Here is a 144,179-nt window from a genome sequence, read left to right as displayed (position 1 = left end):
AGTCCTGCCCCTTCTAAAGAAGGAAAAATTAATTGGTTTTCAGTCAGATATTGTCACGTCTGTGGCACACCTAAATCATCAAGCGTAAACTCTCATTCCTCTCATTCAATGCAGGAAGTGTCCCAGATTCTGTTCTGGGCAGGAAAAAACCAAATGCTCCCTCTCAGCGATCCTCTTCCCTGAGTGAAAAACTGGGTAGCAGATTTTTCAGCCGCCAGTCTGTTCTCCCAGGAGAGTGGTCTCTCCATCAGAGGATCTTCGATCATATAGTTGCCAAGTGGATTCTGTGAGATGTAGTTTTGATAGCTCCAAACTTGAATTGCAATCTGCCAGTGGTACTGTGCCAGATCCAGGCTTCCAAAGGCACAAAAGATAGACTCATTAGTGTGTCCATTGAACTTTGTATAGTCTTTTTATTCCACGAATCAAACAGGAGTCTGCATCAGTGATCCTGATAGCTCCAGCTTGGCCCTGCATCACATGGTATGCTGAACTGGTTCAGATGTCCTCTTCTCTTCTGCCTAATTCTAAAAACAGAAGGGTTCTGTCAGACTGTTAATGTCACTCTGTTCAGGCAGGAATCCTGTGACCCAGATGATTTATACCAAGATTTGAAAGGTATTCTTCGAATGATGTCTTTTCTGGGTTTTCATAAAGAAAGGGCAGTCCTTTGTACTAGTACAATTTTTTTTTGCCTAGGTTGTCTTTTCAGAATATATCAACCAGGAGATTGTTGTTCCTTCGTTATGTCCGGATCCTTCTAACTCTAATAAACAACTTCTTCATCATCTTGATGTTGGCACATTAAAAACCATTTTTCTCCAAGCTACTCAAGATTTCAAACCAATTTCTAGTTTATTTTTCACTGTTCTGGTTCTTGACTCAATCTGGTAATTCACTAAGTATTCTTAATGGCAGGAAATCTTCCCCTAAGCGTATCACAATTCATATCACATCTAATTCTACGAGATCAGTTGCTACTTTCTTTCTAATAATGCATCCATGGAGCAGGTTTGCAAAGCTGCAACATGGTAATCTCTGCATACATTCTCCAAATTCTACCGTTCTGATGTTTTTCCTTCTTCAGAAGCAGCTTTTGGCAGGAAAGTCCTACAGCCCGCAGTGTCTGGCAAATAGGAACTGTCTTATTTTCTATCTCCCTTTCCCTAACATGGGCTCTCTGCTTGGGTATTGAATCCCACATGTTATGGATTTGCTATGGACTCTTATCATACGAAAGAAAACAAAATTTATGCTTACCTGATAAATTATTTTGATTTGATGAGTCCATAGGCCCCATCCTCTTAGGTTTTGGGGCGACAGTTCTCTCTTGCATGTCTGTAGATCCTGCTTTTTTTTCTCTTTCCTATGTTTCTTTTTCTCTGCTTGGCTGTATGTTAAACTGAGGGGAGGTGGGAGGGATTAAAGCTCTTGTGTGGGTTCTTAGCCTCCTCCTAGTGGCGTGAATTATATCCCACATGTTATGGATTTTATCAGGTAAGCATACATTTTTTTTTATTTTTTTTTTACAGGGCTGCTTTTTATTCCTAATCCAGCCCTGCATGTGCTTGTTTTAAATCCTTTGCCTCATTTCAGTATGAGGTGAGAAGTTGCTTAAATGTAGCAAGCACTACTTAAACAACACATAAAAGACACTGGGTAAATAAAATATTAAAATGATGCTTATCCGTTTAATCTGAAACATTTCTGCACAATTGTCTACATATATATTTAATGTGTTTTTTTATCATACAAAAATGTTTCATTTTAAATGTATTACGAAAATAGTTGTAAAAGAAAATCTTAAAGGAAAAGTTTTGTATCTCTACTAATACTTTGCCAACTGCTTCCTTTTTTCCCATGTCACTCATAAGCAAGGAGATCCTGAGAGATGTCTCATTCACAGTGATGCCAGGACAGACTGTTGCACTGGTAAGCCCGTTTTAAACAATGATTTTTGTCTTGATACAAATGCTGTTCATTATATCTAAAATATTCCTCTCATCTCTAAAACCTTTTGCTAATTGTTTAAACATTTCTTATGCCATTTAAAATAAACTTGAAATATTTGAGACTGACTATTTTCAGTGTTATATAAAAAAAATCAAGAGTTGTGTACTTTATCTGATAAAAAATATACATCTGGAGGAACATTTAATAGGAAATACCTAAAACCTTTAGTTTATTATTAATTATTAAAATTGATTATTAAAATTATGATAAATTGGTCCTTTTGGTTTAAGTTTGTATTTAAAATAGCTGGTTTTGTTCTTTGAAACCACCACTCATCAAAATGGATTGAGCTTGCAGGGAAATCAGATTTTCTTATTTTATCATTTCTGTATACACACACATACACACACACACACACACACACACACACACACACACACACACACACGCACGTGCTTCTTTGTATCATATTTGCTTATCTCTTCTACCTCCTACTGGGAAGGTAATTTCGTCTGCTGGTTACATTTACAAAGCTTTTCTTTAGCCTATATTTAAGAATAGAAACTTTCTGCATAGGTAGGGATACCACAGGCAAAATCCACCATTTCAAATGCTGAAATAAAGTAAAGAGAGCTAATTGTAGCCAATTTAATACACTCCAACAGGTAAAATGGATCATTAGAAACCAATTAAATGTGAGAAACATTTAGGGTATACTGTCCCTTTAATCTTTGTTTGTTTGTTTTTGTCCTCTTATTTCTGTATTGCATGAGTGCATATAAAGATAATCTACAATTGTGCTCCCTTTATCATATGAAGCCAGATTGCCAATACAGACAGTAACAAAGGCAGCGTCACTGTCTTTATCTGCTGTGGTGGTGTAGGAGGGAGGGAGAAAGGGGAGGGTTCCATACGCTATAGAAAAGAAGAGAGAGGGAGGGATGCCGCAAAGGGGCTTTTAAGAGGGGGAGGTGGGGAGTTTGAGGGGGATCTCTGCACTACAGAAAAAGGATTTTATTCATAAATTAATAAAATGTATAAATAAATACATGTAAACTGGGTACTGGCAGACAACTGCCACCTAGGCCTAAATCATTATATATTTCCATTTTGTATTGTTTCGTCGTACCTGAGTACTAGTAATGAAAGTTGTCCCTTAAACACTTCAGTGCAAAAAGGCGACTTGGATGAATCTGCCACCAGTAGTGGAGAATGTGGCTGAGCCATAATTTTGTCCCATCCTCGATCATTTATTTAAATGTGTGTCCAGCCATTCAAATAAATGTTTTTATGTTTAGTGTAAAATGTTTGATTTAAATAGGAAATCATTTTGGATTGGGTGCATATTGTATGTCCTGGGCATATTGTATGTCCTGGGCATCATGTTTAGAATAAACTGAGTGCATTTCCTATAACCACAGAAAATCCCCTAACACGATTATCTTGCCCCAGAGATTGCATTGTCTGGAAAGCACTGGGCAGTCTAGCAGTTAAATAACTACTGCATAGCACATTCTCAGTTGTGATTGAACACCTTTGTTACATGGAGCAAACTGTTGCTCAGGAGTTGAATTGATGAGGAACATAGCACTGTGCCTGGGTGCTGTGTGAAAATGAAGCTCATGGCAATGCCAGTGTATGTCACAAACAAAGCAACTGCCACACCCCACAGGGTCCTTTTTACATGTTTTTTTAGTGACCTGGAAGTCATATTGCCATGCAGTTGTCAAGCCTTGCACTAAATAATATATGTTTATTTAGGTTTAGAGCTGTAATGCTTTGTAAACTTCAAGTATCAGCTTAATGGGACATATAGCAAAAAAAAATTGTAGCATGCATCTGAAAAAGCAGCTGTTAAAATATTTTTTGTATGTAAAAAGTTTAAAGGGACAGTCTAGTCAAAATTAAACGTTCATGATTTAGATAGGGCATATAATTTTAAACAACTTTCCAATTCACTGTTATCATCTAATTTGCTTTGTTATCTTGGTATGCTTTGTTGAAAGCTAAACCTAGGTAGGCTCATATGCTAATTTCTAAGCCCTTGAAGGCCGCCTCTTATCTCAGTGCATTTTACAGGTTTTGACAGCTAGAGGACATTAGTTCATGTGTGCCATATAGATACCATTGTGCTCACACCTGTGGAGTTACTTATGAGAGGTCACTGATTGGCTAAAATGCAAGTCTATCAAAAGAACTGAAATAAGGGGGCAGTCTGCAGAGGCTTAGATACAAGGTAATCACAGAGGTAAAAAGTGTATTAATATAACCGTGTTGGTTATGCAAAACTGGGGTAATAAAGGGATTATCTTTCTTTTTAAACAATAACCATTCTGAAGTAGACTGTCCCTTTTAAGTATAAACTGAAATTCATTCTGGAGTAGATTGTCCCTTTTAAATAAAAGCTGAATTTCATGTGAAACGAACACATGAGTGTGTATAATTGGGTTTTATTGGCTGATAGCGACGGCTCTTACATAACAAATTGGTTTATTGAGAGCAGGAACAACTTCTTTCTTTTTTTTATAAAAAGAAAAGCACTGTAATATATTTCTTTCATGTAATTAGCAAGAGTCCATGAGCTAGTGACGTATGGGATATACATTCCTACCAGGAGGGGCAAAGTTTCCCAAACCTCAAAATGCCTATAAATACACCCCTCACCACACCCACAAATCAGTTTTACAAACTTTGCCTCCTATGGAGGTGGTGAAGTAAGTTTGTGCTAGATTCTACGTTGATATGCGCTCCGCAGCAGGTTGGAGCCCGGTTTTCCTCTCAGCGTGCAGTGAATGTCAGAGGGATGTGAGGAGAGTATTGCCTGTTTGAATTCAATGATCTCCTTCTACGGGGTCTATTTCATGGGTTCTCTGTTATCGGTCGTAGAGATTCATCTCTTACCTCCCTTTTCAGATCGACGATATACTCTTATATTTATACCATTACCTCTGCTGATTTTCGTTTCAGTACTGGTTTTGGCTTTCTACAACATGTAAATGAGTGTCCTGGGGTAAGTAAGTCTTATTTTCTGTGACACTCTAAAGCTATGGTTGGGCACTTTTTTATAAAGTTCTAAATATATGTATTCAAACATTTATTTGCCTTGACTCAGGATGTTCAACATTTCCTTATTTCAGACAGTCAGTTTCATATTTGGGATAATGCATTTGAATATATCATTTTTATCTTACCTTAAAATTTGACTTTTTCCCTGTGGGCTGTTAGGCTCGCGGGGGCTGAAAATGCTTCATTTTATTGCGTCATTCTTGGCGCGGACTTTCTTGGCGCGAAAATTTTTTTCTATTTCCGGCGTCATACGTGTCGCCGGAAGTTGCGTCATTTTTGACGTTTTTTCGCGCCAAAAATGTCGGCGTTCCGGATGTGGCGTCATTTTTGGCGCTAATAGCATTTAGGCGCCAAATAATGTGGGCGTCAATTTTGTCTCCACTTTATTTAAGTCTCATCATTTGTTGCTTCTGGTTGCTAGAAGCTTGTTCACTGGCATTTTTCCCATTCCTGAAACTGTCATTTAAGGAATTTGATCAATTTTGCTTTATATGTTGTTTTTTCTATTACATATTGCAAGATGTCCCACGTTGCAACTGAGTCAGAAGATACTACTGGAAAATCGCTGCCTGGTGCTGGAACTACCAAAGCTAAGTGTATCTGCTGTAAACTTTTGGTAGTTGTTCCTCCAGCTGTTGTTTGTATTAAATGTCATGACAAACTTGTTAATGCAGAAAATATTTCCTTTAGTAAAGTACCATTACCTGTTGCAGTTCCATCAACATCTAATGTTCAGAGTGTTCCTGATAACATAAGAGATTTTGTTTCTGAATCCATTAAGAAGGCTATGTCTGTTATTCCTCCTTCTGGTAAACATAAAAAGTCTTTTAAAACTTCTCTTTATACAGATGAATTTTTAAATGAACATCATCATTCTGATTCTAATGATTCTTCTGATACAGAGGATTCTGTCTCAGAGGTTGATGCTGAGAAATCGTCATATTTATTTAAAATGGAATTTATCCGTTCTTTACTTAAAGAAGTCCTAATTGCATTAGAAATTGAGGATTCTGGTCCTCTTGATACTAAATCTAAACGTTTAGACAAGGTCTTTAGATCTCCTGTGGTTATTCCAGAAGTTTTTCCTGTTCCTGGTGCTATTTCTGAAGTAATTTCCAGAGAAGGGAATAATTTGGGTAATTCATTTACTCCTTCTAAACGTTTTAAGCAATTATATCCTGTACCGTCCGACAGATTAGAGTTTTGGGACAAAATCCCTAAAGTTGATGGGGCTATTTCTACCCTTGTTAAACGTACTACTATTCCTACGGCAGATGGTACTTCCTTTAAGGATCCTTTAGATAGGAAAATTGAATCCTTTCTAAGAAAAGCTTATCTGTGTTCAGGTAATCTTCTTAGACCTGCTATATCATTGGCTGATGTTGCTGCAGCTTCAACTTTTTGGTTGGAAACTTTAGCGCAACAAGTAACAGATCATGATTCGCATAATATTATTATTCTTCTTCAACATGCTAATAATTTTATCTGTGATGCCATTTTTGATATTATCAGAGTTGATGTCAGGTTTATGTCTCTAGCTATTTTAGCTAGAAGAGCTTTATGGCTTAAAACTTGGAATGCTGATATGTCTTCTAAATCGACTCTACTTTCCCTTTCTTTCCAGGGTAATAAATTATTTGGTTTTCAGTTGGATTCTTATTATCTCAACTGTTACTGGTGGGAAAGGAACTTTTTTACCACAGGCTAAAAAATCTAAAGGTAAAAACAGGGCTAATAATCGTTTTCGTTCCTTTCGTTTCAACAAAGAACAAAAGCCTGATCCTTCATCCTCAGGAGCAGTTTCAGTTTGGAAACCATCTCCAGTCTGGAATAAATCCAAGCCTTCTAGAAAAGCAAAGCCAGCTTCTAAGTCCACATGAAGGTGCGGCCCTCGTTCCAGCTCAGCTGGTAGGGGGCAGATTACGTTTTTTCAAAGAAATTTGGATCAATTCTGTTCACAATCTTTGGATTCAGAACATTGTTTCAGAAGGGTACAGAATTGGTTTCAAGATAAGACCTCCTGCAAAGAGATTTTTTTCTTTCCCGTGTCCCAGTAAACCCAGTGAAAGCTCAAGCATTTCTGAAATGTGTTTCAGATCTAGAGTTGGCTGGAGTAATTATGCCAGTTCCAGTTTTGGAACAGGTGCTGGGGTTTTATTCGAATCTCTTCATTGTACCCAAGAAGGAGAATTCCTTCAGACCAGTTCTGGATCTAAAAATATTGAATCGTTATGTAAGGATACCAACATTCAAAATGGTAACTGTAAGGACTATCTTGCCTTTTGTTCAGCAAGGGCATTATATGTCTACAATAGATTTACAGGATGCATATCTGCATATTCCGATTCATCCAGCTCACTATCAGTTCCTGAGATTCTCTTTCCTGGACAAGCATTACCAGTTTGTGGCTCTGCCGTTTGGCCTAGCTACAGCTCCAAGAATTTTTACAAAGGTTCTCGGTGCCCTTCTGTCTGTAATCAGAGAACAGGGTATTGTGGTATTTCCTTATTTGGACGATATCTTGGTACTTGCTCAGTCTTCACATTTAGCAGAATCTCATACGAATCGACTTGTGTTGTTTCTTCAAGATCATGGTTGGAGGATCAATTCACTAAAAAGTTCATTGATTCCTCAGACAAGGGTAACCTTTTTAGGTTTCCAGATAGATTCAGTGTCCATGACTCTATCTTTGACAGACAAGAGACGTCTAAAATTGATTTCAGCTTGTCAAAACCTTCAGTCACAATCATTCCCTTCGGTAGCCTTATGCATGGAAATTCTAGGTCTTATGACTGCTGCATCGGACGCGATCCCCTTTGCTCGTTTTCACATGCGACCTCTTCAGCTCTGTATGCTGAACCAGTGGTGCAGGGATTACACAAAGATATCTCAATTAATATCTTTAAAACCGATTGTCCGACATTCTCTGATGTGGTGGACAGATCACCATCGTTTAATTCAGGGGGCTTCTTTTGTTCTTCCGACCTGGACTATAATCTCAACAGATGCAAGTCTTACAGGTTGGGGAGCTGTGTGGGGGTCTCTGACGGCACAAGGGGTTTGGGAATCTCAGGAGGTGAGATTACCGATCAATATTTTGGAACTCCGTGCAATTTTCAGAGCTCTTCAGTCTTGGCCTCTTCTGAAGAGAGAGTCGTTCATTTGTTTTCAGACAGACAATGTCACAACTGTGGCATACATCAATCATCAAGGAGGGACTCACAGTCCTCTGGCTATGAAAGAAGTATCTCAAATTCTGGTTTGGGCGGAATCCAGCTCCTGTCTAATCTCTGCGGTTCATATCCCAGGTATAGACAATTGGGAAGCGGATTATCTCAGTCACCAAACGTTGCATCCGGGCGAATGGTCTCTTCACCCAGAGGTATTTCTTCAGATTGTTCAAATGTAGGAACTCCCAGAAATAGATCTGATGGCTTCTCATCTAAACAAGAAACTTCCCAGGTATCTGTCCAGATCCCGGGATCCTCAGGCGGAGGCAGTGGATGCATTATCACTTCCTTGGAAGTATCATCCTGCCTATATCTTTCCGCCTCTAGTTCTTCTTCCAAGAGTAATCTCCAAGATTCTGAAGGAATGCTCGTTTGTTCTGCTGGTAGCTCCAGCATGGCCTCACAGGTTTTTGTATGCGGATCTTGTCCGGATGGCCTCTTGCCAGCCGTGGACTCTTCCGTTAAGACCAGACCTTCTGTCGCAAGGTCCTTTCTTCCATCAGGATCTCAAATCCTTAAATTTAAAGGTATGGAGATTGAACGCTTGATTCTTGGTCAAAGAGGTTTCTCTGACTCTGTGATCAATACTATGTTACAGGCTCATAAATCGTATCTGGAGAGATATATTATAGAGTCTGGAAGACTTATATTTCTTGGTGTCTTTCTCATCATTTTTCCTGGCATTCTTTTAGAATTCCGAGAATTTTACAGTTTCTTCAGGATGGTTTAGATAAAGGTTTGTCCGCAAGTTCCTTGAAAGGACAAATCTCTGCTCTTTCTGTTCTTTTTCACAGAAAGATTGCTAATCTTCCTGATATTCATTGTTTTGTACAAGCTTTGGTTCGTATAAAACCTGTCATTAAGTCTATTTCTCCTCCTTGGAGTTTGAATTTGGTTCTGAGGGCTCTTCAAGCTCCTCCTTTTGAATCCATGCATTCATTGGACATTAAATTACTTTCTTGGAAAGTTTTGTTCCTTTTGGCCATCTCTTCTGCCAGAAGAGTCTCTAAATTATCTGCTCTTTCTTGTGAGTCTCCTTTCTTCTGTTATGTGTGATCAGTCCACGGGTCATCATTACTTCTGGGATATAACTCCTCCCCAACAGGAAATGCAAGAGGATTCACCCAGCAGAGCTGCATATAGCTCCTCCCCTCTACGTCACTCCCAGTCATTCTCTTGCACCCAACGACTAGATAGGATGTGTGAGAGGACTATGGTGATTATACTTAGTTTTTATAACTTCAATCAAAAGTTTGTTATTTTACAATAGCACCGGAGCGTGTTATTGCCTCTCTGGCAGAGTTTGAAGAAGAATCTACCAGAGTTTTTACTATGATTTTAACCGGAGTAGTTAAGATCATATTGCTGTTTCTCGGCCATCTGAGGGAGGTAAAAGCTTCAGATCAGGGGACAGCGGGCAGATGAATCTGCATTGAGGTATGTAGCAGTTTTTATTTTCTGAATGGAATTGATGAGAAAATCCTGCCATACCGTTATAATGACATGTATGTATACTCTACACTTCAGTATTCTGGGGATGGTACTTCACTGGAATTACTCTGTAAAAAGTACATTAAACCTTTTAATAGGTATTTATTATGTTAAACGTTTTTGCTGGAATGTAGAATCGTTTGCATTTTCTGAGGTACTGAGTGAATAAATGTTTGGGCATTATTTTTTCCACTTGGCAGTTGCTTGCTTTAATTGTGACAGTTTCGTTTCTCTCTCACTGCTGTGTGTGAGGGGGAGGGGCCGTTTTTGGCGCTCTTTGCTACGCATCAAAAATTTCCAGTCAGTTACTCTTGTATTTCCTGCATGATCCGGTTCATCTCTAACAGAACTCAGGGGTCTTCAAACTTCTTTGGAGGGAGGTAGATTCTCTCAGCAGAGCTGTGAGACTTATATATTGACTGTGATTAAAAACGTTGCTCTGTAATTTTTATGTTTCAAATTTAATTATTGTTACTTTACTAATGGGAACAAACCTTTGCTAAAAGTTGTGTTGTTTTCAAGGATTGATGCTATAACTGTTTTTCAGTTCATTATTTCAACTGTCACTTAATCGGTTAGTGCTTCTTTGAGGCACAGTACGTTTTTGTTAAATAAGATTGTAACCAAGTTGCAAGTTTATTTGCTAGTGTGTTAAACATGTCTGATTCAGAGGAAGATACCTGTGTCATTTGTTCCAATGCCAAGGTGGAGCCCAATAGAAATTTATGTACTAACTGTATTGATGCTACTTTAAATAAAAGCCAATCTGTACAAATTGAACAAATTTCACCAAACAGCGAGGGGAGAGTTATGCCGACTAACTCACCTCACGTGTCAGTACCTGCATCTCCCGCCCGGGAGGTGCGTGATATTGTGGCGCCTAGTACATCTGGGCGGCCATTACAGATAACATTACAAGATATGGCTACTGTTATGACTGAAGTTTTGGCTAAATTACCAGAACTAAGAGGCAAGCGTGATCACTCTGGGGTGAGAACAGAGTGCGCTGATAATACTAGAGCCATGTCTGATACTGCGTCACAGCTTGCAGAGCATGAGGACGGAGAGCTTCATTCTGTGGGTGACGGTTCTGATCCAAACAGATTGGATTCAGATATTTCAAATTTTAAATTTAAATTGGAGAACCTCCGTGTATTACTAGGGGAGGTTTTAGCGGCTCTTAATGATTGTAACACTGTTGCAATACCAGAGAAATTGTGTAGGTTGGATAAATACTTTGCGGTACCGGCGAGTACTGACGTTTTTCCTATACCTAAGAGACTAACTGAAATTGTTACTAAGGAGTGGGATAGACCCGGTGTGCCGTTCTCACCCCCTCCAATATTTAGAAAGATGTTTCCAATAGACGCCACCACACGGGACTTATGGCAAACGGTCCCTAAGGTGGAGGGAGCAGTTTCTACTTTAGCTAAGCGTACCACTATCCCGGTGGAGGATAGCTGTGCTTTTTCAGATCCAATGGATAAAAAATTAGAGGGTTACCTTAAGAAAATGTTTGTTCAACAAGGTTTTATATTGCAACCCCTTGCATGCATCGCGCCGATTACGGCTGCGGCAGCATTTTGGATTGAGTCTCTGGAAGAGAACCTTAGTTCAGCTACGCTGGACGACATTACGGACAGGCTTAGAGTCCTTAAACTAGCTAATTCATTCATTTCGGAGGCCGTAGTACATTTAACCAAACTTACGGCTAAGAACTCAGGATTCGCCATTCAGGCACGTAGGGCGCTGTGGCTAAAATCCTGGTCAGCTGATGTAACTTCTAAGTCCAAATTACTTAATATACCTTTCAAGGGGCAAACTTTATTTGGGCCCGGTTTGAAAGAAATTATCGCTGACATTACAGGAGGTAAGGGCCACGCCCTGCCTCAAGACAAAGCCAAAGCTAAGGCTAGACAGTCTAATTTTCGTCCCTTTCGGAATTTCAAAGCAGGAGCAGCACCAACTTCCACTGCACCAAAACAGGAAGGAGCTGTTGCTCGTTACAGACAAGGCTGGAAACCTAACCAGTCCTGGAACAAGGGCAAGCAGGCCAGGAAACCTGCTGCTGCCCCTAAGACAGCATGAATCGAGGGCCCCCGATCCGGGACCGGATCTAGTGGGGGGCAGACTCTCTCTCTTCGCCCAGGCTTGGGCAAGAGATGTTCAGGATCCCTGGGCGCTAGAGATCATATCTCAGGGATACCTTCTAGACTTCAAATTCTCTCCCCCAAGAGGGAGATTTCATCTGTCAAGGTTGTCAACAAACCAGATAAAGAAAGAAGCGTTTCTACGCTGTGTACAAGATCTGTTATTAATGGGAGTGATCCATCCGGTTCCGCGGTCGGAACAAGGACAAGGGTTTTACTCAAACCTGTTTGTGGTTCCCAAAAAAGAGGGAACTTTCAGGCCAATCTTGGATTTAAAGATCCTAAACAAATTCCTAAGAGTTCCATCGTTCAAAATGGAAACTATTCGGACAATCTTACCCATGATCCAAAAGGGTCAGTACATGACCACAGTGGATTTAAAGGATGCTTACCTTCACATACCGATTCACAAAGATCATTACCGGTATCTAAGGTTTGCCTTCTTAGACAGGCATTACCAGTTTGTAGCTCTTCCATTCGGATTGGCTACGGCTCCAAGAATCTTCACAAAGGTTCTGGGTGCCCTTCTGGCGGTACTAAGACCGCGAGGAATTTCGGTAGCTCCGTACCTAGACGACATTCTGATACAAGCTTCAAGCTTTCAAACTGCCAAGTCTCATACAGAGTTAGTTCTGGCATTTCTAAGGTCGCATGGATGGAAAGTGAACGAAAAGAAGAGTTCTCTCTTTCCTCTCACAAGAGTTCCATTCTTGGGGACTCTTATAGATTCTGTAGAAATGAAGATTTATCTGACAGAAGACAGATTAACAAAGCTTCTAAATGCATGCCGTGTCCTTCATTCCATTCAACTCCCGTCAGTAGCTCAATGCATGGAGGTGATCGGCTTAATGGTAGCAGCAATGGACATAGTACCCTTTGCACGTCTACATCTCAGACCGCTGCAATTGTGCATGCTGAGTCAGTGGAATGGGGATTACTCAGACTTGTCCCCTACTCTGAATCTGGATCAAGAGACCAGAAACTCTCTTCTATGGTGGCTTTCTCGGCCACATCTGTCCAGGGGGATGCCATTCAGCAGGCCGGACTGGACAATTGTAACAACAGACGCCAGCCTACTAGGTTGGGGCGCTGTCTGGAATTCTCTGAAGGCTCAGGGACAATGGAATCAGGAGGAAAGTCTCCTGCCAATAAACATTCTGGAATTGAGAGCAGTTCTCAATGCCCTTCTGGCTTGGCCCCAGTTAAAAACTCGGGGGTTCATCAGGTTTCAGTCGGACAACATCACGACTGTAGCTTACATCAACCATCAAGGAGGGACAAGAAGCTCCCTAGCAATGATGGAAGTATCAAAGATAATTCGCTGGGCAGAGTCTCACTCTTGCCACCTGTCAGCAATCCACATCCCGGGAGTGGAGAACTGGGAGGCGGATTTCTTGAGTCGCCAGACTTTTCATCCGGGGGAGTGGGAACTTCATCCGGAGGTCTTTGCCCAAATACTTCGACGTTGGGGCAAACCAGAGAGAGATCTCATGGCGTCTCGCCAGAACGCCAAACTTCCTCGCTACGGGTCCAGATCCAGGGATCCGGGAGCGGTTCTGATAGATGCTTTGACAGCACCTTGGAACTTCGGGATGGCTTATGTGTTTCCACCCTTCCCGCTGCTTCCTCGATTGATTGCCAAAATCAAACAGGAGAGAGCATCAGTGATTCTAATAGCGCCTGCATGGCCACGCAGGACTTGGTATGCAGATCTAGTGGACATGTCATCCTGTCCGCCTTGGTCTCTACCTCTAAGACAGGACCTTCTGATACAGGGTCCATTCAAACATCAAAATCTAACTTCTCTGAAGCTGACTGCTTGGAAATTGAACGCTTGATTTTATCAAAACGTGGTTTTTCTGAGTCGGTTATTGATACCCTGATACAGGCTAGGAAGCCTGTTACCAGAAGGATTTACCATAAGATATGGCGTAAATACCTATACTGGTGCGAATCCAAAGGTTACTCCTGGAGTAAGGTTAGGATTCCTAGGATATTGTCCTTTCTACAAGAAGGTTTAGAAAAGGGTTTATCGGCTAGTTCATTAAAGGGACAGATCTCAGCTCTGTCCATCTTGTTGCACAGGCGTCTGTCAGAAAATCCAGACGTCCAGGCCTTTTGTCAGGCTTTAGCTAGAATCAAGCCTGTGTTTAAAACTGTTGCTCCGCCATGGAGTTTAAACCTTGTTCTTAACGTTCTACAAGGAGTTCCGTTTGAACCCCTTCATTCCATTGATATAAAGTTGTTATCTTGGAAAGTGTTATTTTTAATGGCTATTTCTTCGGCTCGGAGAGTCTCTGAGTTATCAGCTTTACATTGTGATTCTCCTTATTTGATTTTTCATTCAGATAAGGTAGTTCTGCGTACTAAACCTGGGTTCTTACCTAAGGTAGTCACTAACAGGAACATCAATCAAGAGATCGTGGTTCCTTCCCTGTGCCCGAATCCTTCTTCAAAGAAGGAACGTCTTCTACACAATCTGGATGTAGTTCGTGCCCTCAAGTTCTACTTGCAGGCAACTAAGGATTTTCGACAAACGTCTTCCCTGTTTGTCGTGTACTCTGGTCAGAGGAGAGGTCATAAGGCTTCGGCTACCTCTCTCTCTTTCTGGCTTCGTAGCATAATTCGTTTAGCCTATGAGACTGCTGGACAGCAGCCTCCTGAAAGAATTACAGCTCATTCTACTAGAGCTGTGGCTTCCACTTGGGCCTTTAAGAATGAGGCCTCTGTTGAACAGATTTGCAAGGCTGCAACTTGGTCTTCGCTTCATACTTTTTCCAAATTTTACAAATTTGACACTTTTGCTTCTTCGGAGGCTATTTTTGGGAGAAAGGTTCTTCAGGCAGTGGTTCCTTCTGTATAATGAGCCTGCCTATCCCTCCCGTCATCCGTGTACTTTTGCTTTGGTATTGGTATCCCAGAAGTAATGATGACCCGTGGACTGATCACACATAACAGAAGAAAACATAATTTATGCTTACCTGATAAATTCCTTTCTTCTGTTGTGTGATCAGTCCACGGCCCGCCCTGTTTTTTAAGGCAGGTAAATATCTTTTAAATTATACTCCAGTCACCACTTCACCCTTGGTTTCTCCTTTCTTGTTGATTCTTGGTCGAATGACTGGGAGTGACGTAGAGGGGAGGAGCTATATGCAGCTCTGCTGGGTGAATCCTCTTGCATTTCCTGTTGGGGAGGAGTTATATCCCAGAAGTAATGATGACCCGTGGACTGATCACACAACAGAAGAAAGGAATTTATCAGGTAAGCATAAATTATGTTTTTTTGATTTTTCATCAGGATAAGGCAGTGTTGCGAACTTCTTTTGAATTTTTACCTAAGGTTGTGAATTCCAACAACATTAGTAGAGAAATTGTGGTTCCTTCATTATGTCCTAATCCTAAGAATTCTAAGGAGAAATCGTTGCATTCTTTGGATGTTGTTAGAGCTTTGAAATATTATGTTGAGGCTACTAAGTCTTTCCGAAAGACTTCTAGTCTATTTGTCATCTTTTCCGGTTCTAGAAAAGGTCAGAAAGCTTCTGCCATTTCTTTGGCATCTTAGTTGAAATCCTTAATTCACCATGCTTATGTCGAGTCGGGTAAAACTCCGTCTCAAAGGATTACAGCTCATTCTACTAGGTCAGTTTCTACTTCCTGGGCGTTTAGGAATGAGGCTTCGGTTGATCAGATTTGCAAAGCAGCAACTTGGTCCTCTTTGCATACTTTTACTAAATTCTACCATTTTGATGTGTTTTCTTCTTCTGAAGCAGTTTTTGTTAGAAAAGTACTTCAGGCAGCGGTTTCAGTTTGAATCTTCTGCTTATGTTTTCATTAAACTTTATTTTGGGTGTGGATTATTTTCAGCAGGAATTGGCTGTCTTTATTTTATCCCTCCCTCTCTAGTGACTCTTGCGTGGAAAGATCCACATCTTGGGTAGTCATTATCCCATACGTCACTAGCTCATGGACTCTTGCTAATTACATGAAAGAAAACATAATTTATGTAAGAACTTACCTGATAAATTCATTTCTTTCATATTAGCAAGAGTCCATGAGGCCCACCCTTTTTGGTGGTTATGATTTTTTGTATAAAGCACAACTATTCCAATTCCTTATTTTATATGCTTTCGCACTTTTTTCTTATCACCCCACTTCTTGGCTATTCGTTAAACTGATTTGTGGGTGTGGTGAGGGGTGTATTTATAGGCATTTTGAGGTTTGGGAAACTTTGCCCCTCCTGGTAGGAATGTATATCCCATACGTCACTAGCTCATGGACTCTTGCTAATATGAAAGAAATGAATTTATCAGGTAAGTTCTTACATAAATTATGTTTTTGAAACATTCTATTTTAGATGGAACAGAAACATATTGTTTGAATCATACCCTTTTAAGATTCAAACTTAAGGGATGAGCTACTAGTTTTTTATGTGCTTCAATCTTTTTTTGATTCTATACCAGAGGTGGATTACTGACAACATATTTTGCAGAAGTCCTCTGACTAGCAACAAACAGTATCCGCTGAAAAGTTATCTTCCACCATCTAATAACCTCAGCTGAAGAGTTGCCGAGTTGCAGGCTCTCTGGAGAACCATAAAGATTAAAGCTGTTCTTAGATGAGTTTGAGAGTTTCTACCCAAAGTAGGTGGACAATTAAGATTTTTACTACCTACCTACCTGTAATAAATTCATTTTGACTTTGTATAATATTTCCAACATTTGTATACTTTTTTTTTTTTTCTTTTTTTTTAGTGGCTTTTTTGTTACATTAGAATTATCTTGAGTACAACAAACTGTTTAGGAGAGCAAGTTGGGTGCTTTAACCTGTATATTGACTAGTTAAAGGATTCTGTTCCTCATTCCCTCAGGAATTAAAGGGACATAATACTCATATGCTAAATCACTTGAAACTGATGCAGTATAACTGTAAAAAGCTGACAGGAAAATATCACCTGAGCATCTCTGTGTAAAAAAGGAAGATATTTTACCTCACAATTTCCTCAGCTCAGCAGAGTAAGTTCTGTGTAAAAAGTTATACTCTGCTGCAGCCCAGCTGCAGGTAAAAAAAAATGAAGAAATGAACAGCAGCCAATCAGCAGTGCTGAGGTCATGAACTCTTTTACTGTGATATCATGAGATTTCACTTAACTCTCATGAGATTTCATAGTAAACTTCCTTACACTGAATATGGAAATAAGATGAGAGTGCACGAGGCTCATCCCTTCGGCTGTCCCGGGACAGACATACTGATATGCTGTTTAAAAAATCCTTTACAATGGGATGTGGCTACTGAGGAACTTTTGAGGTAAAATATCTTTCTTTTTTACATAGAGATGTTCAGGTGACATTTTCTAGTCAGCTTTTTACAGCTATACTGCATCACTTTCAAGTGTTTAAACATTTGGGTATTATGGCCCTTTAAGTAATTTGGTGATTTGTGTTGTGCAAAATTCATTTACCACAAATAGGAAACAAATGTATTCTGTTTTTTATATACATCAATGTAGGAAGACCTATGTACGTTATCTTGTTTATCTTCCGTAATTTCTAAACATTTATCTGATTATATGAATATACTTTATAACATATATACAACACCTTATAGAAAGGTTAATTATACTGTTTGTTTTTGATAATTATTATACTGATAATCCGTTCTTGTAGATTGTCAGTATCACACTTGCATGCTGTCACCACACCACATGGGGCCTTTAGGTTGTGTCACTGGATTTGGAGCAGCTCCTCTAACTTTCACTTGCCCAAGGCAGCACACCTGCAAATCTTGTGATGCTATAATGTAACCTCTTCAAAGTGTTATATTACAATTGTGTTGTTGTGTATCAGCTGTAGAACATGCTAATGGTTCCTGTTTTTGTAAACGTTGGAGGCCAAGTTGAAAGTGGTACTTTTTATCTAGTGGGAATGCTTTTAAACGTGTTCTGCCTTTCTTGAAGGTGGGTCCATCTGGCTCAGGAAAAAGCACCATTATACGCCTTCTCTTTCGATTTTATGATGTCAAAGGAGGAAGCATTAAGATTGATGGGCAAGACATCTCCAGGGTGAGTTACATATTGTAAGAGTTCTGCTTTTAGTCTAGGTCCCAATCTCCTTCAGCCTATTGTACCTGTTCATTTTGCTTTTCATCCAAACAGAAGAACATAGTAGGATAGGCAATGTTGTGAATGTTGGTCTTTTATACCTCAATACAGGTTTGGTGGCTTGGAACACCATAGTCTCCTTCCTAATTTTCTTGGAAATAGGTATTCTAAATTATAAGCATCGTTTGTAATTTTATAAAGGTGTTTTTTTTGTTTGTTTCTTTTAAATCACTTACCTCTTTCATTTGTATTTAGGCTTCTAAATAAATGTCCCATATACTTACAGGTCAAGCAGGCTTCCCTTCGTTCTCATATTGGTGTTGTACCGCAGGATACTGTTCTTTTTAATGACACAATCCGGAACAACATACGTTATGGACGTGTCAGTGCTTCAGATCAGGAGGTGGAGCAGGCTGCAAGTGCAGCCGATATACATGAACGCATTCTGTCCTTCCGTGATGGTGAGTTATCAGTCTGATCACCTGCACATTTAGAGGGAAGTACTAAATTATGTGTATCTGTTTAAGAAATTGTATTCAAGGTAGGTTTGATATCTTTCCAGCATATGAAACCCAGGTTGGGGAACGAGGGTTGAAATTGAGTGGAGGAGAAAAGCAGAGAGTTGCTATTGCTCGAACCATTCTGAAATCTCCACAGATTGTCCTGCTGGATGAGGTAATATGCAGATTTAGTTTTTACAATTTAGGAGGCACAGACTGCCAAATGATCTACTGTACAATTTAAATGGCATGTTTAAACCATTACTAAAGTGTAACATGGAATGTAATTTCTGTAAAAAAAAAAAAATATATATATATATATATATATATAAAAGAGATTTTGTTTTATTTTTCAACTTCTGATCAAATGGACTACAATTAACATGTCCTAAATCGAGGAAAGTTTCTCATTACATATTAAAGCCAGAAGATTACATTGTGTATTTCCTATTTTCCATGTTCTTTATTACAATCTGAATGTGTTTAAGGGGGTTTGAGAAGATGTTTTTTCAATGTATTTGAATTTTATTGTATGTCTTACATGAGAACATCTATGCACTTGCAGTAAATTATGACTGCATATCTGTGCTTAGTGGCATATTCATATAGGCCTTGGATAAACTCCTATTTCTCTGTCATCATAGACTTGTATCATACATTTCTAAACTTACTGTAAGTTTGTAAAGACAAGTGGACTTAAAAAAAAATCCTCAAGACAGTTTTTTTCTTTATCATTCAGAAGGTGAAAGAAGTGCCAAATCACTTATTATTATTATTATTATTATTATTAGATTGTTATGGTTATACAGTGTATCCACTGATTGTTTTTCTATTTTTCTGTCCCGTTTAAATTGATGCAATGACATACAGGCCACCTCAGCACTGGACACTGAGACAGAACGCAACATCCAAACTTCTCTGGCTAAAGTCTGTGCCAATCGCACCACTGTTGTTGTTGCACATAGGTAAACAATCCTGCACTTGTGTAATCTGATATTTTGCCAAAGTTTCCTGTGAATTCAGAGCCACTGATAAGATAAAGGGACAGTAAAGTTAAAATTAAACATTTATTATTCAGCTAGAACGTGAAATTTTAAACAATTTACTACTTTCATTATCAAAATATCTTTGTTCTCTTGGCATCCTTTGTTAGAGTCGATGTTCCAGGAGGAGTGGATCAAATAAGCAGTTATATTAAAAAACTGGTGGACTGGGCAAACAAATGGGATCTAAATTTAATATTACCAAGAGTAAAAGGATGCATATTGGATCTAAAAACCCAAAGGGCAATTATAGTCTGAATGGTACATTACTTACTGTAACTAAAAATGAACGGGATTTAGGAATTATTATTTCAGATTATTTAAAATTTTTAGACAATGCAGCTCAGCCAGTAAGGCTAGTAGAGTACTTGGTTACATTAGGAGAGGTAGCAGAAATAGGCACTTTACAGATCGCTAGTTACGCCTCATCTGGAATACTGTGTACAGTTCTGAAGACTACATCTCCTGAAGGATATACATAAACTAGAAACCGTCCAAAGAAGGGCTACTAAAATGGTACATGGACTAAAATATAAAACATACAAAGAAAGACTCCATGTTCTAAATATGTAAAGTTTAGAGGAGAGAAGGGAAAGAGGTGACATGATCGAAACCTTCAAATATATGAAGGGACTTAATAAAGTGGAAGCTGAAAGCATTTTCCGCAAAAAAAGAAATATCGAAGCAAGGGGTCACAATCTTAGGTTAGAGGGTAGCAGATTCAGGAAAAATGCGAGGAAGCATTTTTTTACAGAAAGGCTGGTGGATTCATGGAATAAACTTCCAATTGGTGTGGTAAACACAGGGACTGTAAAAGAATTTAAAAAAAAATGCCTGGGACATAAGGCTATCCTAAGAAAACAGTAACACGTTATATGGGTAGACTCGATGGGCCTTTTGGTTCTTATCTACTGTCAAGTTCTATGTTTCTATGTAAACCTAATTAGGCTGGTAGGAGCTTAGGAGAGTGCACATGTCTCTAGCAGTCTATGGCAGCAGTATTTGCAGCATTGTATAAAACTGACATAAACAATGTTGCAGACACTGCTGCCAAAGATACATGCACCCTCCTGAGCTCACCTAGGATTACTTTAACAAAGGATACCAAGAGAACTAAGCTAAATTGAAAATAAAAGTAAATTGGAAAATTGTTTAAAATGTCACACACTATCCAGTCAACTTAACTTAAATTTTGACTTTACTTTCCCATTACTATTTTTCTGCCGCATACGCACACATCCTGTGTGGGCCCGTGCACCAGCATTTAAACACCACACCTACTCAGAGGATCAGCAGTAACTTATATGACGCAAATTACGTATTCAGAAGCAATACAAACCACTGCCATCTCTTTAAGAATGCATAGTGCTTGAATACAGGATATGTGCATATGCCGCTGAAAAATAGTAATAACTTTTACTAGAAGCATTTTTGCTAATGAACGTATATTGCAAAAATGCTTATTTCAAATTGAAATGCACCTTTAATATAGTGTTTTAAATGGTTTCCCTTGCATCATTTTACTATATGAGTCCATTCCATTCCTACACTGGCCTTCTTAAAATGGCATAATTGTGTAAAAAATAAAATGCTCTGCTGAATGCATGTAACTATATGTTTAATTATGAGTTTATCCCCTCCATAGCAACAATTCACTAGTAAGCCAAGGGCAAGAAGCATTTGTGTGTGTGTAGCCACCAATCAGCAGCTTACTCCCAGGAGTGCATTGCTGCTTTAAATGGACATTAAACCCAATTTGTTTCTTTCATGATTGAGAAAGAGCATGCGGTTTTAAACAGCTTTCTAACTTTTATTATCAAATTTGCTTCATTCTCTTGATATCCTTTGCTGAAAAGCATATCTAGATAGGCTCAGTAGCTGTTTGGTGACTGCACTTAGATGCCTCGTGTGATTGGCTCACCCATGTGCATTGCTATTTATTGAACAAAGGATATCTAAAGAATGAAGCAAATTAGATAATAGAAGTAAATTGGAATGTTGTTTAAAATTGTATTCTGTACCTGAATCATGAAAGAAAAAAATGTGGGTTTAGTGTCCCTTTAAATCCTTCCTAGGTATGATTTTCAACAAAGAATACCAGTATAAGAGAATACATTTGATAATGGAAGTAAACTGAACGTTTTTCTTAAAATGTCATGCTCATCTGAACTCATCTGAAAATATATTTTTGACTTTCATATCCTTTTATTACTTGGTATATTAATCTATTAGGTATCACTTGTGCCACCACTGAGAACTGTGATATATTTTGCCAATAGCTTTGTCCAAGGATTTGTCAAACCTTTGCTTCCAGTTAGCAGTTCGGAATAATTTTCATCTTTCCCTTCTTTTTTTTTCCCTCTAGGCTTTCTACTGTGATAAATGCTGATCAGATCCTGGTTCTTAAAGATGGTCAGATTATAGAGCGAGGAAGGTAAAGGGTTGATTCTGTGGTTTATAGGGTTGTTGGTAGACATGGAAAAATGTGTTATACATTTCACAAACTATTAATGAAGTTTAAATATTTTCACCAACATGTGGTCATTGCTGGACCAAAACCAATGAACAAATAAAACAATTAATTTGTTCTATTAATAGTTCTAATAGATAGACAAACATATTAACATCTAAATGATTTAAGCCTCATTATTTGTTTGTTAAATGAATAATGAATGTTTGCTCATGTCTCATTTTTGGGTATTTATTATACTGCCTCTATGCAAGCAGATGTTATGGACATTCACTTAGATCTGCTGTCCTTTCAGACATGATGAGCTTTTGGATAAAGGAGGTGCCTATGCTGGAATGTGGCAGAAGCAGCAAAGTGGCAATGATTCTGACTCAGATTCTGAGAGGAAAGACCGAAGCTCAGAGAAATTACAACCACCTAAACCATCTCTCCGAAAAGGACACTAACAAATGATGAACAAGAAGCATGATACAAAGGTCTCTGCTCCAAAAACTGCTTTCATTAGGAATATGCAACCAGCCTGGATTAGGTCACCAATCTGCTCCACAGAGGACAAATACCAATTGAAAGGGTTAAATATATATAAAAACAGATGGTGCGCTAAAACAGCTAGGTATTAGGATATTAAAGCCCAGTAGATAATTAGGGATTAAAAAATATATCTATATTAATAAATACATACAAATAAATCTCATATGGCATAATAAATCACAAAATTTAATAAACAAATAAATCAATACAATAAAATTGATTAAGAACCACCGGTGATATATTTAAATGGTAAAAAGTTATATATGAAGAGACTGATTCCAGAAGGTTATAAGGAATACTGGTTATTGTCCTAAATCAATATATCAAAGTTAAAAAATTCCTGATAATGGGATATTGTGTCTATAGGACTATAGGCAGTTAAGAGCAGGAAAGTATAGTCAGTATTTTGTTGAAAACAGCAAGCCGAATGTTTCCAAACAAACACACTGATTTACGTTACCCAGGTTGGATCCGGAGTGCTGCCTTTTTTATTATAGGCTACGACCCACCTCCGTGCATAAAGTTTCTTTAACTGCCCGTGGACAGACTTCTATGCCGGGTGTATGAACTACCTTTTTACGGCGTCCTGGTCGTCCTAAACAGGGGCTTCCTCTCTCTCTCCGATAGTCTCCTCTGGCGTGTGACTGTGTTTGTTTCGTCAGTGTGAAAAGATCATGTGGTACGTACCGGCCAATACGCTTGCAGTTCTCACGCTGTCAACTCCAGGGTGGTAGATTCAAAAAAGGAACACAGAGCGCTCTGGTTTTTCTTTCAAAATCGTCTTCACTGGAATAAGTTCTGCTAGTTCATATACTCATCTATGCGTTTCAGCCATGTGATGGCCTTTATCAAGATAGTTTGTCCAGTTCCTGTTCTGCCTTTTTATAGCCCTTTTTAATTTCCTGTTTGCCATTTTGGATATTTTGTATAAAAAATATATAGATATATATTTTTAACATGTTGTACAAGTCTTTTCTTAAAAAATATTAAAGTAAAAGTATTATTATGCATATATTAATAAATACCAAACCTTTGCAATTTGAATTGATATTTTGTTATAAGCATCATAAAACAATTCTTAATATCCTTTCCTTAAATTGACTCAATAAAAGATATTTAATCAGCAGAAAAAAACTTTTCATATAGTGCAATGATTAAATGATTCATATGTATACTAAAATAAATATAAATATATTCTCTAAAACATTTGTCCTATAGACACAATATCCCATTATCAGGAATTTTTGAACTTTGATATATTGATTTAGGACAATAACCAGTATTCCTTATAACCTTCTGGAATCAGTCTCTTCATATATAACTTTTACCATTTAAATATATCACCGGTGGTTCTTAATCAATTTTATTGTATTGATTTATTTGTTTATTAAATTTTGTGATTTATTATGCCATATGAGATTTATTTGTATGTATTTATTTATTAATATAGATATATTTTTGAATCCCTAATTATCTACTGGGCTTTAATATCCTAATACCTAGCTGTTTTAGCGCACCATCTGTTTTTATATATATTTAACCCTTTTGGAATTGTTTTCAGAGTGCATTTCTATACTTTGATGCGTGCTGGTATTCATTAAGTGCATAGGAGTTTATTATTTGTTGTATATTCTGACCAATTGAAAGGATAGTCTCATCCAGTTCCTAGGTGTCCTTACAGGTGAAGGTTACATTTCATACATGAGTGGTGACCCCTTCAGTTTGTAATTGTATAGATCGCTAACATTTTCATATAAATAAAAGGACATTAAACCCCAAAATTTTCTTTCATGATTCAGATAGATATCCTTTGTTGAAGAAATAACAATGCACATGGGTGAGCCAATCACAGGAGGAATCTCTGTGCAGCCACCAATCAGCAGCTACTGAGCCTATCTATATATGTTTTTCAGCAAAGGATATCAAGAAAATAAAGAAAAATAGATTATAGAAGTAAATTAGAAAGTTGTTTAAAATCACATGCTCTTTCTGAATCATGAAAGAAAAACAAAAATTGGGTTTCATGTCCATTTAAGTTAAATTAACTGTGCTAAAAAAACTGGTGAATGCATTGAACTAAGGCATCCAAAGACTTTTTTTTTTTTTTTTTTTACAAGGCAAGAAATCTAAACCTTAAACTGCAGTGTTGTTCACAGGCCTCCCCTTATATTGAATGAGTTTACACAATACATGTGTGTGACATTAAACTGTAGGGACTCAGGGTTAATTGTGTGCGTTGTTGAGTACTTACATTCTTTTGTATTTGGGATTCAAAGTGTTTCAGTTTTTGGGAAGCATTTATGTTGTTCTTCCAGATTTAAGTCTGGAAATAATTTTAGGATGAAATATATTACAGTCCCCCATCAAAAATCTCTTATTACATGAGAAACGTGGCATATAATAACGCACACTATAATATGGTGCCATATTAGAAGGTTGAACAATACTCATTTTATGAGTAAATGTGTAAACTGAGGCTGTGAGCAGGTAGACAGTGAAAGCTAAATATCTTAAGATATTACAGTTAAATAATTACATTTCCCAGCATAATCATAACCATCAATAGAATGGGTTATTCAGTTTTGACAGACTGACAATAAATCATTACCTCAAATGAACATTGTATACTTTTCTAAATCAAAATATAATATTTATTTCAGTGGCTTTTTCTTGTATATAATTATTCTGTAATATGTAGTAAAGTGTTTTAAGAGATAATGGTGCATTTTCAGCTTTTGAAAGTATTTATATCATTTTTTTTTAAAGTACAATGTTTTCATTAAGATTTATAATATTTACCCACCTCCTGATTAAATAATCTTGTGCTGTTTAAGGATGAGATGTGTTTAGTTGCATAAAAGCAATGTATACACTCTGTCATACAGACCACACTTTTGATTTATAAATTGATACTTAAAGATGTTACAGGATATTTTCTTTCTAATGACACAGTGAGTCCACGGAATCATCAATTACTGTTGGGAATATCACTCCTGGCCAGCAGGAGGAGGCAAAGAGCACCACAGCAAAGCTGTTAAGTATCACTTCCCTTCCCACAAACCACAGTCATTGTCTTTGCATCTAGTGCAAGGAGGAGGTGAAGTAATTAGGTGTCTGATAAAGATTCTTCTATCAAGATTTTTTTATTTTCAAGTCAGAGCAGGCTTGCTCTGATCTTCCATCACAGTCTGGGTTTAACTGTGCTCCACATGAGTCTCTTCAGTAGGGCAGTGGTGGCTTTAAAGCAGTTAGGAACTTGTGAGGTGGGCCTGGCTGAGTTTTCCTAACATGTTGCTGCCCTGGTATAGAAAGCCTGAGTAAGTTTAGTCTAGTCTTTCTTTGTTTCACAGGTCTGTGAGGAGTGGCATCCTCTCAAGCCGGGTGAGCTGTCCTCCTGCCGGACGGCTAGATACAGGTAAGTGCTTGGTCTTCTATGCTCTGGGGACATGCACTTCTGAAAGGTTTTATACTGCATTATTATGGGACATGTATATCCTGAGGCAGGACATCTTAGGGAGGACACAGGCACTTATTGTGACTTTTTGGAGACTAGGGGTTAATACCGTTTTAAATATCCCTTACTGGTTATTGTTCTTTAGCTCAACATTTATTTAGTAATGTACAGGTTGAATTTTCATGGCTATGCTTAGATAGAGGTACATAATGTTCCTCTGATAATTCCATTAGCATATATACTGTAGTACAAGCACTCCTAGCATAGACATCAGAGTCCTAGAGGTTCTGAAAAGAACGGCACATCTGTTTTTGTTATCCTAAAGGTACTGATCTAATGTTAGTGGTAATACAAGACATTCAAGTTAAGGAAGAATCGCTTAGGCTTTTTCTTTTTTAGCAAGGGTTTCTGAATTTTTGGGCAGTGTGAGACACGCAGTTAACTTTAGTTGTGCACTCTTTCTATGGGCTGTTTGCTCCCGCTCACTTCTTCCCTCAGTATTGCGGATAAGCGCCATTTGCTTCCGTATGTGGAGATGTTCTGAGCAGGGCATGTGACACGACCCGCCCTCTTCTTCCCTCAGTATGGCGGATAAGCGGCATTTGCTTCCGTACGGGGCGATATTCTGAGCAGGGCATGTGACACGCCCTCCTTTTGTTTCTCCGTTGCAACGGAGTTGTGTCCGGCTACGGAGCTGTGTGTTTTAATTATTTAGCTACTGTGTGCTGAGTGACACGGTCCTTTAATAATTGGTGACATTCAGAAGGCGTTACAGATTTCAACTGTCGTCCAATCTCTAATATTTTTAGTTGTTACCAAGCCTTGTATAGTGCTCATTCTTGAGGTTTTGTCCACTAAGGTTAGTGGTAATATTCTTTTAATTTTGGGTTTGTTTTCTTTAAAACCTATGTTTGGGCGCTCTTTTTCCATACATCAATACATGTTTCTCCTGATGTGTTTCATACCCTCCCCTCTGTTATATAAATATTAAATACCAGGATGTGGGTGCCTCAGGTTTTGTTTTAGACTGTTATGCCCTGTAGCATTTTTTTGGCTTGTGCTCTGAATTAGTATAACGGTTAGAGCAACAGCTTAAGACTTTGACAACTCAGGTTTGATTCCCATTACAGGGAAATACATTTTAAAGCTACATAACTATTAGGTGAGCTAATTTCTCTTAGGATGATACTGTTTTTGACTATGCAACAGTTTTTCTCCTTTTATGTCCCAAGCCTTAATGGCGTCACATGAGGTGCCCTGCGGTTCCTCTCAATCTCCAGGAGGAGTGTTTTGCATACAGAATTTGAGCCCAGGTATCCTCTTCAGTATCTGGGGCCTGGTCTGTTTTTTCCTTTTTCTCAGGGAAAGTGCAAGAGGACATTTATAATTTCAGAATTTGAGGGTTTCTGTTCCACGTTTGGCTACACAGTGGTCCCTCCCCTAGGCTGGCGAGAAAGATTCAGTAGTTTCTGAGGGTGAAATCTCAGACCTGGACAGTATAATTCCTTCATCTGAGGTTGAAGTTGTACACTTGTAAGCTTGAACACCTTTGTGATGTTAAAGGAGGTTTTAGCTACCTTGATGCGACTTCAACACGTTTTGTCTTTGTTAATCTTAAAGAATCTATTACTTTTTATAATTCTGGGATTCATCTGTGGAATGTTTTCCTGTTCCAGACCGTGCTAGGAAGAATAGGAGCAGTCAAGGTTTCCTTGTCCTACATCTCCTGTCTTGAAAAGATGTCTCCATTAAATATCAGGGCGCACAGTGCCTTAAGTAGTAGGGCATTTCTACTCTGGCTTAGAGAAGTTTGAATCCTAGCTGTTCTTTTCAGGATCTATGGAGGGCTTAGTAGTTAGCACTCCTAGCTGGGAAACTAAAGATTTACATTGAACTTGGCTTTGCCATTGCTTCAAGTGCAACTTTTTGGTGCAATGCCTTGTCTGATCCATTTTGAGAAGATTCTGTATTAAGGCTCTCAAGCTAAGGGAGCCATGATATCTAGCTTCTCTGTGTCCGCTGGGAGTGGATAACAGGCTGGGAACCAGGAGTCCCAGGTTCAAATACAGGCACGGCTGTGTCAGCAATGCCCTACAAATGACCCTTGGACAGTGGATTTTTCCTCTGTTTCCAAGTTCAGGTGCCTATTTACAAAGGTAAAGCCTGGTTTGGTCCAGGTTTGCCAGGGCACATTCTGGTATTTCTAGTATTTTTTACTTCGGTCCAAGTGGGAGGTTGAATCTCTCTATTGGTCTTCAAACATGGGTCGAGAGGTCCTATATAGGCCGAGGACATAGTTCTTCAGTGTTACTACTTTTTAGTCATATTTTTCCATCCTGAAGCAGTTCCTCCTTTCAATTTTACCTGAAGGCCAGATAATTGAGACATTTTGTAGGCATTTGGGTCTCCTCTTTCCCATGAATAGTTTAGTCCCTGTAAGGGAGATGGGTCTGAATTGTATTCATTCCTGATTTAGATTCTGATAAGGAAGGAATTCGCTATTGTATTTCTTCCAGTTGGCTTCGCCACAGGTCCCAGAATTCTCTAAGGACCTGGGAGCTCTATTGGCGGTTTTCGGTACTGGGGTATTGCAGTGGCACCCTATCTGGACGTCCTTAGGTTCCAGGCATTATCTTTGAAACTAGCACAATGTTTTTCAAGGATCTTGGTGTCTTTTCTTCGTTCCCACAGTGGGAAGGTCAATTCGAGGAAGAGTTGTCTGGTTACGTCTACTTAGGACTTCCTATCAATGAGATCTTTCTGACGGAGGTCAGAAGAGCCAAGGTTCTTGCCTGTCTTTACAGTCTGCTGTGCAATCATCAGTGTCCCAATATATGGAATTGGTTGATGAGGGTTCCATGGACATAGTTTCCTTTGCTCAGTCGCATTGAAGGCCTCTGCAGCTATGCTGGCTCGCTCAATGGAATAGGGGTTACACTAACCTATCGCAGAGGATAGTTTTGGAAAGTCTACTCTCCCCATAAACTTTTTGGAGTTGAGAGCGACCTTCAATGCCTTGGGGTTTGGGTCTCAACTACCTCTAGCCTGGTTTATCAGCTACCAGTTACGGACAATGTAACTTCAGTGATTTACATCGACCTCCAGGGAGGAACTCGGAGTTCCTTGACCATGTAGGAGGTGACGAGTATCTTCAGTGGGCGGAGATCCACAATTTCTGTCTATCTGTCTTCCTCCTTTCAGGAGTGGACTATTGGGTATTGGTTGTCTGAACAGTCAGACTTTCCATTCTGGAAAGTAGGTTCTCCATCCAGGTGTGTTCTCTAGGTATCAATCAAGTGGGACATTGGATCTGATGGCGTCTCATTAGGTCTCCAGGCTCCTCAGTGTGGTCGGAGGTTGAGAGATCATCATGTTTTCTGTTAGATGCTCTGGCAGTTTTTTGGTACTTAGGGAGGTATATCTCTTTATCCGTTTGCTCTTCTTTCTGAGAGTCTTCTATCGGAAAAGGATATGTAGTGTGGTGTTTAGAGGGTTGTGGGTCGATCCCAGACTAAACTAAATTTTTCTGATATGATGTGTGCCTCCGGTGTCAGCTAGTTCCCAAGTGGGAATTTTAGTTTTTTTTAAAAAAAAATCTTAACTCCTACGTGACTTCATAGGATCTGGTATGCGGATCTAGTTGGAATGTCGTCTCTACCCCTGGGGAGACTTTCTCAGAGGAAGATTATTGCTTGGAGATGGAATGCTTGTTTTTCCTAAGCGTGGTGTGTATAAATCGATCATTGAGCCATGATTCAGGCTCGTAAGCCTGTCTCCGAAGGGATTTAGTTTCAGGGATTTTTGGAGTAGAGCAGGTTCTTAAGAATATTATCTTTTCTTCAGGATGGCCTGGAGAAGGGATTTTACATCAGTACCCTCAGGGTCATTTTTTTGCTCTATTTTTTTTTGTTGTATTCCGCCTGGCGACTTTTAATCACTTTTTAAGGCTCTGGCTAGGATCAGGCCTGTGTTTAAATCTGTTGTTCCACTTTGGAGTTAAAACTTTGTTTTTAAAAGTTTTGCACAGGCTCTGTTTGAACTTATGAATTCCATAGATATTGAGTTATTATCTTGGAAGGTTTCATTTTGTCTGCTAGGAGAGTTGTGTTCTCTCAGCGTTGCAGTGTGACTCTCCTTTTCTCATGTTTCAGGTAGATAAGGTCTATCTCCGTACATGATTTGGCTTCTTTCTAAGGTTGTTCGGACAGAGATTCTAATCAGGAATTGTTGGCCCTTCCCTCTGTCCTAATCTTTCTTCTCTTAAAGAGTTTGTTACACATGTTAGGGTTGTGTGGGCCCTTTAATTCTATCTGCAGTTTCCGATGGACTTTCGACAGTCTTCTGCATTAATTATTATTCTGGTAGGCGTAAGGCCAGACAGCTTCTGCCACTCCTATTTCTCTCCAGTGGGGAAATGTATCATTTGGCTTATGACACGGCTGGACAGCAGCCTCCTGAGGGATTGCAGCTCACTCCACTAGAGTGGTGTTTTCTCTTGGGCCTTCAAGGTTGAGAGCTCTGTAGAACAGTTTATAAGGCTGCTTCTTGGTCTGCTTTGCACACTTTTTTTTTTTTTTTTTTTTGTCTTTTGCCTCGAATGGTAGAAAGGTTCTTCAAGCAGTGGTGCCTTCTCTTTAGGTTGCCTGTCTTGCCCTCCCTAATCATCGGTGTCCTCTAGCTTGTGTATTGGTTCCCAACAGTAATTGAAGATTCCATGGACTTACTGTGTAATTAGAAAGAAAAGAAAATGTATGCTTACCTGATGATAAATTTCTTTCTTTCTTGACACGGTGAGTCCACGGCCCACCCTGTTTCTTTCAGTCAGTCTTTGTGTTATATAAACCTTAGGCACCTCTGCACCTTGTGTTATTTCCTTTCGCTACTTTCCTTTGGTCGAATGACTGGGGTTTTTTGGAAGGGAAGTGATACTTAACAGCTTTGTTGTGGTGCTCTTTGCCTCCTCCTGCTGGCCAGGAGTGATATTCCCAACAGTAATTGATGATTCCGTGGACTCACCGTGTCAAGAAAGAAATAAAGAAAATTATCAGGTAATCATACATTTTGGGTTTTTTTTAAATTATTTTTAATTTGGAAATGTTTGCAATGATATTGTATCATTAAATTTTGTATCCCTAACAAACTAGATGGCAATAACGTTTTCCTTATCTGTTTTTTTTTTTTTTAGCAATTGACTAAATGTAATATGTGCGGTTTAATGAAAGATTAAACTCAACTGTAAATTGCTCTAAAATTTTTCATTAAGAAAAATAAAAAACATTGTAACATACATTATTTATTTTGCCTACTGAAATCTGAAAATGGTGCTTGTTTCACTCCCTCCAGAGAGAGGCTGGTGTGCCTCCTGAAAGTTACAATTATACTCCTCCAAAAAAACACGTTATTTACTTTTCTTTCCTAAAATATGGAGTCACAACGTCATTCCAATTACTAGTGGGAATATCACTCCTGGCCAGCAGGAGGAGGCAAAGAGCACCACAGCAAAGCTGTTAAGTGTCACTCCCCTACTTATAATCCCCAGTCATTCTCTTTGCCTCTGTCAATGGAGGAGGTGATGTTTGGTGTCTGAAGAAATTAATTCCTTTTTTGGGTACTTTTCTCTGCAAGCAAGGATTTGGGTTTAGCTGAGTCAGCGTCAATCTCTTCAGTAGAGTAGTGGTGGCTTTTAAGCAATTAGGAAGTTGTGAGGTGGTCCTTACTTTGTTTCCTAACATATTGCTGCCCTAGTCATAGAAAGCCAGAGTTGGTTACTCTGTTCTTTCTTTTTCCACAGATCTCTGTAAGGAGTATGTGTCCTTTCACACCTTGTGAGCTGTCTTCCTGTCGGACAGCTAGACTGCAGGTAAGTGCTTTTTGTCCTCTAGGTACTGAAGACTTGCACTTCAGAAGATTATTGCAGCAGCAGCAGTATTATTGGGACATTTTAAAGATAATCCATTATACTGGATTTAATTGAGCAGGGTGCTGGCACTGATGTTGAGAGACTAGGGGTTAGTTTTTGATTTAAGTATGGGATATTTCTCCTCTGTGGCTTATGTTTAATGTGTTCAAAACGCCATAAAACTTTTATTGGGGCTTAGTTATGTGTGAAGGTCAGTCCATGAACTTGTCAGTTAGCCAGTTTGTAATAGACTCTGGTCTTCTGATAGAGTTAGGAAACACAAGCTTTTAGTATTGCGCAGTTTCCCTTCTCTGATGGTCATGTGACTTCCTGCTCTCTGTGAAAATATCGGAGCGAAGCAGCTTCACTTCTCAGATTCTCCGGTGTTGGATAGATCGATGGAGGAGGTTTTTTGGCTAGCTATTGTTAGTTTATTTGCTAGTTACGGTAGGAGCCTTATTTTTAACAGCCTTATTTAGCGTGTTTAATGCTCTGTGGGATAAAAAGTGACAGAAGTCATTTCCTTCCTAAGATAGGGAGAGTCCACAGCTTCATCCCTTACTGTTAGGAAATAAAACACCAGGAGGAGGCAAAGACACCCCAGCCAAAGGCTTAATTATCCCTCCCACTTCCTCATTACCCCAGTCATTCTTTGCCTTTCGTCACGTTAGGAGGTGGCAGAAAAGTGTCAGAAGATTCGGAGAGTCTTGTAAAAGGGTATCTGCCTTTCGAGATAGGACTGGAGTTTTAAGTAGTCATGTCAACCTCTCAGTGAGAGTATTGATGAAAGTTAGAGACTGGAGATGCAGGGAAAGTTTTTTCTGTGAAACCATCCAGACTACTGCTAACAGCTCCTAAACAATCAGTGTTGACGAGTTTTACTGCCTGCTTTCTTTCACTAAAGTTCATGTCAGGAGCGCTGCTATAAGACTGTCACACTTGAGAGGCTGTGTTCTGTTTCACATCATGGATCCTGGAGGTAAGATCGTTTCAGTTTTTACACATAAAATGCTATAACAGGGTCACAGTGCGGCTCCTTTATACCTTAATAGGATCCAGGGTGAGTATCCTCTGAAGGGAGTTTATTGAACAGTTGGGGTTAATTAATCAGTGTATTAATTATTTACATGCTGCTTTGTGTGATTTTTTTCCTGGGCTGATAGACTGTTTTTGGCTGGAACAAACAGGTTTCACTTTTAAGTTTCACTTTCGTTTTTGAAAGCGGTGCACAGCTGCTATTACTTGCTTTACTAGTAATAACAAGGGAAGTACTGTCTTGCACTCCATGTGACCGGGTGTGTTATATGTTCATTTCCTCCATTCTGGTTGAGACTTGAACCTGAGGAGAGTGTTTCTGTTTGGGTCTAGGAGGTGGTAAGTGCCCCAGCCATTGGGAGTGCCGTTTTCTATAAATTATGGAGGACTCTGACATGTTAGAAGGTACTCCTTCTTTACTAACCAGTTTATATTGTGAGGAGGCCGCGGTTTTCTGCCCACTCAATTATGTTCCATATGCCTTAACACAGTTATAAAGTCTAAGAAGAGAGACAAGCCTGCTAAGGCTCTTAGTCCCTCTGAGCTGTCTACCTCTCAGGACTCGGCGTCCTCTGAGATTACTACCCTAGCTACATTATCCACTCCACATGCAGTTCCCCGTAGCATATCTAATCCTCCATCCGTAGGGGGCCTTCTTACTGCGGACTTTGCCGCACAGTTACAAATGGAGATGTCTGCGGCCCTCAGTGCATTACCTCGCTCTAACAAACGCAAGAGAAAGGTTAAACATAGCTCTCCTGACCCGGAGTCATCTAAATATTTATAAGATTGAGCTATTATGTCCCAGTTATTCGATGATGAGTTAACCTCTGTAGCTTCAGAGGGTGAACTTTCTGGGTCGGAGTCCTTAGCGTCTAAGCCTCCTGCTGTGGAGGAACTGTCCTTTTAGATTTAAAATTGAGCACTTATGTTTTTTTTATTAAAGGAGGTTCTGTCTATGTTAGAGGTTCCAGAGGCCGCGCTGCCTGAAGAACCTATGATACCTAAATTAGACAAAGTTTACGATGACATTATTTCTACAGTTACCGGAGGCAAGGGTGCCTTCCTACCGCAAGATAAGAAGAACAAGTCTAAGGGACGACAATCTTCTAATTTTCGTTCTGACAAATCCCAACGACAACAATCCTCCTCCAAGCCCGAGCAACCCAAGAGTACTTGGAAGCAGACTCAGTCCTGGAATAAATCCAAGCAGAATAAGAAGCCTGCCGAAAACAAATAGGCATGAAGGGGCGGCCCCTGATCCGGAATCAGATTGTGTAGGGGGCAGACTGTCTCTTTTTTCAGACGCCTGGTTCAAGGACGTACAGGATCCGTGGGTCCTGGAGATGGTATCTCAGGGATACAAGGGGCTTCAAATCTCATCTGCCAAGGGGCAAATTCCTTCTCTCGAATCTGTCTACCAAACCAGAAAAGAGGGATGCCTTGCTAGGGTGCGTTCGGGATCTATCCTCCTTAAGAGTTGTTGTCCCGGTGCCTATTGAAGAAAGAGGTTTGGGGTTTTTGTCAAACCTTTTCATGGTCCCAAAGAAGGAGGGAACTTTCTGCCCAATTCTGGACCTAAAGTGCTTAAACAAATTTCTCATTGTCCCTTCCTTCAAGTTGTAGACGATAACGTCTATCCTTCCTTTAATTCAAGAAGGCCAGTTTATGACCACTATAGATCTGAAGGACGCTTACCTTCATGTTCCAATCCACAGGGAACACTTTCAGTTCCTGAGGTTTGCATTCCTGGACCAGCACTTCCAGTTCATTGCCCTTCCATTTGGCCTAGCTATTACTCCAAGAATCTTTACAAAGGTTCTGGGGGCTCTTCTAGCCGTTGCCATAACTCAGGGTATTGCAGTAGACCCATACTTGGACGATATTCTGGTGAAAGCACCATCCTTTCATCTTGCGGAAGAATTCTCTGAATCCCTTCACAGTCTTCTTCGATCACATGGATGGAAGATAAACTTAGAAAAGAGTTCTCTTATCCCAAGTACCTGGGTGGAATTCCTGGGTACTATAATAGACTCCATATCCATGAGGATATTTCTAGACCATAGACGTTGTAAGCTAACTTAGGCATGTCTTGCCCTCCGGACCTCCTTGAGTCCCTCTGTGGATCAGTGTATGGAGGTGATTGGTCTCATGGTGACCTGCATGGACATCATTCCTTTTGCCAGGTTCAGTCTCAGACCTTTACAACTGTGCAAGCTGAGGCAGTGGAACGGCGATCATTCAGATCTGTCTCAACAGTATGTATTAGACAGCTGGTCGAGAGAATCACTCTCTTGGTGGCTCTGTCGGACAGAGTCTGTCCAGATCATCTGTCTCGAGGGACTATGACTAAGCCTATCCAGATGGGGAGCTGTTTGGGGTGCCAGGAAGACACAGGGGTTGTGGACACAGGAGGAGTCCTCCCTCCCGATCAATATTTTGGAAATACGGGAAAGCTTTAAGGCCTTGAAGGCTTGGCCACTTCTGGGTTCGTCCCAGTTCATCAGATTCCAATCGGACAATATAACCTCGGTGGCTTACATCAACCATCAGGGGTAACGAGAAGTTCCTTGGCGATGAAGGAAGCATCTCAGATTCTGGAGTGGGTGGAGGCCCACAACTGTTCGCTGTTAGCGATCCACATTCCGGGTGTGGACAACTGGGAGGCGGATTTTCTCAGCAGGCAATCCTTCCATCCAGGGGAATGGCCTCTCCATCCCAAGGTGTTTGCAGAGATATGCAGCAAGTGGGGGACCCTGGAGATATATCTCATGACGTCCCGTCTCAATACCAAGTTACCCAGGTAAGGTTCGAGGAATCCCCAAGCGAAACTAATAGATGCACTAGCAGTTCCCTGGAGGTTCAAACTCATATATCTTTTTCCTCCATTACCGCGTCTTCCTCGAGTGGTGGCCTGCATCAAACAGGAGTGGGTATCAGTAATCCTGATTGCTTCTCTGAGGTTGACTGCGTGGAGATTGAACGCTTAGTCTTAGCCAAGAGAGGTTTCCCTGAGAGTGTCATTGATGCTCTTATTCAAGCTCGTAAACCAGTTACTCAGCGTACCTACCACATGGTGTGGAAGACCTACTTTATTCTGGTGTGAAGAGTGTGGTTTTTCCTGGCACAGAGTTAATGTTGCCAGGATCTTATCTTTTCTCCAGGATAGGTTGGAGAAGGGTCTTTCTGCTAGTTCCCTGAGGGGACAGATTTGGGCCCTGTCGGTTTTATTGCACAAGAGACTGGCTGAGCTTCCAGATGTGTAGTCCTTTGTTAAGGCTCTGATTAGGATCAGACCTGTGTTTAGATCTGGGGCTCCTCCTTGGAGCCTAAATCTTGTTCTTCGGGTTATGCCACGTGTTCCGTTTGAGCCTCTGCATTCCGTTGACATTAATTTTGTTATCTTGGAAGGTTCTCTTTCTTTCATGTAATTAGCAAGAGTCCATGAGCTAGTGACGTATGGGATATACATTCCTACCAGGAGGGGCAAAGTTTCCCAAACCTCAAAATGCCTATAAATACACCCCTCACCACACCCACAAATCAGTTTTACAAACTTTGCCTCCTATGGAGGTGGTGAAGTAAGTTTGTGCTAGATTCTACGTTGATATGCGCTCCGCAGCAGGTTGGAGCCCGGTTTTCCTCTATTTCATAGGTTCTCTGTTATCGGTCGTAGAGATTCATCTCTTACCTCCCTTTTCAGATCGACGATATACTCTTATATATACCATTACCTCTACTGATTCTCGTTTCAGTACTGGTTTGGCTTTCTACTACATGTAGATGAGTGTCCTGGGGTAAGTAAGTCTTATTTTCTGTGACACTCTAAGCTATGGTTGGGCACTTTTATGTAAAGTTCTAAATATATGTATTCAAACATTTATTTGCCTTGACTCAGGATGTTCAACGTTCCTTATTTCAGACAGTCAGTTTCATATTTGGGATAATGCATATGAATAAATCAATTTTTTTCTTACCTTAAAATTTGACTTTTTTTCCTGTGGGCTGTTAGGCTCGCGGGGGCTGAAAATGCTTCATTTTATTGCGTCATTCTTGGCGCTGACTTTTTTGGCGCAAAAATCTTTTTCTGTTTCCGGCGTCATACGTGTCGCCGGAAGTTGCTTCATTTTTTGACGTTTTTTTGCGCCAAAAGTGTCGGCGTTCCAGATGTGGCGTAATTTTTGGCGCCAAAAGCATTTAGGCGCCAAATAATGTGGGCGTCTTTTTTGGCGCTAAAAAATATGGGCGTCACTATTGTCTCCACATTATTTAAGTCTCATTATTTATTGCTTCTGGTTGCTAGAAGCTTGTTCACTGGCATTTTTTCCCATTCCTGAAACTGTCATTTAAGGAATTTGATCAATTTTGCTTTATATGTTGTTTTTTCTATTACATATTGCAAGATGTCCCAGATTGACACTGAGTCAGAAGATACTTCTGGAAAAACGCTGCCTGGTGCTGGATCTACCAAAGTTAAGTGTATCTGTTGTAAACTTGTGGTATCTGTTCCTCCAGCTGTTGTTTGTAATGTCATGACAAACTTGTTAATGCAGATAATATTTCCTTTAGTAATGTTACATTACCTGTTGTGGTTTCGTCAACATCTAATACTCAGAGTGTTCCTGTTAACATAAGAGATTTTGTTTCTAAATCTATTAAGAATGCTATGTCTGTTATTCCCCCTTCTAGTAAACGTAAAAGGTCTTTTAAAACTTCTCATTTTTCAGATGAATTTTTAAATGAACATCATCATTCTGATTCTGATAGTGGTTCCTCTGGTTCAGAGGATTCTGTCTCAGAGGTTGATGCTGATAAATCTTCATATTTATTCAAAATGGAATTTATTCGTTCTTTACTTAAAGAGGTCTTAATTGCATTAGAAATAGAGGATTCTGGTCCTCTTGATACTAAATCTAAACGTTTAAATAAGGTTTTTAAATCTCCTGTAGTTATTCCAGAAGTTTTTCCTGTCCCTGATGCTATTTCTGAAGTAATCTCCAGGGAATGGAATAATTTGGGTAATTCATTTACTCCTTCTAAACGTTTTAAGCAATTATATCCTGTGCCTTCTGACAGATTAGAGTTTTGGGACAAAATCCCTAAGGTTGATGGGGCTGTCTCTACTCTTGCTAAACGTACTACTATTCCTACGGCAGATAGTACTTCCTTTAAGGATCCTTTAGATAGGAAGATTGAATCCTTTTTAAGAAAAGCTTACTTATGTTCAGGTAATCTTCTTAGACCTGTTATATCTTTAGCGGATGTTGCTGCAGCTTCAACTTTTTGGTTAGAAGCTTTAGCGCAACAAGTAACAGATCATAACTCTCATAGCATTGTTAATCTTCTTCAACATGCTAATAACTTTATTTGTGACGCCATCTTTGATATCATTAGAGTTGATGTCAGGTATATGTCTCTAGCTATTTTAGCTAGAAGAGCTTTATGGCTTAAAATTTGGAATGCTGATATGGATTCTATTATCTCAACTGTTACTGGAGGGAAAGGAACTTTTTTACCACAGGATAAAAAATCTAAAGGTAAATTTAGGTCTAATAATCGTTTTCGTTCCTTTCGTCACAATAAGGAACAAAAGCCTGATCCTTCACCCTCAGGAGCGGTATCAGTTTGGAAACCATCTCCAGTCTGGAATAAATCCAAGCCTTTTAGAAAACCTAAGCCAGCTCCCAAGTCCACATGAAGGTGCGGCCCTCATTCCAGCCCAGCTGGTAGGGGGCAGATTACGATTTTTCAAACAAATTTGGATCAATTCAATTCACAATCTTTGGATTCAAAACATTGTTTCAGAAGGGTACAGAATTGGCTTCAAGATAAGGCCTCCTGCAAAGAGATTTTTTCTTTCCCGTGTCCCAGTAAATCCAGCGAAGGCTCAAGCATTTCTGAAATGTGTTTCAGATCTAGAGTTGGCTGGAGTAATTATGCCAGTTCCAGTTCTGGAACAGGGGCTGGGGTTTTATTCAAATCTCTTCATTGTACCAAAGAAGGAGAATCCTTCAGACCAGTTCTGGATCTAAAAATATTGAATTGTTATGTAAGGATACCAACATTCAAAATGGTAACTATAAGGACTATTCTGCCTTTTGTTCAGCAAGGGCATTATATGTCCACAATAGATTTACAGGATGCATATCTGCATATTCAGATTCATCCAGATCACTATCAGTTTCTGAGATTCTCTTTCCTGGACAAGCATTACCAGTCTGTGGCTCCAAGGATTTTTACAAAGGTTCTCGGTGCCCTTCTGTCTGTAATCAGAGAACAGGGTATTGTGGTATTTCCTTATTTGGATGATATCTTGGTACTTGCTCAGTCTTCACATTTAGCAGAATCTCATACGAATCGACTTGTGTTGTTTCTTCAAGATCATGGTTGGAGGATCAATTTACCGAAAAGTTCATTGATTCCTCAAACAAGGGTTACCTTTTTAGGTTTCCAGATAGATTCAGTGTCCATGACTCTGTCTCTGACAGACAAGAGACGTCTAAAATTGATCTCAGCTTGTCGAAACCTTCAATCACAATCATTCCCTTCGGTAGCCTTATGCATGGAAATTCTAGGTCTTATGACTGCTGCATTGGACGCGATCCCCTTTGCTCATTTTCACATGCGACCTCTTCAGCTCTGTATGCTGAACCAGTGGTGCAGGGATTACACAAAGATATCTCAATTAATATCTTTAAAACCGATTGTACGACACTCTCTGACGTGGTGGACAGATCACCATCGTTTAGTTCAGGGGGCGTCTTTTGTTCTTCCGACCTGGACTGTAATTTCAACAGATGCAAGTCTGACAGGTTGGGGAGCTGTTTGGGGGTCTCTGACAGCACAAGGGGTTTGGGAATCTCAGGAGGTGATATTACCAATCAATATTTTGGAACTCCGTGCAATTTTCAGAGCTCTTCAGTCATGGCCTCTTCTAAAGAGAGAATCGTTCATTTGTTTTCAGACAGACAATGTCACAACTGTGGCATACATCAATCATCAAGGAGGGACTCACAGTCCTCTGGCTATGAAAGAAGTATCTCGAATACTGGTATGGGCGGAATCCAGCTCCTGTCTAGTTTCTGCGGTTCATATCCCAGGTATAGACAATTGGGAAGCGGATTATCTCAGTCGCCAAACGTTACATCCGGGCGAATGGTCTCTTCACCCAGAGGTATTTCTTCAGATTGTTCAAATGTGGGGACTTCCAGAAATAGATCTGATGGCTTCTCATCTGAACAAGAAACTTCCCAGGTATCCCTCCAGATCCAGGGATCCTCAAGCGGAAGCAGTGGATGCATTGTCACTTCCTTGGAAGTATCATCCTGCCTATATCTTTCCGCCTCTAGTTCTTCTTCCAAGAGTAATCTCCAAGATTCTGAAGGAATGCTCGTTTGTTCTGCTGGTGGCTCCAGCATGGCCTCACAGGTTTTGGTATGCGGATCTTGTCCGGATGGCCTCTTGCCAACCGTGGACTCTTCCGTTAAGACCAGACCTTCTGTCGCAAGGTCCTTTTTTCCATCAGGATCTCAAATCCTTAAATTTAAAGGTATGGAGATTGAACGCTTGATTCTTAGTCAAAGAGGTTTCTCTGACTCTGTGATTAACACTATGTTACAGGCTCGTAAATCTGTATCTAGGAAGATATATTATAGAGTCTGGAATACTTACATTTCTTGGTGTCTTTCTCATCACTTTTCCTGGCATTGTTTTAGAATTCAGAGAATTTTACAGTTTCTTCAGGATGGTTTGGATAGAGGTTTGTCTGCAAGTTCCTTGAAAGGACAAATCTCTGCTCTTTCTGTTCTTTTTCATAGAAAGATTGCTAATCTTCCTGATATTCATTGTTTTGTACAAGCTTTGGTTCGTATAAAACCTGTCATTAAGTCAATTTCTCCTCCTTGGAGTTTGAATTTGGTTCTGGGGGCTCTTCAAGCTCCTCCGTTTGAACCTATGCATTCATTAGACATTAAATTACTTTCTTGGAAAGTTTTGTTTCTTTTGGCCATCTCTTCTGCTAGAAGAGTTTCTGAATTATCTACTCTTTCTTGTGAGTCTCCTTTTCTGATTTTTCATCAGGATAAGGCGGTGTTGCGAACTTCTTTTAAATTTTTACCTAAGGTTGTGAATTCTAACAACATTAGTAGAGAAATTGTGGTTCCTTCATTATGTCCTAATCCTAAGAATTCTAAGGAGAGATCATTGTATTCTTTGGATGTAGTTAGAGCTTTGAAATATTATGTTGAAGCTACTAAGAATTTCCGAAAGACTTCTAGTCTATTTGTTATCTTTTCCGGTTCTAGGAAAGGTCAGAAGGCCTCTGCCATTTCTTTGGCATCTTGGTTGAAATCTTTAATTCATCATGCTTATGTTGAGTCGGGTAAAACTCCGCCTCAAAGGATTACAGCTCATTCTACTAGGTCAGTTTCTACTTCCTGGGCGTTTAGGAATGAAGCTTCGGTTGATCAGATTTGCAAAGCAGCAACTTGGTCTTCTTTGCATACTTTTACTAAATTCTACCATTTTGATGTGTTTTCTTCTTCTGAAGCAGTTTTTGGTAGAAAAGTACTTCAGGCAGCTGTTTCAGTTTGATTCTTCTGCTTATAATTTCAGTTTTTTTCATTATAAGATTTAAACTTTATTTTGGGTGTGGATTATTTTCAGCGGAATTGGCTGTCTTTATTTTATCCCTCCCTCTCTAGTGACTCTTGCGTGGAAGATCCACATCTTGGGTAGTCATTATCCCATACGTCACTAGCTCATGGACTCTTGCTAATTACATGCATGAAAAATCAGATAAGGGGGCACACATTGCAAAGCAGAGATCTCAGAAACTCTGTGCGCAGAGGCAATAGTCAATAAAAAACATAATTTATGTAAGAACTTACCTGATAAATTCATTTCTTTCATATTAGCAAGAGTCCATGAGGCCCACCCTTTTTTTGTGGTGGTTTTGATTTTTTTGTATAAAGCACAATTATTCCAATTCCTTATTTTTTATGCTTTCGCACTTTTTTTCTTATCACCCCACTTCTTGGCTATACGTTAAACTGATTTGTGGGTGTGGTGAGGGGTGTATTTATAGGCATTTTGAGGTTTGGGAAACTTTGCCCCTCCTGGTAGGAATGTATATCCCATACGTCACTAGCTCATGGACTCTTGCTAATATGAAAGAAATGAATTTATCAGGTAAGTTCTTACATAAATTATGTTTTTTATTGACTATTGCCTCTGCGCACAGAGTTTCTGAGATCTCTGCTTTGCAATGTGTGCCCCCTTATCTGATTTTTCATGCAGATAAGGCAATTTTACGTACTAAATTAGGTTTTCTTCCTAAGGTTGTGTCAGATCACAACATCAATAAGGAGATTGTGGTTCTAATCCTTCTTCATCGAAGGAACGCTTACTTTACAATTTGGATGTGGTTCGCGCGTTGAAGTTCTATCTTCAGGCTACTACGGAGTTTAGACAATCTTCCTCTTTCCTCCTATTCAGGGAAGCGTAAGGGGCAGAAGGCAACTTCGACTTCCCTATCTTTTTGGTAAGGAGTGTCATCCGCTTAGCTTATGAGACAGCTGGACATCGTCCTCCTGAGAGCATAACGGCTCATTTCATTAGAGCAGTGGCTTCCTCTTGGGCCTTTAAGAACGAGGCCTCTATGGATCACATTTGTAAGGCGGCAAACTGGTCCTCCTTACATACCTTTTCAAAATTTTACAAGTTTGATGTTTTTGCTTCGACTGAAGCAGCTTTCGGGACAAAAGTTTTGCAGGCTGTGGTGCCCCCAGAATAGGGTTCGCCTTTTCCTTTTTGTTCCCTCCCGTTATTCATTCAGTGTCCTCTGGAGCTTGGGTATAGTTTTCCCAACAGTAAGGAATGAAGCCGTGGACTTCATTCCTTACATAATTTATGCTTACCAGATCAATTCCTATTCTTCCAGATAGGGAGAGTCCACAGCCCGCACGTTTTTTCTCGTCTATGGGCGGTCCCCTATTATTTATTTTATTCTTCTGGCACCATTTATACCCTAATGTTTCTCCTACTTTTCCTTGTTCCCTAGGCTGGGGTGTCTGCCTCCTCCTGGTGGCCAGGTGTTAAATTCCTTTCCTTCCGGATAGGGAGAGGAAATACATCTGGTAAGCATAAATTATGTTTTTATTAATTTGTCATTCCATTTATTTTGGGAATTGTTACTTTTCTGTTAAGACATGGACCAGGAAGCTGTTACGTTTGACAGATGCTTACGATGTCTGGAGGCACAAATTGTTTTGCCTATTCAATTTTGTGCTACTTGTTTAGCTAGAACTATAAAGTGTAAAGATAGGATTTTGCCCACTGAGCCAAATGTCTCACAGGATGATGCTGTTCAGGCAATGCCACTGCTTTCTCCTTTAACGTCCCAAGCCTTAATGGTGTCACATACAGTGCCCTGCAGTTCCTCTCGGCCTCCTGGAGGAGGTTTTTTGCCATCAGAATTTGCTGCTCAAGTATCCTCTGCGGTATCAGCGGCTTTATCTGCTTTCCCATGTTGGGGAAGTGCAAGAGGAAATCTAAAAATGTGTCAGATTGTAAGGTGTCTGTTCCGTCTGCAACTATGCAGGTTGCACTCTCTCATAAGACTGATGAGGATACTTCGGTAGCCTCTGAGGGTGAAATTTCTGATTCAGACAGTATAATTCCTTTGTCTGATGCTGAAGAAGTAAACTTCAGATTTAAGCTTGAACACCTTTGTGTTCTACTAAAGAAGGTATTAGACTACTTTGGACGACTCCGATTCTCCTATCGTCAACTCAAAGAAATTTATTAAACTTAATAAATACTATGATGTTCCTTCCTCTGTGGAAGTGTTTCCTGTTCCAGACCTTGTGACGGAGATTATTTCACAGGAATGGGAGAAGCCAGGGATACCTTTCTCCCCGTCTGCCGTCTTTAAACGGATGTTTCCTGTTGCTGATTCCATTAAAGATTCATGGCGCACAGTGCCTAAAGTAGAAGAAGCTATTTGTACTCTGGCTAAGAGAACTACGATCCTTATAGAGGATAGCTGCTCCTTTAAGGATCCCATGGATAAGCGGCTGGATGCTTATTTGAAAAAGATGTATGTTCATCAGGGTCACCTTCAATGGAAACCTGCAGTTTGTATTGCCACAGTAGCAAGTGCTGCATCTTATTGGTGCGATGCCTTGTCTCAATCAATTTTAGCAGAGAATTCATTGGAGGAGATCCAAGATAGGATTAAGGCTTTCAAACTAGAAAATTCCTTTATTTCTGATGCTAACATACAAATTATTAGACTGGAAGCCAAGATGTCTGGCTTCACTGTCTTAGCCCTTAGGGCTTTGTAGCTAAAATCTTGGTCAGCTTATGTGACTTCTAAGTCCAAGCTTCCGGCGCTTCCTTACAAGGGTAAAACTTTGTTTGGACCTGGTCTGGCAGAAATAATTTCTGATATTATGGGTGGTAAAGGGTCTTTTCTACCACAAGACAAGAAGAACAGACCTAAAGGATGTCAAAGTAATTTTTGTTCCTTTCGTAACTTCAAAGGAAAGTCTTCCTCCTCTCTTTCCAAGCAGGAACAGTTCACGTTTTCTTTGAAACCCAATCAGTCTTGGAACAAGGGGAAGCAATCAAAGAAACCCGCAGCTGAATCTAAGTCAGCATGAAGGGTCGCCCCCCTGTCCAGGATCGGATCAAGTGGGGGGCAGACTTTCCCTGTTTTGTCAAGCGTGGATACGAGTTGTCCCAGATCCTTAGGCTGTGGACATAGTATCTCGGGGTTACAAAATAGATTTCATAACTTTTCCTCCCGGGGCAGATTCCACCTCTCAAGATTATCTGCAGACCAAGTAAAAAGAGAGGCATTCTTGAACTGCGTTCAGGACCTTTCCTCCCTGGGAGTGATTGTTCCATTTCCAGTAAGGGAACAGGGTCTAGGATTCTATTCAAATCTGTTTGTGGTTCCCAAAAAAGAGGAAACTTTTCGACCCATTTTAGACCTAAAGTGTCTCAACAAGTTTCTCAGAGTACCATCCTTCAAAATGAAAACCGTTCGTTCCATTCTTCCTTTGGTCCAAGAGGGTCAGTTCATGACAACCATAGACCTGAAGGATGCGTACCTTCATCTTTCCATCCACAGGGATCATCACAAGTTCCTGAGATTCGCCTTTCTAGACAAACACTTTCAGTTTGTGGCTCTTCCGTTTGGCCTTGCCCCAGCTCCCAGAATTTTCTCAAAGGTTTTGGGGGCTCTTTTGGCAGTGATCAGGTCTCTGGGAATTTCAGTGCTGCCCTACCTGGACGACATATTGGTTCAGGTGTCATCTATGAAGATTTTTCTGACAGAAGTCAAAAATTTCAAAATTCTCTCTTCTTGCCTCTCTCTACATTCTGCTGTTCGGCCATCAGTGGCTCAGTGTATGGAGGTAATTGGTCTGATGGTCGCTTCCATGGACATCATTCCCTTTGCTCGATTCCATTTGAGAACTCTGCAGTTATGCATGCTCAGACAATGGAACGGAGACCATTCGGATCTGTCTCAGAGGATAGATCTAGACCAGTTGTCAAGAGACTCTCTCCCGTGGTGGCTTGCTCAGGAGCATCTGTCTCAGGGCACATGCTTTGGAGACCTTCCTGGGTGATAGTGACCACGGACGCCAGCCTGCTAGGCTGGGGAGCAGTTTGGGACTCGTTAAAGGCTCAGGGACTGTGGACTCGGGAGGAGTCTGCTCTCCCCATAAACATCTTGGAGTTGAGAGCGATTTACAATGCTCTGATGGCTTGGCCTCAATTCTCCTTAGCCCGGTTTATCAGGTTCCAATCGGACAACATCACTTCAGTGGCTTACATCAACCACCAGGGAAGAACTCGGAGTTCCTTAGTCATGAAGGACGTGTCTCGGATTATTCAGTAGGCGGAAGTTTACAATTGTTGCCTATCTGCCATCCACATTCCAGGTGTGGACAACTGGGAGGCGGATTTCCTGAGCATACAGACATTTGATCCCGGGGAGTGGGCTCTCCATCCAGAGGTGTTCTCCAGGTTAACTCTCAAGTGAGGGGTGCCGGAGTTGGATCTGATGGCGTCTCGGCAGAACACCAAGATACAGTTCAAGGTCAAGAGATCCGCAGGCTGTCTTGATGCTCTGGCGGTTCCTTGGGACTTCGGTCTAGCATACCTGTTTCCTCCGTTTGCGCTCCTTCCACGAGTCATTGCTTGTATCAAACAGGAGAGAGCATCTGTAATTCTAATAGCTCCTGCATGGCCTTGCAGGATCTGGTATGCAGACCTAGTGAAGATGTCTTCTCTGCCACCTTGGAGGTTCCCTCTGCGGAAGGACCTTTCCTCCATCCAAATCTCGTTTTTCTGAAGCTGACTGCTTGGAGATTGAACGCTTAGTTCTGGCTAAGCGTGGGTTTTCTGGGTCGGTCATTGAGACGATGCTGCAGGCTCGCAAGCCTGTTGCTCTTAAAGAATTTACCATAAGGTATAGCGTAAATACCTTTATTGGTGTGAATCCAAGGGCTGCTCTTGGAGTAGGGTCAGGATTCCTAGGATTTTGTCCTTTCTTCAGGAGGTACCGGAGAAAGGGTTGTCAGTCAGTTCTCTGAAAGGTCAGATTTCTGCTTTTTCTATTCTTTTACATAAGTGTCTGGAAGATGTACCAGATATTCAATCTTTTTGTCAGACCCTGGTCAGAATCAGGCCTGTATTTAAACCTGTTGCTCCTCCTTGGAGCCTTAACCTTGTTCTTAAAGTTTTGTAGAAGGCTCCGTTTGTGCCAATTCTATAGATATTAAGTTTTTATCTTGGAAGGTTTTGTTTCTTATTGCTATCTCTTCTGCTTGGAGCGTTTCGGAACTCTCGGCTTTGCAGTGTGATTCGCCTTACCTTATCTTTCTTGCAGATAAGGGGGTTCTTCGCACTAAATTGGGGTTTCTCCCTAAAGTGGTTTTGGATAGAAATATTATTCAGGAAATTGTTGTTCCTTCTCTCTGCCCCAATCCTTCTCATAAGGAACGTCTGTTGCACAACTTGGATGTTGTGTGCGCTTTAAAGGCTACTAAGGTTTTTCGCTAGTCTTCTGCCCTGTTTGTTTGTTTCTCAGCAAAGCGTAAGGGTCAGAAGGCTACTGCTACTTCTCTTTCCCTCTGGTTGAGAAGTATAATTCGTTTTGCTTATGAGACTGCTGGTCAGCAGCCTCCTGAGAGAATTACAGCTCATTCTACAAGGACTGTCTCCTCTTCTTGGGCTTTCAAAAATGAAGCTTCTGTTGAACAGATTTGCAAGGCTGCAACTTGGTCCTCTCAGCATACTTTTTACAAATTTTATATTTCTTTCATATAATTTTCAGGAGTCCATGAGCTAGTGACGTATGGGATATACATTCCTACCTGGAGGGGCAAAGTTTCCCAAACCTCAAAATGCCTATAAATACACCCCCCACCACACCCACAATTCAGTTTTACAAACTTTGCCTCCTATGGAGGTGGTGAAGTATGTTTGTGCTAGATTTCTATGTTGATATGCGCTTCGCAGCATGCTGAAGCCAGGTTTTCCTCTCAGAGTGCAGTGAATGACAGAGGGATGTGAAGGGAGTATTACCTATTGAATGCTATGGTCATCCTATCGGGGATCTATTTCATAGGTTCTCTGTTATCGGTCGTAGAGATTCTTCTCCTACCTCCCTTTTCAGATCGACGATATACTCTTATATACCATTACCTCTGCTGATTCTCGTTTCAGTACTGGTTTGGCTATCTACTATATGTAGATGAGTGTCTTTTGGTAAGTATGTCTTATTTTATTTATGACACTCTCAGCTATGGTTTGGCACTTTATATGTAAAGTTCTAAATATATGTTTTATACTTATATTTGCCATGATTCAGGTTAATCAGTATATTTCCTTCTTACAGACTGTCAGTTTCATTTTTGGGAAATGCATATGAATAAATATTTTCCTTACCTGAAAATTTTTCAATTGACTTTTTTCTTTCTAAATTGCGGGCTGTTAGGCTCGCGGGTGCAAAAAATGCTAGAATTTATTGCGTCATTTTTGGCGCGAGACTTTTTTGGCGCGAAAATTACGTTTTTTGACGTTAATGACGTAATTTCCGGCGTCGTAGTTGACGCCGAGAGTTTTCACGTAGTTGCGTCATCTATGACGCTCGTGTTTGTTGCAGACGTTTTTGGCGCCAAAAAATTTGTCAATTGTGGGCGTCATACTTGGCGCCAGTTTTTTTTACATTAAGTCTTTGTTTCTTTTTGCTTCTGGTTTCCAGAGGCTTATTCTGTTTGCATTTTTTCCCATTCCTGAAACTGTCATTTAAGGAATTTGATAATTTTGCTTTATATGTTGTTTTTTCTATTACATATTGCAAGATGTCGCAATCTGACCCTGTATCAGAATCTACTTCTGGAAAGCTGCTGCCTGATGTCGGTTCTACCAAAGCTAAGTGCTTTTGTTGTAAACTTGTGGTAACTGTTCCTCTGGCTGTAGTTTGTGTTAGTTGTCATGATAAACTTTAAAAAGCAGACAATATTTCCATTAGTAGTAGTCCATTACCTGTTGTTGTTCCTTCAACATCTAATGTTCAGGATATTCCTGTTAATGTAAGAGAATTTGTTTCTAATTCTATTCAGAAGGCCCTGTCTGTTATACCACCTTCTAATAAACGTAAAAGGTCTTTTAAAACTTCTCATAAATTAGATGAATTTTTAAATGACCGCCAACATTCTGATTTATCTATCTCTGATGAGGATCTATCTGGTTCAGAAGATTCTGCCTCAGATATTGTCACTGACAAATCTTCATATATATTTAAGATGGAGTTTATTCGTTCTTTACTTAAAGAGGTGTTGATTGCATTAGATATGGAGGAGTCTAGTCCTCTTGATATTAAAACCAGTAAACGTTTAAATTCGGGTTTTAAACCTCATGTAGTTATTCCAGAGGTTTTTCCAGTTCCTGATGCTATTTCAGATGTAATTTCTAGAGAATGGAATAGTTTGGGTACTTCATTTACTCCTTTTTTAAGGTTTAAGAGACTGTACCCTTTGCCGTCTGATAGATTGGAGTTTTGTGAAAAAATCCCCAAAGTTGATGGGGCTTTCTCTACTCTTGCTAAACGTACTACTATTCCTACGGCAGATAGTACTTCTTTTAAATATCCTTTAGATAGGAAGCTTGAATCCTTTCTAAGGAAGGCTTATTTATGTTCAGGTAATCTTCTTAGGCCTGCTATTTCTTTGGTTGATGTTGCTGCAGCTTTAACTTTTTGGTTGGACGCTTTAGCGCAACAAGTACCAGATCATAATGTGTATAGCATTGTTAAGCTTCTTCAACATGCTAATATTTTCATTTGTGATGCCATTTTTGATATCATTAGAATTGATGTCAGGTATATGTCTTTAGCTATTTTAGCTAGAAGAGCTTTATGGCTTAAATCTTGGAATGCAGATATGACTTCTAAGTCAACGTTGCTATCTCTTTCTTTCCAAGGTAATAAATTATTTGGTTCTCAGTTGGATTCTATAATTTCAACTGTCACTGGGGGGAAGGGAGCTTTTTTGCCTCAGGATAAAAAATCTAAGGGTAAATTTAGGGCTGCTAACCGTTTTCGTTCCTTTCGTCAGAATAAGGAACAGAAGCCTGACCCTTCCCTTAAAGGAACGGCTTCCAATTGTAAGCCTTCTCCAGTCTGGAATAAATCCAAGCCTTTTAGAAAATCAAAACCAGCCCCCAAGTCCGCATGAAGGTGCGGCCCTCACTCCAGCACAGCTGGTAGGGGGCAGGTTACGATTTTTCAAAGATGTTTGGATCAATTCAGTCCAAAATCATTGGATTCAGAACATTGTTTCTCAAGGGTACAGAATTTCAAGGTAAGGTAAGACCGCCTGTGAGAAGGTTCTTTCTCTCATGCATTCCAGTGAACCCAGTGAAGGCTTAGGCTTTCCTGAAGTGTGTTTCAGACCTGGAGTCGTCTTGGGTAATTGTGCCAGTTCCATATCTGGAACGGGGTCTGGGGTTTTATTCAAATCTGTTCATTGTACCAAAGAAAGAGAATTCTTTCAGACCAGTTCTGGATCTAAAAATTTTGAATCGTTATGTAAGAATACCAACATTCAAGATGGTGACTATAAGGACTATTCTGCCTTTTGTTCTGCAAGGGCATTATATGTCCACAATAGATTTACAGGATGCTTATCTTCATATTCCAATTCATCCAGATCACTATCAGTTCCTGAGATTCTCTTTTCTAGACAAGCATTACCAATTTGTTGCTCTTCCTTTTGGCCTAGCAACAGCTCCAAGGATCTTCTCAAAGGTTCTCAGTGCCCTTCTCTCTGTAATCAGAGAGCGGGGTATTGCAGTGTTTGCTTATTTGGACGATATCTTGGTACTTGCTCAGTCTTTACATTCTGCAGAATCTCACACGAATCAACTTGTGTTGTTTCTTCAAGAACATGGTTGGAGGATCAATTTACCAAAAAGTTCCTTGATTCCTCAGACAAGGGTAACCTTTTTAGGATTCCAAATAGATTCAGTATCCATGACTTTGTCTCTAACAGACAAAAGACGTCTGAAATTGGTTTCAGCTTGTCGGAACCTTCAGTCTCAATCATTCCCTTCAGTAGCTATGTGCATGGAAGTTTTAGGTCTCATGACTGCAGCATCGGACGCGATCCCCTTTGCTCGTTTTCACATGAGACCTCTTCAGCTTTGCATGCTGAATCAATGGTGCCGGGATTATAAAAAGATATCACAATTAATATCCTTAAATCCCAATGTTCAACACTCTCTGACGCGGTGGTTAAATCACCAGCATTTAGTTCAAGGGGCCTCTTTTCTTGGTTCAACCTGGACTGTGATTTCAACAGATGCAAGTCTTTCAGGTTGAGGAGCTGTCTGGGGATCTCTGACAGTGCAGGGGGTTTGGAAATCTCAAGAGGCGAGATTACCAATCAATATTTTGGAACTCCGTGTGATTTTCAGAGCTCTTCAGTTCTGGCCTCTTCTGAAGACAGAATCGTTTATTTGTTTTCAGACAGACAATGTCACAACCGTGGCGTATGTCAATCATCAAGGGGGGACTCACAGTCCTCAGGCTATGAAAGAAGTATCTCGGATACTTGCATGGGCGGAATCCAGCTCCTGTCTAATCTCTGCGGTTCATATTCCAGGTATAGACAATTGGGAAGCGGATTATCTCAGTCGCCAGACTTTACATCCGGGAGAATGGTCTCTTCACCCAGATGTGTTTCTTCAGATTGTTCAGATATGGGGGCTTCCAGAAATAGATCTGATGGCTTCTCATCTAAACAGGAAACTTTCCAGGTATCTGTCCAGATCCAGGGATCCTCAGGCGGAAGCAGTGGATGCGTTGTCACTTCCTTGGAATTGTCAACCTGCTTATATCTTTCCGCCTCTAGTTCTTCTTCCAAGAGTGATTTCCAAAATCATAATGGAACGTTCGTTTGTACTGCTGGTGCCTCCAGCATGGCCACACAGGTATTGGTATGCAGATCTTGTTCGGATGTCCAGTTGCCAACCTTGGCCACTTCCGTTAAGGTCAGACCTTCTATCTCAAGGTCTGTTTTTCCATCAGGATCTCAAATCATTAAATTTGAAGGTATGGAGATTGAACGCTTAGTGCTTAGTCATAGAGGTTTCTCTGACTCTGTGATCAATACTATGTTGCAGGCTCGTAAATCTGTGTCTAGAAAGATTTATTACAGAGTTTGGAAGACTTACATTTCATGGTGTTCCTCTCATAAGTTCTCTTGGCATTCTTTTAGAATTCCTAGAATTTTACAGTTTCTTCAGGATGGTTTGGATAAGGGTTTGTCTGCAAGTTCCTTGAAAGGACAAATCTCTGCTCTTTCTGTTCTGTTTCACAGAAAAATTGCTAATCTTCCTGACATTCGTTGTTTTGTACAGGCTTTGGTTCGTATCAAGCCTGTCATTAAGTCAATCTCTCCTCCTTGGAGTCTTAATTTGGTTTTGAGAGCTTTACAGGCTCCTCCGTTTGAGCCTATGCATTCTCTGGATATTAAGTTACTTTCTTGGAAAGTATTGTTTCTTTTGGCTATCTCTTCTGCTAGAAGAGTTTCTGAATTATCTGCTCTTTCTAGTGAGTCTCCTTTTCTGATTTTTCATCAGGATAAGGCGGTTTTGCGGACTTCATTTAAATTTTTACCTAAGGTTGTGAATTCCAACAACATTAGTAGATAAATTGTTGTCCATTCATTGTGTCCTAATCCTAAGAATTCTTTGGAAAAATATTTGCATTCTTTGGATGTGGTAAGAGCTTTGAAATATTATGTTGAAGCTACTAAAGATTTCAGAAAGACGTCTAGTCTATTTGTTATCTTTTCTGGTCCTAAGAAAGGTCAGAAAGCTTCTGCTATTTCTTTGGCTTCTTGGTTAAAACTTTTGATTCATCATGCTTATGTGGAGTCGGGTAAATCCCCGCCTCAGAGGATTACGGCTCATTCTACTAGGTCAGTTTCTACTAGGTCAGTTTCTACTTCCTGGGCTTTTAAGAATGAAGCTTCTGTTGATCAGATTTGCAAAGCAGCAACTTGGTCTTCTTTGCATACTTTTACTAAATTCTACCATTTTGATGTTTTTTCTTCTTCAGAAGCAGTTTTTGGTAGAAAAGTTCTTCAGGCAGCTGTTTCAGTTTGATTCTTCTGCTTATAATTTCAGTTTTTTTCATTATAAGAATAAAACTTTTTGATTTGGGTTGTGGATTCTTTTTTCAGCGGAATTGGCTGTCTTTATTTTTATCCCTCCCTCTCTAGTGACTCTTGCGTGGAGTTCCACATCTTGGGTATTTGCTATCCCATACGTCACTAGCTCATGGACTCTTGCCAATTACATGAAAGAAAACATAATGTATGTAAGAACTTACCTGATAAATTCATTTCTTTCATATTGGCAAGAGTCCATGAGGCCCACCCTTTTTGAGGTGATTATGATTTTTTTGTATAAAGCACAATTATTCCAATTCCTTGTTGATGCTTTCGCTCCTTTCTTATCACCCCACTTCTTGGCTATTCGTTAAACTGAATTGTGGGTGTGGTGGGGGGTGTATTTATAGGCATTTTGAGGTTTGGGAAACTTTGCCCCTCCTGGTAGGAATGTATATCCCATACGTCACTAGCTCATGGACTCTTGCCAATATGAAAGAAATGAATTTATCAGGTAAGTTCTTACATAAATTATGTTTTTTGCCTCGGCTGAGGCCTCTTTTGGGAGAAAGGTTCTACAAGTGGTGGTGCCTTTTCTTTAGGTCTGCCTGTCTTGTTCTGCCTCCTATTCATTCCGTGTCCTCTTGCTTGGGTATTGGTTCCCACTAGTAATTTGAATGACGTTGTGGACTCTCCATATCTTAGGAAAGAAATCAAAATATATGCTTACCTGATAAATTTCTTTCTTTCCGGATATGGAGAGTCCATGACCCCACCCTTAATTAAGACTAAACCTCAGGGACCTCTTATTCCTTTTTTCATTTCCCTTCAGTTGAATGACTGGGGATTATGGGTAGGGGAGTGACACTTAACAGCTTTGCTGTGGTGCTCTTTGCCTCCTCCTGCTGGCCAGGAGTGATATTCCCACTAGTAATTGGAATGATGTTGTGAACTCTTCATATCCGTAGGGTGACCATATTGCCGCTTTAAAAAGGGACACATATGAAAAATACATATGTCAAGGCTGTTTAAAGAAATGTTTTGTATAAGAAGCCTGACATATGTATTTTTCATATGTGTCCCTTTTTAAAGCGGCAATATGGTCATCCTACAAATTTATCAGGTAAGCATAAATTGTATTTTTTTTTTATTTATTTTATTTTCTTTGTAATCTTTTTTTTCTCCATATACTTATTAAACGATGAACAGGATAAACAATAGTAGAGGACAATCCCCTCCATAATAATCTCAGCATTACAGAAATTCAGTATTCCAATACATCATCTATCCTTCATTTTGTAAAATCAATATACAATTTCTTTATATTTAACACTCATAGCATTTTGTTCCAATCCGTAGATAAACCCTAACCCAGGGTTTTCAGTCTGTTTAACGTTAGAAAATACCATTCAAAAGAAAAAAAGTTTACTTAAACATATTATCATATCCCTGAAAAAACAAGATTTCTTTTACAAGATGCGACGAGTCCACGGATTTCATCCTTACTTGTGGGATTTAACCTCCTGCTAGCAGGAAGTGGCAAAGAGCACCACAGCAGAGCTGTATATATAGCTCCTCCCTTCCCTCCACCCCCAGTCATTCTCTTTGCCTGTGTTAGTAATAGGAAGAGGTAAAGTGAGGTGTTAGTTTAGATTCTTCAATCAAGAAGTTTTTTATTTTAAAATGGTGCCAGTGAGTACTATTTTTCTCAGGGGGAAATCTTCAGTCTATTACTTCCCAAAAGGAGTGGAGACATCTTATTTTCTGCCCTGATGTTGATGATCTTAGCAAATATTATCTAGGAACCATGATGGTTCCCACAGTGCAGCTGAAGGTAGTGTAAGAAAATCTTCAGTTGTGAGACCGGTGTCTTGCTACAAGCAGCATTGAGGTATGTTCAGTCTTTTGTTTCTGGGGAGACTTGATGCATCAGAACAGGCTGACATTTTTCCCTATATGGGGAGGGGTATACAGTATGCACTATATAAAAGGAATGGTGTACCTGGAATCCCTTTATACTAATGGCCAAAGTATGTAAATATATCTTTGAGACTTATTCAGGGCTGGACGCTGGGAGCTGCGGTTTGCTTATGGGCTGTTAAATGTTATCACTGGCTTGAGGGAGTGCAGTGTTACAATGTTTCACTTGAATACAAGAGGGCACATGGCTTTATTTTTTTGTACAAGTCGACATGGTTGTTTTTACTTGCGACCCATGCGGGTCTTAGTCAGGATTAGAGTTATGCTCACGGTGGGCGGGGCCTATTTTTGCGCGCTCAGACGCTCAGCATCATCCGGATCGCATAGGAAGCAGAGTCTGGGGCTCCGGTGGGGCCTAGGTTGTCTCGGCCTTTGAAGGGTCTTTAAAGCTACTCAGCCTACAGCAGTGTATTCCGGGGGCAGGAAGGCGCCACAGCAGAGCTGTGGTGTGGTGCAGGGGCCAAATTAAATATATTAAATACATTTTTGTTACAAATCGATATATTTTGTGTTTTGATATATCTCAGCAAGTGGATGCAATATTGATAGAGTTGTTTGGGCAATTTAAAATTAATTTTTCTGCCACAAACTCCTTTTTGAAGATATTAGAAACATAGTTGCGCTTTTAAAATTTAAAGGCGCAGTACAGCTTTTCTTGCGTTAATGTTTTTTGCTATAATTTGAATCAGAGCTCAATATTTAAACAAAGTACGACTATTGTTAATATTGCTAGTCTGTTTAAAATGTCTGACACTGAGGAGGAAACTCCTTGTTCTATGTGTTTAGATGCCACTGTGGAACCCCCTCTTATTTTTTGTCCCTCATGTACTGAGAGGGCCTTACAATGTAAAGCACAGATTTTATGTAAAGAAAATGTGTCTAAGGATGATTCTCAGTCTGAGGAGAATCAGGGTATACCGCTAACTTCTCCCCAAGCATCACAACCTCTAACTCCAACCCAAGCGACGCCTGGTTCTTCAACCGCGTCTAATTCATTTACTCTGCAGGATATGGCTGCAGTTATGTCAACTACTCTTACAGAGGTATTATCTAAGTTGCCAGTGTTACAGGGCAAACGCAGTAGGACAGAAATCAATGTGAATACTGAATCCTCTGATGCTTTGTTAGCTATTTCCGATGTACCCTCACAGGGATCTGAATTGGGGGTCAGGGAACTTCTGTCTGAGGGGGAACATTCTGACTCGGGAAGTGTGTTACTTCAGACGGACTCGGCCGTCATGTTCTTTAGATTTAAGCTTGAACACGTCCGCCTGTTACTTCGGGAGGTTTTAGCGACTCTGGATGACTGTGACACTATTGTGGTGCCACCAGAGAAATTGTGTAAAATGGAAAAATACTTAGAGGTACCTGCCTACACTGATGTTTTTCTGGTTCCTAAGAGAATCTCTGACATTATTAAGAGGGAATGGGACAGACCGGGTATCCCATTCTCACCCTCCCCTAACTTCAAGAAAATGTATCCCATATCTGACACTGTTCGGGACTCTTGGCAAACAGTCCCTAAGGTGGAAGGAGCTATATCTACCCTGACTAAGCGTACAACTATTCCTATTGAGGACAGTTGAGCTTTTAAAGACCCTATGGATAAAAAATTGGAGGGTCTTCTAAAGAAATTGTTTATTCATCAGGGTTTCCTTTTACAACCAACGGCCTGCATTGTACCAGTAACCACTGCGGCGGCCTTCTGGTTTGATGCTTTGGAAGAGTCTCTTAAGACTGAGACTCCCTTAGAAGATATTTAGACAGAATTAAGGCTCTTAAGCTGGCTAATTCTTTTATTACTGATGCCACCTTTCAGATTGCCAAGTTGGCAGCTAAGAATGCCAGATTTGCTATTCTAGCGCGTAGAGCGTTATGGTTAAAATCTTGGTCTGCTGATGTATCCTCTAAATCAAAGATTTTGGCTATTCCTTTCAAGGGGAAAACTCTATCCGGGCCTGACTTGAAAGAAATCATTTCTGATATTACGGGAGGTAAGGGTCATCTCCTACCTCAGGATAGATCTGTTAAACTGAGGGGTAAACAAAATAATTTTCGTTCCTTTCGGAACTTTGAAGGAGTCCCCTCCTCTTCCTCTTCTTCCGCCAAGCAGGAAGGGAATTTTGCTCAGGCCAAGTCCGTCTGGAGACCCAACCAGGCTTGGAACAAGGGTAAACAACCCAAGAAGCCCGCTGCTGCTACCAAGACAGCATGAAGGGGCGGCCCCGATCCAGGACCGGATCTAGTAGGGGGCAGACTTTCTCTTTGCCCAGGCTTGGGTAAGAGATGTTCAGGATCCTTGGACACTGGAAATCGTGTCCCAAGGTTATCAGCTGGAATTCAAAAGTTCTCTCCCAAGGGGGAGGTTTCTTCTTTCACGATTGTCTGCAGACCAGACAAAAAGAGAGGCGTTCTTACATTGTGTAAAAGTCCTCTCTCTCCTATGGGAGTAATTCGTCCCGTTCCAAAACTGGAACAGGGACAGGGGTTTTACTCAAATCTTTTCGTGGTCCCCAAAAAAGAGGGCACTTTTCGACCCATTTTAGATCTAAAGGGTCTAAACAAGTTTCTCAGAGTCCCATCCTTCAAAATGGAGACTATTCGAACAATTCTGCCATTGATCCAGGAGGGTCAATATATGACTACCGTGGACTTGAAGGATGCATACCTTCATATTCCAATCCACAGGGATCATCATCAGTTCCTAAGGTTTGCCTTCCTGGACAAACATTTTCAGTTTGTGGCTCTTCCCTTCGGGTTGGCCACAGCACCCAGGATTTCACGAAGGTTCTAGGGTCCCTTCTGGCGGTTCTCAGGCCGCGGGGTATTGCAGTGATGCCTTAGCTAGACGATATTCTGATCCAGGAGTCTTCTTACCATCTGACATACTGTCTCATACAGACATGGTTCTGTCCTTTCTAAGGCCTCACAGGTGGAAGGTGAATCTAGAAAAGAGTTCATTAATTCCACAGACCAGGGATCCCTTCCTGGGAACTCTTATAGATTCCATATCAATGAAAATTTTCTTGACAGAGGTCAGAAAGTTAAAGATTCTGAATACTTGCCGAGCCCTTCAGTCCAATCCTCGGCCATCAGTGGCTCAGTACATGGAGGTAATTGGATTGATGGTGGCGGCAATGGACATCATTCCGTTTTCTCGTTTCCATCTCAGACTGCTACAACTGAGCATGCTCAGATAGTGGAATGGAGATTATGCAAATTTGTCTCCTCAGATAGATCTGGATCAGGAGACAAGAGACTCTCTTCTTTGGTGGTTGTCGCCAGATCATCTGTCCCAAGGGACGTGCTTCCGCAGACCCTCATGGGTGATGGTGACAACGGACGCCAGCCTACTAGGTTGGGGTGCAGTCTGGAATTCCCTGAAGGCTCAGGGTGTGTGGACTCGGTCAGAGTCCCTACTTCAAATCAATATTCTGGAATTGAGAGCAATATTCAATGCGCTTCAGGCATGGCCTTAGTTGGCTTCAGCCAAATTCATCCGTTTTCAGTCAGACAACATCACGACTGTGACAGGTCGTTCAACCTAGCTTATGTGTTTCCACCGTTTGCTCTCCTTCTCCGGGTGATTGCTCAGATAAAACAGGAGAGGGCTTCAGTAATTCTAATCACGCCTACGTGGCCTCGCAGGACTTGGTATGCCGATCTAGTGGACATGTCCTTTCTGCCGCCGTCGAAGCTTCCATTGAGGCAGGACCTTCTCATTCAGGGACCTAGGGAGTTTAGGACAAGAATCAAAAGAAATCACTGAAAAGAAAGAACTCTTGATAAAGAAGGTAACAAAAACACGAAAGGATGTCATATTAAAAAAGACTAAGAAATTACAAAGAGAATTAGATAATAGGGCTGACAGGGAAGCAGATGAGAATTCCAAAAGGGCTGAATAATAAAGAAGATCTATCCCACCTCCTGAACATGACATTACGATCAAACATCAAGTACGAGTCTTTTCATCTCAAAATCTCATAAGAAACCATCTGAAATTTTCCTTTTAGTACCCACATATGTATCTATATGGCCTAAAGAACAGGCTTTATGAATGTGGGATCTCCATTATCTGTGTAATATACCCTGTAATATACCCTATAATTTCTCACTTCATTGACTCAAAGCTATTCGAGATTGTCAAATATGACTGCAAATCCTGCTGCTTGTTGCCTTTGCGAGTATTCAAAGTTACTCTAACCCTTCCAAGTTTTTCCAATTACAATACCATCTATAATTAGATGACAGTCCTCTATCTTAGCCATCGCTTAGTATCATTCCAATTGAAATGTGAATAGATACATGTAGAAATATAAACAGAATAATAACCTAAGGAAATGCCTCACTCATATGACAGCTATAACTCACTAGCCATAATTTGACATAAGGGCCAGAATTTCTATCCCTCCACTGCATCGATAGACATTGAGCTCCAAGATAGGTTCTACTGTCTGAAAGTGACTGTTTGATTTATTAAATTTTATTATACATAGGTTCAATGACTCCTCCACATTTGATCTAAACCTTTGATCTTTAAATAATGAAGATATCAGTTTCCTTAGATAAATTCAATTGTCCATATTATAACCGATACACGATCATAGCTAAGTCAACCTATGCCTTTATATCTATTTTGCTCTAATTAACATTTAAGGTTGAGATCCCTTTGGAAGAATCGATGATCCAACTTCTATAAGGGATTGGACACACTGACTCCTTTCAGGTAACAAATTAACCTGTTTTCACCCAGGCACTATCGCCTATCCCTTCATATAAAACAACATATAAAAGATGCACACATATAAAAAGGATGTGCACATCTGTCTGTGGCAATTGGTAGAATTCCACACTCCCTATACATACTATTAAGAGATAGCCTACCCCCAGACTGATCCCATCCACTTAGGGAATATAACACTGAACATGTACCTCCGTGCCCCATATAATGAATAACCCCGACTAACATCAGACATAATATGAAAGTGAAAAAGCACACATTTTTTTATATATATTTTTTATATATATTTTTAATTATTGGTAATTCTTCACAGATAAACATCTGTCTAACTGCAAGACTATATACGATTCCAAGTCGCCTCCATATATTTTTGCAATGATAACGATTAATCCACTCATCGATTATATTCCACCATGGATACAGCCCTGGTTTTCACATCTTTATTAATACTAAAGGGACTAGATCCCTCTGGCCGTATTTAACATTAGAGTTATTTTTAAATACCCTATCAGAGGGTCAGGATCACTGACATAACATCAACTCAGTTATGTTAAAACTATGATTACATCTCGAATCTTAGAATATCTCCAAAATTATAATCTGGCGACTAAGTTCCATTGACATAACAAATAATCTGGTTATGTTATAACTACGGTCTTAGTTCCCACTCCCAGGAATATATCCCAAGTATATAGTTTGACGACTAGGTATCACCTAAATTAACTAATCTATTGACTCTGTGGCAGGGGATCAAATCGTTATATCCACAGTAAACGCCAACAGAAGAATTATCCCTGTAGCGCGTGGTAATATTGACAATTCTTCCCACAGATGCCCATTGTGACGTCACGACCAATCAGAAGGTCCAAATAACGGACCTAAAAAATCCGGCTAAATTAAACGATAGACAAACAAATATTCGACCCCCTATGAAATCAAATCTAATATAGTTCTCTTAGTGAAATATAGAAATAAAATGGATAGTGGTTGGAACGATTAAAAGTTCCTTAATACCAAACTGGAAGTGACGTCACAACAAACGGAGTAGCAATACAATGATGACTAACGGGCAGGACTCCTCTTTATTAATATAAGTATTTCATACACCAATATACACTATGATGAATAGTTTACATTCTCAATCAGTATCTATGATTTTATGGTTTTTATTCAAACACACGAAACCGTGAAACCGGAAGTACATTAAAGCAATACTTCCGGTTCTTAAGCTTTAAAAGGCAAGCGATCCTACCAAAAAACAGTCTTGATAAAGGCCTATCACGGGCCGAAACACGTTGACTGGATGGTAAGCCTATTTTCATTATTTCCAATATTGTGAAAACGTTATTGTGCAATGCTGTTGTTTCTTATTTTTTTCTAGGTCACAATTGGATTTTTATAATTTAATTTTTGTCACACTCTGAACACTCCGGGAACCCCAGAGCTACAGAATTTTGTGCCACCACCTGTGTTACATTTTTTGTGAGACACCAATTTTTTCACGTTATTTTTCTCACCCCAGGATATGTGATTTTCGTTTTGTTGTAGGGGCTTAGTTGGCGCGGGACCAATAGCTTTTCTCTATCATTCAGGGACCTTTCCAACACCCAAATATAATTTCTCTGCAACTGACTGCTTGGAGATTGAACGCTTGATTTTATCTAAGCGGGGGTTCTCTGATTCGGTCATTGATACTTTGATTCAGGCACGTAAGCCTGTTACTAGAAAGATCTACCATAAGATATGGCATAAATATCTTTATTGGTGCGAATCCAAGGGCTACTCATGGAGTAGAGTTTGGATTCCCAGGATTCTGTCTTTTCTCCAAGAAGGATTGGAGAAAGGGTTATCAGCAAGTTCCTTAAAGGGACAAATCTCTGCTTTGTCAATTTTACTCCACAAACGTTTGGCAGATGTTCCAGACGTTCAGTCTTTTTGTCAGGCTCTAAACAGAATCAAGCCTGTGTTTAGACCAATTGCTCCACCCTGGAGTTTGAATTTAGTTCTTAATGTTCTTCAAGGGGTTCCGTTTGAACCCATGCATTCCATAGATATTAAGTTATTATCTTGGAAGGTTTTATTTTTGGTTGCTGTTTCTTCTGCCTGTAGAGGTTCTGAGCTTTCTGCGTTATAATGTGAATCACCTTATCTTATCTTTCATTCTGATAAGGTGGTTCTACGTACCAAACCTGGGTTCCTTCCTAAGGTTGTTTCAAATAAGAATATTAATCAGGAAATTGTTGTTCCTTCATTATGTCCTAATCCTTCTTCTAAGAAGGAGCGTATGTTGCATAACTTGGACGTGGTCCGTGCCTTGAAGTTTTACTTGCAGGTGACTAAGGATTTCCGTCAATCATCTTCATTATTCATTGTTTTTTCTGGCAAGCGTAAGGGTCAGAAAGCTACAGCTACTTCTCTTTCTTTTTGGCTGAAGAGAATCATCCGCCTGGCATATGAAACTGCTAGACAGCAGCCTCCTGAAAGAATTACGGCTCATTCTACTAGGGCTGTGGCTTCCTCATGAGCATTTAAAAATGAGGCTTCTGTTGAACAGATTTGCAAGGCTGCAACTTGGTCGTCTCTTCACACTTTTTCTAAATTTTACAAATTTGATACTTTTGCCTCGTCTGAGGCTGGTTTTGGGAGAAAGGTTCTTCAAGCAGTGGTGCCTTCCGTTTAGGTCCCTGTCTTGTCCCTCCCTTTCATCCGTGTCCTATTGCTTTGTTATTGTATCCCACAAGTAAGGATGAAATCCGTGGACTCGTCGTATCTTGTAAAAGAAAAGGAAATTTATGCTTACCTGATAAATTTATTTATTTTACGATACGACGAGTCCACGGGCCACCCTGTCATTTTTCAAGACGGTTATGTGCTATTTTTTATAAACTTCAGTCACCTCTGCACCTTTTGGCTTTTTCTTTCTCTTCCTCTTGCTAACTTCGGTCGAATGACTGGAGGTGGAGGAAAGGGAGGAGCTATATATATACATCTCTGCTGTGGTGCTCTTTGCCACTTCCTGCTAGCAGGAGGTTAAATCCCACAAGAAAGGATGAAATCCGTGGACTCGTCGTATCGTAAAATAAATACATTTATCAGGTAAGCATAAATTTCCTTATTTATACCTTCTACTCTTCAATCCTATCTGAGTATATTTTTAATTGTTTTGTTATGTTCAAATAACTCAACACATAAAATAACAGGGGGAAAAAAAGTTAAATTTCTCTCTTCCACCCTCTTCCTCCTCAAACCCCCCCCCCCCCCCATCAGGGAGTAAAAAGCCATTCTCCTCTTAGCCTACAATTTTCAATATATTATGTATTCTCAAATGTTTTGATTAATGATTTTTATTCCCATTTTTCAAAAAACCTTTCGATATTAATTTCTAATTTAAATCAAATATCATGTTGTTCTATGAGAAATTGTTTATATATGGTCTGTTTAAAAGCTTTGAAGGATGGTGCATTCACACTTTTCCATCCTTTCAAAATAAGATTCCTTTCCATTATAATTACCATTTGATGAAAGTTAGTTCCAAAATTAAAAAAGATAATATGCTCCCCTTGTAAATTTTATTGGATACTAAATCTTATTGATCCAAAAATGTATCATTCTCTAGAATTTTTGTATATTTGGACATAGCCAAAGACAATGTAAGAGATTTGCTCTGTTCTGTCTAAATTTCCCACAGAAGGATCCTTCCCTAATGCCTCCCCATTTAGAGATCTTTTCTGGTGTAATATATGCCATCCAGATAATCTTAATCTGCTGCTCTCGCATAGATGTTGACAATGATGCTTCCTCCACTCTTTCCATACTTTTTAATACTATTTGTTCATTAAGGTTATCAAAGTGCAATTCTCTCCATTTTGCAATCCCTTTATCAAGGTTTTTTTTTATAATCTGAATTATACACTATATTATATAATAGTGAGATTGAGTAGTTGTCCCTTTTTAAAGGCATTTATTACCGGTGTTAATATTGGAGATTCCTATGTGCCCCCATGTAGCTTTATAAATTTTAAAGAATAATGCCTAATTTGCAGAAAAGCAAAATAATGCTCCTTCAGTAATGAAAATTTATTTTTAGCAAGTTCAAAATCTATTATTTTAGGTATTTCCTGATCTTTATTTATCAACTGGACTATATGACTTAATCCATTGTCTCTCCATTGTGAAAATATTTTAGAAGAGAGCCCCTGTTTAAATTAATAATTGCCTTTAATAGATAAGAATTGTGATACAGCAAAGTTCATTTTTAAATATTTACAAATCCGATGCCATGCCAGGACTGTATCCCTAAAGAATTCTATTCTTTTGATATATAATGGCACATTTTTGATCTTCAAATGTATGATATTTTTTAAATACAAAGGTTTAACTAACTGAAATGATTACTCTCCAGTATCCAGATGCCTGATGAAACAGCCCATGCTGAGAAACGTGTTGCATTATTTTACCATTGCTTGCTAATGTTTTTAATATTTGTTTTAATAAAATGTTTTAATAATATGAACTTGTTTTATGCAATCTTTGGTTCTTTACCTTCTATAAGCAGTTTCATACACTGCTTCTGACTATCCACCAGCAACTACTGTGACAGGATCCCCCTGCATTGTTTGCTCTGCACCTGGAGAGGTTTAGCTGGTACACCAGAAGATACCAGCCAGCTCCTACCAGTACACTCAGGGTGTGTGGACTGAATACAATACCATCTACCATAGTGCAACAGTTGCAATTTAGAGAATAACGTGGTAACAACAAACACTTGTATCGTTATGAATGTCCCTACTATTACAGAACTATATACGCTTGGTAACCTGAGCTGTAACTGCACTTAAGCATAGGAGAAGGGACTACAATAGCCCAAATTAATTCTCTTAGAATTAGTTATGAGGACATTATATGCCTGTGTATGATGTAATGCTTAAACACGTGTATCTAAGTGTTATAATCACTGATAATGTAAGGTTAATCTTCAATTACTTAGATAAACAATTACTCTGGTATATAAGTTTAAATTATAAATATTAAGTAACTGCAACAATATTTTCAATTCCACATCTGCAACTTTATATATAACGCTACAGCACGGCATCAACATGAATGTACTGTTGATATGACCCTCTATTATGTTATCTTATACCTAAAAGTTAAACAGAGAATTAATTTGGGCTATTGTAGTCCCTTCTCCTATGCTTAAGTGCAGTTACAGCTCATGTTACCAAGCATATAGTTCTGTAATAATAGGGACATTCATAACGATACAAGTGTTTGTTGTTACCACGTTATTCTCTAAATTGCAACTGTTGCACTATGATAGATTGTATTGTATTCACTGATTCAACCTGGGCTAATGGTAGCTGTTGCTGATTTACCACTGACTTGCAATGTATATATACTACTGGAGTTACCGAGCAACTTATATCAATAGTGGGGAAAATAATATATATCCCTTTAAGTAATGATTGAATACATACTAGTTGTAGCAACCAAGTACTCAAAAATTATGATTATGAGACTTGTATCAATTATAGGAGTTGGTTACAACATATATGGCCTCCTTGTAGTATATAATAGATACATATATAAAGTATCCACTAGCCATGCCACATAGCTCAGATAACATTCATGTTCGAGGATCAAGCCGTGTACGCATACAGCGTTCAATCTAAATTAGGTTATTAAATAGTAGTAATCGCTGCATATACGGCCATATGATTATATGGTTATTATTATTTAATATTGAGGTTATACATATACACCTTCTACTAATAGTACCAACAAGCTACAGGTTCAGTAATGTGTCCCAGTTATATACTGAATTAGATTAAGGTGAGGATCTCGCTGGATATGCCAGCAGCGTTACAACAAAGCAACTGAAAGGTATACTCGGTCCTAAATACTAACTTCAATACTACAAAGAAAACTACTATCCAATTAAAAGAGAGCCCCCATAAGCTCTCAGTGTATTCCCCTACGCATTTCGCCCCTCTCTGCTTTTTCATGTTGATCCCGTGCTGTAGCATTATATATAAAGTTGCAGATGTGGAATTGAAAATATTTTTGCAGTAACTTAATATTTATAATTGGAACTTATATACCAGATAATTGTGTATCTGAGTAACCCAACATAATTTGATGTCACTTTGTCCAAAGTTGAAGAATAACCTTACATTATCGGTGATTATAACACTTAGATACACTAAGCATTATATCATACACAGGCATATAATGTCCTCATAACTAATTCTAATCTATCTCATATTGATATTGACCAATTTTATAAGCGGTCGAACTGATACTTGAATATTAGCATTAATGGGAATAGTCGTCACTTTTAATGAGTTAATACATCATACTCTTGTTCTGTGAATATAATCAATTACAAATCAAGCAGAAGTATCTGTTATGAACACTGATATATGAATGCTTCCAGTGTATGACCGACTTGATAGTGGTTACGGTGGAAAGTAGTCTGGATCTGTAATACACTCACCAGGCACTGTATTTAGTGCTTACATACCAACCTCTACTTTTTTATTTAACCCTTATCAAATGAGAGGCTATTTTACCTTAAAGGCCTATTGAATTACTAATAATAAGGGTCATTATTACTCAACTACTCCATCCATGGTTTTAAATTCAACACCCATTTTATAACATATTATTAAAAGTTATGTTTTAATTTAGTTGGTTGCTATTTTCTGCCCAGTAGTCAGAGCAGTGAGTGATACAATCGCATTCTTTAGTGGGAATTCTTTCTTTATTCTCACGCCTTTTGTGAATCAGTTAGTCACCTGCTGTCTATCATAGTTTGTTTTTCTTTCCTAAGATATGGTTAGTCCACGACGTCATCAATTATTGTTGGGAATATCACTCCTGGCCAGCAGGAGGAGGCAAAGAGCACCACAGCAAAGCTGTCAAGTATCACTTCCCTTCCCACATACCCCAGTCATTCTCTTTGCCTTGCTGCATGAAGGAGGTGAAGGTTTGGTGTCTGAAAAAAATTGGATTTCTTTCACTAAAAGCAAGATTTTAACTATTATAGAAAGCCAGAGTAGGTTTATTGTGTTCTTTCCTTTGTTTCAAGGATTAGGTCTAGCTGTAGTCCATGATAACCTCTTCAGTAGAGTAGTGGTGGCTTTAAAGCAGTTAGGAACTTGTGAGATGGGCCTTGCTGTGTTTTCCTAACATTTTTGCTGCCCTAATATAGAAAGCCAGATTAGGTTTTCTCTGTTCTTTCTTTTCTCTACAGGTCTCTGTGAGGAGTGGCGTCCTCTCACACCGGTTAGGCTGTCCTCCTGCCGGACAGCTAGATACAGGTAAGTGCCTTTCTGTCTTCTATGGTGGAAATATGGCACTTAAGATAGTAAACTTATTGGCCGCATCGTTTTGGGACATATATATATATCCTTTATGCAGGATATTTTGAAGGGCAGGGAGCAGTCACTGATTTGTGATAAGACAGGAATTATACTTTTTTTTTAAAAATAGTTTTTATTGAGGTAGCAATGGCATACAAAAACAAACTCTTACATTTGTCATGGCAACATGCCTATTAACATACATTGATTCTCAAGTATCCAATACAGTATTAGATCCTAAACAGTAGGAAAATATAACAAGCCATGAGTGGCACCTCTTTTTATATACGTACATTTTAGTTTGGACAACAGAAAATAAGTTAGCAAGTGGTAGTCATACGGCCTAACTTTCATGCAAAGGTTCTAAGTAAGAAGAAGTAGGCCTTTATGTGTCTGTAACATTCACATCAGAACATAAAACAAATTAACGAGAAATCCCCCTAAAAATATGGAAATTAAGGGAAAGCGTACCCCATTTAAGTATTGATGACCACTTACGGACCACATGCGGTAAATTATAAGTAAGAGGTCAATTCTGGGGATACCGTAATAGGGTATTAATAAAATATTCTTTCTCTTGTAAGGTGTATCCAGTCCACGGGTTCATCCATTACTTGTGGGATATTCTCCTTCCCAACAGGAAGTTGCAAGAGGACACCCACAGCAGAGCTGTCTATATAGCTCCTCCCCTAACTGCCACTCCCAGTCATTCTCTTGCAACTCTTGACAAGATAGGAAGTATCAAGAGATATGTGGTGACTTAGTGTAGTTTTTACCTTCAATCAAGAGTTTGTTATTTTTAAACGGTACCGGCGTCGTACTGTTTTACTCGCAGGCAGAAATTAGAAGAAGAATCTGCCTGGAGGTTGATGATCTTAGCGGTTTGTAACTAAGGTCCATTGCTGTTCTCACACATAACTGAAGAGTATGGGAAAGACTTCATTTGGGTGAACGGTTTGCAGATTACCTGCCTTGAGGTATGTTCAGTATATTTATTTCTAGAGAGATGATAAGATCTAGAAAATGCTGACAGAGCCTTGTATAATTGAGATAACAAATAGAAAGTAGTGCCGCAACCTAGGCGTTCAGCTGAGATCACCGGAAGCCCTGACGGGCTGATGACATATTACCTTCCCCTGGAGAACCATAGCCTTAGACGGGGGATCAATCCGTAAGTATACAGGAACAAGAGCGGTTAGGCAGGTACTACTCCAAGCGATTAATGTATAAAAAACAACGTTTATTGAAACTTCTTAAAAGAATGAACAGACATGGCAGCAAAAGAGCAGTAAGTCTGACATGTTTCGCACCTCACTGGTGCTTACTCATAGACTGAGGTCTGTATCTCAATCCCACATGTTTATAGGCTGCAGTGGTAATTGGATTAACCACTTCAGTCCCATAGACATAGGAAACAGGATAAAAACAATCTCTTAGATGACATCAAATAGTTGTAAAATTAAGAAAGATTGATTACTAAATTAGTAACAAAGGCAATGTTAGAGATTCTACCTAATTTTTAGCAACGTATTTAAAAAGACATATTCAAATATGATTGTTCAAACCACAATTTTTTATGGAATTTTAAAATGTGAACATAATAGTGAAACATTCTGGCAAAGAAAAAAAGAAATATGTGCAAACAAATATCTCCATGTAGATACTTAAACCTGGAAATCCTTAAGTTTATATATGTTTTATCAAATAGCTGATATGTAGGAAATGTAACTAATCATCTATAAAATAATTTATGTCACATTCCCTATTCATGCCTAGAGGAAAGCGTGTGTTTAGCTTTAGTATCCAATAGAGTTCTTTTCTTTCCAAAATTGTATCCCTATTTCCTCCTCTTAAAGGGATACTAGCTAGATCAATAACCTGAAATGAAAGATGTGCAATATTTGTCAGATGTTTATTATTAAAATGTTCAGCAACAGAAGAGTCTGTGCTATAATTTTTTATATCCCGGACATGTTCATTAAAACGTGTCCTAATAGTGCGGGTAGTTTTTCCTACGTATTGAAAAAAACAAAGGTTACAGGTCAATAAGTAGATCACATATTTGGAGCCACAGTTGGCATAAAATGTTATAGGGTATGTGTTTTTATTGTATTGACATACAAAATGATCTTCCTGTGAGACACTTGAACATGCCAGACACATGCGTACTCCACATCTAAAAGTGCCTTTTTTATTTAACCAAGAAGTAGCATACTTTTGTGTTGGAGTTCGTTGTCTAACTAAACTGGGTGTTAGAGTCTGTGCTAATGTCCTAGATTTTCTAGGTACAAATTTACAATTTTGTATTAATGGCTGTAAGGCATCATCCGATTGCAACAAGTTAAGATGTTTTTTCAAAATGTTAACTATTTGTTCATATTGTTGGCTATATGGTGTAGAGTAAACAATTGCATCATTAAAATTAGAATCATTGGTAGGTATAGTTTGAGATAAATCCTGTTCCTGATTTATACTTTTGTTATTATGAACCAATTTTCTCACCTCTTCCAACTGTTGGTAATTATATCCTCTAATTTTCAGTCTATCCCTAAGTTCTATAGACTGTTTATCGTATATACTATCTACCTTAGTATTACGCCTTAATCTTAGGAACTGTGATTTTGGTATGGACCGAACTAGGTGATTTGGATGTTGAGAGTGTGCGTGCAGTATTTAAAAAGTTTGAAAATATATCATCATTTTTAAATTATTGTGATAGGAATGATTTGAATCTAAAATGTACAGGGGTACATAGCCAGGAGACAGTCAACTACTTAGATCTTACTATACAAATTGTAGATAATACAATAGTAACCAGTACATATAGAAAACAAACAGCAGGTAATACTATACTGCACGCACACTCTCAACATCCAAATCACCTAGTTCGGTCCATACCAAAATCACAGTTCCTAAGATTAAGGCGTAATACTAAGGTAGATAGTATATACGATAAACAGTCTATAGAATTTAGGGATAGATTGAAAATTAGAGGATATAATTACCAACAGTTGGAAGAGGTGAGAAAATTGGTTCATAATAACAAAAGTATAAATCAGGAACAATATATGTGATCTACTTATTGACCTGTAACCTTTGTTTTTTTCAATACGTAGGAAAGACTACCCGCACTACAGGGAGTGCAGAATTATTAGGCAAATGAGTGTTTTCACCACATCATCCTCTTTATGCATGTTGTTTTACTCCAAGCTGTATAGGCTCGAAAGCCTACTACCAATTAAGCATATTAGGTGATGTGCATCTCTGTAATGAGAAGGGGTGTGGTCTAATGACATCAACACCCTATATCAGGTGTGCATAATTGTTAGGCAACTTCCTTTCCTTTGGCAAAATGGGTCAAAAGAAGGACTTGACAGGCTCAGAAAAGTCAAAAATAGTGAGATATCTTGTAGAGGGATGCAGCACTCTTAAAATTGCAAAGCTTCTGAAGCGTGATCATCGAACAATCAAGCGTTTCATTCAAAATAGTCAACAGGGTCGCAAGAAGCGTGTGGAAAAACCAAGGCGCAAAATAACTGCCCATGAACTGAGAAAAGTCAAGCGTGCAGCTGCCAAGATGCCACTTGCCACCAGTTTGGCCATATTTCAGAGCTGCAACATCACTGGAGTGCCCAAAAGCACAAGGTGTGCAATACTCAGAGACATGGCCAAGGTAAGAAAGGCTGAAAGACGACCACCACTGAACAAGACACACAAGCTGAAACGTCAAGACTTGGCCAAGAAATATCTCAAGACTGATTTTTCTAAGATTTTATGGACTGATGAAATGAGAGTGAGTCTTGATGGGCCAGATGGATGGGCCCGTGGCTGGATTGGTAAAGGGCAGAGAGCTCCAGTCCGACTCAGATGCCAGCAAGGTGGAGGTGGAGTACTGGTTTGGGCTGGTATCATCAAAGATGAGCTTGTGGGGCCTTTTCGGGTTGAGGATGGAGTCAAGCTCAACTCCCAGTCCTACTGCCAGTTTCTGGAAGACACCTTCTTCAAGCAGTGGTACAGGAAGAAGTCTGCATCCTTCAAGAAAAACATGATTTTCATGCAGGACAATGCTCCATCACACGCGTCCAAGTACTCCACAGCGTGGCTGGCAAGAAAGGGTATAAAAGAAGAAAATCTAATGACATGGCCTCCTTGTTCACCTGATCTGAACCCCATTGAGAACCTGTGGTCCATCATCAAATGTGAGATTTACAAGGAGGGAAAACAGTACACCTCTCTGAACAGTGTCTGGGAGGCTGTGGTTGCTGCTGCATGCAATGTTGATGGTGAACAGATCAAAACACTGACAGAATCAATGGATGGCAGGCTTTTGAGTGTCCTTGCAAAGAAAGGTGGCTATATTGGTCACTGATTTGTTTTTGTTTTGTTTTTGAATGTCAGAAATGTATATTTGTGAATGTTGAGATGTTATATTGGTTTCACTGGTAAAAATAAATAATTGAAATGGGTATATATTTGTTTTTTGTTAAGTTGCCTAATAATTATGCACAGTAATAGTCACCTGCACACACAGATATCCCCCTAAAATAGCTATAACTAAAAACAAACTAAAAACTACTTCCAAAACTATTCAGCTTTGATATTAATGAGTTTTTTGGGTTCATTGAGAACATGGTTGTTGTTCAATAATAAAATTAATCCTCAAAAATACAACTTGCCTAATAATTCTGCACTCCCTGTATTAGGACACGTTTTAATGAACATGTCCGGGATATAAAAGATTATAGCACAGACTCTTCTGTTGCTGAACATTTTAATAATAAACATCTGACAAATATTGCACATCTTTCATTTCAGGTTATTGATCTAGCTAGTATCCCTTTAAGAGGAGGAAATAGGGATACAATTTTGGAAAGAAAAGAACTCTATTGGATACTAAAGCTAAACACACGCTTTCCTCTAGGCATGAATAGGGAATGTGACATAAATTATTTTATAGATGATTAGTTACATTTCCTACATATCAGCTATTTGATAAAACATATATAAACTTAAGGATTTCCAGGTTTAAGTATCTACATGGAGATATTTGTTTGCACATATTTCTTTTTTTCTTTGCCAGAATGTTTCACTATGTCAGTATATTTATGAAAATCTTAGCAGTGCTATCCAAATAATATATATAAGTTTATGGCAGGGTTATAAACACAATACAAAGAAATAGAAACCCTTATCAACCATGCACCTACTAGACCATACAATTAATATAAATATCTGAATTCTTTTATTTAGTTAATATCCATAAACATATTGAACTATATTTGCAATAAAAGGAAACTAAATAAAAGTTTATATGCGTTAGAACCAACTCTTAAGATATGCTATTCTTCTTACAAAACCCAGAACAATATACCTTCACAATTCAGCCTTATTTATTTAACACAATGGGACTAAAAACCTTTAACATCCAAGCAATACAATTCTAAACAGTGTTTATAAAACAATAGGATAAAATATATATTCTGCTATTTAACTGCAATTTATCCTAATACAAAATTAACCGACAATATCAGAACTTGTATAGATGAGTTACTTAGCCAATTCAGACACAGATTTGAACAATACCTAGGCTTATAACTACCAATTTAAAATACAATATACTTCACCAATTTTGAACCAATTCGTAGCGGTCTTTAGGTCATCTCATTTGAAAGAAGGTTTTTGCACAAATCAAGGATAAGTTTTAAGCTCCTTGCTGAAGTGAACTTTTTTTTTTTTTTTCAGGTATATCGCAGCCAAAATCAGATCACTAATTTTCAACAAGTTACAGACAACTCTCTCTTGTGCATTCAACACTCCCATTATATAATCATTGATGACATCATGTGGGTGGCACTACGGGAGCTGACCTTCCCATTGGTTATCTGGGAAGTCTAAATCGGATTGGCCCTTGGAAATTTCATTTTTAACAGCCAGAAAGAACCTTCTGGCTGTAGTTCTCGCAACATAACACCAGGTGGCAGCATACAGTACAACATAGCAATACAATACAGCATTTCTGACATTTTTAAGCAAGTTAATTTTTTTTTTATAAAATGGTTATTTAATCAGATCACACTCTCTGCATTAATCATATATAACCCCAATTACAGATGGTTAATATTAGGTTATTTTTTCTGATTATTCTGATACCAAATATGTTATATTATTAACATTTTATTATATTAAGGTAATTTAACACTGCTAATTATTAGCTTAAAATGCATTATAATTTTATCAGTATTCTGGCATTTCTTTGCAAATAACAGCTTATTTTTATATCTCCAGATTGGTAGTATTTAAAACTCCTGATATTTGCATCCACCCAGATATAGTATGTGACATTTCTGTGTATTTCTTCCTGAATACATAAATCCTGTTTATGTCGATCACATGGGGTCAATCCATGAGGAGTTGTAAGAGTCTTTAAAACAGCATATTTCCTGTTTAGCCAGCAGTGCAGATGTGTATTTGATTTTATTTGTGTCACCTTCCCCCAAGAGGGGTTTTTGCAGTAAGTCTTCAAATAGAGATTCAGTGAGATAGAACTGTTGTATCACACGTGTCAAATTCCAAAGGGGTCCTTGAACACATTCTTTTCTCACCTCACCAAATGTTCTGAGGTTATAAAAATCTGCATATATAGTCAAATGAATAGGGTCACTGAGCTATTTCCTTTAGAAAAGAAATGTTTGTGTTTCAAAAAGGCTCTACTGATCGTCAATCCTGATAGACGTGTATTAGAAGCTGTGTTCAACAAACTCATGTTTAATTAATCCTGAGTTCTCATCTAACATATACAGTGTATAAAATATACATATATATATATATATATATATATGTACACATATGTAATATTCATCATAATATTCATATACTCTGACAACTATTATGTTCACATTTTAAAATTCCATAAAAAAATGTGGTTTGAACAATCATATTTGAATATGTCTTTTTAAATACGTTGCTAACAATTAGGTAGAATCTCTAACATTGCCTTTGTTACTAATTTAGTAATCAATCTTTCTTAATTTTACAACTATTTGATGTCATCTAAGAGATTGTTTTTATCCTGTTTCCTATGTCTATGGGACTGAAGTGGTTAATCCAATTACCACTCCAGCCTATAAACATGTGGGATTGAGATACAGACCTCAGTCTATGAGTAAGCACCAGTGAGGTGCGAAACATGTCAGACTTACTGCTCTTTTGCTGCCATGTCTGTTCATTCTTTTAAGAAGTTTCAATAAACGTTGTTTTTTATACATTAATCGCTTGGAGTAGTGCCTGCCTAACCGCTCTTGTTCCTGTATAATTGAGGTAAGCCAGATGCAGTGATTTAACAACGACTGGAATCATGCTTACAAAAAAGGGTAATATTCATGTTAATACTCATATTTCTTAGTGACAAAACGTTTACATGTTATATAGAAAGAATGTTTTTTCTCTGAGGGTGATAAATCGTTTTTTGGGGCCTAGTTTCCACATGGCTAGTCAGATACTCCTAGGAGTATTTTCTTAAGGCCCTCTGACATCGAGTGCATGGTGGGAGGGGCCTATTTTCGCGCTCTAGATGCGCAGTTCTTATTCAGACTGAGACATCCAGCTTCCCTAAAGGAGTCCTCTAGCATCTGAGGACCACTATAGAGGGCTTATTTCTTCCCTAAATCGTATTTGAGGGCAGGTAGGAGCCACAGCAGAGCTGTGGCAAGGTGTTTAACTGTTTATTAATGTTTTTTAACGTTTTTCAAATCCGGTTTGGGGCCTAAAGGGTTAATCATCCATTTGCAAGTGGGTGCAATGCTGCTTTTAGTCCCTTATACACACTGTAAAAATTTCGAAGAGTTTACTACTTTTTAACACTGTTTTGCAGTTTATGTGATAGTTTTTTTCTCTTAAAGGCACAGTACCGTTTTTGTTTAATTGCTGTTTCACATTTATTAAAGTGTTTTCCAAGGTTGCTGGTCTCATTACTAGTCTGTTAAACATGTCTGACATAGAGGAAACTCCTTGTTCAATATGTTTAGAAGCCATTGTGGAACCCCCTCTTAGAATGTGTACCAAATGTGCTGAAATTTCTATAAATTATAAAGACCATATTATGCCATTTAAAGATTTATCACCAGAGGTTTCTCAGACTGACAAAAGGGAGGTTATGCCATCTAGCTCTCTCCACGTGTCAGAACCTATAACTCCCGCTCAAGTGACACCAAGTACATCTAGCGCGTCCAATGCGTTTACCTTACAAGACATGGCGGCAGTTATGACTAATACCCTCACAGAGGTATTGTCCAAACTGCCAGGGTTACAGGGAAAGCGAGACAGCTCTGGGGCTAGAACAAATACAGAGCTTTCTGACGCTTTAGTAGCTATGTCCGATATACCCTCACAATGCTCCGAAGCCGTGGCAAGGGAGTTGCTATCTGAGGGTGAGATTTCAGATTCAGGGAAGACGTTACTTCACTCCGATTCTGAAATGACAGCCTTTAAATTTAAGCTTGAACACCTCTGCTTATTGCTCAGCAAGGTTTTAGCGACTCTGGATGACTGTGACCCCATTGTAGTTCCAGAGAAATTGTGTAAAATGGACAAATACTTTGCAGTGCCTGTTTACACTGATGTCTTTCCAGTCCCTAAGAGGTTTTCGGAAATTATTACTAAGGAATGGGATAGACCAGGTGTTCCGTTCTCTCCCCCTCCTGCTTTTAAAAAGATGTTTCCCATAGATGTCGCTATACGGGACTCGTGGCAGACAGTCCCTAAGGTGGAGGGTGCTGTTTCTACCCTAGCTAAGCGTACAACTATCCCCGTCGAGGACAGTTATGCTTTCTTAGATCCTATGGATAAAAAATTGGAGGGTCTCCTTAAGAAAATTTTTATCCATCAAGGTTTTATTCTCCAGCCTCTTGCATGCATTGCCCCAGTTACGGCTGCAGTGGCTTTTTGGTTTGAGTCTCTTGAGGAGGCTCTACAGGTGGAGACCCCGTTAGATGATATTTTAGACAAGATTAAAGCTCTCAAGTTAGCTAATTCCTTTATTTCTGACGCCGTTTTTCATCTAACCAAACTAACGGCTAAGAATTCAGGTTTTGCCATTCTGGCGTGCAGGGCGCTATGGCTTAAGTCCTGGTCAGCAGACGTTACTTCAAAGTCTAAGCTTCTTAACATCCCCTTCAAAGGACAGACCCTTTTCGGGCCGGGCCTGAAGGAGATAATTTCTGATATTACTGGAGGAAAAGGTCACGTCCTTCCTCAGGATAGGTCCAAAAAATTAACGACCAAACAGAATAATTTTCGTTCATTTCGAAACTTCAAAAGTGGCGTAGCTTCAGCTTCCTCTAATGCAAAACGAGGGAAATTTTGCCCAGTCCAAACCAGTCTGGAGACCGAACCAGGTTTGGAACAAGGGGAAGCAGGCCAAAAAACCTGCTGCCGCCTCTAAGACAGCATGAAGGAGTAGCCCCCGATCCGGGACCGGATCTAGTAGGGGGCAGACTTTCTCTCTTCGCCCAGGCTTGGGCAAGAGACGTCCAGGATCCCTGTGCATTAGAGATTGTTTCCCAGGGATATCTTCTGGACTTCAAAGCTTCATCTCCAAAGGGGAGATTTCCTCTCTCACAATTATATGTAAACCAGATAAAGAGAGATGCATTCTTACGTTGTGTTCAAGACCTACTGGTTATGGGAGTGATCCACCCAGTTCCAAGGGAATAACAGGGGCAGGGCTTCTATTCAAATCTGTTTATAGTTCCCAAAAAAGAGGGAACTTTCAGACCAATCTTGGATCTCAAGATCCTAAACAAATTTCTCAGGGTCCCATCCTTCAAGATGGAGACTATCCGAACCATCCTCCCTATGATCCAGGAGGGTCAATATATGACTACTATGGACTTAAAGGATGCTTATCTCCACATTCAGATTCACAGAAATCATCATCGGTTCCTCAGGTTCGCCTTCTTAGACAGGCATTACCAGTTGGTGGCTCTTCCCTTCGGGTTAGCCACGGCACCAAGAATCTTTACGAAGGTTCTAGGGTCCCTACTGGCGGTTCTAAGGCCACAGGGCATAGCGGTGGCTCCTTACCTAGACGACATTCTGATACAGACTTTAAACACAACAAATGAACAGTGGCACTACTCAGGCTTTTCCTCTTATAGTATATGTGTAAAGGGATGTGAATTTATCAACTTTCCAGTAACTAGAGGAAATGGTGCTTGTGCATAAATATGAATATGTACACAAAGGAAGAATGATATAAAGGATATAAAAATTCCCAAAGCATGCACTTGCAGCACTCTAGGCCCTAACTAAGGAACTGAATTCCCCAACAGGATTTTAAAATATAACCTTTATTAATTGTAAAATTAAAAAAACAATTTTTTTTGGTTGATACACACACAAATTAAAATTCACTCCAATACCAAGATCAGTGTAATAGGTTGTAGGTTAGATCACTAAATATTATGATTCGGCCTCTATGAATTCACCGTTATTCGTGATCTTAATAATAGCCTGGTAGATTTGCTAGGTAGTATTACCACAAGTTATAACCTATAATGTAGAGCTAATTAGTAAATTCATATCTGGGTGATCTGATGTCAACTCAAATAAATTCCAACAATCTTCGTTGAGTATAATATTAAATTAGATTGCGGACACACATTATTATTCGGTCATCAATTCCATATTTAATATGTATATGTATCAATTGCCCAGTGGTATGTGGGTATTTGAATATCCAAAGAAGAACAGTCAACTTTATTAATTTTAATTGCAACGTGATCAGAAATTAATGTACTTCAGGTAATTTACAGTAAACTACTGTAATATAGTAGGAGCTCATATGATTCATATCACTAGCTGTAATGATAAAGTTCAAAACTACGTAATAGTTAGTGTGCAAAACGGAAAAAAACAAGATTCAGGTCACAGTATAATCTGTAGATGTATAAGGCACTGTATTGGAGTACCAATGCTCACTAGTCTAATAGATCTCACAACACCATGATGTGTCTGAGCTAGATATTAGTAATGATTTGGTGCTGGCGGCACTGCAATAATAGAGTAATTCAGATAGCTATCTTTATTCATAATTATCGATGTATTCAAAATCGTGTAAATATTATAAGTAGTTCAGCTAAATCTGGAACTCCACAACCAAACAACAATTATATAGAATGCCTTAACACCTCTCCTAAGGCAAAGAAATGTATTTATTTTTAGGATAATAAGATCATACAAATACTAATCAAGTATATAAAAAAACACATATAAAAATAAAAAATAATAAAATAACAGATAAAAAATGACATAAATTAATTCACATGAGGAGAATTATGCAAGTCACTTCCCCTGCATTTTCACGGATATTCACACAAATATCTTGTTTTGAATCTGGACTAGATGGTCCCCTCCCTTCACACCACATTTTATTATTATTTATGTTATTATATAAATACAACAACACCTCCCCTCTCCCCCCTTTTTCATAGTAATAATTTACCCCCTCCCCCCTTTTTTCATTGTATTATTCTTGTCACCTCACACAGTATTAATCTTTTATTTTGAATCACATAATATTTTATTAGAGCATGACACCTTTTCAAAATTCACATTTAAAACATTGTTAGTGAACACTTCGTATTTATTCACATTTACACCAATAAATTCGAGGGAATAGTTGGTATTCACACAACAAACAAACAGATTTGATACACATTTCACTTGCACTAATTTCTTTGGCGCCTCCATGTGAGCCTATGCATTCTTTGGACATTAACTACTTTCTTGGAAAATGTTGTTCCTTTTGGCCTTCTCTTCTGCTAGAAGAGTTTCTGAATTTTCTGTTCTTTCTTGTGAATCTACTTTTCTGATTTTTCATCAGGATTAGGTGGTTTTGCGGACTTCATTGTGAATTCTAACAACATTAATAGAGAAATTGTTGTCCTTTCCTTGTGTCCTAATCCTAAGAATTCTTTGGAGAAATCCTTACATTCTTTGGATGTGGTAAGAGTTTGAAATATTATGTTGAAGCTACTAAAGATTTCAGGAAGACTTCTAGTCTATTTGTTATCTTTTCTGGTTCTAGGAAAGGTCAGAAGGCCTCTGCCGTTTCCTTGGCTTCGTGGTTAAAGCTTTTGATTCATTCAGCTTATTGGGGGTTGGGTCAAGCCCCGCCTCAGAGAATAACAACTCATTCTATTGGATCAGTCTACACTTTGTGGGCTTTTAAGAATGAAGCTTCAGTTGATCAGATTTGCAAAGCCGCAACCTGGTCTTCTTTGCCTACATTTACTAAATTTTACCGTTTTTATGTATTCGCTTTTTCGGAAGCAGTTTTTGGTAGAAAAGTTCTTCAGGCAGCTGTTTCAGTTTGATTCTTCTGTTTATGTTTTAAGTTTTTCTTTTTATTCATGAGAATAAACTTATATTTTGTGTTGTGGATTAATTTTTTTAGCGAAAAATGGCTATTTTTATTTTTATCCCTCCCTCTCTAGTGACTCTTGCGTGGAGTTCCACATCTTGGGTATTGCTATCCCATACGTCACTAGCTCATGGACTCTTGCCAATTACATGAAAGAAAACATAGTTTATGTAAGAACTTAGGCTGATAAATTAATTTCATATTGGCAAGAGTCCATGAGGCCCACCCTTTTTATGGTGGTTATGATTTTTTTGTATAAAGCACAATTATTTCCAAATTCCTTTGTTGATGCTTTTTACTCCTTTCTTTATCATCCCACTACTTGGCTATTCGTTAAACTGAATTGTGGGTGTGGTGAGGGGTGTATTTATAGGCATTTTGAGGTTTGGGAAACTTTGCCCCCTCCAGGTAGGAATGTATATCCCATACGTCACTAGCTCATGGACTCTTGCCAATATGAAAGAAATGAATTTATTAGGTAAGTTCTTACATAAATTATGTTTTTTGTTTACAAAACAAACCCTGTATGGGCTATATAAATGGATAATCTACAAAACATTTATGCAAAGAAAAATCTAGTGTATAATGTCCCTCTAAAGGGAGATGAAACACAAAATGTTTCTTTCATGTTTCAGAAAAACATTTCCATTTACTTCTATTATCACATTTTCTTCATTCCCTTGATATCCTTTGTTGACGTGCAACAATGCACTACTGGGAGCTAGCTAAACACATCATGTGAGCCAGTAACAAGAAGCATATAAACACTGCTCCTGAGCTTTCGTGGGTGTGATTTTCAACAAAGGATAAGAGAACAAATAAAAAAGGTAATAAAAGTAACCTGAAAAGTTGTTTACAATTACACGCTCTATCTGAATAAATTTAGTTTAATTTTGACTTTACTGTTCCTTTTATTCGAAGAAGAATCTCATATATTTCCAGTGCATTTTCACATAAAAATATCAGGCACCTGTAGGAGACAAAATGTATTTCTGGTTGAACTCAAATAAGGGGTCATTTGTAGCCCTAGGATGTAGGAGAACACCAACCCCATTGTGGAGCAAGTAGATTTTTTTTTTTTTTTTTACAAAAACAGGAGGGATTTCTGTTTTGAGCCAATATATTTCTTCTTGAGAAGATGTAAATTGGCGTCTAAGTTAAAATAGGGGTTTTCTTTGAATGTAGGGTTAAATGCCCCTATACTTTTCAGTTGATTACCAGTGTTATGGTGACTACCTGCCCAAAGTAGGTGCCAGGAATTGTTTGATAAGTAGGAATGAGGGTTTCTCAAAATGGGGCTATATAGGTAGCTACCATGGTTGATTTAGGAGTAATCCGGGGCTCTCTACACGGTCCGCCGGAGTATATTTACACCTGTGCTAATATTAGTGGAGTCTATTAGTCTATAAATATTTCCTTTATTTCTTTTTAAGATATGATGGGATTTTTAAAATATAGTACATTAAAGCAAATAATAACACAACAATGAAAAGAAATGTAAACCTGCTTTATCACATTCTCCCCTAAATTCTCTTTAGAATGGTTATCATTTACCCACCTGAAGTTAACACTTTTTTGTTATTCATTATTCACAATCTTATGGGCATTTCCATGTTAAATAAAACCAAAGAAAAAATATTAAAAAAATAAGCTTTCATTAAGTGACACAAAGCTTATTTTTCATATTTTTTATTTGTTTTATTTAACATGGAAATCCCCATAAGATTTTGAATAATGAATAACGAAAAAGTGTCTAACTTCAGGTGCGTTTACCATTTGCAGTACAATAAAAAATACATTTGTTATCTTTTGTGAGCAGGGATTCCTTTTAGTTAGGACGCATTGTAGACAGAGAGCGACCGCCTTTGCGTTAATCTCCTCCCAGCAGCGTCAGATCCCGGAAGCCAAGAAGTCTGTGTGCACTGTGAGGGAAAGGCCCGAAAGCGGCTGCCTGAGTAGTGGGTAGAACGGGTAGGCTGGGGTGATATCCCGTACAGCCTTCCGGAAATATATCCGGTTAGGGATATCATAGCACACTCCGGGCTGTAAGACCGGGACATCATACGAAACAAGCAGCCTTCTAAAGGGACAGGTCACAACATAGGCCTGCGGAGTGTCACTTTTGTTTATTGTCAGCAGTATGGAGCGGAGAATGTCTGGGCTCTTGCGAGGATACAGCCCGCGGGAGGAGAAAAGTTACAGCAGTTTCCAGCTACCTGGTCACGAATTCCAGGATTTCCCGGTGAGAGAAATAACCATTTTTCTTTAGTCATTAAGTTCTATTTCTGTTGGTTAAATGATTGTCAATTATGTCCAGAACTTGTGACCGCCAAACTATTTATTTGTCTCATTAATTCGTGTATGCTGTGTCTGTCTCACAGCAAGATCACGAGTCCCTGGTTGCACATTTGCTTTCTAAAGCTATCGCTACATAAAGGAGCAACGTATCCTGTGCATTTTGTTTATATTATTTGTACTTTTTCATGTTTGCGTTTTGCTTGGCATATATCAACATGTTTTAACGTTGTCTTTTATATACTGATTTCACGTTAGCGATAAGTTACTTAGGGCTAGTTTCCATTGAGGTGGTAAAGTTTGGAAACTGCTGGTAACATCATTTTTTTCCCTTTAACCCCTTAGTGACCAGACCATTTTGCAATTATTATTTTTTTACCATTACGGGGCTTTTTTTTTTTTTTTTTTTCCAATTTCTGCAGTGTTATTGTACCCGCACATTATATACCTTTTTATTTCTCGCCATTAAATGGACTTTCTAAAGATACAATTATTTTCATATCATCATATAATTTACTATACATTTTTTATTTTTATAAAATATGATGAAAAAAATGTAAAAAAAACACTTTTTTTTAACTTTGACCCCCAAAATCTGTTACACATCTACAACCACCAAAAAACACCCATGCTAAATAGTTTCTAAATTTTGCCCTGAGTTTAGAATGACCCAATGTTTACATGTTCTTTGCTTTTTTTTGCAAGTTATAGGGCAATAAGTACAAGTAGCACTTTGCTATTTCAAAACAGTTTTGTTCCCCCCCCCAAAATTAGCGATAGTTACATTGTAACACTGATATCTGTCAAGAATCCCGAATAACCCTGTGTGTGTGTGTGTGTATATATATATATATATATATATATATATATATATATATCTATATCTATATCTATATCTATCTATCTCTATCATTTTTTTTTTTTTTTTTTGTAGACAACCCAAAGTATTAATCTTGGCCCATTTTGGTATATTTCATGCCACCATTTCACTGCAAAATGCGATCAAAAAAAAAAAAAAAATCTGTTAACTTTTTCACAAACTTTAGGTTTCTCACTGAAATTATTTACAAACAGCTTGTGCACAAATGGTTTTAAATGCTTCTTTGGGATCCCCTTTGTTAAGAAATAGCAGACATTTATGGCTTTGGCATTACTTTTTGGTAATTAGAAGGCCGCTAAATGTAGCTGCGGACCACACTTGTATTATGCCCAGCAGTGAAGGAGTTAATTAGGTAGCTTGTAGGGTTACTTTTAGCTTTAGTGTAGAGATCAGCCTCCCACCTGACACATCCCACCCCCTGATCGCTCCCTGACCCTTCTCAAACAGCTCTTTCCTCCCCCACCCCACAATTGTCATCACCATCTTAAAGGGACACTGAACCCAAATTTTTTTTCTTTCATGATTCAGATAGAGCATGCAATTTTAAGCAACTTTCTAGTTTACTCCTATTATGAAATTCTCTTAATTCTCTTGGTATCTTTATTTGAAATTCAAGAATGTAAGTTTAGATGCCGGCCCATTTTTGGTGAACACACTGTGTTGTTCTTGCCGATTGGTGGATAATTTCACCCACCAATAAACAAGTGCTTTCCATGGTCTGAACCAAAAACATTTCTTAAATGCCTTCTTTTTCAAATAAAGAAAGCAAGAGAACGAAGAAAAATTGATAATAGGAGTAAATTAGAAAGTTGCTTAAATTTGCATGCTCTATCTGAATCACGAAAGAAAACATTTTTGGGTTCAGTGTCCCTTTAAGTGTGTGTGTGTATGTGTGTATATATATATATATATATATATATATATATATATATATATATATATATATATATATATATATATATATATATATATATATATATATCCACATACACACACACTCACCCTCGATTTGCTCCGTTTCAGAATAACAACCTTTTTTTCAGTCATGTGACTGCTATTGAAAAGCATTGAGAAAGCAGTGCATTGATTATAATAGCGAGTAGGTGGTGCTGTCCGCTTGTGTTGCAGCAAAGATATGCAAAGCCAAGCAAAGAAACAGGCCATAATTAATCTAGCTGCTAGACATGAGCTATCGAGCAGCTTTCATAGGTACAAGATCTTCCTGTCTATAAATCAGTCCAGATTGGAATGCATAGAAAGAACTGTTTGCAGAAAAATGCAAGAAAAGTCTGTGTTGTGTGATTATTGCAAAAGGTTTTTTTTTTTTTTTTGTTCATTTAACTTAGTTTAATTATATATTCTGTGTTGTGTGATTATTTGATACTGTTTACAATGCTGTTTAGCATTTAAATTCTTCATTTCAAAGCTTTAAAAATAATGTATTGGGTGTTACTTATTACAATTTTGAGAGGGGCCTGCAATCTAACTCCCTCACTTCCCATTGACTTGCTTTATAAACTGGGTTTCAATTTACAACAGTTTCGATTTACAACCATTCCTTCTGGAACCTAACCCCGGCATAAACTGAGGGCTACCTGTGTTTGTGTATGTGTGTACACCTCCACGATCTTCCCCCAAACAGCTCTCTTAAGCTCCCCCCTATCCCTATTAGCGGCCATCTTAGTTACTGGCAGCTGTCTGCCAGTACCCAGTTTGTAATCAAATTTGCTCAGGTTTTTTTTTCTCTCTGCATTAGTGGGTAAAAAAAAGGGTATTGCAGGATGCCTCAATATCAATGCATCACTGCAATACCCTGGAAGCGATCACGATCTTCCTGCGCTTAAAAACACTATACGTGCATTGTACGTCCTTGGTCATTAACTAGCAATTTTTGTAGGACGTACCATGCACGTCCTTGGTCGTTAAGGGGTTAATGGAGATAATTATTTTTACCACCAGTTTCCAAACGTTACCACTTCAATGGAAACAAGCCCACGGGTAAGATTCCTGAAACTTTGCGTACACAGATAATGTATTGTTGTGAAGGTCTATTTTTTTTAATTTAAATAATCCATAGATCTGGGTTATGTTCTTTAATAACAGTACAACAAAACTTTAATTCTCATTGCCTTTAATACATTAGGTGTAAGGTTGTGATAATACTTATTAATAATACTAATAAAATATATTTGATATTGTAGCTATTCATTGATATGGCAGTGTAGCTTAGAGGGGATGGTTAGAAAAAAACACCAGTGTTTACATATGATACAGAAGAGCATTTCACCACCACCACCATTCTTAAAAATCATTACAAAACAAGGCTACTATATAGGGAAGAGAGCTTTTTTATATAGTTCTAATTAACTTGACTTATTTAAAAGGTCAGGAAATACAAAAAATGTATTTTATGATACAGATGCCATGGGGAGCATATGTTTTTAAACAACCTTCCAATTTACTTCTAACAATTTTGCCTCATTCTCTTGGTATCCTTTATCGAAGGGTCAGCAATGCACTAATGGTAGCTAGTTGAACACATTAAGCAAATGAAGATACATATGTGCAGCCACCAATCAGCAGCTAGCTTCCAGCTCCAAAGCCTACCTAGATATGCTTTTTTTTTATCAAAGGACATTTGCAGAACTAAGCAAATTATATAAGATGTAAATTGGAAAGTTGTTTAAAATTGTATGTCCTGCCTGAATCATGATATAATTTTTTTTTTTTGTTTTCTTGTCCCATTTACTTTCCCGGTGTATTATATGTTTATGTATTAAGTAGTGCATATGCTAATGTTTTTATGTGTAAATTAAATGAATTGACAAAGATTAGCAATATGTGTATAAATTATTAAACACTTGCTTCTGTAACTTAAATATGATCCTGCATGTAAAATGTCAAAGAGCAATTTATTAATTTAGCATGCAAAGTTTATTACACTCTTTGTTGTTTTCCTTTCACAGTTTTTGCCTGGACATCCCCAGCTGAGTGAAAGAGTACGAAAGAGACTTTACTATGGCTGGGAGGTTGACTGTCCCATGGAGAATTTGTCAAGCCCAGTAGCTGGTAAGTATAGACCATATAACATTCAACCTGTTTAGTGATTGGAAAAGCCTATATTTTCTGGCCAGGGAAGTAAAGTAACTAGTCCGTTCTATATTAAAGATAGGGGAAAATATTTATTTTTTTTAACTTCTGGTTTTGCAGTTTCTTGTCCCAGACTAGTGGGCATTTCAATCCCTGCAAAAGGTCCATTGATGCTTTTATGGAGTGCTTGGAATAGTTGTATACCACAGTGTAAAATGCATATTGGGATTTATTCCTATTTTATTTATTCTGGTTTACTTTAAGAAATGACTAATTTGCCATTTAAATTCTGTAGAGATTGGAACAATTGAAAAGAAATAAAAATACATTTTGGAATTCAACCATTATAACACAAATGTGCAGGGGGAATCTAATAACAATCTAGAATTTCACATTTAAGGTTTTTAGCAACCTTGTACAGTTTCCAAGCCATTCTAATCTTAGTCACACAATATATGTGTATATGCATTCATGTGCTTTGTTTAGTGTCTTGTAGTTATACAGGTACAAATCCAAAAGCCATAATTATTCAGAAATCCAGACTTATTCTTAAACAGTCCATAGAGAGCACTGTTATTGTTTTTCCACTTGTCTGATGACGGGTGGAAAAACAATCCCCGAAAACATTTACACGGATTAAACTTTGTTACACAGAGAGTGTTCTCTATGGACTGTTTTTTTGTATCTTACTTTGGAAAGCATCCCGGCTGGATCATATTTAAGACAGCGAGTGCTGGCTTATTGCAATATCTATGTGTATGTATGTGTGTGTATCTATGTGTATGTATGTATGTGTGTGTATCCTATCTATCTATCTATCTATCGAATTGTTATACATATAATTATTATTATTAAATAAAATTATTAACAATTACTATTTTTCCTAGTAAGTCAGTCTTCTCTGTCCGTGTCTTTTGGTTTGGTTTTTGTGTTACTAAATACACATGCAAATCTATATTTGTTTAAAACAAATATTTCCTTTCTGATTACATTATTGAACTATCTTTCTGATTGTACTGGGTATACAAAAGTATTTCAAATGTAGATATAAAACTACCTTTAGGTTGCATTTATAAGATGTATTATCACATTTAAGTGTTGCCCCTAAAATAATGTTGTTTATGCTTGTTCTTAATACCCTCTCCAAGCTATCCAATCGTACTGATGCAAATATACAAATATTCAAACATCTAAAGTATTCTGAAATCCAGACTTTTGTTGTAATAAAGAATATTGTGAATGTTTAGTTGTCTTGTGTGTTTATAGATTTTTCAGTTGAATGACTTGAATCCATCACTAATGTTGCTCTTTAAGGCTAAGATACTGTACTAATCATTAATAAAAAATAAATGTTTAAAAAAAATGGATATTGCCTTAAATAAAGTGCTTGCATTACTTCAGTGCATTTATTTATGATTACATTTCCTTTATTTGTTCTATTATTCTTACTTGTATGATTTTTAACATTGAGATTTCAGGAGAATGTAATGCTCTCTATCAGTCAAGGGCAGATGTTTTAGAAAGAGAACTTCCTCTGATAGCGAACAAGTAAAGAAGAGAATATTAAAGGTCATTTCTGTTATGTTTCACTCTCTCAGATATTGCAGTGGAGCTGCTGCAAAAGGCTGCCCCCAGCCCCATTCGACGTTTGCAGAAGAAATATGCAGCTCATGTATCAAGGTGAGAATTGGGTGCTGTATTATTAACTTGTAAACCTTGTGCACAAAGTTCAGTTGTAGCGTATACAATATTTCAGAAGAATTATATATTTTTTTTTTATTATTTAAATTTTTATTGAGGTTGTTAAGGGGAAAAAAAACATGGTACAGGCAAATAAGAACTTGGTATCAAAAGCATAGGAAAATCACCATACAATATACTTATTGAGTGACACAATATATAATCAGTTAATCGCTCAATTATACAGATATAAGATAACCTCAGGTTTTCAATTTAAGGAGAGTCCCCTTGAAATATGTCGTGAGCACTGGCTTCCCTCTATGGAAAATAGAGGCCTCTCTTGGACCTCCTGAAAAAGAATTTGAGACATAATAGGGGATTTTAGGGGAAACAAATAAAATAACAAAATGGGCCACTTTTGGACCCCAGATGCAAACTTTAAATGAGACAAGTGGTCACTCATGGACCTTGTGTAGCCTAGTTTAGAAGTAATTCAAATTATAATATATGTAAATAACTGAACGCTTTATAGTTTGATAAAACAAGTTGACAGGGCTAAAGCTGTGATATGGGTACCCTTTGCTTATAAGTGACACTGTAATGTATACATGACTCAAATAGGTCATATTAATATATATCAATTGTTGTGGGTAATCCCTGCTTAGTATGGAAACCTTTAAATCCTTGAGTAATAGGGCACTATTAGTGTCTGAGTACCAATGAAATTTTTGGTTACACTTAGGAATTGCAGAGTCAGGATGTGGGCACCATAGATTATCCACTAGGGAGAAGACTTAAATATCAGTTTCTCTTATAACATTCCTCTTAACACAGGGCTAGTAAGGAAGGCGACAGTGATCACAATTCATGAGAGGTCTCAGTACAAATAGACAATCATAGAATTTCTACTTAGGATATACAGATTGCAAACATTGGCAAGGTATACAAATATCTTATATTGCCCCATTCTCATCTACTCTCCTCAACTCTACCTTCACCATGCTGCGCTACCACGGCCGCTGGCAGCGCAGAAGAGTACTGGGCAACATCAAGGTGGTTATTAGCAGCAATAGGCATATTATTCTGGTTAGTAATAGGATCAAGGTGGGAAAATATCTCTATTGCTGGTACAGTGATAAGTGGAGCAATAAGACAGAGTCAGAAGCATACATTTTATACAGGGTACACACACAAAAGACACAAATATAAGGTGGCGCACCATCTAGCTAGCTGAGTTGACCCTTATTAGCTATTCTACTGCCTCATGAAGAAAAGATGACTAGTCTCCTTTTCAAGTTATCACACTGAGCCCAAATCTGGATAGACCAGCGCATGAAAGGACTACTGCAATATTGTACAACATGGCTAATCTAGAGTGACATCGCGAGCCACATAGTATTACTACAAACTTAAGGCTCAAATTTTACCCCAGTATATATTATAAATACACTTTAGACTAGTGTCAAAATAGGAAACATAGAGCATGTGGTGACTGCAATAACGTTCTGTTGGGGGGCTGCTAAAACAAATAAACAGCAGATAAGTCTTACAGTCTTATAGTTCAATGGAGCACAAAGTGAAAGTTTTATATAGCCAGCTCTGTACACCAGCACCGCAGACTCCCAGCTGCCCAAAAAGCCATCTGATACTATAGCGGATCTGGAGTTCTGGAAGCTACATTGTTCCCTCAAACATCGTCTGCAGCCCTCACCGCAAATGATCAAAACAAGCCCCCAGGGTCAAACAGCTGCCTCACGCCATTTTCATGCTTATCAAGCGCCAATGCTCCGCCATTCAAATCCGCTCCGTTCAAAGGGGGGCTATGAGATGCAAAGAGGGGCTTCTCATCAATATCAAACACTTCTTCTGGATTGTGTGTTGTACGATGAGCGGACTTCCCCCAGGACTGGTTCTCACAGCCTGTCGCTTCAAGCCACGGTACTCCAGTTGTTCTGAGCGAAGAGGAATTTCTGGGATCCTGTGTGCTGTGAGTCACCTCTAGGCTGGGGATTGAGGTGTATATATACCCATCTGAGTCTCACTCACCTCTCCTGCGGTCGGCTGCTTCATAGGGAGTAATTTTCTTGGCGCACTCAAGCCTGGGGTGTTATCTGGAAAGTTGTCCACAGTTAAGGGGTTGTTTGCTGGACCCCTCGAGTGACAGATCAAATCCGTCTTAGCCAGAGCCTGAACCTGGGGCGAGGGATCTGAGACGCTTGGGTTGAGCTTAGATCTTAGAACCTTATTTTGAGATCCAATTTGCTTTGTCAATTTACACAGGCTGCCCCAGCCGACCAAGTTTGCATTAGTTTCTTGTGGTGTTCGTTTAGCAAGTGTGTCACAGCCTCAAGTAACGTATCAACATTAGGCGCCATCTTTAGCAGGTACTTGTATAATAAAAAGCCACGTAGTCCTTGTTTTCTGTCACATAACACCAAAGTAGCGTTGTATAAACATAGATGTCGTAGAGTTGTATTTACAGTGTCTGTGCACTGCTTACCCGGCCTGAAGTTTTACCGGGGGGGGGGGGGGGGTGTTGAGAGCCTCTCTGTAAAGAGCTTGCCCTAGGCCTCAACGCTCCGGATTGGTTTGCAGAGGAGGAATAATCAATAAAAATATACTTCCCAAATCAGATTAATCTAAGGAATCAGGATATTAGGATGAGAAAGTTGAATGATCATTTATTTCACTGGTAATAGGCAAATTATCAGTGATCCACGCAGAGCTACCAATATTGCTACCATTCAAGGTGCTGCCCAGAGACACTCCCCCAAGAATTATATTATTATTAAGAGTTGTATGTAGAAAATCCAAAAAGTTATGAGCCAGCTTGCTATTTGTTTCAGCTCTGCATTCTACACAGTATGTTTCACCTTTTTTACATGCAATGTAACTGCCTACTGTGATTTTTGTAGTTTTATAAATATTTTTAGCTATTTTAATATGAAGTTGCTCATATAGGTATTGTGCCTTTTTAAAAGTTTAAGGACCAATAAATACAGTAGATCTGCATACTCTACAAATGCATGATAAGACAATGCAATAACACTTAGTCTGAACTTCAAATAAGTAGATTTTTTTTTTTTCTGACAAATTTCAAAGTTATGTCTATTTCCACTCCTGTATCATGTGACAGCCATCAGCCAATCACAAATGCATACACGTATATTCTGTGAATTCTTGCACATGCTCAGAAGGAGCTGGTGACTCAAAAAGTGTAAATATAAAAACACTGTGCACATTTTGTTAATGTAAGTAAATTGGAAAGTTGTTTATAATTGCCTGCTCTATCTGAATAATGAAAGTTTAATTTTGACTTGAGTGCTCCTTTTAATATTTTTCAGGGAGGCTTGTATCTCACCATGTTCCATGATGCTTGCTTTGGTTTACATTGAGAGACTTCGCAATCGGAACCCTGATTATTTGAAGCAAATATCTTCCTCTGATCTTTTTCTTATTTCCATGGTGAGTGATCACTGTAATTTCTACAAAACTAACTACTAAATGTATTGTGTTGTACTGTGGCTTTTCCCCACCAGTGAATGAGTTAAAACAGTTATGCAAAGTGATATGAAACATAATTGCATCCACAGTATTTTGAACAGTTAGTTTGTTAGATGGTTGTTCCTGAAACTTGTTTGTCCTGTTCTACTATGCAGAAAGGAAGTGTTTAATAGTACACATTCTCGGATACATTAGTGGCAGCTGACACATGGCATTTGATTTCCATCTGTGTTTTTTTTATTTAGTTTAGACATTTGCATGTGACCATCTGTGTGTAATCAAGCCTGAAAAATGAAGTCTGTGTATTAAAGGAACAGGAAACTGCAAAATTCTCTTTCATCATTTGGACAGAAAATACAATTTTAAACTTTCCAATTTACTTTCATTATCAAATTTGCTTCATTCTCTTGTTATCTTTTGCTGAAGGAACAGCATTGCACTACTGGCAGCAAGATGAACACATCTAGTCAGCCAATCGCAAAAGACAAATGTGTGCAGGCACCAATTAGCAGCAGCTCCCACTAGTGTAGGATATGTGCATATTCTTTTTCAACAAAGGATACCAGGAGAACAAAGGATATTGGAAAATAGAAGTGAATTTAAAATTTATGCACCAATCGATGTGGCTAGAAACACCTAAACTCAATTACTAGTGGTGTCCACATAATTTTGGCAATATAGCAAGTGTGTGTATATCTTATCATAACATGCAATATTAAACTATGTTGCAGATGGTAGCCAGCAAGTATCTATATGATGAAGGTGAAGAGGAAGAGGTATTCAACGATGAATGGGGTGCAGCTGGCAGACTGGATGTCCAAACTGTTAATACCTTGGAGATGAACTTCCTCCGAGCTATTGTAAGATAATTGTCACTATTTTTGTTCTCTCAACAGTGCAGTAACATATTTTGTATCCCTCCTTTCATTTATCTTTGTTGCATACTGGGAGTTTGTCATAGGGTTTGCTCATCAGAAAAAAAAGGAATACACTTTCTCACACCATTAAATTGTTAGAGCATTTAATTTTAGTTTTGTTGATCCTGCAAGACTGTGTGTTTAACCTCTACAAAGGGGTTGTTCCTAATCCAATCAGTAGTGGCAATTGCTTAGCCCCCACCAATCAACAGTCTTGTCTGCTTAGGACCAGTAGTCTTTTGCGGCTCGTGAGTGGGGCTTCATGTTTAACTATTCACCGGGTCAGTAGTGTTAAAAGTACATGCACTTAAAAAATTAGAGCCTGTCATTTTTGCACTACAATGTCCCCTTTTAAATGGCTTGATTAGAAGGTTAAAGGGATACTGAACCCAATTTTTTTTCTTTCATGATTCAGATAGAGCATACAATTTTAAGCAACTTTCTAATTTACTTATTATCGAATTTTCTTCATTCTCTTGGTATCTTTATTTAAAATGCAAGAATGTAAGTTTAGATGCCGGCCCATTTTTGGTGAACAACCTGGGTTGTTCTTGCTGATTGGATACATTAATCACAGTTCTGAACAAAAAAAAAAGCTTAGATGCCTTTTTCAAATAATCACGAAAGAAAAAATTTGGGTTCAGTGTCCCTTTAAGGAAATATGGCCCCTGTTTTGTTCTATAAACATCAGAAACGATATTGTATAACAGCTTAGGTGTTTTTGTTTTTTATTGATTTCAAAGTTATTTTAACCATGACGTGAAACTGCCAATTTAGGGCTAGATTACAAGTGGAGCACAAAATATCGATTTTGCGAGGGCAATATTTGTGCACCACTTAGTAATACCAGCGCACGCAAATGTACGCTGGTATTACAAGTTAGTGAGTTTTAGGTTTTTGCAGATTAGGGGTCAATGTTTAAATAATATGCATAGTCATGTACAATGCATATTGCTTATTAATAAAGGCACTACACACTTTATTTTAGGGGCCTTACCAGAGATTTGACATCTGGTTAATTTTTTTAGCGCTAATTTGCCCTTCTACAGGCGTGTGAATAATTTGCTCTCCATTAGTAATCTAGCCCTTAATTAGGAAAAAACACTAAAGTTATGTACACAATATTTCTGTGTTTGCAATGCATTTGCTTTTGGGTTGAGAAGACCTTTGTGAAAGCAAAAGATACGCTGCAAAAACAAACAAAAAAATCATGTATCTTTATATTTTAAAATAAAGATACGCACAGAATTATTGTATTTTTCCCCCCCAATTTAGGAGGATTGTGGCACATTTGGAAGTAAATTTAATCAGAAAAAAATGCTACATATACAAATGAGCGATTATTTAGTGAAAAAGGCACCTAAAGGTATGAACCATTTACAGAGAAAACATATGGTGCATAATTGATAATATACGGTGCATTATTTTGCCTTGGGCAGTGAATAACACATTATTGGCTATTACAAGTTGTTAGTTTAAATGTTTAACCAAAGCTTTTTTAATGCACTCGAATCCCGATTACAGTGCACCTTGTAGGAAGTGATAGTAGTATGCTAATTGTCGTTGTATTATAAGTACAGTACAGTTTTACGAGATGGTTAAATGTTGTGCTCGTGCATGATATGGAATACTGCTTTCTCTCTTATGGATTTTGGATTAAAAAACATGCAGATGTTTTAACAAAAAACTGCACTACTTGAGCAAAATGTTTGTGCTCAGGTGCTATCGGATATGAATAGTGTAGCGTGCACTGTACTACCTTATGCACAATAAATATTAATCATGGACCTTTATTACCAGTGGAAAAATGCTAGTGGTAAGGATTGCACTCCTGTGATGGTTTTTTTTTTTTAATATGATACTTCTTGTAATATGGCCCTCTTGTTATTGAAAATCAGGAGAGGTGGATTAGTGTCTGGAAGTGGGAGATTAGAAAAATTCTCATTGTGACTCTTAGGCCTTATACTGGGCAACACTGTTTTAAATTGGCTAATCATGGAATGTGTATTTTTTTGTTTTTTTAAAATGCTTTTCTTTAATTCCAGGGCTGTCCCCGAACAAATAGTCTACTCTTTCTGTAAATAATGGAATCAAATTGACTTAAAGCAGTGATGAACATTGGCACCCCCAAAAATAGACTTGAGTATCACTACTGGGAGCCAAGGCTGCGCACACTTGTTGAAATTTTTTTTTTTGTGGTTATAAAATCTGTATTTGATCTGATTGTTACAATGTAGCAGTAAAATTAATGCATACAAAAAAATAGTACAATATTAAAAGTATACTTATCACACACTGCAATATCCCTGGAATAGGAGTGAAAGAGAAAGAAAACAATGTCCTTCTGAGGGTCAGGTGTGATGAAATTTCAGACTGCTTGGTGTGTCTGTGCTGCTCGTTGGAATACCACTCAAGGTTCAATTTGAGTGAAAGAGGTACAGCTGCAAAAATCTAAAAGAACAAGCGAACAGATACACTATTCATAGTGCAAATCAATGTAATATTATAAAAGCATATAACATATATTCAACATTTAGGAGTGAATCCTACTCACAAAGGAAACCCCAATCATATGAGGTAAGTTATGGCTGTCGGATCCTTAAAGTGTCCCCACTTATTAATGGCAACAGTCAGAATGAAGTATCCCCACTTGGTATTAGCAAGCAAGTCCCAATAAAAGTAGGAGAATCTCCTTATGGCAAAAGTCCTCAGTACTGTTCAAAGGTAGCGGTTGATGTTATTGAAAATGTCCAGTCTATCTTACCGCTCTTATAGTCTGTAGTCCGGACCAAGGCTGATGGATAAGTAAATGCTGCAAACCAGCGTGGGTCAGTAACCCCGCGTAGCAGCGTCTAGAACAGGGCGCTCGTATGCTCCTGTTGGCGTGTAATTCGCAAGTGACGTAAGGTGGGCGTGGCCTTACGCGTTTCACGGTAACATCCGCTTCATCAGAGGCTTGTAGTGCGCCCACCCTACCTGCTGTTCTTATAAGACAGCGTTAAGGTACACGCCCTCCTTATGTCAATGTGGATATAACAACCTGTTAATACAAAATGTTAAAATATAAAATATAAGGTACATTTATTTTTAATCATCACTGTGATCTGTGAGTAACTTTTGATTCCTGTTCAACAACACTCAATATACCACATTATAGTGACTGTATTAAAACAATTTTCATATTCAGAAATCCGAATGTGACTAAAAATACAAATACATACATCTACATATTAAATTTATAATGAATAGAAAAATGAATATATAATTGTTTTTCATATAGAAACCCCTAAGGACTCGTGTCCTATATAAAAAACACACAACATTCACTGAGTTTACTGAGATGACATATGTATATCTATGTATGAATATGCAAAAGCCACTTAGTGTATGGCTGTTGTAACTAATCCTGTCTAAAAATCACTGTGTAAATAACATAACACAAATACCAGTAGGAGTAATGTAATTAAAATTCTTTTGCAACATGAATGTTCCTATGAGCTTAAACTTCTATCTTAAGCATAGATTAAATAAATTTGATGAATTTCTAATAACACTAAATTTAATACCAAATTCTAAAAAAAAAACAATTGATTTTGAATATCCAAAATTTAATATTTTTTATTTATTATTTTTCTTGAAAATAAGATAAAATAAATTCAATTGATTTTCCAGTTTCTAAAATTCCTCAATTAACTTTATTTTATTTCCATTTTAATTCGGGTATAGATTCAGTCCAAATAAATTAATTTAAATATAAATTAAAATTACAATTTAAGATAAAAACAATTTAAACCAAAAAAGCCTGGATGTCTACTTCTCTATTCATTCCATAAGGCTCCATGGTCTGGAGGGAGTGGATCCAGAATGTCTCTCTCTGTCTCAGACGTAACATTCTGTCTCCCCTCCTCTCATCCAGAACAACTTGTTCTATTGCCTTAAATCTCAGGCAGGATGGATCATTATGTTTTTTCTATAATGATCCGTTACTCCATGAGATACATTCCCTTGTTCAATGTTTGCAACATGTTCCAACACTCTTCTTTTTACCGTTCTTTTGGTCCTGCCTATATATTGCAGCTTGCAACTACACTCTAGGGCATATACAACATACTTAGAATGACAATTCATAGATGTTCTAATGGGCCTAGTATAACCATTAGCATATGATGTTATTTGTTTGTTATTCTGATCTATTAATGGACATGTATTGCAATTCTTTCTATTGCACTTGAAAAAGCCAAAGCTCACTCTATTAAGCCAATTTTGTTTATTTGAATCCTGTCTCAATCTACTGGGAGCTAGAATGTCTTAAGTTTTTGTTCTTCTTAAAGACAACTTTTGGGATTTGATCCAAGGACTTGTTTAAGATGGGATCTTCTAAGAGAACATGCCAATGTTTTCTCAGAACTCGCTTTATATCCCAGGACTTCTCATTGTATTTTGTTAGAAATAGATTGTCCATCCTTTTGTTTTCCACATTGGAACTTGATTTTTGCTTTAAGAGAGTGGATCTTTCTAATTTGCGTGCCCTTGAATATCCACTTTTTACCAAGTCTAGGGGATAACCTTTGGCTTTAAATTTAATTTTCAGTTCTTCAGATTCTTTGTCAAAGGAGACTAGACTCGAACAGTTCCTCCTAACTCTCTGGAATTGGCCATATGGTATATTTTTGATCCAATTTCTGTGGTGACCACTTCTGGCATGGAGGTAACTGTTCGAGTCTGTCTCCTTCCTATATAAGCTGGTGGTTATTTTGTCCTCACTTCCTGTAAATACCACATCTAAAAATTCAATTTTTGTACTATTTACATTCTTCGTGAATTTTAAATTGAATTCGTTATGATTGACATAATCAAAGAATCTGTCAATTTCACTTTCATCCCCTTTCCAGATGACTATAACGTCATCTATAAAACGTTTCCAAACAATTATATTTTCCTTAAAGGGATTATTATCCCATATGTATTTATCTTCCCAAGTTCCCATGTAAAGATTTGCATAGTTGGGGGCAAAGCGTGCATTTGCAGGTTGGGGGCACAGCGATGGGTACACGCTTTGCCCCCAACTATATTTTATATTTTAACATTTTGTATTAACAGGTTGTTATATCCACATTGACGTAAGGAGGGCGTGTACCTTAACGCTGTCTTATAAGAACAGCAGGTAGGGTGGGCGCACTACAAGCCTCTGATGAAGCGGATGTTGCCGTGAAACGCGTAAGGCCACGCCCACCTTACATCACTTGCGAATTACACGCCAACAGGAGCATACGAGCGCCCTGTTCTAGACGCTGCTACGCGGAGTTACTGACCCACGCTGGTTTGCAGCATTTACTTATCCATCAGCCTTGGTCCGGACTACAGACTATAAGAGCGGTAAGATAGACTGGACATTTTCAATAACATCAACCGCTACCTTTGAACAGTACTGAGGACTTTTGCCATAAGGAGATTCTCCTACTTTTATTGGGACTTGCTTGCTAATACCAAGTGGGGATACTTCATTCTGACTGTTGCCATTAATAAGTGGGGACACTTTAAGGATCCGACAGCCATAACTTACCTCATATGATTGGGGTTTCATTTGTGAGTAGGATTCACTCCTAAATGTTGAATATATGTTATATGCTTTTATAATATTAAATTGATTTGCACTATGAATAGTGTATCTGTGCGCTTGTTCTTTTAGATTTATATATATATATATATATATATATATATATATATATATATATATATATATATATATATATATATATATGCCATTTTTTGCAGTACAGCGGTCCCACCCCTTGCTCTCTCTCCCCCCTCCCCTCTCTTTTGCTCTCTCTCCCCCCTCCCCTCTCTTTTGCTCTCTCTCCCTCTCTTTTGCTCTCTCTCCCTCTCTCTCCCTCTCTCTCCCCCTCCCCTCTCTTTTGCTCCCTCCCCTCTCTTTTGCTCTCTCTCCCTCTCTTTTGCTCTCTCTCCCTCTCTTTTGCTCTCTCTCCCTCTCTTTTGCTCTCTCTCCCTCTCTTTTGCTCTCTCTCCCTCTCTTTTGCTCTCTCTCCCTCTCTTTTGCTCTCTCTCCCTCTCTTTTGCTCTCTCTCCCTCTCTTTTGCTCTCTCTCCCTCTCTTTTGCTCTCTCTCCCTCTCTTTTGCTCTCTCTCCCTCTCTTTTGCTCTCTCTCCCTCTCTTTTGCTCTCTCTCCCTCTCTTTTGCTCTCTCTCCCTCTCTTTTGCTCTCTCTCCCTCTCTTTTGCTCTCTCTCCCTCTCTTTTGCTCTCTCTCCCTCTCTTTTGCTCTCTCTCCCTCTCTTTTGCTCTCTCTCCCTCTCTTTTGCTCTCTCTCCCTCTCTTTTGCTCTCTCTCCCTCTCTTTTGCTCTCTCTCCCTCTCTTTTGCTCTCTCTCCCTCTCTTTTGCTCTCTCTCCCTCTCTTTTGCTCTCTCTCCCTCTCTTTTGCTCTCTCTCCCTCTCTTTTGCTCTCTCTCCCTCTCTTTTGCTCTCTCTCCCTCTCTTTTGCTCTCTCTCCCTCTCTTTTGCTCTCTCTCCCTCTCTTTTGCTCTCTCTCCCTCTCTTTTGCTCTCTCTCCCTCTCTTTTGCTCTCTCTCCCTCTCTGTTGCTCTCTCTCCCTCTCTTTTGCTCTCTCTCCCTCTCTTTTGCTCTCTCTCCCTCTCTTTTGCTCTCTCTCCCTCTCTTTTGCTCTCTCTCCCTCTCTTTTGCTCTCTCTCCCTCTCTTTTGCTCTCTCTCCCTCTCTTTTGCTCTCTCTCCCTCTCTTTTGCTCTCTCTCCCTCTCTTTTGCTCTCTCTCCCTCTCTTTTGCTCTCTCTCCCTCTCTTTTGCTCTCTCTCCCTCTCTTTTGCTCTCTCTCCCTCTCTTTTGCTCTCTCTCCCTCTCTTTTGCTCTCTCTCCCTCTCTTTTGCTCTCTCTCCCTCTCTTTTGCTCTCTCTCCCTCTCTTTTGCTCTCTCTCCCTCTCTTTTGCTCTCTCTCCCTCTCTTTTGCTCTCTCTCCCTCTCTTTTGCTCTCTCTCCCTCTCTTTTGCTCTCTCTCCCTCTCTTTTGCTCTCTCTCCCTCTCTTTTGCTCTCTCTCCCTCTCTTTTGCTCTCTCTCCCTCTCTTTTGCTCTCTCTCCCTCTCTTTTGCTCTCTCTCCCTCTCTTTTGCTCTCTCTCCCTCTCTTTTGCTCTCTCTCCCTCTCTTTTGCTCTCTCTCCCTCTCTTTTGCTCTCTCTCCCTCTCTTTTGCTCTCTCTCCCTCTCTTTTGCTCTCTCTCCCTCTCTTTTGCTCTCTCTCCCTCTCTTTTGCTCTCTCTCCCTCTCTTTTGCTCTCTCTCCCTCTCTTTTGCTCTCTCTCCCTCTCTTTTGCTCTCTCTCCCTCTCTTTTGCTCTCTCTCCCTCTCTTTTGCTCTCTCTCCCTCTCTTTTGCTCTCTCCCCCTCTCTTTTGCTCTCTCCCCCCTCTCTTTTGCTCTCTCCCCCTCTCTTTTGCTCTCTCCCCCTCCCTCTTTTGCTCTCGCTCTCTTGCCCCGCCCCCATCATGCTTACAGTTGCGGCGGACAAGTGAGTTTGTTGAAGGCCAGGTGTGTTTGTCCTCGCGCAGTCTCTACTACGCATGACCGCTTCGGACAAACACACTTGGGCTTTTATATTATAGGATATTTGCACTTGCGGGTAAAGTAATGTCAGACAGTACCTACACTTTGTGGTATTAAACACCCACACAATTTCCTCTTTGGGCCTCAGATGCCCTGTTAAATGTTAAATGCACTAGTGCAATGCTGTCTACTAGAAAGCTGATTAACCAAATGATAACTGCAAGAACAGTATAAAAACCCTTGTATGATATGATAACTAGGGTTTCACCGATTACCATTTTTTTTAAGACCGAGTACAAGTACCGATACTTTCTTTTCAAATACCGATACCAATTACCGATACTTTTTTTTAATGTCATGGCAGTTTACCAAGCACAATACAGACTAATAATTTATTACTTGCTTATTAATTGCTTCTTTATAATTATGAACTGTATCTCAAAAGAAATATAATAAAACAGTTTTATGTGCTTGTTGTCAGAAAGTTCACAGAACATGTTTAAAAATACAAATATTACAATAAAATATATTAATAATAACAACAATAAATAACAGCTGCAGCTGCTGGGACTGGAAAACTACAATTTAAAGGGGTGATTACTAGATACAATTGGGTTGTAGGGTGCCTATATAACTCATCAATCTGACATTTGTACTTAATACAAAGTAATATAATTTAATTCTAAAAATAATATTGGGGAAGGAGTATCCCAGTAATCCCCTTTGAGAAAAATGGGGCATTTGCATTCTACTGATCTAACAGAAAATAAGGCTGGTCTTCATATTTTTCCAGGTATGCTTTTTATTCCCAGTCCAGCCCTGGCTACGGATGTTCCTCAGAGTACAGTATGTTTTTAGCATAATTGTGCAAGATGAGAACTTGCAGTATAAAGGCAATCTAGCAATTAGAATAATTTTTCAAAAGTTAGTGGCAAATTCTTAAGGAACAGAAGTATCTCTGCATGTTCAACTATAAGTCTGTTTCTGCTATCAGTAAGGACGTTTGACGCTAAGCTGAACAGTCTTTCACTTTTCACACTTCTGCATGGGTCAGAGAGATATTTTTGGGCATTAAATCTCAGTTTATTAACTGCCCAGTACTTCAGGGGTTTTTCTGAATGAGGTACAGTGATCTCTCCCAGGTAGGTTTCCAGCTGTAAAGTAGCAGCTGTTGGAGCACTGCTCTGACGTACAATAATACAAATAACAGCAATTTGTATTGGCAGAACAGAAGTGAACAATTTTTAGTTAAGTCTCCACTCCAGCTTAAAATTAACTGGGAACATGCAGTTTGAAAAACGCCACAAGATGGTGTATGAGTAGGAATTGGAGGTATCGGTTTAAGTATCGGTGCATTTGCACGAGTACAAGTACTCATGCAAATACTTGGTATCGGCAACCCCAAACTTTATCACTGTGTAAGAGACTGTTAAACTTTTTGATGAAGTCCACAATATAAAGTTAATGCTGTACTCCAATGTATTTAGGCAAAAATGTGGTTACACAATTATAAAGTTTCCTTTAAATCTTTACGTGACTTCTCTTCTCTCTTCCCTAATCAGGATTGGAGTTTGTACACACAGCCTAGGGAGTTCTTTGAAGTTCTGCGATGGCTTGAGGGTCGGTAAGTGTAACGCTTTCCAGATCCGTGTATATGTGTGTTCTTTATTTTTTATATCTGTATACACTTTCTATCCCTCTCCCCCTTCTCTCTCCCTTCTAATTTATTTTAATTATAAATATGTTTAACAAATGGCAGTCATATGAAGTTGTTTTTTTCTGCATTCCTTTGTGCAGAGTTGCGGAGCAGCAAGGCCTGAGAAGGGGCTGGTTCACTTACACAGATCTATGTGTACTGCTGGAGCAAGGATTGTGGCAGAAGGTTTTCAGTGATTTCTGTCAGCAAGTAACAAAGGTGAGGGCATCGTGTGTGTGTGTGTATGTATATGTGTATATATATTATATTATATTTATTTTCGAGAAAAAGACAGAGGGGAAGCAACTGCTGTTAGAGCTATATTAGGATTCTAGTTCCAGACTAATAAATGTCTATATAGAGGAATTGGTGCCGACCCTTATTATAAATGACATGGGGCAGAAGAGAAAGAGAAGACAAGAACGAAATCTTGTCTATTTAAAGACAGGGAATTCAGCACTCTTTTTTTTTTTTTTAATTTTTTTTTTTTTTTAAAAGTTAAAGCTCAAAAATTGTATACTTCAAAAGTGATTATTTAATTGTGGATTGGTGACATCTCACCCCGTGGGGACACCATCAGTCATACAAAATATTCAACTCCAAAATTCATATATGGTATATAGACACACAAATACATAGATATTAAAAACAGTTCATAGCATACTAATTATTATATGCAGATTACAGAGTAAACCTGACCGGTCAGGGATGCACACAGGCACAGATAGATCAAAAACTGCAAATATATAGTTGATAGTGGCAAGATCTTAATTAACCTACTACACCCTACTGCACACAGAACCCATAGTCTGAAAGTACATGGAGGTATAGTCTGGGCAGGAGTTATAGTGGGATCTAAGAGGTTAATTATAGAACTCTTGTATCAGTAAGATGATGTCAACATTTGAACGGAGCAGTCTTGCAAAGTACATTAGCAATCACAGCAATATATATTAGAGACGGAGTGTAGCCTAGACAAACTACACCCTGCTGCACACAGCACCCCAGTACTAGAGGTAAACGCTGGTCAGGAAAGAAATAGGATCTAAGTAGTCTAGTAATCAATCCACCTGAATATGTACATAGAGAAAGAGAAGCATGCAGAGTAAAAGCATATCACGGTTAGTAAGCACATTAGCAACAATGGTGCAAGCATGTCATGTTATATCCTTGCAGAAGCATTTATACAGCAACAAAGCTCAGTTCAAAGCGATGTATGAGGCAGCACTTAGACAGTATGCAACTTTTTTAAGTGACAGTTCCAATTATTAGGCCGATACCCTGGACAGGGAAAATCATGCACAGGATTATTCTTTACTCATTGTACACTCTTGTATAGCTAGTCTTCCTCTTTATCAACTGCAGAGTTCTTACAACAGGTCTCCCTGCTGGTAGTTGTTGCAAAGTTCATACGACCTTATTGCCATTAGGCAGATGCTGAAAACTGTGTGTACCCGTCATGAGAGTACTTCTCTCCACGTGATCCGTGCTCATTGAGCAACCTGCTCCAAAAGACGCCACAGTTCTCAGGTCAGGGTTCTGTAATCCTGAACGTGCATCACCTGCACCGGTCGGCTAACCAATAAAAAACAGTTTATATCCTTTTCTTTTACAAGATATGACGAGTCCACGGATTTCATCCTTATGGGATATCGCCTCCTGGTCAGCAGGAGGAGGCAAAGAGCTCCACAGCAGAGCTGCACAAATAGCTCCTCCCTTCCCCCCCCCCCCCAACCCAGTCATTCTCTTTGCCTGCGTTAGTGATAGGAGTGAGGTGTTAGTTTGGATTCTTCAATCAAGAGTTTTTTATTTTTAAATGGTGCCAAAGTGTACTATTTTATTACAGGGCAGCTTCTGGATTGCCTTTTTAGGCTATGGGAACTGGTGGATTTTTGCCTCCACTGCTCCTCCCATGATTATGCTGTTTTTCCTGTATATGGTCTTAGAGGTTGTAACCAAGACCCTTCTGCTTTCACAGGACCTCAGGAGGAAGAGTGGACCTCTACATTGACATGCTGTTCCTCCAGCACGGAGATAGGTGCAGTTTTTATTCTGGGGCAGTAGCATATTTCAGAATAACTGTGTTTATACTGTTACAAGGGGTATGTAAAGAATTGGTTTCCCTTTAACATTTGACATATTAACCAGACAGTCTAGAAGCGCTGGGGTGTGTTAAGATAACGGACTTAGACTCCAGACACTCTGGCATGTTTGATGGCCTAGAAGCTCTGGGACTGATCGTATGGTAACACATTATAACGGGCAATGGAATAGAGGGTTCCAATGTTTTATTGAGGTGGCTGACACTGGGGACAGTTCCGGAGGGGATGTGTTTTACTATATGCTCCGGTACATGGCGGCTTGCTGCGAGGTTCTGTTTATTATTACGCCCATGAAGGGCGGGGCTTATTTTTACGCACGCTTTAGACAGCGCAGTTCTGATTCAGCAGATTTTTTATTATTAGACTGATATTGGCAATGAATTTTATTATCAGTATTTTAGACCAAAATTGCTACTTTGTTTGGGTTGTCATGGATGACCTTTAACAATGTACATGCCTCATGTGTTTTAGATGCTATTGTGGAACCTCCAGTTACGCTTTGTCCCCCATGTATTGATAGGGCCTTACAGTGTAAAGAACACATTTTTTTTAATAAAGATATATCTAATGAATGTCCTCAGACTGATGAAATTCAGGACAACAAAGTGATGAGCTGCACCAGGGTACTTGTTAAAAACTTTTATTGTAGGTCACAATATCTTCCTTCCAGAAGCATTATTTCACAACAATAAAGGACATTGTGGTGTGTATAGAAGTCACCCAAAGAGCTTATTGCTGACGCGTTTCAGCCTAACTGGCCGTAATCGTAGCATAATGCTCATAATCCCAATCCACCTTTAAATCCATTGTGCTAAATTGTGATTGGATAAAACAATTATCCTGGGCGGTTTCTAAGAACACACCTTTTATACAGATACACCAATATAGAATATTTTTTATGAGCATTATGCTACGATTACGGCCAGTTAGGCAGAAACGCGTCAGCAATAAGCTCTTTGGGTGACTTCTATACACACCAAAATGTGTATTGAGTGGCCCTCAGTTTTCAAGTGCCTCTAAATTTTATCCCTTACATATAAGGGGTAGGGATGCACCGAAATGAAAATTCTAGACCGAAACCGAAAATGCAGGATGCCCTTGGCCGAAAACCGAAACCGAAAATGACTTTTTCCACCAAATTATTTTAAAAAAATTTTTTCTATAATTTTATTATTAATATAAGACTTTTTATTATATATATATATATATATATATATATATAATATATATTTTATATATAATATATATTTTATATATAATATATATTTTATATATAATATATATTTTATATATAATATATATATAATATATATATATTTTATATATATATATATATATACATATATATATATATACACAGTATATATATATATATATATATACACAGTATATATATATATATATATATATATATATATATATATATATATATATATATATATATATATATATATATATATATATATACACACACACAGTATATATATATATATATATATATATATATATATATATATATATATATATATATATATATATATATATATATATATATATATATATATATATATATACACACACACACAGTATATATATATATATATATATATATATATATATATATATATATATATATATATATATATATATATATATATACACACAGTATATATATATATATATATATATATATTTATTATACACATACTTTTGAACATTTGACACAATCCTAAATCAGCAGGCAGCATGGGGTTAAGAATTAAGACATGGGACTAAGGCACACAGAGGAATGCAGGAGATGGTATTACAAGAGTACTGCTTGTTTATTGTAGCCCAAACAATTACAGTCCTGTCAGTGTGCAAACGGCTCCTACATGTTTATATTCACTCTTATCTGGCAAACAGCTCATTATGCAGTTCTCAGGAGGAGGGGACAGCTGCTTGTAATGACACCACGCTGCAGCCCGCTCTGTTTACACAGTCTCCTAATCTTGCCGTGTCAGGTGAAATTTATGACACTTGCCTGCAGAGCCATATAGTTACTTGTAACAGATCGTCTGGTCAGTGAATGTGTGAAATGCTCATACATATATTTACCCTTATCTGGCTCCCTGTCTAATCGTGACTTTATTTGAAAAAGCAGCTCATCGTGCAGGACTCAATGAGCTGCTTTTTCAAATAAAATCACAGACAGGGAGCCAGATACGGGTAAATATACGTATTAGCCTTTCACACACACTCACTGACCGGAGGATCCACAAGTAACTATATGGCTCTACAGGCAAGTATCATAAAAGTCACCTGACACGGCAAGTTCCTTCTCTCACGCCGCTCTGCTTCAAGACAGTGAGTGAACAGCCCAGCCCACAGTGCCGCACTCCCTCTAACCGCGGGGCATTCTGGGGCATGTAGTTCATTTGAATATGGCCTGGAAATAACCCAGCCACACGGGGCTAAATTTAGAATCAGCTTGCATCTGTTTATAGCGGTCGGTGAGGCACGGGGGAGGACACTTTGGGGGATAAATATCTGTCTGCCAGGGGATGATTTCGTGGGGCATAAGGGTTAATTTACTTTTACATAGAAGATGCAATTTTCGGCCGATTTTCCCCTCTTTCGGCCGAAATGGGATAGGCCCATTTTCGGCCGAAAATTTCGGTGGCCGAAATTTCGGTGCATCCCTAATAAGGGGAAATATTCTTGAACAATTTCAAAGAAGAGTGGAGAGGGATTTAACGAATTTAGCTTATGTTGCCAAACAATATGTGCATCCAAATTTAAATAAAGAGGAGCTTTCAGCACTAAACAGTCTCAAAGGAGATAAAAATCTGGTGATTAGATCAGCAGACAAGGGTGGGTCTGTGGTTGTCATGGACAAATGTTTCTTTGTTCAAGAAGCACTACGACAACTTTCAGACCCACTCCAGTATACGCTTCTGTCGCATGATCCCACAGCAAGATTCAAGCGTGAATTATTGCACTTAATTGACGATGGAAGGGAAGCAGGATTTATAAATGAGAAAACAAGTGAATTTTTGATAGTAGATTCTCCGATAAAGCCTGTTTTCAATTTCCTTCCCAAGGTGCATAAGTCCTTAACAGACGTTAAGGGCCGTCCCATTATTAGTGGCATAGGCTCTATATTAGAGCCTATGTCACAATGGTTAGATTCCATCCTACAGCCAATGTTATCTAAGTTGTCTAGTCATTTGAGAGACACTAAGCAACTTCTGATTGAACTTGATTCTGTCTTCTGGCAAAGCCATTTCAGTTGGCTGTCTATAGATGTAACTTCCTTGTACTCATCTATACCCCATGACAAGGGTCTAGAAGCATTATCGTTTTTCCTGAAAAGGATGACTGAGTATAGTCCCCAGCTTTGTAGTTACATCCTTAATGTTACAGAGTTCTTGTTAACTCATAATTTTTTCATGTTTGAGGGAGACCACTACCTCCAGAGATGTGGGACAGCGATGGGGGCCAAATTTGCCCCCTCCTATGCCAACCTGTTTATGGGTTGGTGGGAGCTGTCCCACATCTATGGAGATACTGGACCCTGGAAAGCTAAGATCAATTACTACAGGAGATATATAGATGATCTTCTGATCATCTGGGAAGGAAGTGAATCAGAAGCTGAAGACTTCCTAAGGCACCTCAACAACAATACAGCAGGGATCAAACTAACACATGAGTTTAATGTCACACAGCTCAATTATCTAGATGTAACACTGATGAGTAAAGAAAACAAAGTGTTTACAAAAGTGTTTAGAAAACCTATCTCAGGAAATACTCTGCTCCACGCGAAAAGCAACCACCCTAAAAGGGTTTTTTCGATCTGTTACAAAAGGGCAGTTTATACGTTTGAAGCGTAACTGTACAACTCAGGAGGAATTTGACATACAGGCTTCAGAACTAGAGGACCGCTTATGTCAAAGAGGTTACAAAAGAAAGGAAGTGTCTATTTCTAGATTAGAGATAGCCAAAAGAAACAGGTCACAATTTCTCAAATCAGAGAAGCCTGGGAAAAAAGATGCTTTCGAAGGTGTTTCCTTTATCACTAGATATAGCAACCAATATCATCAGATCTGCAATATCATACGGAAACATTTCCGTATGTTATCGGCTGATGATGATCTTAGTGATATTGTATCAAAGGGGTGCAGGTATGCATTCAAAAAAAGGGAAAACATTAGCTAATATTCTAGCTCCCACACAAAGCACCACAAAACTTGACCAATCATCGTGGTTAAGATTTAAAGGAGTCTTTAAATGTAGCTATACATTATGTATAGCTTGTGGATTCTTACAGTGTGGTGAAGGTTTCTCAAGTACAGTAACAGGGGAACAATTCAGGCACTACTCATGCCTGAATTGTCGAGCCACGTATGTGGTTTATTTGCTGACCTGTGTACAATGTGGAGTCCAATACACAGGACTCACATCCAGAGAAACACGGGACAGAATACGTGAACATATAAATAATATAAAAGCAGGGAAATTGACAACACCATTAGTGCAGCATTTTAAATTGACACATAATAAGAATGCAGACACAATGAGGTGGACAATCATTGAACACGTAACCTGTAAGGCAAGGGGTGGAGACAGAGACAAACTCCTAGCAAAAAGGGAGGCCTTTTGGATACACAGACTCAGGACTAGAATCCCCACAGGTCTGAATTCAGAATTCGATATAATTAATTTTTGGGAATAAAGATTCTTGGGTCTGTGTATCCAAGGGCATCCCCTGAGTACGCCTTGAAATTAAATTCAAATTCGGAGACTGAAGATTAAAATTTAAAAATTAAAATTTAAATTTGGAATTTAAATGAAGTAGATTTAGAGCACATGTTTAAGTTCATTTATTTATTTATTAATTTAATTGGATTATGTTTGGCAACATTAGTCACCAGCAAAGGGACATGAAAGTAATTTATGCAAAAAAAAGTCTTATGTAAGTCTTTGCATATTTGAGCAGATTTTTCAGTGTTTTTCATTTGACTCAAATTTCTTACAGTTTAAAAAGGGACTTAAAAGCCTAGGTAGAAAAGCTTAGGGCAATAAAAAATAAGGATATTTTGACAGACTTTGAAATTAAGATAAAAAAGTCAACGAAAATGTAAGGACTTGAATTATAATATGCAGGCTATAAGTCAACTGTTAGTCCCAACCGGGAATTCATCTGAGCAAAAGCAATTGTATAATGTTCACATTACTTATTATTGTTTATCAAACATATATGAAAAATATTCTATATTGGTGTATCTGTATAAAAGGTGTGTTCTTAGAAACCGCCCAGGATAATTGTTTTATCCAATCACAATTTAGCACAATGGATTTAAAGGTGGATTGGGATTATGAGCATTATGCTACGATTACGGCCATTTAGGCTGAAACGCGTCAGCAATAAGCTCTTTGGGTGACTTCTATACACACCACAATGTCCTTTATTGTTGTGAAATAATGCTTCTGGAAGGAAGATATTGTGACCTACAATAAAAGTTTTTAACAAGTACCCTGGTGCAGCTCATCACTTTGTTGTTTTGGAATCCATTGAAACGGAGCTTGCACAGAGGTAGCTTGTAACCGCTATCGACCTAGCCAGCACCCATCGGACAGTTCTGACAGCTGATAGAACAGCTGAGGAGGAGGAAGCCGAGAGTAAAGATTCCGGTGACGTCAGACGCCAAGTTACCGCGAGTGGAGAGGGACCCAGGAGGAGAGCGGAACACAAGCCGGAGGCAGAAAGAAAGGGGCTCTGATCTGTACCATCCCACTGCCCCGGAGGAACGAGTAAGCTCTCTGAGGACGGGCCAGTCTCTGCGAGTAGCGGAAAGCGGCAAGAACCGGGGAACATTCTCTGAACAGGGGTGAGTCTATTTACAAGACAACTCTATCTTGGTGCATTACAAGTTTGGGATTATCTATCAATCAAGTGAATAGACTGGGCGGTTATATTAGGTGCTCACACAACCAATGACTTTTGATGAAATTCAGGGTATACCGCATCTTTCTCCCCAAGCGTCACAGCCTTTAACGCCGGCGCAGGTGACGCCATGTTCTTCAACGGCGTCTGCTTCATTTACTCTGCAGGATATGGCTGCAGTTATGTCATCCACTCTTACAGAAGTTTTATCTAAGTTGCCAGTGTTACAAGGCAAACGCAGCAGGACAGAGGCCCACGTGGTCCCTGCAACTTCTGATGCTTTAATAGCTATCTCCGATATACTTTCCCAGGGCTCTGAATTGGGGGGTAGGGAGGCCCTGTCTGAGGGGGAGCTGTCTGATTCAGGAATTGCATTACCCCAGACAGATTCGGACGTCATGTCCTTCAGATTTAAACTTGAACACCTCCGCCTTTTGCTACGAGAGGTTTTGGTGACCCTGGACGACTGTGACTATTGTGGTCCCGCCAGAGAAATTGAGTAAGATGGACAAATACTTAGAGGTCCCCTCTTATTCCCATGTGTTTCCGGTTCCTAAGAGAATTTTGGAAATTATTACAAGGGAATGGGAGAGACCGGGTATCCCGTTCTCACCTTCCCCTATTTTTAGGAAGATGTACCCTATAGCTGACACCATTCGGGACTCTTGGCAGACGGTCCCTAAGGTGGAGGGAGCTATCTCTACCCTGGCTAAGCATACGACTATCCCTATTGACAGTTGTGCTTTCAAAGACCCCATGGATAAAAAGTTGGAGGGTCTTCTAAAAAGGCTATATCAAGGGTTTCTATTACAACCGACGGCCAGCATTGTAACGGTCACAACTGCGGCTGGCTTTTGGTTTGACGCTCTAGAAAAGTCCTTTAAGACTGAGACTCCCTTGGAAGAAATAATGGATAGAATTAAGGCCCTTAAGCTGGCTAATTCTTTTATTACGGATGCCGCCTTTCAGATCGCCAAATTGGCGGCTAAGAATTCCGGATTTTCCATTTTAGCGCGCAGAGCTTTATGGTTAAAATCTTGGTCTGCGGATGTGTCCTCTAAATTCAAGCTTTTGGCTATTCCTTTCAAGGGAAAGACCCTATTCGGACCTGATTTGAAAGAAATAATTTCTAATATTACGGGAGGTAAGGGTCATCTCCCTCAAGACATCTAAGCAGAAGGGACGACAGAGTAATTTTTGTTCCTTTCGTAATTTCAAAGGGGTCCCCACTTCCTCTGCCACTAAACAGGGAACTATTCTCAAGCCAAAGCTACCTGGAGACCTAACCAGGCTTGGAACAAGGGTAAGCAACCCAAAAAGCCTGCTGCTGCTTCCAAGTCAGCATGAAGGGGCGGCCCCCGATCCGGGACCGGATCTATTAGGGGGCAGACTTTCTCTCTTTGTCCAGGCTTGGATAAGAGACGTTCAGGATCCCTGGACACTAGAAATCGTGTCTCAAGGTTATCAGTTGGAGTTCAAAAATTCCTTCCCAAGGGGAAGGTTCCTGCTTTCACGATTATCTGTAGACCAAATAAAGAGAGGCATTCTTACGTTGTGTAAAAGACCTCTCCACTATGGGAGTAATTTGTCCCGTCCCAATACACAAACAGGGGCAGGGGTTTTACTCAAATCTTTTTGTGGTTCCCAAAAAAGAAGGAACGTTCTGACCCATTTTAGATCTCAAGGGTCTAAACAGGTTTCTCAGAGTTCCATCCTTCAAGATGGAGACTATTCAGACAATTCTTCCATTGATCCAGGAGGGTTAATATGACTACCGTGGACTTAAAGGATGCATATCTTCATATTCCTATCCACAAAGATCATCACCAGTTTCTAAGGTTTGCCTTCCTGGACAAACATTTTCAGTTTGTGGCTCTTCCTTTTGGGTTGGCCCAGGATCTTCACGAAGGTTCTAGGGTCTCTGCTAGCGGTTCTCAGACCGTGGGGCATTTCAGTGGCGCCTTATCTGGACGATATTCTGATTCAGGCGTCTTATCAGCTGACAAAGTCACATACAGACATGGTTCTGTCCTTTCTAAAGACTCACGGGTGGAATCTAGAAAAGAGTTCACTAATTCCTCAGAAAAGGGTTCCTTTCCTGGGAACTCTAATAGACTCTGTATCCATGAAAATCTTCTTGACGGAGGTCAGAAAGTTAAAGATTCTGAATACATGCCAATCCCTTCAGTCCAATCCTCAGCAGTCAGTGGCTCAGTGCATGGAGGTAATCGGATTGATGGTGGCGGCAATGGACATCATTCCGTTTGCTCGTTTTCATCTCAGACCTCTACAACTGAGCATGCTCAGACAGTGGAATGGAGATTATGCAGATTTGTCTCCTCAGATAGATCTGGATCAGGAGACAAGAGACTCTCTTCTTTGGTGGTTGTCGCAGGATCATCTATCCCAGGGGACATGCTTCCACAGACCCTCATGGGTGATAGTGACAACGGACGTCAGTCTACTAGGATGGGGTGCAGTCTTGAATTCCCTGAAGGCTCAGGGTGTGTGGACTCGGTCGGAGTGTCTACTTCCAATCAATATTCTGGAATTGAGGGCAATATTCAATGCTCTTCAGGCTTAGCCCCAGTTGGCTTCGGCAAGGTTCATCCGATTTAAATCGGACAACATCACGACACTGGCTTACATCAATCATCAGGGAGGAACAAGGAGTTCCTTGGCGATGACTGAAGTATCCAAGATAATTTGGTGGGCGGAGGCTCACTTTTGTTATCTGTCAGCAATCTACATCCCAGGGGTAGACAATTGGGAAGCGTTTTTTTTCAGCAGACAGACATTTCATCCGGGGGAGTGGGAACTACACCCGGAGGTCTTTGCCAACCTGATTCTCAGATGGGACAGGCTGGAGCTGGATCTCATGGCGTCTCGTCCGAATGCCAAGCTCCCGAGATACGGATCCAGGTCCAGGGATCCTCAGGCCGAACTGATGCCTTGGCAGCGCCTTGGTCGTTCAACCTAGCTTATGTGTTCCCTCCATTTGCTCTCCTTCCCCGGGTGATTGCTCGAGTCAAACAGGAGAGGGCTTCGGTGATTCTCATCGCTCCTGCGTGGCCTCGCAGGACTTGGTATGCCGATCTGATGGACATGTCATCTCTGCCACCGTGGAAGCTTCCATTGAGGCAGGACCTTCTCATTCAGGGACCCTTCCATCATCCGAATCTAGTTTCTCTGCAGTTGACTGCTTGGAGATTGAACGCTTGATTTTATCTAAGCGAGGGTTCTCTGATGCGGTCATTGATACTTTGATTCAGGCACGGAAGCCTGTTAATCGAAAGATTTACCATAAGATATGGCGTAAATATCTTTATTGGTGCGAATCCAAGGGCTACTCATGGAGTAGGGTTAGGATTCCCAGAATTTTATCTTTTCTCCAAGAAGGATTGGAGAAAGGGCTGTCAGCAAGTTCCTTAAAAGGACAGATTTCTGCTTTGTCTATTTTGCTACACAAACGTCTGGCAGATGTTCAATCTTTTTGTCAGGCCCTGACTAGAATCAGACCTGTGTTTAGATCAATTGCTCCTCCTTGGAGTTTGAATTTAGTTCTTAATGTTCTTCAAGGGGTTCCGTTTGAACCTATGCATTCCATAGATATTAAGTTATTATCTTGGAAAGTTTTATTTTTGGTTGCTATTTCTTCTGCTCGCAGAGTTTTATTTTCCATTCTGATAAGGTGGTGTTATGTACCAAACCTGGTTTTCTTCCTAAGGTTGTTTCTACAAAGAATATTAATCAGGAAATTGTTGTTCCTTCCTTATGTCCTAACCCTTCTTCTAAGAAGGAGCGTCTGTTACATAATTTGGACGTAGTCCGTGCCTTAAAGTTTTACTTACAAGCGACTAAGGATTTTCGTCAAACATCTTCATTATTTGTTGTTTTTGCTGGGAAATGTAGGGGTCAGAAAGCTACAGCTACCTCTTTCTTTTTGGCTGAAGAGTATCATCCGTGTTGCATATGAGACTGCTGGACAGCAGCCTCCAGAACGAATTACGGCTCATTCTACTAGGGCTGTGGCTTCCTCATGGGCATTTAAAAACGATGCTTCTGTTGAACAGATTTGCAAGGCTGCAACTTGGTCGTCTCTTCACAATTTTTCCAAATTTTACAAATTTGATACTTTTGCCTCATCTGAGGCTGTTTTTGGGAGAAAGGTTCATCAAGCAGTGGTGCCTTCCGTTTAGGTTCCTGTCTTGTCCCTCCCTTTCATCCGTGTCCTATAGCTTTGGTATTGTATCCCATAAGTAAGGATGAAATATGTGGACTCGTCATATCTTGTAAAAGAAGAGGAAATTTTATGCTTACCTGATAAATTTTTATTTATTTTACGATATGACGAGTCCACGGCCCACCCTGTCGTTTTTTATTTAAAGACAGGTTTTTATTTTTGTTAAACTTCAGTCACCTCTGCTCCTTGGCTTTTCCTTTTCTCTTCCTAACTTCGGTCGAATGACTGGGTTGGGGGGGAAGGGAGGAGCTATTTGTGCAGCTCTGCTGTGGAGCTCTTTGCCTCCTCCTGCTGACCAGGAGGTTGATATCCCATAAGTAAGGATGAAATCCGTGGACTTGTCATATCGTAAAAGAAATACATTTATCAGGTAAGCATAAATTTCCATTTTGTGTTTTACTACTTTCCCTGACCTGCACTTAGAGGCATTGCTGTTACTTCACTTCATTGTTAACTCACTGATTTTAATTCATAGATCACATTGTTTGACCTTGTCATTTCATTGCCTTTCTTTTTGTACAGTAATTAAAGGCATGTTTGTTTGTGGTTAGTTAAAAAAAAAAAAAAAAAAAATTCAATTTCAAAATCACCTGCAGAAAAAAAATCACTAAAAAAAAAAAAAACTAATTGCAGAAAGTGGAAAAAAAAGTTTGGCTCCAGGGAACTAAAATCCAAGTAATTGGGCGGGACAAACATAATTCTTTTAATTTTTTTTTTTTTTTTTTTTTTAAGGCAGACACTAATTGCCTGAAGGACTTTCCTACTAAACACATAAAAGTGGTAGAATTTAGGGAAAATATGTTGCTGCCTTGCACATTTATTCAATATAAGCTTCATTCTTGAAAATCCAAGAAGAGAAAAATGAGAAATAATGCACTTTGGAAAAAACTGTCTCGCCTTCAAGAAAACCTTGGTAATCATGAGATTTAGCCAAAAAGCTAAATAAACTGATATACAGTAGCTCTTGTGACCTTTACATGGACTAGGGAACAAAATTAAAAGATTGTCTAAAAACCTTTGTAATTTAAAAGTAAAATTCTAATGTTCTTACAATATCTAAATTAGGTAAGAGGCCATCAAATTAATTATTTGGATTAGGACAAGGTGATGGGCTATAATCTCCTGATTGATGTTTTCCGAAAAATCACTTTAGGTAAAAAATCATATTGAGTCCTTAAAAACTATCTTATCTTGATGAAAATAAGACAAGAAAGAAAAAAAAATCAGTCTACCAGCGGAAGATATTGCTAAAAGCAGCAAAAACTTCCAAAAAAGAAGCTAAATGTCCATGCAAGTTCTAAAAAAAAAAAAAAAAAAAAAATTAAAGTGATAAGTAAACTGTCCCCATTGGATAAACAGATCTGGAATGTTATTAATATTTTAGATGGAGTTTACATAGTAGATGAGGTTGAAAAAAGACAGAAGTCCATCGAGTTCAACCTATACAAATCTTAATCCTACAAAAAAAAGCTCCCGTTGAACTTGAAAATTGATCCCATTAAAAAAGATGACCCATTTAACACAACCAATCATATCTCTGAATTCTGTTTCTAGCCAGAAATTAATCTAAGGTATTGGCATTTACTACCTCCTCAGGTAGTGAGTTCCACAATTTGATTGCTCTTACAGTGGGAAAAAAAGTTTACGTTGCAGGAGATTAAATCTCCTTTCCTCCAGCCTTAAATTGTGACCTCTTGTCCCCCAAAAAAATCTTGGAATAAGCAGAGCTTCTTCCATCTCTGTATATGGGCCTTGAAAATATTTATAATATGTTTATGTAAAGTAATCATGTCGCCTATAAGATTGCCTGCTTAGTCTTACTTCCAAAATGTAGAACCTTGCATCATTTGTAATGAAGATGCATTATAACTTGCTTTTTAATGTAGATATGAAATTCAAAATACCCGGCACTGTGACCGCTGACTTCAAAAAGATTTTTCTTTCATGTAATTAGCAAGAGTCCATGAGCTAGTGACGTATGGGATATACATTCCTACCAGGAGGGGCAAAGTTTCCCAAACCTCAAAATTCCTACAAATACACCCCTCACCACACCCACAAATCAGTTTTACAAACTTTGCCTCCTATGGAGGTGGTGAAGTAAGTTTGTGCTAGATTCTACGTTGATATGTGCTCCGCAGCAGGTTGGAGCCCGGTTTTCCTCTCAGCGTGCAGTGAATGTCAGAGGGATGTGAGGAGAGTATTGCCTATTTGAATTCAATGATCTCCTTCTATGGGGTCTATTTCATAGGTTCTCTGTTATCGTAGAGATTCATCTCTTACCTCCCTTTTCAGATCGACGATATACTCTTATATATATATATATATATATATATATATACCATTACCTCTGCTGATTTTCATTTCAGTACTGGTTTGGCTTTCTACAACATGTAGATGAGTGTCCTGGGGTAAGTAAGTCTTATTTTCTGTGACACTCTAAGCTATGGTTGGGCACTTTTTTATAAAGTTCTAAATATATGTATTCAAACATTTATTTGCCTTGACTCAGGATGTTCAACATTCCTTATTTCAGACAGTCAGTTTCATATTTGGGATAATGCATTTGAATCAATTTTTTTCTTACCTTAAAATTTGACTTTTCCCTGTGGGCTGTTAGGCTCGCGGGGGCTGAAAATGCTTCATTTTATTGCGTCATTCTTGGCGCGGACTTTTTGGCGCAAACATTTTTTTCTGTTTCCGGCGTCATACGTGTCGCCTGAAGTTGCGTCATTTTTGACGTTCTTTTGCGCCAAAAGTGTCGGCATTCCGGATGTGGCGTCATTTTTGCCGCCAAAAGCATTTAGGCGCCAAATAATGTGGGCGTCTTATTTGGCGCTAAAAAAATATGGGCGTCACTTTTGTCTCCACATTATTTAAGTCTCATTTTTTATTGCTTCTGGTTGCTAGAAGCTTGTTCACTGGCTTTTTTTCCCATTCCTGAAACTGTCATTTAAGGAATTTGATCAATTTTGCTTTATATGTTGTTTTTTCTATTACATATTGCAAGATGTCCCATGTTGCAACTGAGTCAGAAGATACTTCTGGAAAATCGCTGCCTGGTGCTGGAGCTACCAAAGCTAAGTGTATCTGCTGTAAACTTTTGGTAGCTGTTCCTCCAGCTGTTGTTTGTACTGTTTGTCATGACAAACTTGTTAATGCAGATAATATTTCCTTTAGTACTGTTACATTACCTGTTGCTGTTCCGTCAACATCTAATACTCAGAGTGTTCCTGATAACATAAGAGATTTTGTTTCTAAATCCATTAAGAAGGCTATGTCTGTTATTCCTCCTTCTAGTAAACATAAAAAGTCTTTTAAAACTTCTCATTTTCCAGATGAATTTTTAAATGAACATCATCATTCTGATAATGGTTCTTCTGGTTCAGAGGATTCTGTCTCAGAGGTTGATGCTGATAAATCTTCATATTTATTTAAAATGGAATTTATTCATTCTTTACTTAAAGAAGTCCTAATTGCGTTAGAAATTGAGGATTCTGGTCCTCTTGATACTAAATCTAAACGTTTAGATAAGGTTTTTAAATCTCCTGTAGTTATTCCAGAAGTTTTTCATGTTCCTGGTGCTATTTCTGAAGTAATTTCCAGGGAATGGAATAATTTGGGTAATTCATTTACTCCTTCTAAACATTTTAAGCAATTATATCCTGTGCCATCTGAAAGATTAGAGTTTTGGGACAAAATCCCTAAGGTTGATGGGGCTGTCTCTACTCTTGCTAAGCGTACTACTATTCCTACGGCAGATGGTACTTCATTTAAGGATCCTTTAGATAGGAAAATTGAGAAAAATAAATAAGAAAAGCTTATTTTTGTTCAGGTAATCTTCTTAGACCTGCTATATATTTGGCGGATGTTGCTGCAGCTTAAACTTTTTGGTTGGAAGCTTTAGCGCAACAAGTAACAGATCATAATTCTCATAGCATTATTATTCTTCTTCAACATGCTAATAATTTTATTTGTGATGCCATCTTTGATTTCATTAGAGTTGATGTCAGGTATATGTCTCTAGCTATTTTAGCTAGAAGAGCTTTATGGCTTAAAACTTGGAATGCTGATATGTCTTCTAAGTCTACTCTGCTTTCCCTTTCTTTCCAGGGTAATAAATTATTTGGTTCTCAGTTGGATTCTATTATTTCAACTGTTACTGGAGGGAAAGGAACTTTTTTACCACAGGATAAAAAATCTAAAGGTAAATTCAGGTCTAATAATCGTTTTCGTTCCTTTCGTCACAACAAGGAACAAAAGCCTGATCCTTCATCCTCAGGAGCGGTATCAGTTTGGAAACCATCTCCAGTTTGGAATAAATCCAAGCCTTTTAGAAAATCAAAGCCAGCTCCTAAGTCCACATGAAGGTGCGGCCCTCATTCCAGCTCAGCTGGTAGGGGGCAGATTACGTTTTTTCAAAGAAATTTGGATGAATTCCGTTCACAATCTTTGGATTCAGAACATTGTTTCAGAAGGGTACAGAATTGGCTTCAAGATAAGAACTCCTGCAAGGAGATTTTTTCTTTCCCGTGTCCCAGTAAATCCAGCGAAGGCTCAAGCATTTCTGAATTGTGTTTCAGATCTAGAGTTGGCTGGAGTAATTATGCCAGTTCCAGTTCTGGAACAGGGGCTGGGGCTTTATTCAAATCTCTTCATTGTACCAAAGAAGGAGAATTCCTTCAGACCCGTTCTGGATCTAAAAATATTGAATCGTTATGTAAGGATACCAACATTCAAAATGGTAACTGTAAGGACTATCCTGCCTTTTGTTCAGCAAGGGCATTATATGTCTACAATAGATTTACAGGATGCATATCTGCATATTCCGATTCATCCAGATCACTTTCAGTTTCTGAGATTCTCTTTCCTAGACAAGCATTACCAGTTTGTGGCTCTGCCGTTTGGCCTAGCAACAGCTCCAAGAATTTTTACAAAGGTTCTCGGTGCCCTTCTATCTGTAATCAGAGAACAGGGTATTGTGGTATTTCCTTATTTGGACGATATCTTGGTACTTGCTCAGTCTTCACATTTAGCAGAATCTCATACGAATCGACTTGTGTTGTTTCTTCAAGATCATGGTTGGAGGATCAATTTACTAAAAAGTTCATTGATTCCTCAGACAAGGGTAACCTTTTTGGGTGTCCATGACTCTATCTTTGACAGACAAGAGACGTCTAAAATTGATATCAGCTTATCGAAACCTTCAGTCACAATCATTCCCTTCGGTAGCCTTATGCATGGAAATTCTAGGTCTTATGACTGCTGCATCGGACGCGATCCTCTTTGCTCGTTTTCACATGCGACCTCTTCAGCTCTGTATGCTGAACCAATGGTGCAGGGATTACACAAAGATATTTCAATTAATATCTTTAAAACCGATTGTACGACACTCTCTGACGTGGTGGACAGATCACCATCGTTTAGTTCAGGGGGCTTCTTTTGTTCTTCCGACCTGGACTGTAATTTCAACAGATACAAGTCTTACAGGTTGGGGAGCTGTGTGGGGGTCTCTGACGGCACAAGGGGTTTGGGAATCTCAGGAGGTGAGATTACCGATCAATATTTTGGAACTCCGTGCAATTTTCAGAGCTCTTCAGTCTTGGCCTCTTCTAAAGAGAGAATCGTTCATTTGTTTTCAGACAGACAATGTCACAACTGTGGCATACGTCAATCATCAAGGAGGGACTCACAGTCCTCTAGCTATGAAAGAAGTATCTCAAATTCTGGTTTGGGCGGAATCCAGCTCCTGTCTAGTTTCTGCGGTTCATATCCCAGGTATAGACAATCGGGAAGCGGATTATCTCAGTCGCCAAACGTTGCATCCGGGCGAATGGTCTCTTCACCCAGAGGTATTTCTTCAGATTGTTCAGATGTAGGGACTTCCAGAAATAGATCTGATGGCCTCTCATCTAAACAAGAAACTTCCCAGGTATCTGTCCAGATCCAGGGATCCTCAAGCGGAAGCAGTGGATGCATTGTCACTTGCTTGGAAGTATCATCCTACCTATATCTTTCCGCCTCTAGTTCTTCCAAGAGTGATCTCCAAGATTCTGAAGGAATGCTCGTTTGTTCTGCTGGTAGCTCCAGCATGGCCTCACAGGTTTTGGTATGCGGATCTTGTCCGGATGGCTTCTTGCCAACCGTGGACTCTTCCGTTAAGACCAGACCTTCTGTCGCAAGGTCCTTTTTTCCATCAGGATCTCAAATCCTTAAATTTAAAGGTATGGAGATTGAACGCTTGATTCTTAGTCAAAGAGGTTTCTCTGACTCTGTGATTAATACTATGTTACAGGCTCGTAAATCTGTATCTAGGGAGATATATTATAGAGTCTGGAAGACTTATATTTCTTGGTGTCTTTCTCATCATTTTTCCTGGCATTCTTTTAGAATTCCGAGAATTTTACAGTTTCTTCAGGATGGTTTGGATAAAGGTTTGTCTGCAAGTTCTTTGAAAGGACAAATCTCTGCTCTTTCTGTTCTTTTTTCACAGAAGGATTGCTAATCTTCCTGATATTCATTGTTTTGTACAAGCTTTGGTTCGTATAAAACCTGTTAAGTCAATTTCTCCTCCTTGGAGTTTGAATTTGGTTCTGGGGGCTCTTCAAGCTCCTCCGTTTGAACCTATGCATTCATTGGACATTAAATTACTTTCTTGGAAAGTTTTGTTCCTTTTGGCCATCTCTTCTGCCAGAAGAGTTTCTGAATTATCTGCTCTTTCTTGTGAGTCTCCTTTTCTGATTTTTCACCAGGATAAGGCGGTGTTGCGAACTTCTTTTGAATTTTTACCTAAGGTTGTGAATTCCAACAACATTAGTAGAGAAATTGTGGTTCCTTCATTATGTCCTAATCCTAAGAATTCTAAGGAGAAATCATTGCATTCTTTGGATGTAGTTAGAGCTTTGAAATATTATGTTGAAGCTACTAAGACTTTCCGAAAGACTTCTAGTCTATTTGTTATATTTTCCGGTTCTAGGAAAGGTCAGAAGGCCTCTGCCATTTCTTTGGCATCTTGGTTGAAATCTTTAATTCATCATGCTTATGTCGAGTCGGGTAAAACTCCGCCTCAAAGGATTACAGCTCATTCTACTAGGTCAGTTTCTACTTCCTGGGCGTTTAGGAATGAAGCTTCGGTTGATCAGATTTGCAAAGCAGCAACTTGGTCTTCTTTGCATACTTTTACAAAATTCTACCATTTTGATGTGTTTTCTTCTTCTGAAGCTGTTTTTGGTAGAAAAGTACTTCAGGCAGCTGTTTCAGTTTGAATCTTCTGCTTATATTTTCAGTTTTTTTCATTATAAATTTAAACTTTATTTTGGGTGTGGATTATTTTTCAGCGGAATTGGCTGTCTTTATTTTATCCCTCCCTCTCTAGTGACTCTTGCGTGGAAAGATCCACATCTTGGGTAGTCATTTTCCCATATGTCACTAGCTCATGGACTCTTGCTAATTACATGAAAGAAAACATAATTTATGTAAGAACTTACCTGATAAATTCATTTCTTTCATATTAGCAAGAGTCCATGAGGCCCACCCTTTTTGTGGTGGTTATGATTTTTTTGTATAAAGCACAATTGTTCCAATTCCTAATTTTTTATGCTTTCGCACTTTTTTCTTATCACCCCACTTCTTGGCTATTAGTTAAACTGATTTGTAGGTGTGGTGAGGGGTGTATTTGTAGGCATTTTGAGGTTTGGGAAACTTTGCCCCTCCTGGTAGGAATGTATATCCCATATGTCACTAGCTCATGGACTCTTGCTAATATGAAAGAAATGAATTTATCAGGTAAGTTCTTACATAAATTGTTATTTTTTCTGAGCTAACGGTTTTTACTGTTTTCCAAACAGTGCTTTAGCCATATAGCACTTTTGTTTTAATGAAAAATTTTGTTATAGCGGATCTTCATTAAAACGGATGAATTAAACTCCATCTAAAATATTGCTAACATTCTGGATCTGTTTATCCAAGGAGGGAGTTTACTATTAAGCTTGTACATTTGGATCTTTTGTTAGGATCTGAAAATGGAAGTAAGTGGATTGATTCTGGTGCAAGATCACTACATTTAAGAGCTGAATATTCATCCTAATGTGGTGATCTTGCAACACAATCAACCCAGTTCCGAAAAGAGCCCAATAGCACTATTTACTATCACTTTAATGTTCCAAAGAGGAGAAATGTGTTTAGATAATGGACTTAACAAAGCCTAGATGTCAAGACATTTAGCAATTTTCCTGTTGTATGAAACAAAAAAAGCCGAAATATGGCTCTTTAAAGAGTTAGCAGATAAATCATTGTTCAAGCCCACATGCAAAAACAATTCTTGGAATTTTAAAAGAATGCCAGCTAAAACCCTGGTTTTCATAGCAGGAAAGAAACAACTTTGTAAATCATTTGAGAATTTTTACTTTTAATAGGTTTTATGGTCTGAAATAAGGAGTTCAATACAGCATTACAGAAACCTAAAATAGGTATTCAATCTCTAATCCGTCAAGATGAGAGACTTGAGATTTTGATGATTGGAGAAAGTTTGATATTAGAGTCAGATTCTCAAACCAAGAGTCATTAAAACTATGACTCTTGGAAACAGAAGACACTAGGTCTATGTCTGGGTAGACCCCATTTTCCCCACAATCTAGTAGAAAACTACTTCAAGGAAAAAACATCCCTGTGGATGTGATTACCTACTAAGGAAATCTGTTTCCCAGATTTCCTTCCTGGAATGCGAAATATAGAAAATCTTTCTGTGACCAAAAAAACCTTCAGACTTCCTTCATTGCTACTAATCTGCAAGTTCCTCCTTGATAGTGGTTATAAGCTATAGCTGTTACATTGTCTGAAAGGAGAAACGTATACCAGTTTTCTTTCAGAGGAGGACAGCTCTAAAGGGTCCTAAAGATTGCATGTCCAAGATAATTATTGGTAACGGCACCTCCTAAGGAAACTGGACTCCCAGACTGAACCCCAATCCAAGAGAATGGCGTCTAAAGACATTTTCAAAGTTGGTGGAATAAAGAACATTCCCAGTAAAATAGTTTTGGAAAATTATCCAACGGGACAGATTACTTCATTGAAGAATCTTATAAGATTCTACAAGATAGTTGACTGCAAGCTCCAACAAAGGTGCAAAAATTGTCAAAGTTGAGGAGGTCTCATATGAAACCATGCAAAAGGAAGTCTGCAATTATCAGACATAACACTTCCCCAAACATTGAGCTATATAGATGGGTTGGAATTTTAGTGTAGGTCGGAGAAAACTGACTAACTTTGATCCCTAATCGTTAGTTATCCTCATAGTCACTGAGTCTATAATTACTCGTGGAGAAGACTCTTGCTTAAAGGGACATTAAACCCCAACATTTTCTTTCATTATTCAGAAAGAGAATACAATTTTTAAAAAGTTTCCAATTTACTTCTATTATCAAAAATGTTTAATTCTCATGTTATTCTTTAAGCGTGCACATGCCTGAAGCACTACAGGACAGGAAATAGTACTGCCAACTAGTGTTACTGATAATGTATAACATTGTTGCAAACTGCTGCTATATAGTGCTGCAGACACGTGCACACTCTTGAGCTTACATTTCTGCTTTTCAAATAAGTATAACAAGAAAATGAGGAAAATATTATAATAGAAGTAAATTAGAAAGTTGTTTAAAAAAATCTAAATCATGAAAGAAAAAAATTGTGTTTTACGTCCCTTTTTAATGAGAAAGAGAACTCTTTTAAATTCTCCAACCATGTCTGCAAAGAAAATAACAGTTGAATGTTGGTATGAAATACAGCTGAAGGAAAATGGAGCCTGAACCATTATGTTGTCCAGGTATAGAGCCACTGAACTACATGAGTATTTATTACAGACAAGAGTTCCTAGGACCCTCATAAAAATTCTGGGAGCTGTAGATAGACCAAACGAAAGAGCCACAAACTGAAAAAGTTTGTCCTTTTAGAAGCGGGAAATAGTCTAGAAATATAAAGGAAGGCGCGTCCTTTAAATTAAATGTTGACTAAGGGGTAAAACTGGCCAAATTGTTACTATCTCTATTTTGAAAATAGGAACTCTGAGAAATTAAATTAGTCATTAAGTGCAGAATTGGTCCGAAAGTTCTCTCTTGGGAATAATGGAAAAAGATAGAATAAACTCCTTCTACACAATTAAAATACAACTAATAAATATTTTGTTATGTGAGACACCTGCCTTAAAAAGGATTTAAAATCTATTCAGAAAATGGTTTAGAAAATAACTTTTAATTAGTATAACGTTAAACTACAGAGGAGACTGGAATAAAGATTCTTCGTTAACATCATAGGAATTTGGTATTAACAAATGATATGGACTCCCAGTCTCACCTGACACTGAGGTTCATGTATATCGGCCAGGAAATTGAAAGTGTGTGTGTGAAGAAAGCTGTCTTTCTGTCATTAGGCTGGGAGGCCATATAATTTGGTAATACCAAATCCCTGTGGTGGTTGCACAGAATTTTTTTTTATTCGTGTCTGCAGTTTTTAACTATACTATATAATTTTTAATAATCCCATTATTAAAAATTATTTTTAATAATGGGATTAATGCAGTAAGACCCTTTTTCTTGTGAATAGTTTGTTGTATGGGTTTGCATCTTACTTTGCTAAGAACCCATATTCATACTAGATTATAGTACCAGTACTATACTTTTTGTTAAGCTATGTTTAGAACCCAGAGATCTTGTACAGATTGCAATCGGCCTTCTAAAAAAGGTATAAACTGCCCTCTACCAGAAAAAAATCTGGAGTGTGGCCCTTCTTTCACACTAATTTAGAAGAGAAACAAAGGATATAGGAGGCGCTAAAGAGAAAATATCAATATAAAATAGATTAGCTATACAAATAAAACAGAAAACATATGCACTGCCGCTAATGGGCAAATAACAGCAGAAGTGCGAGAGTGACAACTGTTGGATGTACAGCAATATATAAGTAGAAAATGGATATCAAAATCAAATGGCTATATTATATTAGCACCGGGTATGTGAGAGACTAATTGCTATATACAGTTGTATGCAAAAGTTTAGGCACCCCTGACAATTTCCATGATTTTAATTTATAAATAATTGGGTGTTTGGATCAGCAATTTCATTTTGATCTATCAAATAACTGAAGGACACAGTAATATTTCAGTAGTAAAATGAGGTTTATTGGATTAACAGAAAATGTGCAATATGCATCAAAATGAAATTAAACAGGTGCATAAATTTGGGCACCCTTGTCATTTTGTTGATTTGAATACCTGTAACTACTTAGCACTGATTAATTGGAACACAATTGGTTTGGTGAGCTCATTAAGCCTTGAACTTCATAGACAGGTACATCCAATCATGAGAAAAGGTATTTAAGGTGGCCAATTGCAAGTTGTTCTCTTTGACTCTCCTCTGAAGAGTGGCAACATGGGGGCCTCCAAAACAACTCTCAAATGACCTGAAAACAAAGATTGTTCAACATTATGGTTTAGGGGAAGGCTACAAAAAGCTATAGCAGAGATTTAAGCTGTCAGTGTCCACTGTGAGGAACATAGTGAGGAAATGGAAGACCACAGGCACAGTTCTTGTTAAGGCCAGAAGTAAAATATCGGAGAGGCAAAGGATGGTGAGAACGGTCAAAAACAGCCCACAGACCACCTCCAAAGACCTACAACATCATCTTGCTGCAGATGGTGTCACTTTGCATCGTTCAACAATTCAGCGTATGGGAGAGTGATGCGGAAGAAGCCTTTTCTGCAGACACACCACAAACTGAGTCGATTGAGATATGCAAACGCACATTTGGACTAGCCAGCTTCATTTTGGAAGAAGGTGCTGTGGACTGATGAAACAAAGATTGAATTATTTGGTCATAACAATGGGCGTTATGCATGGCGGCAAAAGAACACAGCGTTCCAAGACAAACACTTGCTACCCACAGTAAAATTTGGTGGATGTTCCATCATGCTGTGGGGCTGTGTGGCCAGTGCCGGTACTGGGAATCTTGTTAAAGTTGAGGGTCGCATGGATTTCACTCAATATCAAGAGATACTTGAGAATAATGTTGAGGAATCAGTCACAAAGTTGAAGTTACGCCGAGACTGGATAGTTTAACAAGACGACCCAAAACACTGCTCAAAATCTATCTGGCATTTATGCAGAGGAACAAGTACAATGTTCTGGAATGGCCATCCCAGTCCCCAGACCTGAATATCATTGAAAATCTGTGGGGGGATTTGAAGCGGGCTGTCCATGCTCGGCAGCCATCAAACCTAACTGAACTGGAGATGTTTTGCAAGGTGGAATGGTCCAAAATACCTTCATCCAGAATCCACACACTCATTACAGGCTATAGGAAGCGTCTAGAGGCTGTTATTTCTGCTAAAGGAGGCTCTACTAAATATTGATGCAATATTTCTGTCACGATCGCTCAGCTGATCGCTCTCTCTGCCTTTGTTTTTTCCGGCTCCGTTGTGCTTCCCTTGGTTGCCTAGCAACCCTGTATGCCACCGGCCCCTTCTGCTGACGTCAGAAGGGCTTCTTATTCCGGCGTCTCCTCTCCTCGGTGCCTGTTTGTTCTCATTTCCCGGCTTGTGAGTACTAATTTGAACTACCTGATATTTTTGAATTACTGGCTTGCTTGACTTTAACCCTGCTTAACCCCTACCTGCCTGATACCTGATAACTGAACTTTGCTTGCTAGTCTATTCTTCTGGTTAACCCCAAACTGCCTGATTACACGTTGCTGGACTTTGCTTGCTAGACTATTCTACTGGTTAACCCCAAACTGCCTGATAACACGTTGCTGGACATTGCTTGTTTGATAACTCTATTGGTTAACCCATATCTGCCTGATTACACGTTGCTGGACATTGCTTGCTTGATTACTCTACTGGTTAACCCTTATCTGCCTGATTACACGTTGCTGGACATTGCTTGCTTGATTACTCTACTGGTTAACCCCTACCTGCCTGATTACACATTGCTGGACATTGCTTACTTGATTATTCTACTGGTTAACCCCTACCTGCCTGATTACTCGTTGCTGGATATTGCTTGTTTGATTACTCTTTTGGTTAATCCCATCTACACAAAGTTTCTTCTCCTGACCCTGCTGTGCCAACTTCCAGTCTATTTCAGTGAGTATATTACTGTAGCTGTCGCAGGGTCAGGTCCTTGGTATATACTCACAGTGCTAGGGTATTACAAACCTCATTCTAGCATTTGGGTCTAACTCTGGACTTAACCTATCCTGACATTACAAACAGGCCATATAATGGACCCTGGTGAGTTATCCAGAGCTGTGGCTCTACAGGGACAACTTCTTGGAACCCACTCTGCACACCTGGATTCTAAGTTGGATCAAATTACTGCTCTTTTGCATAATCTCTCTTCACCTTCACAAGTCTCAGCAACTCCTGTTGTTCCTGCGGCCAGTTCTAACCCTGCATATAACCCGCCACAACCTGCAGAACAGTTAGTTCCCAGAATCCCGCTACCTGATAAATATGACGGCAACCCTGAAGACTGTCGAGGATTTCTTAATCAGTGCCGCCTTCACTTCAGAAATAATCCTCTGATGTTTGTTTCCTCTTCCTCCAAGATCACCTTTTTGATTTCTCTTATGAAAGGTAAAGCCTTGGCTTGGGTTTCTCCACTGTTGGAAAAGGATGATCCTTTGCTCCATGATATTGACACTTTCGTATCCATATTCTCTTCTGTGTTTGATAAACCTAGAAGGTCTGCGGCTGCCCAAGCAGGACTTTTAGATTTAAGGCAGGGTTCTCTTTCTGTAGCACAATACGCTATTGAATTCCGGACTTTAGCTGCTGAAACTATGTGGAATCATGGGGCCCTGCATGCAGCGTTTCGTAAAGGTCTTTGTGATCGTTTAAAAGACGAACTGGTTTATAGGGATCTTCCTGATTCTCTAGAAGAACTCATCAATTTATGTATCGTTAGATGCTCGTTACTCTGAGCGTCTCCATGAACGTGACCGTAACAGAAGATCCTTTATCAAACCAACTTTCCGTCCTATGTCTCGTTCACCAAACCTTCCCGCTCAGAGTTCTTCTATCTCTGAATCAAGTGAACCCATGGAGGTTGGTGCAATTAAGTTATCTGAAGCTGAACGTCTCAGAAGGCGTAATCTTGGACTATGTCTTTACTGTGGTATTAAGGGGCATTTGTTAAAAGATTGTCCAACCCGTCCAGTAAAAGCCAGGGCTTAACTCCAGAAAGAGGGACTGAGTTAAGCCAAAGATATTTTCCTACCCTCAATCCCAAACTGTTTGTTCCAGTCACCTTCCGTTTTGGCAACACCAAGTTCTAGGCTCAAGCGCTCATCGATTCTGGAGCTGCAGGAATGTTTATGGATTCTGATTTTGTCAATTCCTTTCGGATTCCTTTGCTTTCCAAGAGTCAAGTAATTTAAGGTCACTACTGTCAGTGGTCAACCCTTAGGTTCTGGAATCATTCAATATTCTACAATACCACTTCTTATGTCTGTAGGAGTACTTCATTCAGAAACCATCTGTTTTGACATCTCCTCTCCTCAGTTTCCTTAAATTTTGGGACTTCCTTGGCTACAACTTCATGATCCGGTTTTCTCCTGGTCTAAAGGGGAACTTGTTACTTGGGGATCTTCTTGTTTCAAACAATGTCTTCAGAATACTTCCAAACCTTCTAGTACTATTGTGGCAGTTTTGGACATTCCTGATTCTTTTCCGGTACAATATCATTCTTTTTGTGTTGTCTTTTCTAAGAAAGATGCAGAAATTTTACCTCTACATCGGACCTTTGATTGTCCCATTGACCTACTTCCTGGAGCCCCTCTTCCTAAGGGTAAAACATACCCTCTTTCTTGTCAAGAAAATGTTTCACTCGAAGAATACATTAAGGATAATTTGGCCCGAGGTTTTATTCGCCCTTCTTCCTCTCCTGTAGGAGCAGGTTTTTTTCTTTGTTGAAAAGAAGGATGGAGGTCTTCGTCCTTGCATTGACTATCGTGCTCTTAATCAGATTACAATCAAGAATTGCTATCCCCTTCCACTTATTCCTGAATTGTTCGATCGTCTCCAGGGTGCTTCCATCTTTACCAAATTGGATCTTCGTGGGGCATATAATTTAGTCAGAATTCGTAAAGGGTATGAGTGGAAAACAGCCTTCAACACTAGATTTTGGACACTATGAATATTTAGTTATGCCTTTTGGGTTATGCAATGCCCCTGCAGTTTTTCAACATTTTGTTAATGAAATATTCAGAGACTATCTGAATCAATTCGTCATTTATCTATCTTGATGATATTTTGATTTATTCTCGGACTTTACAGGATCACATTCATCACGTTAAACTAGTACTCCAGAGATTACGTGAAAATTCTCTATTTGCCAAACTTGAAAAGTGCTCTTTTCATCAAGAATCTATTCATTTTTTGGGTTACATCATTTCACCGTCTGGTTTTGAGATGGATTCTGACAAACTGTCGGCTATTATAGATTGGCCTAGACCAACTTCCTTAAAATCTCTTCAGAGGTTTCTGGGATTTGCCAATTACTACCGTAAATTCATAAAGGACTTTGCTAACATCTCGGCTCCTCTTACTGCTCTTACTAAGAAGGGTCAGGATTGCAAACATTGGTCTGATAAAGCCATACAGGCCTTTGAATCCCTGAAGTCAGCATTTACTTCGGCTCCTATTCTTTGTTATCCAGTTCTGAGTCTCCAATTCATCCTTGAAGTGGATGCTTCTCTGATTGCTGCTGGGGCTGTGCTATCTCAACGAAATCCTGTCACTAGCAAGATTCTTCCTGTGGGGTTTTTCTCCAAGAAGTTTAATTCTTCAGAACTGAATTATGACGTCGGTAACAAAGAATTGTTAGCAGTTAAGATGGCTTTGGAAGAATGGAGACATCTGCTTGAGGGCACGGTCCAACCATTTCTTATCCTTACGGATCATAAAAATCTTCTGTATCTTCATACTGCTAAACGCCTCAACTCACGTCAAGCCCGATGGGCTCTGTTCTTTTCCAGATTTAATTTTGTTCTCTCCTACATTCCTGGTTCTAAGAACTCTAAAGCAGATGCTTTATCCAGACAATTTCAGGCCTCTGATTCTGCATTATTGGATTCTGAACCCATTCTCCGTCCTGCTAAAGTTCTAGCTCAGTTGTCTACTTTTCCTTTCCAAGCATTACAGTCTGCTCAAGCCTCAATTCCTTCCTCCTATAAATTACCTCCTGGAATCTTGTTTGTACCTACAGAATTCCGCCTCAAACTTCTTCGTTGGGCTCATGATAACATTTTGTCTGGACATCCAGGAGTACGTAATACATTGTGGAAACTCAAACAACATGTCTGGTGGCCTTCTATGATCAAAGATGTCAAGGATTATGTTGCAGCTTGTAATTCCTCTACCTCTAATAAACAGACTTCTTGTTTACCTCTTGGACTCTTACAACCTCTACCTGTTCCATTTTATCCCTGGTCACATGTTTCCATGGACTTTATTACTGACCTTCCTAATTCTGCCGGAAACTAGACCATATGGGTTGTGGTTGACAGATTTTCCAAAGCAGCTCATTTTGTTCCTTTACCTGGATTACCATCTGCCCAGAGACTCGCTGAACTGTTTATACTCCATATCACCAGATTACATGGGTTTCCTTTGGACATTGTGTCTGATCGTGGAGTTCAATTTGTCTCTAGATTCTGGAAATCTCTTTGCAAACAATTTGGAGTTTCCATATCTGTATCTACTGCCCATCATCCTCAATCCAACGGTCAAACTGAGCGAGTAAACCAATCTCTTGAATCCTATCTCAGGCACTATGTTAATCATCAGCACTCCAATTGGTCTCAACTTCTTCCTTTAGCAGAACTTGCTTACAATTCCCGTTTCAATTCTTCTTTACAGACTTCTCCTTTCAAGGCAGCCTATGGATTTGACCCTAGAACTTTTCCTATGTCTCCTAGGGGTTCTGGAGTTCCTAGAGCAGATCGAACTGTGAAGAATCTCTGTAAACACTGGAAGAAGATTCGGGAAATTCTTCTCCTCTCTTCCCAAAAGTATAAACGATTTGCTTATCGCAAACGCCGTAAGGCACCTTCATTTCGTACTGGAGACAAAGTTTGGATATCTACCAGATTCATTCGTCTCAAACAACCCTGTGCTAAATTGGGTCCTAAATACATTGGACCGTTTAGGATTGTTTCCAAGTTCTGTTCTACTGCTTACAGGGTGGCTTTACCGGACAACCTGAAGATTCATCCTGTATTTCACGTATCTCTTCTTAAACCGGCAGTCTCTAACTGGTTTTCAACCAAATGTAAACTTCCCTCTCCGTTTCTTGTGGATGGTACTTCGGAGTTCGAGATCAGTCAAATTCTTGATTCCAAATTGCGTGGTAACCGTTTATATTATTTGGTTCATTGGAAGGGATATCCCATTACTGAACGTTCCTGGGAACCTGCTTCTCATGTCCGCGCCTCTGCTTTGATCAAACAGTTCCACGCCCAGAATCCTTCAAAACCTGTTCGTGTCCCCCGGAGGGGTCCTTGAGGAGGGGGCACTGTCACAATCGCTCAGCTGATCGCTCTCTCTGCCTTTGTTTTTTCCGGCGCCGTTGCGCTTCCCTTGGTTGCCTAGCAACCCTGTATGCCACCGGCCTCTTCTACTGACGTCAGAAGGGCTTCTTATTCCGGCGTCTCCTCTCCTCGGTGCCTGTTTGTTCTCATTTCCCGGCTTGTGAGTACTAATTTGAACTACCTGATATTTTTTAATTACTGGCTTGCTTGACTTTAACCCTGCTTAACCCCTACCTACCTGATAACTGAACTTTGCTTGCTAGACTATTCTTCTGGTTAACCCCAAACTGCCTGATTACACGTTGCTGGACTTTGCTTGCTAGACTTTGCTTGCTAGACTATTCTACTAGTTAACCCCAAACTGCCTGATAACACGTTGCTGGACATTGCTTGTTTGATAACTCTATTGCAGAGCTTTCCAAACTTTTCATTTTGGTGACACACTTTGTAAACCTACATCAGTTTGCGACACAGTAATTCAGTTGTACTAGCAAAAAGGAGGTTAAACTATCTTGTTTTAAGAGATACAGACACATACATAAATTATATAATAACAAAATGTATTTACAAGTAACAGTAAGTATGTGCAAGAATTAAAAAACATGTTTAATAACACCAATAGCTACTTACTATTTTAATGGGATGTATGAGGTTGTTGAGATGAACACAGTTTCGGAATATTTGGTGTAATATTAGATAAAGACACTCACATTTCATCATCAAGCATTTTTAAGCTTCCACTTCCTATCCATATATCAAGGGCAGGAGCAGCAATGCACTACTGGGAGCTAGTTGCAAAGAAATCCCACTGACTTCTGACTTCAGCTCAGCATTTAAGCTGCCACCCTCAGAGCTCTGTGAGTTCGACTGACTACTGCCCGCGCTGCAAACACACTGCTGTCACACTCACTGGCTACACTTGCAGTCACGAGACAATTAAGGAGACAACACGTGCAGTCAGGAGCCAATGTGCCGCTAAATCCGCCAATGGTAATAGTTTCAGTTCCCACTGAGCTGTGCCAATTGGTTAAGATGATCTGTGACCCACTAGGTATCAATCACGTGTCAACCATGTGATATGCGTAGCAAGCAGGTGGAAAGTCAGAAACCAAAAAACAATTTAAAAAAAAATAATTTAAATTTAAAAAAATTTGTGCTGAAGCAGGGACACACCTACACACTGCTGCCGACACACTAGTGTGTCCCGACACACAGTTTGGAAAGCACTGCTCTATTGGTTAACCCTTATCTGCCTGATTACACGTTGCTGGACATTGCTTGCTTGATTACTCTACTGGTTATCCCTTATCTGCCTGATTACACGTTGCTGGACATTGCTTGCTTGATTACTCTACTGGTTAACCCTTATCTGCCTGATTACACGTTGCTGGACATTCCTTGCTTGATTACTCTACTGGTTAACCCCTACCTGCCTGATTACACGTTGCTGGACATTGCTTACTTGATTATTCTACTGGTTAACCCCTACCTGCCTGATTACTCGTTGCTGGATATTGCTTGTTTGATTACTCTTTTGGTTAATCCTATCTACACAAAGTTTCTTCTCCTGACCCTGCTGTGCCAACTTCCAGTCTATTTCAGTGAGTATATTACTGTAGCTGTCGCAGGGTCAGATCCTGGTATATACTCACAGTGCTAGGGTATTACAAACCTCATTCTAGCATTTGGGTCTAACTCTGGACTTAACCTATCCTGACAATTTCTGTTGGGGTGCCCAAATTTATGCACCTGTCTAATTTCGTTTTGATGCATATTGCACATTTTCTGTTAAATAAACCTCATTTCACTACTGAAAAATTACTGTATCCTTCAGTTTTGATAGATCAAAATAAAATTGTTGATCCAAACACCCAATTATTTATAAATGAAAATCATGGAAATTGTCAGGAGTGCATAAACTTTTGCATACAACTGTACTTATAGCTCCAGGACGGATACCAAAGAGAAGTCCTTTCTTCAAAGACGAGAAATCTTTTACTGGGTGGAGGAGGAAGGCAGTACTGCTTTTTTTTTTTTTTTTACCAGGGACGGTGTGGAGACTCTACAGCAAAACAATAGAACAAAAAGAGGCGCCACATGTGCGAATCAATAGCTCAGGATGTATTGTACACTGACAGGAGACACAGGGTACTCAGATGTAACAACGGCACTCAGTCGTGCCTATAGAAGCAGGCTGGATTTTTTTCAGCAGTCCAGCTAGCTGAACTCAGACGACAAAATTGGAACTCCAGAGACACAGGAACACTGTCATAAGCATGAGTTGTTTTTAACTATGGTTTTTATATATCTGTTAATCCGTTGGACATGTTTTAAACTCTCAGTGCTCAGGGTCCATCTCCCAGCCTACGTTACCTAGAGAGTTGTTTGCCCTACTACTATGTCTCGCTGCAGATCCAGTGTTTCTGTGTCTCTGGAGTTCCAGTTTTGCCGCAGTTCAGCTAGCTGGACTGCTGAAAAAAATCCAGCCTGCTTCTATAGGCACGACTGAGTGCCGTTGTTACATGCAAGTACCCTGTGTCTCCTGTCAGTGTACAATACATCCTGTGCTATTGATTCGCACATGTGGCGCCTCTTTTTGTTCTATTGTTTTGCTGTAGAATTTAGAAGAGGAAAAAGGCTCACAGAATGTTTAGCCTTGTTCCAAATGGTTTAAACGTCTAGGAAGATCTGGAAGATTCTGGTCATTTTAAGGAGGAGGAAGATTTTTGGTTCTAAAGTTGATAAAAGGAACGAAAAAGGGACTTTTTGTTCTATTTTTCCCTTAGACTTCTCGTCCTGAGGGAAGTGGAAATAACGTCAAGACCAGATCCAACTAAATTCTTCTGTTTGCTGACAATGACTTAAATCATAAAGCCCTTCTGTCAGCACTGCTAAAGTCATATACCTTAGAATAAAATCTAGTTATGTCAACAATGGTACCACAAATAAGTGCATTAGGCGACAGAAGTTTCAAACAATATTGAAAATGTTCATCCACAGAGTCTTCTGAGATTTGCTCAGACAAATTATAACACCAAAGAGAAGATGCAACTAAAGCAATGTTAACTGAAAAAGGTATTTTGATGAAAGATTGCCACTTTCATGTTTTATATGGTTCCTGAAAAATGTACCGTCTTCCTAAGGGAATAGTAGTTCGTTTGGCTAAAACTAATAGTACCATCCATCATTGGAAACGTTTCCTAAAGCTCTAGAAGCCAGAAATTTAGAGGACGGATTAAATGAAAAAACTAAACAAAACAGGCTTTATTTGATATTTTCATTAAGGTTCAAATAAATACATGTAAAAGCCATATTTCCTTTTACAAATCAAGGAAATGATGCACAGAGTTACATGATAAGGATATACCAATACATATAAATATTCAACAAGGAGCAAATATGATATGAGATTCCTCCTCCCCATTATGAGGCCACTTTTATAAACAAACTATAATAACTACAAAACCTTAAGGCATAGGGTACAAAGAGAAAGCTACAAATTAATAATAAACTTAAACATATTAATCTAGTCAGTTATAAAATGTGTATACACATAATTTATAGTGTACAGGCAGGTCAAAACCTCTTGCACACCAATTTAATAAAAGGAGCCCCCAGCCTAAGATCAGAAAAATGGCAACCTGGGTTATGTATATGAAGATAAATGAACAATTTAAAATGAATATACATTTACCCAGTCACTGGTTAGGAAATACAGCTGGCTTCACTCTACACCAATGTGAGGTTAAACATGTAGGTAATTAAAAATGTGGTAATTAAGGCAAAAATCTAAGACAGTAAGTAGGCTCAGTTCAATATGGTTAGCCACTAAGGTTCAGCTCTCATCCTACACCAGTTCTCCGCACATAATCACCACTCTTTGAAGTGACCTTTATTCAGCAGTGTGGCTCCAAAAACAAGTTGTGGCAACCTCTGGGCAAAAACGGCCCAAGCCAAAGTGCTGCAATACACTGCCAACTCCTAGGGATGAAGTAGAGCGTACTTTAAATTTCAGCCAGCGCTGCGGTGCACTAAGTCTCCAGCTGAGCTCCAGATATCGTGTAGAATGGTCAGCAAACTTTTTACAATCAGAGCTCAGAAGTACAGTCTCATCTTACATGTCTTGATTCGATATTGAGGCACTAGAATCCAGCCATTGAAGGCCCAAAATCATTGATGACTTCAGTATAGAGCCGCCCATCCAGAGCAGCTCTAACAGGCCTCCTCTCTACTTCTCATTAGAACTCCTGCTCATTAATGTGAGGGAGGATGGCATTGTCTAATTCTCTGCCGATAATTGATATAGGAGTGGAGTTAGAACAGAGCACCTCCATCATGCTATTCTCCAGCTCATTAAAATGTTGGCGCCGTATATACTCTAAGTCCTTAAATAACTTTGTAGTCTCCATAGTGTTACTCTACGTTCTTGCTCCCTATGACCATTATTAATGATAAATAATTGTAGCTTGTCAACGCAGCACTATACACTGCTCACTAACCCAGTATCGGGCGGCAGGGGGATTGTGTGCTGGCCCAGACACCACAAACGGTTGACTTTACAGAGTAAGCTACCATGTCAAATGTTGCACATTTTTCCGCAGATGATTTAGTGTCTTGGGTGCCTAAAGTACATAAACCTCTTTAAACAAAGAACTAATATGTTCATGCTCAAACATGAAAAAGGTAGAACAGTGTCCTGATCAGTAAAAAAAAAAAAACTCCTGATCATCATAAAAACTCACCTTCAGTCTCAAAACTATGAGGGCATCATAAGCTGTTCTGATCTCCGATTATGCAGAAGAACTTGATAATGTAACTTTCAGTCATAAATCTTTTGCACATACTTGGTAGAGTCAGAGCAGCCACTACTATATAAAGCACAAGCCTTTAAATATTGGAGCAAAATCTAAAGCACTCCCTTGTATTGAGGAAACAGAGGGAGGACAGATACCTTTAGGGGCAAGAGCAGCATTAGACTGTTAGAATGCCTAATGAGATCCATATTGTAAAGATTAACTGGTAAAAATCCTGCAAAACAGGAAACATTGGATCTACCCTCTAATGGATATTTTTGACTAGTATTCCTTTAAAGGGAAATCCTCATTATGTAATAATAGTAAAGAATAATAATGCACTGCTTAAAAATGTAGCTCAGCATAACACTTGACAGTAATATAAAAAAACTCGGCAATATACTTTCATTATCAACTTATCCTTTTTTCCTGTAATTCCATATTGAAATTGTGAGCTTTTCAGTTCCCGTTAGAAATGGAAATCCAGAACACTTTTGTATATTCCTCACAGCCATTGGCTGCACACTCTAGTGACCTATTTATAACTAACTCTAATTGGCCACAGCAGACAAGGTAACCTAAGTTACAACATGACAGCTCCCATTGTTTTATAGACACTAAAAGTTTACACTTATTTTGTCACTATTTAAGCAGCTAATGAAACTTTAAATATACATCTACATGTTATTCTCAGACTAATCTTTTCTTTGAATCCATCATTCTATCTAGCATTGCTTTAGTGTTTAAAGGGACAGTCTACACCAGAATTTCTATTGTTTTAAAAGATAGATGATCCCTTTATTATCCATTCCAGTTTTGCATAATCAACACTGTTATATAAATACACTTTTTACCTCTGATTATCTTGTATCTAAGCCTCTGCAAACTGCCCCCTTATTTCAGTTATTTTGACAGACATGCATTTTAGCCAATCAGTGCTGGCTCATAGGAACTCCAAGTGCGTGAGCACAGTGTTATCTATAAATGACACACATGAACTAACACCCTCTAGTGGTGAAAAACTCTTAAAATGCCCTGATTGAAGAGGTGGCCTTCAAGGGCTTATAATACCAAGAGAACAAGGCAAAATTGGTGCTAAAAGTAATTTGGAAAATTGTTTAAAATGACATGCCCTATCTGAATCATGAAAGTTTATTTTGGACTAGACTGTCCCTTTATCGTCCATTTAATAAAAATATCTTACCCTTCAGTAATGGTACATTTGAAAAATGGCAGTTGCTCTCAGCAACAAAGGAGCAGTTGAGGAATTTCAGCTGTACTAATTTAGTGTACAAAAAACATAAAATACACAACCCCCTCACATTTCAAAACTGTTAAATAATGTTTTACGGTGTATATAACAGACGGGTATAAGGTTGTATTGAGATGAAAGTCCCAGGTCAGTTGGCTAAATAGAAATAGCAGCTATTACAGCATAATAAAGTTTCCATTATTACTATACTAAGTAATAAAAAAAAAAGTCAAAGTAATAAAAGGTGTTACATATGGATGTCCCCTGGCTATGATGTACCTCAAAATTGTTGTAATATCCTGTGGGCTATGTTAGTGCAAGAAATGGCAGCACTTACCTCCGATGCACCCAATCTACAATGCATAGTGACTGCAGAAAAGACTGCTTCTGGTAGAGAGTCATCCAGTGTTGTGTAAGTCACAGCAGAGGATCTATGTAAGGACTTTGTTGATGACCCAACAGGAGGAGGCTCTTCTTGATAAAAATTTTTTAGCTGTGTTTGTACCAGCAAATAACATTGCTTCTGAGTCTACAAAGGTATGCTTTTTGCAAACGATACCAAGAGAACATTATACATTTAATAATGAAAGTAAATTAGAAAATTTTCATTAAAGGGACACTGAACCCAAATTTTTCATTTTGTGATTTTAAGCAACTTTCTAATTTACTACTATTATCAGTTTTTCTTTGTTCACTTGCTATCTTTATTTGAAAAAGAAGGCATCTAAGCTTCTTTTTTGGTTCAGACTGTGGACAGCACTTTTATTAGTGGGTGCATTTTTCCACCAATCAGCAAAAACAACCCAGGTTGTTCACCAAAAATGGGCCGGCATCTAAACTTACATTCTTGCAATTCAAATAAAGATACAAAGAGAATTGAAGAAAAATTGATAATAGGAGTAAATTAGAAAGTTGCTTAAAATTTCATGCTCTATCTGAATCACGAAAGAAAAAAATTTGGGTTCAGTGTCCCTTTAACCCTTTGGCTGCTAAGCCATTTCCAACCTGGGTGCTAATATTTTATTTAAATTTTTTTATTTTTGAAATTATTATTTTTTTTTTTTTACAGACTCCCAAGACTTACACTGTTGGAGAGGTTAGGCGATTACCTTTCCAACAATGGGTCTTGGATATCTGTAGCTGCTTAGATGCCTGAGATACAGGCTTCTAAGCAGCATGCCCCCTCCTCCTATACTTAACATTGTTAAGTATAAATAAAGTTGCGCGGTGACGTCATCACGTAATTGCGCGTGACGTCACCGCGCATCACGTGAAGCCCCGGCGATGCCTGTCACTCTACAGGCACGATCGCCGGGGTAGAAGCAGTTAGGAGCCCCCAGATCTCCCTCAAGGTGGGAGAGTGCTCATGACGGCTCTGAGCCGTCATTAGCACCAGAGTGAGAAACTCTGTGACGGCTCAGAGCCGTCATTAGCACTCAAAGGGTTAAAACTGCATTTTCAGTCTGAATAATAAATTCAAATACCCCACAATTGATGAATAAAACTCCATCTAAAATATCGATAACATTCCGGATCTGTTTATAGAAAAGGTGAAAGTGTACCATCACTTTAAGGAATAATAGAGGATATCATTCATTTAAGAGAATTTTATATTGTTAATTGTTATATGCAAACTTTTTTTTTTATATATTTATGTACTGCAAACAAAAAGCTTTTAGTTCTGTCTAACTGTGGATGGAATTAAAATTTGTTGAATTGACATCTCTATTTTCCTCTCTATTTCTTCCTCAGCTGTGTTGTGTCTTGGGCCTGGTATACCTGGCAGGAGTCGCCACATTATTTGCTTCTGTTGCTGTATTGCACAAGGCTACCTGGGAACTAAATGGTTCGGCCTTGCTTCCCTCAATTTCAGACCAGATTCCAGATGGCAGTTCTTGTGTTCCACTTCTTATTCCGGTTCACCCCTCATCCGAGGAAAACTTAAGCCCTCCACCAACAGGCTCATTGAGCTCTTTAGAAGATGAATCATTGGAACGAAGATCTGGTGTCACCGCCACTGCTCTGTATCTATGGGGAACTGTACTAACGGCACTTGCAGGTGGCCTTACTGAAGAAGAACCCTTACCCCCTGACCAAATCTGTCCTTACTGTTCCAAACAAAGATCACAAACCTGGCTTCAGTCTGACAAGCAACACAACACTACTCACTGCACCAACCACCAATTAACATGCTCCTTCTCTGGACTGCCTCACCACGACTTGTCACTTTGTCAGAGCTGTCCCAAAGCATATACAGCGCAAAAATGGGACCCCTTCTTTCCTATCCCAGCTATTGAGTCCATGGAACTCAATCACTGTTCTATCTGTGTATCCACTGATTTTGCCAGGATCAAAACATTCATTGTCCCAGGGTAGCTTTGCACTAGTTGTCAGAAATGACACTTCAAGCACTTCAATTTATACTTTAGACCTTCTTTTTGTAGGTTGTAACATACAACTTAAATAGCTGAGTTGCATTTTAGCATATATTAATACTCACTTTCCCCTTTTTATATTAAAGGGACATGGGAAAATTTTTATGCTGCATATAAAAGAACTACAATTACATGTTGCATCTTTTAAATGGATTAGGTTAAGGTGAATAGTTTAAATATGAATTGATATTGGTATGAAATGTATGTTGCATGCCGCAGCATTTGCAATCATTTGTTGATACGGAAGAGCTTCCAGAATCATGAATATACTCCTTATAGATTCAGCAATACAATTCCAGACTTGAGAATTCCTGCAGAAATTGCAGTTGCTAAAATCATGTGGCTGATACAACCAAAACAGCAGTAACATGACTAAAAGCACAACCCTCAGATTAATCCAAATAGATGTAACTAAGAGATTATGCATTGTTTGCAATTTTTAAAACCTTCATAGGCCATTAGTTAAAGGGACATGTTCCCCAAATGCTGAGTCAATTGATATTAATGCAGTATATCTGTAAAAAGCTGACTAGATACTCACATGAACATCTCTGTTAAAAAGAAAGAGATTTGCTTCAATATTCTCCAGTAGACACATTTTTTTGTAAAGGGACGAAGTATCCAGTGATGATGCTAGTCCCAAAACATTCAAGGTAGCATGTATCTGGTATATGCTGGCACAGTCACTTTTTTCCCTCCTCATCTGAAGGAAATGTACTCTTGTGCCAAATTATGGTGAAATCCCATAAAACTTGATGGCCACACTGCTGAATGGCTGTTAAACGATTAGCTGAAGAATAACGGCTTGCAGAGAACACTGGCAAGTGAAGATATTTTAAAGTAAAATATTTTCCTTTTTTACATAGAGATGATCATGTGAAATGTTCTAGTTGTTTTGCAGATATGTTGCATCTCTTTTGCATATGGGTAGCATGTGCATGTGTGTAGTCTATGGGCCTAGTTATGATACAGAATAAATCCTGTTTCTCTTCAAGCTATGCACAGATATTATTCTTTTTAAAGATTGTTTACAAGTTTGCTTTTTGTGCACATATAAATGCTGCTTCTTGGAGCATGATACAATGACCTTTTTATGCATGGTTGCTTTGCAAAGTGACATTTTTCATTTTGTTTTCGCTCACTAGACACATTTAACCAGGTGATTATCAATTCTTGTTTCTTGTGTGTAGGATTATTTTTTGTGTTGGGTGGTTCACTTACTATATGTATTTAGTATTTACATAGCTCTAGATGGCAAATGTTTCTTCTTAATCATTAGAGAAGAAGAACTAACAGAATATTCCGATCTTCCTGCAGATTGATTTACTCACTATTTATTTTCAATTTTTGAGGGGATTGTGGCAAAAAAATGTAGAATTTTGTTGTTCTAGATAATGATTATTTTTATATATATATATCACTATCTTTGCATACTTTGATAAAGCTGTAATACACAGGTGGATCTTTTTGCAAGTATTCATTGATTTGGGCAGGTAGCCTAGCTATAGATTTGTGCTGGCTGAAAACTGGAATACTAGAGTATGTTTCTTTAAAATGTACTTATTTTCAGCATTTAAAATCCCATCTTCACTTTAATTGTTGTTCAGTCAACACACTGTAGCGGAGTGATAAATGCTCTAGTTATGGTTTTCTGCAGAGTGATTAAAAAAAGTATGTGGTGTTATTTTATATTTGTCCTTATGAAAGTTGATATACAGTAAAAGTAAAACCGTACAGATCTATGCATTGGTCTTGAAAAGACCGATAGATTAGTTAGTTGTTGCTAGTTCTATTGATGTTGGAAGAAGGACTTTGACTTACATTTTAGTTTATTTTTTTGTTGAATAAAAAGTGTTTAATACCACAGTGGTTCAACAAATACATAACTTTTATGTAGATATGTGCATTTGTGCACTTCAGAAGCTAACAAATGCGGAAAAAGGTCCAACTCTTTTCAGAGCCAGATTTGATCTTACAAAAGTGCAACGCACTGATCTTGGTGAGCTGCACTTTCACAAGAATAAATCTGGCTCTGAAAAGAGTTGGACCTTGTTCTGCATTTGTTAGCTCCTGCATATCTACTATTATGTATGAATAATTTGAAATATATATATCATATTCTGTTTAGATTTGCAAGTAAATTAATAATTTGCCATATTTTATTACCTCTGTGTTAACTGTCATATCTCCATACCACATGGAATAATGTAGACATTTCTACAAAAAGATAATTTGTGACATTATCACCACAGTGTCCTTTTTTGTCTCCTATTTTTTTTTAAAAAGTAATGTTTTCATTATTTACCCCCCTATACTCCTAAGAGAAAAAATAAGTTAATCTGACATTCTGAGCCCTTGCAAGTATATAAACTGTTAAGTTTTGCTCCTGTAACTGAACTAAATTAGTGCAATGTTTATAACAATGAGTATCATTTTTTTTGTTTAAATTACCAATTAGTACCTTTTTCAAAGAAAATTACACAAGGTGCATCATTTACATGGGTTCTTTTTGGTTAATGTGTGGCCTTGAATTGATTTCCATCTAGAACCAGGTTAACGGTTTCTGTACCAAGATAATTTTTTAACTAATTGGCAGTGCGGTTCTTAGACCTTTTTTAATTATGTTTTACCATAAGCAGCAGACTTTAAAAAATGCTGGAAATCACAACTTGTTAATGATGAACATTATAAAACAAAAAAGTTGATTTAATCACTATAATACGGACTTGCATAATTGTATTTTCAATCTAATATGCTATGTGATAGCTTAGATCTAAAGGTTAATCTTCTTATAACAAAGCAAACCGAGTAGTGGGCTACATATGTTTTATACTAAGCAACTATGGAAAAGCTTACTGTGTACTTATAGACTTCATCTTGTTTTAGTGTTGATTCTTTTAGTTATTCACTGGTAAATTGCAACTTTTAATCTGTTCTGGTTTTTCTTTAATTGCAGAACAGTTTTACATATTTTTGTAGAAAACATAAAATCTCTCAATACACCAATAAAAGCAGTGTTTAGATTAACTGAAATTAATGTTCTGTTTTTTTTATGTCATAATAAACCTTTACTAAAACCAAACATAAAAAGCCTGTGCTATTTGGGAGTATCATATTTTTTTTTTTAAAAAAATGTATCTGTAGCTCCTTCCCATTACCAAACAGTAGAGCCACACTCCTGATGTTATTCTCTGTGGTTTTACTCTGTTGTGGTACTCTACCGATCTAGTAGAGTATTAAAGCGGAAACAAGTACTGCTTATTTTTTTCAGTGCAAGAGTACCCAGACCTTTACACATGCCACATTTACGGTTTTATTTGGTGAACTTAAAATTTGCAGAAATATGTCAACTTTATAGGTTTGATCACTGCATAGATTGTGATATCTTCTTTTCACTTAGAGAATCAACAAAAGGTCAGGGGTGCCCCAATGTTGGTCTACAACTGTCGGACAGTAAAGTTACAGATACATTTTTTTTTATTTATACTAAGTTCATCCACCTGTACTACTATACAATAGAGAAATATCATTCGAACATTACATAATTAAACATTTCCTAAAGAATAACGAATTCCACTTACCTAATAATTGCCCTTCTCTAACTCTGTATTAAAATCATTTTCACCCTCCTACCATTCTAGATTGTAAATTCCCATGGGAATAAAGCCCTCAATTCCTCCTGTATTTGTCACATTTTGTCTGGTCTCTTACAAGTATTGTATCATTGATTTACTTATACCAATTGTACCCATGGACAGAGCTGCAAAATATGTTATCGCTTTATAAATAAAGTATAATAATAAAAATAAAATGGGAGCAATAAAGAAACACATGTCTAAAGTGATCTGCATTTACATTCCTGAGTAAAGAATAGATTGTGATGCTAATACGTAGGTGCCACCATTTTGAAAAAACATTGCAGGAACATTATGCAGCAAAGCAATCAAGTTAGCAGGTTACAGGAAATGCTCCCTCTAACTGGTCTGTGACTAAAATGCGTGTGCACTTAGACTGTCTGTAGTCAAACCTATAAATGTTGTAAGTTTTTCTCTATTTAAATATAAACATCTTTGAGTTATGTGTCGTCATACTATATAATGCAGCAAACACCAATGACCAGTCACTTATTTCATTCATTTATCAAAATATTTCTAATAGATTTTTCATAAAAAATAAGGAGCTTATTGTACTCACATAAATACAATGTGTTATACATTTATAAAAGTATATAACTCGCCTTCAAGGTTAGTATGTGATTGTTAGAGAGCACTACCTTACACTGTTGTAAACATGGCAGATTTCATTGTTTTAAATAATTTACTACAGGTATAAGCAGGTGAAGTGAAGAAAATGAGGAGACTCCGGCCATGATGATGAAAAACTCACTGGAATGGAGAGAAATCACTCCAAAATCTTGGGGGTCTGCATTATATTGTAATGTATGTATCCCTTACATCCAGAACCCTGTAGAGTAACAGCGTTAGCTTATTGGGCCCTCAGGATTCAGTTTGAATGCAGAATTAGCTGTTGATTTTTTTTAAAAGCATAAACATATATCTTTCATAACTTGTAATATCAGCGCACATTTGCGTGTGCTGGTATTACTAAGAGGAGCACAAATATCGCCCTCTCAAAAGTGATATTTTGCGATCCACTTGTAATCTAGACCTATATGTGTGTGCATTAGCTAATGCATTTGTTATTTTCAGTTTGATACAAGCAACAAATTAATATACACTAAAGGTATTAAGCATAGTACACATGTTTAATGTTATGTTTTGTTACTTACTTGTGCCACCTTATATGTAGAACATGTCTATCTGCTTTGTTTATGCAGTTTAAATTCAAAAGTAGCGTGAGCTGCTAGCTATTAATACACTCATCTCTGTTTAACCTGAGGGTGTCAGCAGTTTATAACCATCCATTGCGGCTAAGACTAAGTTCTTATTCTCTAAAGACTATTAGGAGACTACCATCCTTATTGCTCCCTGCCACCACCTATCTGAATATAGGCCTTTGCCTGTGAGGTTACCTGTATATAGTGTTCACTTCTGTTTAGTCTATCAGGTTGAGTGCAAAGCATTTGTGTATAGCATTTAGAG

At 38.7% G+C, this 144,179-nt stretch overlaps 2 protein-coding genes across 4 annotated transcripts in view; both read left to right on the top strand.

The window, feature by feature from the left end:
- The window catches only part of ABCB6 (ATP binding cassette subfamily B member 6 (Langereis blood group)), a 124,467-nt gene extending 101,774 nt beyond the window's left edge, over window positions 1-22,693 (top strand). For all 3 annotated transcript variants that reach the window (XM_053698159.1, XM_053698161.1, XM_053698160.1), the window contains exons 14-20: window positions 1,875-1,932; window positions 17,844-17,948; window positions 18,274-18,448; window positions 18,550-18,662; window positions 19,358-19,452; window positions 21,896-21,964; window positions 22,296-22,693. In XM_053698159.1, coding sequence (XP_053554134.1) covers window positions 1,875-1,932; window positions 17,844-17,948; window positions 18,274-18,448; window positions 18,550-18,662; window positions 19,358-19,452; window positions 21,896-21,964; window positions 22,296-22,446 — 766 coding nt within the window. In that variant the 3' untranslated portion in view covers window positions 22,447-22,693. The remainder of the gene's footprint in view (window positions 1-1,874; window positions 1,933-17,843; window positions 17,949-18,273; window positions 18,449-18,549; window positions 18,663-19,357; window positions 19,453-21,895; window positions 21,965-22,295) is intronic.
- Window positions 22,694-81,014: 58,321 nt separating this feature from the next.
- Window positions 81,015-142,905, top strand: CNPPD1 (cyclin Pas1/PHO80 domain containing 1). The gene is made up of 8 exons (XM_053698158.1): window positions 81,015-81,361; window positions 85,261-85,363; window positions 86,983-87,064; window positions 90,409-90,529; window positions 91,300-91,428; window positions 100,613-100,674; window positions 100,848-100,965; window positions 138,395-142,905. Exons 1-8 carry the CDS (start codon window positions 81,260-81,262, stop codon window positions 139,016-139,018), a joined length of 1,341 nt encoding a protein of 446 aa, XP_053554133.1. The 5' UTR covers window positions 81,015-81,259; the 3' UTR covers window positions 139,019-142,905.
- Window positions 142,906-144,179: the final 1,274 nt, after the last annotated feature.

This window comes from Bombina bombina, chromosome 1 (assembly GCF_027579735.1).
Source record: "Bombina bombina isolate aBomBom1 chromosome 1, aBomBom1.pri, whole genome shotgun sequence".
NCBI lineage: Eukaryota > Metazoa > Chordata > Amphibia > Anura > Bombinatoridae > Bombina > Bombina bombina.
This window is presented reverse-complemented; position numbering and strand designations above follow the sequence as displayed.

What these genes read in the sequence shown, in the direction of transcription:
- CNPPD1 (XM_053698158.1), top strand. Translation starts at nt 81,260, where the DNA reads ATGGAGCGGAGAATGTCTGGGCTCTTGCGAGGATACAGCCCGCGGGAG. An exon ending in TATGCAGCTCATGTATCAAG is followed by an intron (nt 87,065 to 90,408) that starts GTGAGAATTGGG and finishes AATATTTTTCAG; the next exon opens with GGAGGCTTGTATCTCACCAT. An exon ending in ATCTTTTTCTTATTTCCATG is followed by an intron (nt 90,530 to 91,299) that starts GTGAGTGATCAC and finishes ACTATGTTGCAG; the next exon opens with ATGGTAGCCAGCAAGTATCT.